Source organism: Somniosus microcephalus, chromosome 5 (genome assembly GCF_052327205.1).
Source record: "Somniosus microcephalus isolate GS21.2 chromosome 5, FLI_Smic_1.0, whole genome shotgun sequence".
NCBI lineage: Eukaryota > Metazoa > Chordata > Chondrichthyes > Squaliformes > Somniosidae > Somniosus > Somniosus microcephalus.
In genome coordinates, this window is record NC_140991.1 from 23,587,139 (window position 1) to 23,731,317 (window position 144,179).

A 144,179-nucleotide genomic window follows, 5' to 3' on the forward strand; every position below is an offset into this window, starting at 1 on the left:
GAAGCATTGCACAGTTGGCAGGGTGGGCCTGGTAGGCTTAATTGTTACAGCGACGGGCCCCTCCCATCCATCCAGCCACATGGCTCTGGGAGGGTGGGGTTTGGGGAGGGTTTGAATCGGCACGTCCTGACTTTAAACATGGTTGCTGAGAAAGAAAGAAAGACTTGCATTTATATAGCGCCTTTCACGACCACCGGACGTCTCAAAGCACTTTACAGCCAATGTACTTTTTTCTTTGAAGGGGAGTCACTGTTGTAATGTGGGAAATGCAGCAGCCAATTTGCGCACAGCAAGCTCCCACAAACAGCAATGTGTTAATGACCAGACGATCTGTTTTTGTTATGTTGGTTGAGGAATAAATATTGGCCAGGACACCCATGCTCTTCTTCAAAATAGTGCCGTGGGATCTTTTATATCCACTTGAGAGAGCAGACGGGCCCTCGGTTTAACGTCTCATCCGAAAGACGGCACCTCCGACAGTGCAGCACTCTCTCAGCACTGCGCTGTTAGTGTCAACCTAGCTTTATGTGCTCAAGTCCCGGGAGTGGGGCTTGAACCCACAACCTTTTGACTCAGAGGCAAGTGTGTTACCCACTGAGCCACAGCTGACACTGTAGCAGAGGTGCCCCAGCAACTGTACCCCAGCCAGCAAAGGAGTCACAGTTCTTGCGGAGATGAGGGGAGAAAATTACACCGAGAAACAGCAACAACAGCAGTTGGTAGAGTGTGGAATTACCATGTGCTCCACTATGGTGTCACCATCCAATATGGTGGATGTAGTGTCCGTGTGTAGATAAAGACACTGAAGACAGGAGTTGGTTCATAGGTATTTACTAAGCAAGTCTGGGGGGGGTTTCTAAAGGATATACACAATACACAGGCTTATATAGCCCAAGTGGCAATTACCGGCATTACGCACACCTGGGGCTCTTAAAGGCACATACACCATAATTCCTCCCCTTCTAGCTAACTAGTACATCATATTTTAAGTAATTATTAATTACATGTTATATGCAAAATATACATTGCTGTATTAATTAATTATAAGTTAGTCTCTCAGGAGGCTTCCTGACTCGGTCCGGATAACGCCTCAGGGGTGTAGTAGTTTCTGGTGGTGTAGTAGGTTTTTCTGGCAAGGCTGATTCGGCTTGAAGGCCAGTGTCGGGTTCATCGGGCTCCAGTATCACCGGATCGGAGGTAGATATGGGTATCTCTACTTCATCGTTAGATGTATAGAGTGGTGGTGTAGGTTGTCCCTTTTCGGATGACTTGATGATTTGGTCAGCATGGCGCCTTATTATGCTGTCTCCGATGTCCACGGTATACATCAGTGGTCCTAATCGTGTGCAGATAGTTCCAGGCTGCCATTTCTCGGTACGGTAGTCCCGGGCCAAAACTGGTTGGCCTATCTGGAAGGCCCTAGTTGGCCTTTCATTCATGCCCTGAAACTGCCGGTTCTCCACGTCCCTTCGGATGTTGGGCTTGACCAAATCCAGCCGGCATCTTAGGTTTCTATTGTAGAACATCATGGCGGGAGTTTGGTTAGTAACCATATGCGTTGCATTCCTATATGCAAATAAGAAGTTATCCACTTTGTGCTGAAGTTTTATGTCTTCATTACCCATGGCCTTGATGGCCTTCTTGAAGGTCTGGACAAACCTTTCAGCCAATCCACTGGTGGCGGGATGGTATGGGGCGGACGTGTAGTGCTTTACCCCATTGTTCTTTAAGAACTTTCTGAATTCTTCGGACACAAATTGCGGTCCATTATCAGAACATATCTGTTCCGGCAGCCCATTCCTGGCAAATATGGTCCTTAATCCTGTGATGGTTTTTTCCGTGGTGGTGGAGGACATCTTTATTACCTCCGGCCACTTGGAGTGTGCATCAACTGCGATTAAGAACATTGAGTCCATAAATGGACCAGCAAAGTCGATGTGCACCCTTTGCCAGGGAGATGAGGGCCACTCCCATGGATGTAGAGGGGCCTGTGGCGGAGCATTTTGGACCTTCTGGCATCCTAGGCAGCTCTTGGTCATGTCTTCGATGTCTCCATCGATACCTGGCCACCATACAAACGCCCTAGCTAGGTTCTTCATTTTCACTCCACCCAGATGCCCCTCGTGAAGCTCCTTTAGCACTTTATCCTGGAGTTTGGGTGGAATCACCACTCTGGATCCACACATCAAGGTTCCTCGGCACACTGACAGCTGTTCTCTTCTTTGCGAGAATGCTGGCAACAGTGGTTCGCCATGCGCTGGCCATCCCTTCACTGTTAAATCGTAGACCCGTGAGAGAGTAGGGTCATTTCTTGTCTCCCTTTCAATGGCAGAATTTGTCACCGGTAGACATTCCACTATGGTAGAGTGGAATATCTCTACTGGGTCTACTGTAGGTGCCTCTTCTATCGTTGGCAACGGTAGGCGCGATAAACCGTCAGCATTCCCATGCTGTTTTGACCCTTTGTATTCAATGTTGTATTGGTGTGCCCCTAGAAAAAGGGACCACCTCTGTAGTCTTTGTGCCGTCATAATGGGGACACTTTTTTTAGGGTTGAATATGGAGATGAGGGGTTGATGGTCAGTCAGCAAGGTAAATTTTTGTCCGTGTAGGTAATGGTTGAATTTCTTCACTCCCCATACCAGGCTGAGTGCTTCCCTGTCTATCTGGGCATAGTTACGCTCAGCTGAGTTCAATGAGCGTGACGCAAAAGCTATCGGCCGTTCCGAGCCATCAGGGAATCTATGGGACAATACCGCTCCTATGCCGTAAGGGGATGCATCGCACGCCAGTCTGATTGGTAGTGATGGGTTGTAATGAGCCAAAACTTTCTCGGATGTGATTAAGTCTTTACATTTATGGAAGGCACGTTTACAGTCTTCGTTCCATTTCCAAATCACTCCTGTCTGTAGAAGATCATTAAGAGGGTGTAGAATAGTTGATAAGTTCGGTAAAAATTTATGATAGTAATTTATTAATCCCAGGAATGACCTTAATTGTGAAACATTTTCAGGTGCTGGGGCTTTTATAACTGCTTCAATTTTTTCAGGTGACTTATGCAACCCTTCCTTATTAATTATGTGGCCACAATATGATATCTGATTTTGGAAAAATTCGCACTTGGGGCGATTTGCTCGTAGGCCCCGTTCTTTCAGCCTAGTGAGCACCTGCTCCAAATTGGCAAGGTGCTCGTTGTCGTTTTCTCCTGTTATAAGGATGTCGTCTAGGTAGCATTGAGTCCCCGGAATCCCTTGCAGGAGTTGCTCCATAGCTCTTTGCCAGATAGCTGGAGCTGATGCTATTCCAAAAACCAGTCGATTGTACTGGTACAGGCCTTTGTGTGTGTTTATTGTGAGATACTTTTTAGAGGTCTCCTCAACCTCCATCTGTAGATATGCCTGTGCCAAGTCAATTTTTGTGAAACGTTTCCCTCCGGACAGTGAGGCGAAAATATCTTCTATCCTCGGAAGAGGATACTGTACCGTGTGAAGGACCGGGTTTACAGTTACCTTAAAGTCCCCACAGATGCGAATTTTTTTCTGTTCCTCAGAGTTATTTTTCAATGTTTTTTTCATGACTGGAACGATGGGTGTTGCCCATTCGCTCCAATCTATTTTGGATAATACGCCTGCCTTTTCCAAATTCTCCAGCTCTGCCTCGACTGCCGGACGTATTGCGTATAGCACTGGTCTTGCCTTAAAAATTTTTGGAATTGCTGTATCTTCCACTTTTATTGAGGCGGTGATGCCTTTCAAGGTTCCTAGTTTCTCTTGAAACACTTCTTTGGCGTTGGTCAAGATGTCTTTTAATCGTTCAGGTATGATGTCATCATTGTTTTTTTCCTTACTGGTCACCATCAGTGCCTGAATGGAGTGCCAGTCTAAACGTATCTTCCTTATCCATTCACGTCCCAACAACGGTGGACCACCATCTCGTAGAATGTATAAACACAACTTTTGTATTTCTTTGCCATTGTATACCACAGGCACCCTTATTTTTCCTTTGGGGTAGACTTTCTGCCCCGTATATGTTTTTAAGATAATGGATGTGTCTTTTAGAGGTATATGCGAAAATAGCCTCTCGTAATCTCGTCGATTTATTACGGTTAGAGCTGATCCTGTATCTAGCTCCATTTTAACTGGGGACCCTGCTATTGTGAGGGTAACCCAAATGGTTTGGTAATCCTCTTTGGCAAGTACATTATGTAATTTGAGACAGCTTAGTCTCTTGTTTCCGGAGTCGCTATCGCTATTCTGGTCTTCGGAGTTATTGTCCGTCATCATTTGTACCTTCCTGTACTTTTCTTTATTGATTCTTTGTTTTCTGTCAGTGGATTTATTTTGTCCAGATTGGCATACCCGTGCAATGTGTCCAATCTTACCACATTGCCTGCATGCTTTGCCCTTGAACCAGCAGTCCCTCTGGTTATGGGTGGATCTGCCGCAGCGATAACATCTTCCGAACTCCTGTGTCATTTTATGGGTGCCGAAGTCCTGTGTCTCTTGTTGTATCTCTGCAGCTCCTTTTGCTGCTGCTTCGTATGATACAGCCATACTGAAAGCTTTGTCCAATGTTAAATCTTTTTCAGAAAGCAGTCTTTTTTGTGTTCCTTCACTTAAGAGACCGCAAACAAATTTGTCTCGAAGATAATCCGATAGTCCTGCTCCGAATTGGCAGTACTTTGATAGCTTTCTTAATTCGGTTAGGTAATCAGCGTTACTTTCATTCTTGTGTTGATTTCTCTTGAAGAACTTGAATCGTTCTGCTATCAGCAGCGGTGTTGGGTTTAAATGCTCCTGCAGGGTATCAATAATTTCTTTAAAAGTCTTGTCCTTTGGTTTGGCTGGAGTGATTAAATTTCGTAACAGCCCGTATGTCTTCGCGCCCATTAAGTTCAGAAGTACTGAAGCTTTTTTTTCATCTGCTATTCCATTTGCAGTGCAATAAACCTCTACTCTTTCCCCGTATGTGGTCCAATCTTCTATTTCGCCATCAAAAGCCTCAATATTACCAGATTTAGGCATTTCAGAAAAGATATGGCACTTCCCGTGCTTTTTTTTTTCTGTGTAGCAACGATATGGCGCTTCCCGCGCTTTCCCGCCGCTGCTACCGATAACAACGCTGTTTTACTGTGGTTTCCGTTTATTCACTGTTGGAGACTCGTTCCTGACGGAGGTCTAAACGCTGACCTGCTTGCCGCGCCGGCCGTCTCTCGAGTGCACCCTCCCAGTCCGTTATTGCTTGCCTCCGATTTCGCTGCCTGTCTCAGCTGTAGAGCCCGCCGCTGGAGCTCCAGCCTGACGCCCAGGAAGGATTAGCGCAGTACCTGTCACCAGCTTGGCCAGCTGGTGAAACCACAGTTTCTATTACTTCCTTGAGTCTTCTGGACGCTGGAGGAATCGATGTCCTTGAGGTGCTGCCGAATTGCAGGTAAGTCCGTTTCCACTTCGTCGCCACTGTAGTGTCCGTGTGTAGATAAAGACACTGAAGACAGGAGTTGGTTCATAGGTATTTACTAAGCAAGTCTGGGGGGGGGTTTCTAAAGGATATACACAATACACAGGCTTATATAGCCCAAGTGGCAATTACCGGCATTACGCACACCTGGGGCTCTTAAAGGCACATACACCATAATTGCTCTTAAAGGCACATACACCACAGTGGATACAAAAGATTGCCACCGAAATGTCTGAGGGGATGGAGGGATTGGATTATGAGGATAGAGCACATGAGAAATTTGAGACACGTGGTGAGTGTAACGTGCTTGGGAGGTACAGGTGACTTTGGACCTGTGGTTCCCAAAGCTCTCCACCACTGGGGGTTTTCCTCACTTCATGTCTGGGTCTGCTGTAGACTCATTGATGGAGATTGATCGCTGTGATTAGTCAACAACTCCATTATCATTGTATCGTGCGACCACCAGGCGGGTAGAAGGTGAACCAGATGGATTGTGATCTTTTGTCGTCTAACAATTTCTATGTTTCAGCGTGGAATTTTAAAACATGCTATTCACAGTAACTGGATCTGCCCATAAATTCCATAACTCATTTAATGTCAGCGATTAAAGTCAAAAGAAAGATTTCCACCGCACCTTATCAAACCTTCTCAAAACATCGTCAGAGTGCCTGACGTACCAGAGGTCATTGGATAGTGATCAGGAGTGTAAAACCCGGCTGATTTTACTCTTCCTATCTCACAACAACTTGCATTTGTAGAGCGCCTTTAACACAGTGAAATGTCCTGAGGCGCTTCACGGAAGCGATATTAAACAAAATTTGGTCACTTTCCCATCAGGACATTTTGGGGTTTCTGCAATCTCTTTGCCACTCTATGCAGTTGTTTTAGTTCCCCCAACTTAGATCCCAGAAAATATTTGTATTTAAATAGAAACAGAAAATGCTGGAAACACTCAGCAGGTCAGGCAGCATCTGCTGGAGAGAGAAACCGAGTTAACGTTTCAGGTCGATGACCCTTCGTCAGAACTGGAAAAAGTTAGAGGTGTAACAGGTTTTTAAGCAGGCGCAGAGGCAGGAAATGGGGGGAGGGGAGGAAAGCACACAAGGGAATGTAGGCAATAGGGTGGAAGGCAGGAGAGATTAAATGACAAAAGGTACAATTGTACAAAGCAAAAGGGTTGTCTGTGTCAGGCCACCGTATGGACTTCCCATTCCTTTTGCTGTGAGAACGTCCAAACTGAACAGGTGTCGATAACCCTTTCACCGGAAGTAGTTAAGCCTTGGGAATTGCTCCATAATGAGCACTTAACCAGTAAAAACATTATTAATCCAGGATTAATGTGCGATAGAACAACAGAAAACGTTGGAAAAACTCAGCAGGCCAGGCAACATCCGTGGAGAGAGAAACAGAGTCAATGTTTCGGGTCAAAACCCTTCGTCAGGACTGAGAGAAAAGGCAGGAAATGAAACAAAAGGCAGTTACGGAGCTGGGAAATGGGGGAGGGGATTAAAGAAGAGACATTAAGAGATATTCAAGGTGAGACGAGATAGTAATAGGACAGGTAAAGAAACAGACAATGGCTCGAGATGAAGTGTGAAATGCGCTGGCAGAGTGAGAGACAGCTGCCATGTGGGAGAGAGAAAAAAAGGAAAAGGCACAAACCAAAAGGGTGGATAAAAAATATAAAAATATAATAGGGGCCGAGGTTATGATCTGAAGTTGTTGAACTCGATATTGAGTCCGGAAGGCTGTAAAGTGCCTAATCGGAAGATGAGGTGCTGTTCCTCGAGTTTACGGTGAGCTTCCGTGCGATACATCTGTTCACTCCCAGATCAGGGTAACAGTTAGTAGCTGTTTCATGAACACTAACACACAAGAACTATTACACAGTAAGGCACACATACCACTGGCCCCAGTGCACAGAGAAAATTAACCCCCCCCCACCCCCCAATTTGTTAGGAAGTTCCTTCCACTTAAGGTGAGGGAAATTAAATTGTTTTCTTTGACGTTATCTTGTGCTTTCATACCTCAGGTTACCTCAATGTGTTGCGATTAGGTTGTGACATTTTATGACCCAGCAACAATGCTGTATTAAAGTCTTCAGTGGGACCAAAAAAATGGCAAATCTCTGTTTTAAATTTGTTTAAAAACTCAAGACTGAACAACTTAAATCACCTCATCACATCACTTGGCACCATTGTGACAAAAATGAGAGACAGCCTTACAAAGAGGTTCGGCAAACACTTTACTTTTATCATTAAGACATTGCCCCGGAGTGCTTGCCTTTTAGTTCAGCCTGATTATGTAAATACCAGTAATGATGCACAAGCCGAATTTTTCACTGTAGACTTGTGCAAATTGAGAACTGTCTTGAACTACATTCCTGTAACTTGCTTCATCTTAATTGAAACCCTGTTAATTAATTCCAGACCCACAGGCGGTGAGCGGAACCTTTTGTTTTTACAGCATCCATAATTTAGGATGCCTTCTTGGGGAGTCGGCCGTGGCACAGTGGGCAGCACTCTCACCTACTGAGTCAGAAAGTTGTGGATTCAAGACTCGTTCTGGAGACTTGAGCACGTAAGGACTTTGCTGTGTGCAAATTGGCTGCCGTGTTTCCTACATTACAACAGTGACTAGACTTCAAAAACCACTTCATTGATTTTTAGGACTTTCCGAGGTCATGAAGGACACTATATAAATACTTTTTTCTTTTCCTTTCCTCCCTCCCTTCCTTCCTTCCTTTCTCTTTCTCTCCTTCCCTATTTCCACACACCCTTAATATTTTTACCCTCCTCGCCTACAGATGTTGACATATGCTGGAGTTCTGGGTGCTAACTGCTTTCCAGTACCACGTCAGAATGGTCTCATGACCAAGATTAGATAGTGACTGACAGCAGGCTCTTCTTAACCCACCTTTTTATCCAATTCATTCGGCTCCCCCACCCCTCTCCATTTGCGTATACTCCCCATACCCAATGGATGAATACGTGGTCTGCTTCTGGATCTTGACTGATGCTGCCCTATAATAAGAAAGAACGATCTTAGCTGGCTTTTACATCCTCAGGACATCCCAAAGCGTCTCACAGCCAATGACTTATTTTTGAAATGCAGCAACTGTTATGTTAGGCAAAATCGTCAGGCAACTTGCAACACCGAAAGATCCCGCAAACGGAAAACAATCATCGGATCATGGAACAGTACAGCACAGAAGGAGGCCGTTCGGCTTATCGAGTCTGCGGTGTCTCTTTCGAAGAGCAATCCATTTAGTCCCACTCCCCCGCTCTTTCCCTATATCCCTGCAATTTTTTCTCCTTCAAGTATTTATCCAATTCCCTTTTGAAGGCTACTACTGAATCTGTGTCCACCACCCTAACAGGCTGCGCATTCCAAATCCTAACCACTCGCTGTGTAAAAATGTTTCCTCATGTCGCCTCTGGTTCTTTTGCCAATCACCTTAAATCTGTGTCCTCTGGTTATTGACCCTTCAGCCATTGGAAACAGTTTCTCTTTATTTACTCTATCTAAACCCTTCATGATTTTGAACAAATCTCCTCTGCCTTCTCTGCTCCAAGGAGAACAACCCCAGCTTCTCCAGTCTATCCACATAACTGAAGTCCCTCATCCCAGGAACCATTCTAGTAAATCTCTTCTGCACCCTCTCCAAAGCCTTCACGTCCTTCCTTAAGTACAGTGTCCCGAATTGCACACAATACTCCAGCTGGGGCCAAACCAGTGTTTTATAAAGGTTTAGCAGAACTTCCTGGCTTTTGTATTCTATGGCCTAGAAATTGGGTTGGGGCGCCAAAGTGGCGCAAAAGTCGGTGGAGCGCAGGATTTAGCGCGGCAATCGGAGTGATACCGATCGCCAGAAATTCAGTTTCAGTGCCCCTCGAGGGAGACGGGGCGAGGCTCGAGGCGCTCCGCGTCCCTCTTAGGGCGCTGAAACTGATTATCGCAGCGCAACGTGCTGCAGCGCCACACACTGCGGCACAGCATGCTGCGGTACTGCAGGCCTTCCTCCCACTGTTAAGGGGGAGGTGCCTGCAACAGCGCGATCCCCGATCGCGAGTGCCGGCAAATGAGCCCGGCACCAAGGAGAAGTGCCGGGCTCTCGGGAAACAGCCGGCAATGCCGCGGGGGGGGGGGGGGGTTAGGAGGCTGAGGACGGAGGTGCTGGCAGGCGGCCACCGAAAAAGCGGCCGCCCCGCACCTCCACCTTAACTTGCGCCGCTGCCGGCACAGTAAGGCCCCGTGAACCGGGCGCGGGTAGCGAGCGGCGCAACTGCGGCGTTCGCTACCAAATATCGCGAACGGGGCACGAATGGGGCGCTGCGCACACCGATGACGTCATTGGTGGCGGCGCAGCATAAATGCCTAACGCCACCATTAGCGCCCCTACTGAATATCACCACAGACACAGCCAGTGGCGCTACAGCCACTGACTGCCTCTTTAGGCGCTAACAGCTGGCGCTACTCACCCAATTTCTCCCCCATAGCCTCTATTTATAAAGCCCAGGATCACATATGCTTTATTACTGTAACTGCTTTGTTAACCTGTCCTGCCACCTTTAAAGATTTGTGCACAAACAGCCCCAGGTCTCTCTGTTCTTGCACCCCTTTTAAAATTGTCCTCATTCTTCCTACCAAAATGTATCACCTCACACTTTTCTGCGTTGAATTTCATCTGCCACGTGTCCGCCCATTCCACCAGCCTGTCTGTGTCCTCTTGAACTCTGTCACTATCTTCATCACTGTTTACTACACTTCCAAGTTTCGTGTCATCTGCAAATTTCAAAATTGTGCCCTGTACCCCCAAGTCCACATCATTAATGAATATCAAAAACAGCAGTGGTCCTAATACTGAACCTTGGGGAACTCCACTGTATACCTCCCTCCAGTCTGAAAAACAGCCATTCACCACAACTCTCTGTTTTATATCCCATGGCCAATTTTGTAACCACGCTGCTACTGCCCCTTTTATCTGGACCGGGTGACTTAACCATTTTAATTACTGCCAGCCTTTCTAGTATCTCCTCTTTCTCTATTTTTATCCCATCCAGCATCCCAGCAACCTCTTCATTTACCATAGCTTTGGCAAAGTCCTCTTCCTTGGTAAACACCGATGCAAAGTACTCATTTAGTACCTCAGCTATGCTCTCTGCCTCCACCAATAGTTCTCCATTTTGGTCCCTAATCGGCCCTACCACTTCTCTGATAACCCTTTTACTGTTAACATGCCTATAGAAGACCCTTTGTGGTAGCTGCCAATCTATTCTCGTACTGTCTCTTTGCCCCTTTTATTTCCTTTTTCACCTCCTCTGTACTTTTTATTTTCAGCCTGGTTCTCCCTTGTATCATCAAGCTGACATCGGTCATACGCCTCCTTTTCTGCTTCATCCTACTGTCCAACTCCATCGTCATCCAGGGGGCTCTGGCTTTGGTTGCCCTCCCTCTCCTCCTTGTAGGAATGTACCTAGACTGTACCCAAACCATCTTCTCTTTAAAGGCCCCTCATTGCTCCATTACATTTCTGCCTGCCAGTCTTTGACTCCAATTTACCCGGGCCAGATCCCTCCTCAATTCAGTGAAATTAGCCCTCCTCCAGTTAAGTATTTTTATTCTAGATTGCTCCTTGTCCTTCTCCATAACTAATCTATACCTTACGGTACCAATGATCACTATTCCCGAGGTGCTCCTCGACTGTGACAATCTCCACTTGACCCACTTCATTCCCCAGGACTAGATCCAGCAATGCCTCCTTCTTCGTTGGGCCGGAAACATACTGATCAAGAATATTTTCCTGAACACAATTCAGAAATTCCTCCCCTTCTCTGCCCTTAACACGATCAATCACTGCCCCAGTCAATATGGGGGTAGTTAAAGTCTCCCATTATCACTACTCTATAGTTCCTGCACCTCATTAATTTCTTTGCAAATTTACTCCTCTATGTCCTCACTATTTGGTAGCCTATAAAAATATCAAGTAGCGTAATAGCTCCTTTATAGTTTCTCAACTCCATCCAAATAGATTCTGTCTTTGATCCCTCAAGGGCATTCGCTCTTTCTCGCACTGTAATATTTTCCTTCAACAAAACTTCCTCCTTTTTTTCCTTCCCCATTTTTCCTGAATACCTTGTGCCCAGGAATATTACGCATCCAATCCTCCCCTTTTTTGAGCCAAGGTAAATGATTAGTTAATCTGGTGTTGGTTGTGGGATGCATGTCAACCAGGAGGCCACCGGGGAAAACTCTCCAGCTCTTCTTCGAAATATTGGCCGCGGGATCTTTCACGTCCACCTGAGCGGGCAGACGGGGGCCTCGGTTTAACGTCTCATCCGAAAGACGGCACCTCCGCCAGTGCAGCGCTCCCTCAGCACTGCACTGGGTGTGGCGGCCTAGTATTTGTCCTCACGACTGTGACCTGACTTCTGGGCAATTGAGAGATGCGAAAACATTATGACATCAAGCTGTCGATTCAGCGGACAGCCTTGCACGAACACACCCCGACCCGTTCTACCATCACACCTCAGGCGTGTTTGCTTTTATTCTGCAGAGTCTTCACAACACAGAGTTTGGCAGGTTTACTGACTCTCCCTCATTCGGTGCTTCTCTCGTGCAGAAGGTTCCAACCTGCCCCTCTCCTCTGGCTCAGGAGTGATGTGTTCTGTACCTTCAAGTCCGAGTCATCGACGACAACTTGTATTTATACAGCGCTTTTAACGTAGTAAAACGTCCCAAGGTGCTTCACAGGAGCGTTATCGAACAGATTTGGGCACCGAGCCACATAAGGAGAAATTAGGGCAGATGACTAAAAGCTTGGTCAAAGAGGTGGGTTTTAAGGAGCGTCTTAAAGGAGGAGAGAAAGAGGCGGAGAGAAAGAGGCGGAGAGGTTTAGGGAGGGAATTCCACAGCTCAGGGCCTCGGCAGCTGAAGGGGCGTCCGCCAATGGTGGAGCGATGAAAATCGGGGAAGCCAGAATTAGAGGAGCGCAGAAATCTTGGACGGTTGTAGGGCTGGAGGAGATTACAGAGATAGGGAGGGGGGGAGGCCGTGGAGGGATTTGAAAACAAGGAAGAGAATTTTTAAAATGGAGGCGTTGCTTAACCGTGAGCCGATGTAGGTCAGCGAGCACAGGGGTGATGCTTTCTTCACCCGCCGGACAGTAAGCGAGGACGCTATGAAAGTGGGGCTATCCCAAAATCCAGAGTGGTAATGAAAGTGCTTTTTATTAACAACTTGCATTTATATAGCACCTTCAATGTACAGGAAACTCTCGATTTACCGGCACCCAAACAACCGGAAATCTCTGTTAACCGGCAAAATTCAGGAGTAGGTTAAGTTTTTCTTCATATTAGTGGCCGTTTCTTGATTCTTGGCTGTGTAATCGGGGGTTCCTGCACTTGTTGCTAAGCAACAGGGACGCTTGTTCTGTGGCTGGGGTTCTTGCAGCTGTTGCTAAGCAACAGGGAAGCCTGGATTTGTTGCTGTGTACGGAGCTCTCGTACCTTTTAACTATAACTCTCTGTAATCCGGACTTTTTGATAAACCGGCACCAAGCCGGTCCCGTCAGTGCCGGATAAAAAAAGAGTTTCCTGTAGTGAAACCTACAACCAAGGCGCTTCACAGGAGAGCTATCCGACAAAATTTGACACTGAGCCACATAAGGAGATATTAGTAGAGAGAAACAGTGTTAACATTTCAGGTCGATGACCGTTCATCACAAAGCCTGACGGAAAGGTCACCGATGTGAAACGCTAACTCTGTTTCTCTCTCCACAGATGCAGCCTGGCCTGCTGAGTGTTTCCAGCAATTTCTGTTCAGATTGCCAGCATCCGCAGTACTCTGCTTTTGTGCGTGTAGAGATTAGGCCAGGTGGCCAAAAGCTTGGTCAAAGAGGTAGGTTTTAAGGTAGGTCGTTATAATTAAAACTATAGGGCAAAGAGAGAGCGAGAAGGTAAGAGAAATACATTAAGGCCGTTTGGCCGCCCCTGCAGTCTGTTTGAGTGACGCATTTTGCCATTTTTACCCATGTTTGTGTTTTTGGTTCGGGGCAATACTCTGATTCCAGACTGAAAAATTCACCACCGTGATGTACCCAGTGTCAACAGCTTTATCATCTGGTTAGACAAGCCAAGGTGTCTGAAGAAAATTAAGATTTCCATCGCTTTGACCGATGTCTAGTTTTGATCTATTTTTAAACGGATCGGACTCCACTGTTATTGGCCTGGATCCAGAGTTCCAATTTGTTTAATCTATGATGTCTGGGAACAATGCTTGTCCTCTGCCTGTCCCTCTGTTGTAGTAAATGTCATTTCAAAGGTTAAAAGGATGAGTAATTCTCAGTATCTGACCAAAATTAGGCAGTTATAAATGTAGGAAAGGTGTCAGCTCTTCCTATCGTGCCTTGCCTTTGTCACTCTGCTCTCTTGGACTATGACCAGCCTTTAGGACTCTTCTGAAATCCAAATGGGCCACGTTCTTATTAGCTGACAAAACGTAACTATATTGTTTCACAATCACATTCTGTACATCTTAATCTCAGGTAACACCGACCTCACTCCATATTTAGCTTTTGTGTGTGAGATTGGAACTGAGACTTAGGACTGAGAACTGAGTCTAGGCCTGAGACTGAAGCCTAAGGCCTGAAGACTGAAGCCTGCGACAGAGACTGGGACTGAATCTTGGGCCTTCGACGGAGACTTGGGACTGACTGAGACTGAGACTGAGCCTGAGCCTAGGTCTGAAGACTGATGCCTGGGCCTGCAACAGAGACTTGGGCATGAGGACTGAGATGGAGCAACTGAGCCCGTTCTCCTACCTTCAGCTCTCTTACTTGTCCTGCTTTGTCACGTGGAGCTAGATCTCATACCGCATCCTTCCTTGTACAACACCTCGAGTGGCAAGATTCATCACTGCATAAACTGATGCCCGAGAGCAGGTCCACCCTCTTGGCTGGGGACGGTGCACAGCATTTGAAGACTTGAGCAAATGAAAAAGGGGGGAAATACCTTTAAAATTGAGAGTCCTTGGTCATTCCTCAATTAACTGGTTGCAGGCTCTGCAATTGGCTGCAGGTGACAGGGTTGATGAATTGCCTGACGAGAATTAAAAATGTAAATAGCTGCCCCTGATGACACAGTTAAGGTGTCAGCTTTGGCTCAGTGGATAGCAGTCTGGACTGAGTCAGAACGTTGTGGGTTCAATTTCCATTCCAGAGACTTCAATGCATAATCTTACCTGACACTCCCCAGTGCAGTACTGAGGGAGCGCTGCACTGTCGAGGTCCCGTCTGCCCTCTCGGGTGGACATATTTTGAAGAGTAGGGAAGTTCTCCTGGGTGTCCTGGCCAATATTTATCGCTCACCCAACCCCCAAGTACAGATGATCGGGTCATTATCACATTGCTGTTTGTGGGAGCTTGCTGTGCGCAAATTGGCTGCTGCGTTTCCTACATTACAACAGTGACTACACAGTACTTCATTGGCTGTAAAGCGTTTTGGGTCGTGAAAGGTGCTATATAAATGCAAGTTCTTTCTTTTTAATGAGATTGGTGCCTGCAGGAGGGGGGGGGAGGGGGAGGGGGGGGAAGAAAAGAGGTAAATACAAATTAAACAGTTCAAGGTGAAGGGTCAAGGGTCCAGAGGTGAGAGGCCTCAGAGAACTGGAAAAATCAAAAGACAAAGAAATCTAAGGAGTGGGTCCAATATTACATTTATTTCTCTCGTGTATGTGAAGTGCTTATAAATTACAGTCTATTAACCAGTGCAGCTTAAAGGAACAGTGACATGGGTGAGAGTCATGGGCTCATAGACCATTATCTACAGTCATCCTTCACATACACACCTGAGGTACCGTGGATTTGTGTAACGAAAACTTCATGATTGAAAAGAATAAATTAAATCTTTGACAATAATTAATTACTTGTGTGTGCCGAGTGCTGCAAACACTTGAGAGAAAAAGCTCACGGTCCAAATATTTAGGGAACAATGATTCTTTGCTAACTCGGAGAGAGGGGGGGGGAAGAGAGAGAGAGGGGGGGAGAAGAGAGAGGGGGGGAAGAGGGGAGAAGAGAGAGGGGGGAAGAGAGAGGGGGGGAAGAGAGGGGAGGGGGAGAGGGAGAGGGGAGGGGGAGAAGGGGGGGGAGAGGGGGAAGGGAGGGGGGGAGAAGGGAGGTAATGGCGAGAATCCCTACACAAGGACATCCTGCTTGCTTGGCTCATTCGGGACCAGCCTGTCACTGGGAAAGATGAGGCAGACTCGTATTCAGGTGAGTGAAAGCGGGCCCCACCGGTAGGGGCAGATAAAAGGTACAATCTAATTGAATGGAGGAACAGGCTGGATGGGCTGAATGGCCTCTTTCCTGTTGCTATGTCCAAGGTCAAGGATGCTGCTAGGACCGACTTCCCCCTCCACCCCCCAACAGAAAGGAAGATTTTAAAAAGTATATGTATATATATTTTTAAAATCAGCCTCCTTACATACCTGTTGGCCACTGGGTTTTCCCAGGACCTCCCCCACCCACCCACCCAGACTCCAACCATGTCCCCTAAGACAACCAGGCCAGAGCCTGGGAGTGGGGCCTGGGTAAGCCCAGTGGCAGGCAGGTGGCAAAGAGGCAGAAAGCGACAGTGTGTGTGTGCGCGCGCGAGAGTTAGTTGGCTGCCCTCCCTGTGACTCTGCCAAACTCCAGCCGGGGGGGTGGGGATCACTGCCGCCAGAAACACAGGGCCCCAAGACTTTGAGGCCTATCCATTCTGAGCGGGAGATTCACAATCAAAAATCGAGTCTTTTTCCTCACACACACCCCGCAAGAATGGAGGGGAGGAGTGGAATTGATCTACTTGGCTATGTTAACAGTTCAGCGGGACAATTGCTCGTTCCTGTAATCAGAAACTGCCTTTTCTTTCTCTCTGCGCATCTCACGAATGGACAATTTGGTAGCTGTTTACAGGGGAAGCTCTTTTTTCTCTATCTTTTTTTTCTTTTTCTCTCTTGGCAAGGTCGACTATTCAGTCTTCTCTTTCTCGGCTTCCAGTGCCAGCCTGCGCTCGTTCTCCTTGATTAGCTGGACTCCGCAGTAGGTCACGAACAGGATGCTCAACAGGCTGAAGGGAAATCCTGAAATTATAATTTAAGGGGGGAGGGGGAGGGAAAAAAAAAACAATCACAATTTCTAAAGAGCCTCGAGAGCTGGGGTTCAAAACGAAGTGTTTTACTAAAAAGCCTCTGGCTGCGAGCGGTTCCAGTCAAGCAGGAGGAGGCCGTTCGGCCCTACGTGTCTTTACTGGAGATGGGACTGATTGCAGAGAACAAGCGGCCTTACTTTAAATAAATCAGTGTTCGTACGGTGGAGGAGGAAGAGAGGGGGGCTGGAGAGAGAGAGCGAGCGGGCGCAAGATCAGCTGAAATCTTTCTGTGTTCAAAGACAGGTATAAAGATCTGCAATTATATCCCCCCCCACCCAAGTCACCAATTCCACGGCTACTGGCATTCCCTCCCGTATATTATTCAAATGGCCATCCTTCTTGTGTCAGTCTAGACGGTGAGTGCTGGCAGGCCATTTAACTACGGAGGGCATCACAGCTACCAGGATGCCACCCTACATCCTTGCGCCCGTGCTTCCCAGCGGGGCTTACCGATGAACAAGAATGGGAAGCGGAGCACCGAGCTGTACTGTAATTATACAACTAGAGGCTGCACACCCGTATATGCCACATGTTAATTCGTTCCGTTTGAGCAACGCACCAACAGAGGCCTCGCGCCCAGACGCGGCCCCACCCGCAGCCCCGGGGTTGCTATTGGGAACACTGCTTTTTTTGATATATATTAATGTCCTGGACCTTGATATACAGGGGAAAATTTCAAAGTTTGCAGATGACACAAAACTCAGAAATATAGTAACAGACTTGAAGACATAAGCAGACTGGTGAAATGGGCAGACACGTGGCAGATGAAATTTAATGCAGAGAAGTGTGAAGTGATACATTTTGGTAGGAAGAATGAGGAGAGGCAATATGAACGAAATGGTACAAATTTGATGGAGGTGCAGGAACAGAGAGACCTGGGGGTATGTGTGCACAGTGCAAGGGTGGTGGAAGCAGATTCAAAGATAGCTTTCAAAAGGGAATTGGATAAATACTTAGAAAGAAACTTGAATACTTGAAGGGGAAAAATTTGCAGGGCTGTGGGAAAAGGGCAGCTCTTTCAAAGAGCCGGCACAGGCACAATGGGCTGAACGGCCTCCTTCTGTGCGGTATCATTCTATGAACACTTCTCCCATCACTGCTGGGCAGACGGCTGGGACAGATTAAAGACAAAAATGCAAGTTGCAGCTTCTAGAGTGTTCGGATGCATGAAAGAGAATCACATTAAGAATGATTAAACCAAATGTTTTGTAGAAGGCTTGATGCAAATTCACTCCCGAGTCAACTCAAAGTGAATCCACAACCTCTAGGGGATAATTTCCAAGTCAGATTTGCTCAGAATAATTCTCCCCCTTGAATTCTCTGATCTAAATTGGTTGTAATTTGGAATCAGGCCGAGTCAACAGCTGTGGTGTAAATAAAAGACAAGACAACAGGGAAATAGTGAGATAGATTCAACCGTAAAAGCCTTTAAGTAGGATATTTTGAGATACAGTATTTGAATAATTTGGGACATGACATATGGTAAGTGTAGAATGCTTGGGAGATTTTGGACCTATGGTTCCCAAAGCTCTCCACTATTGGGGGTTTACCTCACATCATGTCTGGCTCTGTTGTAGACTAAATTGATAGGGAATGATTGCCATGATTAGTCAACAACTCCATTATTGTTGTATCATGCAACTACCAGGATGGTAGAAGGCAAACTAGATGCACCTTGGTCTTTTTCATCCTGCTATTGCTCCAGTCCTAGGATATATTTTCCTCATCTACACTGTTAATCTGTTTGTACCATAAGGAACCTCATAGAAACTATGGTAGAATTAGAGAAGAAAGTGATTCACAGATACTATAGAGTCAGAAGGTTGCAGGTTCAAGTCCCACTCCAGAGACTTGAGCACATAGATCTAGGCCGACACTCCAGTGCAGTGCTGAGGGAGTGCTGCACTGTCGGAGGTGCCGCCTTTCAGATGAGATGTTAAACCGAGGCCCCGTCTGCCCCCTCAGGTGGGCGTAAAAGATCCCATGGTATTATTCCGAAGAAGAGCAGGGGCGTTCTCCCCAGTGTCCTGGCCAATATTTATCCCTCATCCAACATCACTAAAAAACAGATTATCTGGTCATTATTACATTGTTGGTTATGGGACCTTGCGGTGCACTGCGTTTCCTACATTACAACAGCGAGTAAACTTCAAAAGTACTTAATTGGCTGTAAAGCGCTTTGGGACTCCCGGGGATGAAAAAGGAGCTATATAAATGCAAGTTCTTTCTTTCTATTATATAAAACATCCTTCGGCACTCCCGCCAGTTTCTCTCCTCCCTGCAGTATGTATGAGGCAGCCTTCTGAAGACACTCTGGGAAAGGAAGTCAAGCACCTCCCCTCAGTGGCATCAGAACCTTCTACTGGGTCTTCTCCAGAATTATTTCAGTGCCAGCTCCTCCCTTAACATCTGCTGCATCTTGTACCTCAATCTCCGACCACAATCTTCAGTGCTCTCTGTGTAGCTGTCATCCTTCCCCTCTCAGTCCTCGCACAACAAGTAGCAGGGCCAGGATTTTACTTCGGAAGCCATCAATCCTACGATTGACTTTGGGAGGGTCAGTCATAGAATTATACAGCACAGAAAGAGGCCCTTCGGCCCATCGTGTCCGCGCCGGCCATCAAGCCCTGTCTATTCTAATCCCATTTTCCAGCACTTGGTCCATAGCCTTGTATGCTATGGCGTTTCAAGTGCTCATCTAAATGCTTCTTGAATGTTGTGAGGGTTCCTGCCTCTACCACCCTTTCAGGCAGTGAGTTCCAGATTCCAACCATCCTCTGGGTGAAAATGTTTTTCCTCAAATCCCCTCTAAACCTCTTGCCCCTTACCTTGAAACTATGCCCCCTGGTTATTGACCCCTCTACTAAGGGGAAACATTACTTTCTATCTACCCTATCTATGCCCCTCATAATTTTGTACACCTCAATCAGGTCACCCCTCAGCCTCCTCTGCTCTAAGGAAAACAACACCAGCCTGTCCAGTCTTTCTTCATAGCGGAAGCGCTCCAGCCCAGGTAACATCCTGGTGAATCTCCTCTGCACCCTCTCCAATGCAATTGCATCCTTCCTATAGTGTGGCGACCAGAACTGCACACAGTATTCCAGCTGTGGCCTAACTAGCGTTTTGTACAGCTCCATCATAACCTCCCTGCTCTTATATTCTATGCCTCGGCTAATGAAGGCAAGTATCCCATATGCCTTTTTAACTGCCTTATCTACCTGTCCTGCTGCCTTCAGGGATCTATGTACATGCACACCAAGGTCCCTCTGATCCTCTGTCCTTCCTAGGGTCCTACCATTCATTGTGTATTACCTTGCCTGGTTAGTCCTCCCAAAATGCATCACCTCACACTTTTCAGGGTTAAATTCCATTTGCCACTGTTCTGCCCGTCTGACCAACCCGTCTATATCGTCCTGTAGCCTGAGGCTTCCCTCCTCGCTATTTACCACTCCACCAATTTTCGTGTCATCTGCGAACTTACTGGTCATACCTCCTACATTCATATCTAAATCATTAATGTACACTACAAACAGCAAAGGACCCAGCACCGATCCCTATGGTACACCACTGGACACGGGCTTCCAGTCACAAAAACAACCTTCGACCATCACCCTCTGCCTTCTGCCACTAAGCCAATTTTGGATCCAATGTGCCAAATTGCCCTGGATCCCATGGGCTCTTACCTTCTTGACCAGGCTCCCATGTGGGACTTTGTCAGAAGCCTTACTGAAGTCCATGTAGACTACATCAACTGCACTACCCTCATCCACACACCTCGTCACCCCCTCAAAAAATTCAATCGAAGTGGTTAAACATGATTTCCCCCTGACAAAGCTATGCTGACTATCCTTGCCTCTCCAAGTGGAGACTAATTCTGTCCCTCAGAATTTTTTCCAATAATTTCCCTACCACTGATGTTAGGCTCACTGGCCTGTAATTCCCTGGTTTATCCCTACTACCCTTCTTGAATAATGGTACTATGTTAGCTGTTCTCCAGTCCTCTGGCACCTCCCCTGTGGCCAGAGAGGTTCTGAAAATTTGTGTCAGAGCCCCTGCAATCTCCTCCCTTGCCTCACACAGCAGCCTGGGATACATCTTGTCTGGGCCTGGGGATTTATCTACTTTTAAGCCCGCTAAAACCTCCTCCCTCTCAATACTAATTTGTTCAAGTATATCACAATCCCCCTGCCTGATTTGTATGCCTACATCGTCCTTCTCAATAGTGATCACAGATGCAAAATATTCATTTAAAACGTCACCTACATCTTCCCGTTCTACACACAGATTGCCACTTTGGTCCCTAATGGGCCCTACTCTTTCCCTGGTTATCCTCTTGCCCTTAATATACTTATAAAACATCTTGGGATTTTCCTTTATTTTGCCTGCCAGTGTTTTTTCATGCCCCCTCTTCGCTCTCCTAATTTCTTTTTTAAAGTACCCCCCTACACTTTCTATACTCCTCTAGGGCTTCCACTGTTTTTAGTCCTTTGTATCTGCCAAAAGCCTCCCTTTTTTCCCTAATCCATTCTTGTATATCCCTTGACATCCAAGGTTCCCTGGGCTTATTGGTCCCACCCTTGACCTTTATGGGAACATGTTGGCATTGTACTCTCTCTATTTCCTTTCTGAAAGACTCCCACTGCTCTGATGTGGATTTTCCTACAAGTAGCTTATCCCAATCCACTTTGGCCAGATCCTGCCTTACCATATTAAAATCGGCCTTCCCCCAATTTAGAACCTTTATTTCCAGTCCATCTTTGTCCTTTTCCATGACTACCTTAAATCTCACCGAATTATGGTCACTGTCACCAAAATGCTCGCCTACTGACACTTCTACCACTTGCCCAGCTACATTCCCTAGAATTAGGTCCAGTACCGCCCCCTCTCTTGTAGGACTTTCTACATGCTGGCTCAAAAAGCTCTCCTGGATGCACTTTAAGAATTCCGCACCCTCCAAGCCTTTCACACTCCGACTATCCCAGTTAATATTGGGGAAGTTGAAATTCCCTACTATTATTACCCTATTATTTCTACACTTCTCTGAGATTTGCCTACATATCTGTTCCTCTATCTCCCCTGACTGTTTGGGAGCCCATACAGGTTGAGCGTCCGAAATCCAGAGTTCTGGAATCCAGAATGTTCCGGAATCCAGGACGATTTGTGGCAGGGTCGTCCGGAAACCGTAAAATGTTCCGGAATCCGGAACTCTGGATTTTGGACGGTCAACCTGTACTTCAAAAATCCGTTAACTTTTGTTGTCTTTTTTTGTAAAAATCCTATGAAAAATGTGAGTGATGCAATAAAACTTTAGTGTTGTGTTTTATCCTCCTTAATCTGCACAGCTCCACTAAGTGTTTCCGCCAGGCTGCGGCCACGCCACCCTGGCGGCCTAGTGTGGGCCATTGGATGCTCTGCAGAGCTCGCAGCATCCCTCCCCTTTAACAGAAGGGGAGGGGCGGAGAAACGCGTCAGCGCTACATGGAGCGGCCCAGGCATTTCCGGACTCGGAACGTGTTTCTGATGTCCGAAGTCTGGAAACGCCCGAGCCCAGGTTGCGATACTTCCAGAATTCAGACATCAGAAACACGTTCTGAAATCTGGAAAAACACAAAAACCGGCTCGGCCTCAGTCCTGAGGTTGCCGGATTCAGGACGCTCAACCTGTCGTACGCTCCCAGCAAAGTGCTTGCCCCCTTTTTGTTTTTAAGTTCTACCCATATGGCCTCATTAGAGGAACCTGCTAAGCTATCATCCCTCCTTACAGCAGTAATTGACTCCATGATTAATATTGCGACACCCCCTCCTCTTTTACACCCCCCTCTGACTCACCTGAAGATTCTATACCCCGGAATATTGAGCTGCCAGTCTTGCCCCTCCCTCAACCATGTCTCTGTGATGGCAACAATATCATACTCCCATGTGTTCATCAACACCTTCAATTCATCTGCCTTACTCGCAAGACCCCTTGCATTAAAATAAATGCCATCCAGCCTTGCCAAACTCCCTTGTGCCGTTACATATTTGCTCTGCCTTCCAGGCTGACTTGTTTTTTCCTCTATATTTGGCTGTGCATCACCCCCTATTATAGCTCCCCTATTATAGCTCCACTCCGTATCCCATCCCCCTGCCAAGTTAGTTTAAACCCTCCCCCCCCCCCCCCCCCACAGTACTAGCAAACCTCCCCGCAAGGATGTTGGTCCCGTTCCGGTTCAGGTGCAACCCGTCCGACTTGTACAGGTCCCACCTTCCCCAGAAGCAGACCCAGTGATCCAGGAAACTAAAACCCTACCTCCTGCACCAACTCTTTAGCCACGCATTCATCTGCTCTATCCTCCTATTCCTATACTCACTAGCACGTGGCACCGGGAGTAATCCAGAGATTACAACCTTTGAGGTCCTGCTTTTTAATCTGCTATCTAGCTCCCTAAATTTTTGTTGCAGGACCTCATCCCTCTTTCTGCCCATGTCGTTGGTACCAATGTGAACCACGACCTCTGACTGTTCACCCTCCCCCTTCAGAATGCCCTGCAGCCGCTCAGTGACATCCTTGACCCTGGCACCAGGGAGGCAGCATACCATCCTGGAGTCACGTCTGCGGCCACAGAAACGTCTATCTGTTCCCCTTACGATAGAATCTCCTATCACTATTGCTCTCCCACTCTTTTTCCTCCCCTCCTGTGCAGCTGAGCCACTCATAGTGCCACGGACTTGGCTCTTGCTGCATTCCTGAGAAACCATCTCCCCCATCAGTATCCAAAACGGAAAATCTGTTGGAGAGGGAGACGGACCCAGGGGACTTCTGCACTATCTTCCTAGTTCTTTTACTCTGTCTGCCTGTGCACTCTTTACCTGCGGTGTGACCACCTCGTTAAACGTGCTATCCATGAAGATCTCAGCTTCGCGGATGCTCCACAGTGACTCCAGCCGCAGCTCCAGCTCTGAAACATGGATTTTGAGTAGCTGCAGCAGGAGACACTTCGTGCACGTGTTCGCCCTGGACATTAATTACTCTCACCTGCTCTCCAGCACAGAGCTTGCTTAGCCCTGCCCAAGCCTGGAAGAAACTTAAAACTTGAAACAGTAAATTTAATTTAAGTTAAATGCTAATTGCAATCACACAAGACTAGATTTTATTTTTAAAAAATCAACCTTTAAGATTCACTCCCTCACTCACCAAACTCGCAGCTCAACACTGTGTTCCGATCTGCACTCCGGTGAAGTCAGAAGGACAGCTGACCTCGGAGAGAGGCAAGAGGAGAATTGGGTGTGGAGGAGCCGAGGGCTGGGTTACCCCACATGAAGCAGAGAGAGAGAGAGAAAGAACTCGAATATCTCACCGGCCAGTGCTGAGTACAGTCACTGATGTTCTTCTGCATATTAGCTCTTGTCCTTTCACCTTGGAGATGCCTTCTGATGATCTGTCGCCATGGAGATATGTCAGTTGTGCCAGCTTCTTGATTATCCCCACCCACAACTGATATTGCAACCTACCAATGCCCAATCAGTGCGGCTCTTGACTTCTGTACCTGCCCATTGGTTGGTCAGTTGCCAACGGTGAATGGCAGTAATTTCAGCTGGTCAAGAGCGAGCACAGTCCAGGTGTGCGATTCTGTGCGAGTGTCCATTGGTGAGATCAAGATAAACTGATGAATCTGGATTGCCGAGAAAAAGAATCTCATGATTTGCAACATCATCATCCTGCAAAATCTCACACTCGACACGCCTCAAAGTATGCCACCCTATCACACGTTGCAATGTTGCGTTGTTCTGGGTTGTAGCTTGCAATAAATAAATTCCGCATTTTTCTCCCCAAGTTTCCAAATATGGAAAATTCCTCTACGACCCCCCCCCTTCAGGCGATCGAATAAGTCCCGGAGATCACACTGACTGTGCCGATGTTAACTGTTAAACCACTTACCTTTTATACGATGTGATCACTGCCCCCCATTAAAGAACCAGTCCATGTTAGACCATGTGCAGGTTCATGCCCCAGGACAAGTCAGTTGTTGGGGTGTGGGGGTGGGTGGGCGAAGAGGGCTTTCCCTCCTCCATAGTTAATATGGAGTCTCCAGCGTTGCATTGCTCTGCAGCAGGCAGGGCCAATCCTTTCTATTGCTACCTTGATAAGAGGGTCGAGACATGGTGCGGCTCAGGTTATGGGTAATCGCAGAAAAGGTGCTGGCATTCCGAGTTGGCTTTGTGAGGTGTACAGCACTCGGCCATGGTCCTGGGTAGCTTTGGTGGCTAGGGCTGCATCGAGCTGGGAACGTGTGGGTAGGGCAGATAGCCTGCTGAAGGTGGTCTCCACGGAGTCAGCATAGGAACAAGGAGGGAGTAATGGCGGGAAGGGGCAGCATCATATTCAGGGATATGATTGGTGCAAATACCTGGGATCTCTCTGGTCGAAGTTGTGGAATACAGTTGGGTGAAGGGACAGTGATCTCTGGTTCTGGATTTTGATTGGTTAATAGAACACAAATATATTTTTGGGGGGGGTGCATATTCACAAATCTTTGAAGGTGGCAGGGCAAGTTGATAAGGCGGTTAAGAAAGCGTATGAGATACTTGGCTTTGTAAATAGGGGCATTAAATACAAAAGCAAGGAAGTCATGCTAAACCTTTACAAATCTCTGGTTAGGCCTCAGCTGGAGTATTGTGTCCAATTCGGGGCACCACACTTTAGGAAGGATGTCGAGGCCCTAGAGAGGATACAAGGAGGTTTATCAGGATGATACGAGGAACTAGAGATTGGAGAAGCTGGGATTGTTCTCCCGAGAGCAGAGAAGGTTAAGGGGAGACCTAATAGAGGTATTCAAAATTATGAGGGGTTTTGACAGAGCAAGTAGGGAGAAACTGTTTCTTGTGGCAAGTGGGTCAGTAACCAGAAGTCGTAGATTTAAAATACATTTTTAAAAGTCAATTGGACATGTATTGAAGAGGACTAATTTTGTCCTCCACTGTTCCTTAGTTTTTCACCATTTAAAAAATAATCGGATATATCCTTTTTTGTTCCAAAACGGATGACCTCACAGTTACCTGTGTTGAAATCCATCTGCCACACAGTTTTGCTCACTCACTTAATCTATCAATGTCTCTTTGTAATATTATGCTACCTTTATTTTACCACTACTTACTATGCCACCAATCCTTTTTTGTCGTTGGCAAACCTGGATATATGACACCACCACTCACTTCCTCCCAATTTGTGTACATGCCTATTAACCCTACTCTCTGCCTAACCAATCTCCTAACCAGGTCAATAATTTGCCTTCAATTCCATGAGGATTACGGACATTGCTCTGCTGATATTGTGCGTAGAGTCAGTCCTTCGTTCAAAGAAGATGGTCAGAATATCATCTCATTTGTTGCAGTGATCACATCCTAGAAAAGGTAAGTGGATCAACAGTTAACAGATGCAAAGTGTGATGAAATATTTCCATTCATCACTGCCTGTGACTGAGATCGGTTTCAGTGTCATTTCCCTTCCCCCAGACCTCATTGTATTGTGTACTGGAATGTGCTGTATTGTATACTGGAATGTGCTGTGTGTAGGGCTCCGCCCATACCTGGCCCCGTTTGTAAGCTAGCTTCAGTCTAGCCCCAGTCTCCAGAAGGACGACATCTCCCTCGCTTACGTGTTTCGTTCTAAGTTAATAAAATTGATGTGCCTCAATAATTCCGAGACTCGAAGGTAGCAGAACAAAACAAGGCTTTTATTAACTTAGAACGAAACACGTAAGCGAGAGAGATGTCGTCCTTCTGGAGACTGGCGCGCCCAAGTGGTAGTGGTAAGGGGTAGCGAGAAGAAACGGATGGTGATCGACTATAGTCAAACGATCAACAGGTACACCCTACTAGACGCCTACCCGCTACCCCGCATATCAAAAATGGTGAACCAAATCGCCCAATACCGGGTGTTCTCCACCATCGACCTCAAGTCAGCGTACCACCAGCTCCCTATCAGACCAGAGGACCGCCCGTACACCGCCTTCGAGGCGAACGGACGCCTCTACCAATTCCTCAGAGTCCCCTTTGGGGTGACGAATGGGGTCTCGGTCTTCCAGAGGGAGATGGACCGCATGGTCGATGACCACCACTTGCAGGCAACCTTCCCCTACCTCGACAACGTCACCATCTGCGGTCACAACCAGCAGGATCACGACTCGAACCTCGAGAGGTTCCTGAAAACCGCACAAAAACTCAACCTCACCTACAATGAGGACAAGTGCGTTTACAACACCACGCGCCTCTGCATACTAGGCAGCATGGTGGAGAATGGGGAAATCGGACCAGACCCCGACCGATTGCGCCCCCTACGGGAGCTGCCCCTGCCCAACACTCCCAAAGCCCTGAAAAGGTGCCTGGGGTTATTTTCTTATTATTCCCAATGGGTCCCCAACTACTCCGACAAAGCCCACCCCCTCTTGAAAGCATCCTCTTTCCCGCTCTCTGCTGAGGCCCACGCCGCCTTCAAAAGCATTAAGCAGGATATTGAGCGGGCCACGCTACAGGCAGTGGACGAGAACACTCCATTTCAAGTGGAAAGTGATGCGTCTGACTTCGCCTTGGCGGCCACCCTCAACCAGGCGGGGCGGCCCGTAGCTTTCTTCTCGAGGACCCTCCAAGGGCCCGAGATCAGACACTCCTCCGTGGAAAAGGAGGCTCAAGCCATCGTGGAGGCAGTGCGCCACTGGCGCCACTACCTAGCCGGCAAACGCTTCACCCTACTTACCGACCAGCGGTCGGTAGCGTTTATGTTCAATAATAAACAGAGGGGGAAGATTAAAAATGATAAGATTCTTAGGTGGCGGATCGAGCTCTCCACCTTCGAGTACGACATCATTTACCGGCCAGGGGCCCTTAACGAATCCCCTGACGCCCTCTCATGAGGGATGTGTGCCAGCGCCACCGGGGATCGGCTACAGACCCTCCACAACGACCTCTGCCACCCAGGGGTCACGCGGCTGTTCCACTTCATAAAGTCCCGTAACTTACCCTACTCGATTGAGGAAGTTCGGTCCCTGACCAGGAACTGCCGCACTTGCGCTGAGTGCAAGCCTCGGTTCTACCGCCCAGATAGAGCCCACTTAATCAAAGCTACACGGCCCTTTGAGCGGCTCAGCTTAGATTTCAAGGGCCCCCTCCCGTCCGTCGACCGCAATGTTTACTTCCTGAACATTGTGGACGAATACTCCCGGTTCCCATTCGCCTTCCCCTGCCCAGACATGACCAGCGCCACGGTCATTAAATGCCTCAACAGCCTGTTCTGCCTGTTCGGTATGCCGAGCTACATCCATACGGATAGGGGGGCGTCCTTCATGAGTGAAGAGCTACGCCAGTACATGCTGTCCAGGGGGATCGCCACGAGCCGTACCACCAGCTACAACCCCCGGGGTAACGGCCAAGTGGAGCGAGAGAACGGGACAGTATGGAAAGCAGTCACTCTAGCTCTAAGGACCAAGGGCCTCCCTATCTCCCGCTGGCAGGAAGTCCTCTCGGATGTGCTCCATTCGATACGGTCGCTATTGTGTACGGCCACTAATACCACGCCTCATGAACGAATGTTTGTCTTTCCCCGGAAATCCACCTCAGGCGTATCCATGCCGTCATGGCTCTCCACCCCAGGTCCGGTATTCGTGCGAAGGCATGTGAGGGGCCACAAGACGGACCCTCTCGTGGAGCCAGTACACCTACTCCACGCCAACCCCCAATACGCATATGTCCGGCACGCCGACGGAAGGGAGGACACCGTATCCATAAAAGACGTCGCCCCAGCCGGCATCGACAACAACCACGGCAATAGCGGCAACGACGATCACAGCAACTCTTACCCACCCACTACTCTTTCATCACCCCCGGAAGAACACCGACCAACGGCATCCCCACCAACTACCCCTTCAACAACCCTGGCGGCACCCCCGGCAGAGACCCAGGAGGCTACCGGGGACACCCAGCCGACACCGCAACAGCCACATCGGTCGCAGAGGACTATCAAACCCCCGAACAGACTAAATCTATAGAAGGGGTGAATGTGATGAAATATTTCCATTCATCACTGCCTGTGACTGAGATCGGTTTCAGTGTCATTTCCCTTCCCCCAGACCTCATTGTATTGTGTACTGGAATGTGCTGTATTGTATACTGAAATGTGCTGTGTGTAGGGCTCCGCCCATACCTGGCCCCGTTTGTAAGCTAGCTTCAGTCTAGCCCCAGTCTCCAGAAGGACGACATCTCTCTCGCTTACGTGTTTCGTTCTAAGTTAATAAAAGCCTTGTTTTGTTCTGCTACCTTCGAGTCTCGGAATTATTGAGGCACATCACAAAGTCAATGGGATCTCCTGGACCTGGTTTTCGATGACTGATGAGACCCATTTTTGCTGGGAATGAACATCCGCAGATTGAACAGTGGATCCCAGGCACACCCAGGTTGAGGATCTTGATTTTTCAGACGAGACTTCCTCAGCTGCCATTTACATTCAGCGTCAGCAATGAGACGGGCCTCATAGTAGGAAGTGGCTTCATACAGTCGGCACCGTTTGTATCATGTTCCGCACTCAGATTCCAAGGATCTGCTGTCACCCACTTGGAGTTTGAACAGTGGCACAACCTTCTTCTATGGCCCCGGCAGTTACTTCCTTGAGGTCTTACTGTCCTGTTGATTCGTGTTACCCGCTGGGTTGTCGCTCAGCCCTTTGCATCTTTTCAGATCACTTGTTTGTTTTCCTGTACAGTTCTGGGAACCTTGGGCGCTTGTGAATTTTCTTGGCAATAACGATCATTCATTGAAAAATATCCAGCCAATCTCTCTATAGGCAGTCCCTCGGAACCGAGGATGACTTGCTTCCACATTAAAAATGAGTTCTCAGGTGACTGATGAGTCCAATGCGGGACCGACAAGCTCTGTCACAGGTGGGGCAGACGGTGGTTGAAGGGGCGGGTGGGTGGGGTGCTTGGGTTGACGTGCGCTCCTTGCGCTGCCTGCACTTGGCTTCCGCTTGCTCCCGGCGAAGAGACACGAGGTGTTCGCCGCCTTCCCGGATGCTTCTCCTCCACTTTGTGCGGTCTTGGGCCAGGGATTCCCAGGTGTCGACGGGGATGTTACACTTTTTCAAGGAGGTTTTGAGGGTGTCCTTGAAGCGTTTCTTCTGCCCACCTGGGGCTCTCTTGCCGTGCCGGAGCTCCGAGTAGAGCGCTTGTTTTGGGAGTCTCGTATCGGGCATGCGGACAATGTGACCAGCCAAATATCCAGCCAATGGGAAGCTGTTGGCAGCGCGGCCAATCACGTCCTGGGTTATGTTGGATAGAATTCCAAATAAAGCCATTTACCCTGTACCAGTTAACCATTTTAAACATAGGAACTGCTAGACAAAGAAAGGCCAAGGTCTATCTAGTTCGCCATCTATCATCCTGGTAGTCGCATGTTGCAACAATAATGGAGTTGTTGACTAATCATAGCAATCAATCTCTATCAATTAGTCTACAACAGACCTACTGGATATTATTGAGGACAGTAAGGAACAAGGATAGAGACCAATCAAAGCCTATGTCGGACATGATAGACTATTAGCTGCTGGGTCCATGGAAATGTGATGTGAAGGACGTAAGGTTTAGACAGGTGTTTAGGGCAATGCTCAATTTACCTTTGTGGGGGAGGGAAGTGAGTGACAGATTTAGCAGAACCCTACACCAGGAGGTTAAGTGGGTTGGGTGCAGTCATGAGAGTGCGGATTGCACACGGTCTGTAGAAAGAAGAGGCTTGATGGGCAAATGACTTTCCCCATTCTGTACCATCTCACCAACATCTGCTTTGGCGCCAAGCAACAAACATTTTTAATACTGTGTAACCAAGAATTGCAGCTTCATCCAATCGAAATGTCATTTTAATTGTCTGACCTGTGCCACTGTGGAGTTCACTTCATTAAGGCAAGTGGCTCCATTTTGCCCACCAAGTTGGGACAGTTAAATAATCTCAACTGATCTCCACATAGATAGATTGACCTACCGCTGGCATTAAGGTAAACCTGCTATACCAGAAAACGGAGCGTGACGGCTGTGGTAACTGCAAGCTCCCCTTCATTGTGCCAGCCTCACGTGAATAATGGCCACTTGGGAGAAGTGCCGCGATGGCGCCTGGTGCCAGCAGAACTGTACCGTGACAATGTGGCAATTGGAGTCAATGGCAAGTGGTAGAGCACCACCAGATGGTGAGACTCGATCTACCATCTCACGAGTTCCCAATCTCAGCCACGGTGCTCTGGAGAGGCGGAGAGTGGAGGTCTTTGGTCTGGAATGGATCTCGCCAAGGCTCCTTCAGCAGTACCTCCCAAACCTGCGACCTCTACCACCTAGAAGGACAAGGGCAGCGGGCGCATGGGAACACCACCACCTCCAAGTTCCCTCTCCAAGTCACACACCATCCTGACTTGGAAGTATATCGCCGATCCTTCATCGTCGCTGGGTCAAAATCCTGGAACTCCCTCCCTCACAGCACTGTGGGAGTACCTTCACCACACGGACTGCAGCGATTCAAGAAGGCAGCTCACCACCACCTTCTCAAGGGCAATTAGGGACGGGCAATAAATGCTGGCCTTGCCAGCGACGCCCACATCCCATGAATGAATTTTTTTTAAATTATCGGATGCGGAGTCTCCGCTGTGCCACCTTTGTTTGTCTCCTGGCATCCAGGCAGAGGCCCGAGAGCAGACCATCCATGGTAGGTTCACCTCACAGAAGGTGGCCATTCGGCCCATCATGTCTGCACCAGCTCTTTGCTGCAGCTGCCCAACAGGTCCACCCACTGCCTTACAGAACCATAGCGGGTTACAGCACAGAACCCAACCCACCTGATACAGCTCCATGAGGAAATGGTTATTTTAGATAACCTGTCTATGCTTAAATAACTTAAATGAAATGCTGTTAATTCACCCCCCCCCCACCCCACCCATGATAAAACTTACCGCCGAGGATCAACCTTCTAGCGACTATTACAGCAAAATCAACGCTGTTCAGTGAAAGGACGTTGTATAAAACAATAGCCCAGAAGTTTGCAGCACCGAACACTCCTCTGATTCGTCGTGACATTGCCTCAGACATCCGGTTAGCCTGAGGGGGGGGGAGGGAAAGAAAAACAACATCATATCGTAACAGCCCCAAAAACCAGTTCACCGATTAACCAACTGTGTTGGAGACACAGCACCCTCTAAAACCACCGGGGCCTGGGCCACAACGGCAGTGATGGTGATTGCCAGGCAGAGCCTTCACTCCCTCTCTGGAGGGAGATTCTGCCCATGAAATATCACCGTGTAGTGTCGCGATCGAGCTCATCCTAAACTCGGCTGCCCGTGTGTCCTAACTCGCACCGAGTCCTGTTCGCCCATCACCCCACTGTGCTCGCTGACCTACATTGGCTCCCAGTCAGGCAACACCTCGATTTCAAAATTCTCATCCTTGTTTTCAAATCCCTCCATGGACTCGCCCCCCTCACTATCTCTGTAACCTCCTCCAGCCCTATAGCCCTCCGAGATCTCCGCGCTCCTCCAATTCTGGCCTCTTACGCATCCCCGATTTTCATCGTTCCACCATTGGCGGCCGTGCCAATAAGCTCTGGAATTCCCTCCCTAAATCTCTCCGCCTCTCTAAACATCACTTTCCTCCTTTAAGACGCTCCTTAAAACCTACCTCTTTGACCAAACTTTTGGTCACCTGTCCTAATGTCTCCTTATGTGGCTCGGTGTCAAAATCTGTCTGATAACGCTCCTGTGAAGCACCTTGGGACGTTTTATTATGTTAAAGATGCTATATAAATGCTTGTTGTTGTTACTGGACTAATAATCCAGGGAACACTAGTTCAAATCTCACCATGGTAATTTGAGAATTTGAAGTCAGTTTAAAAAAAACCCTAGAAATTTAGAACAAGCTGGTATAAGTTAAAGTGACCATGAAGCTGTTAGATTGTTGTTGAAAAATCATCTGGTTCACTAAAGTCCATTTGGGAAGGAAATCTGCCACCTTTAGCCGGTCTGGCCTATATGTGACTCCAGACCCACACCAACGTGGTTGACTCCTAACTGCCCTCTGAAGTGGCCTAGCGAGACACTCAGTTAGTGTCAAACCGTTACATGCAGCCGTTGAAGAAGGCGGCCCACCACCAGCTTCTCGAGGGCAACTAGGAATGGGTCTCCTCGGGCGAGTGGGTCAATAACCACAGGTCATAGATTTAAAATCATTGGCAAAAGATCGAGAGGGGAGATGAGGAGAATTTTTTCGCTGAGTTGTCGGGATCTGGAACGCTCTACCTGAAAAGGTGGTGGAAGCGAATTCCATCAATCATAATATTAAAAGGGAGTTGGACGGGTAGTTGAGGATGAACAACTTACAGGGTTTAAGTGTCAGCTGTGGCTCAGTGGGTAGCACACTCGCCTCGGAGTCAGAAGGTTGTGGGTTCAGGCTGACACTCCAGTGCAGTAGTGAGGGAGTGCTGCACTGTCGGAGGTGCCGTCTTTCGGATGAGCCGTTAAACCGAGGCCTCGTCTGCTCTCTCAGGTGGACGTAAAAGATCCCAGGGCACTATTTCGAAGAGGAGCAGCGGAGTTCTCCCGGGTGTCCTGGCCAATATTTATCCCCCAACCAACATCGCTAAAAACAGATTATCTGGTCATTATCACATTGCTGTTTGTGGGAGCTTGCTGTGCACAAATTGGCTCCCGCGTTTCCCACATTACAACAGTGACTACACTTCAAAAATACTTCATTGGCTGTAAAGCGCTTTGAGACATCCGGTGGCCGTGAAAGGCGCTATGTAAATGCAAGTCTTTTTTTTTACAGACCAAAAATGGGGGTGTGGGGCTAAGCACGAATGTTCTTTCAAAGAGCCAGCACAGATACATGAGGAGGTATTAGGACAAGGTGACCAAAAGATGGTCAAAGAGGCAGGTTTTAAGGAGCATCTTAAAAGGAGCAGAGGAGGTCAATGGAACAGTAATCGGGAGCAGGGATTGTGGTGGAACTTTCATCCCGCTTCATTCCCTACTGACGACAACTGTAGGGCTCCTACTGCTGAGCCTAGCTATCTCAGAACTGGCAATCCAAACCTAGGACTGTCCAGAAAGAAAAAAAACACTTGCATTTATATAGCACCTTTCACGACCTCTGGACGCAGCAGCTAATTTGTGCAGAGCAAGCTCCCAGCAAGCAGCAATGCGATAATAACTTTTTTTTTTTTTTTAAAAGGCGATGTTGGTTGAGGGATAAGTATTGGTCAGGACACCAGGGGAGAACTCCCCTGCTCTTCTTCGAAATAGCGCCGTGGGATCTTTTACATCCACCAGAGAGAGCCGACTTTAAACCTCGGTTTAGCATCTCATCCGAAAGACGGCACTTCAGGGCAGTGCCGCGCTCCCTCGGTACTGCACTGGGAGTGGTCAGCCTGGATTTTTGTGCTCAAGTCTCTTGCCGTGGGAACTTTGAACCCACAACCTTCTGACTCCGAGGCGAGAGTGCTACCCACCGAGCCATGGCTGACACCAGGTCTGAATGGCTCAGCTCCACACTGGGTAGTACATGTACCTAACTGAGCCAGACACACTGTGGGATATCCCAGCTTCAAAAGGGGGCCGGAATATAAACACTGATCTGACCAATGAGGGAAATGTTCCAAAAACTAGGACCTTACCTCAACTGACGCGAAAGGTTCACACTGGAAGAACTTCTGCACCCAGAGCTCAAAATTGAGGCCGAAGCAGTTACATATGGACCAGATGTAGACCACGTTCCCTGGGCCCAGCCAGAGCGTAGTGACCAAGAAGGTGCAGACCGTTGCCAGCAGCTCCTTCGCAATGTTGTCGTGGTCTTCCCCCAGATAATCGTAGACGTACCTGAAAAAAAAAATAATTTAGACGTGGCAGTGCTCGGATACGAAGATTTCCCTGCTCCCCCCTGATCTACCCTGCTCTGGCTGGGGTAGGGTTCCACGGCGGCCGCCAGGCCACCTGTATCTCACCCCCCAAGTAGCCCCGGCAATGAGCATCAGCAACCTGTTTAACCATGGAGGGGCCCCAATGTAGCCCAAGCGTTATCCTGCCCTCAAGTGAGCACTTTCCAACCGGTGGGTGGTGGGGGGAGATACCACTGGATGGCGAGCGGGAGCGCTGGCCTGAATTCCACCTCCCTATCCCAGAGCCAGCTATGGCCCCAACTTGCTGCCCTAGCTGAGCACAGCTACCTCGGTACGGACCGAGCGATCGAACACGACGCCTTCCAACGCCAAGGGTGGTGCAGTTAACCATTAAACCTCCAGGGGGAGCCATACCAAAGTTATTAACTTCAAAAGAAATAAGGGCCCAGAAATTCGGGTCGGGGGCTTCCCACGGGTGCAAGCCCCCGAACTGCACTTACCTTGCGCGCCGGCCATTGAGCTGTGGGCCCCCGTGGAATTCCGATCCCAGGCCTGCTCCAGCTGCCGGCGCATAGTGCTTGCGTATCCCAGGGGCGCAGTTAGTTCGATGCGTCCCCTGGGATCACGTGGGCCATGGGGAGCCAATCGGAGCAGGGAGTGCTCCATTCATAAGTTTGACAGGAAGAGCTGTCAAAACTTATAAATACTACGGGCCCCAAAACATCACTAAATCTTCAAATAAATTTTTTTTTAAATCACATTTTTAAAATAAACTATAAATTACATGAAATAACTATTTTAAACAATAATTTAAATTTTTGAAAAAAATAATTTTATTTTCTAATGGGGCTAAAAATAAACTTACCTTTCTTTAAAGTATTTAAAAATAATAAACTTGTGGAAAAAAAATTTAAATTTTAATTAATTCACCACTTACCTTGTAAAAAGCAGGCCTTACTGTAAAGTCTGTGGGTTGTGCAGTTAATAACGACACAGACTTCAGGAGTAACAAACAAACAGGACTTTACTATTCGAAGGTCAGGGCGAATCTGCCCTATAAATCATGCCACAGCACTTATATACCGGTGTGGTCACCGTCGGTATTACCGTATACAGAAGCCAAACAAGTAGTGCCACACCTAAAATAGTTCTCTTAAAGGTGAACAGTTACATACAATAGTCTCTTAAAGGTAGACGGTTACATACACTACAATCCTCCCTTTTTAGCTTACAACATACGTATTCCCCATTAAACATAACATATATTCAACTTCATGTAAAACAATTTACAGATATAGTCTCTGTGGAAAACAGTTCACAGGTTCAGTCTCTGTGGGAACAGTTCACAGATTCAGTCTCTGGTCTTGACTCGGTCCGAACAACATCTCTGTGGTGTAGCCGGTTCACATTGCTAGCGTGACTCATCCAATAGTCTTTCCCTTGACGTAACAGCTTGAACTTCTGTCCTGCTGAACCAGCAGTGCTGACTTTTACAAACAGCTGGACTGCCTTCGTAATTTTTCCCTACTTTCCCATTAGAAGTAATAATGATTTAGATGGTTATCATCTTCGGCTTCGGCTTTTCCTTTTTTTGCTTCTTGGAGACTCTCGGGGCTCCCTTATCAGCTGCCAGCTGTAGCGCCACCATCTCCCTATGTTCTTTAGACTTTAAGTGCTTCATCCTGATTTCTGCGCTTTGGGAGTTTTCATCACAAGCTGGGCAGACCAAGTCCTCGTAATATTCCGTGTCACTCAACAGGTCATGGTAATATTCGGTGTCATCCTGAGCTAGTCTAGCGAGAGGGCCCGCTACTTCTTCCTTACCCAACTGGACGTTAGCCGACTGTTGTTCCCTCCCTAGACATCTTTCCCGAAGAGACTTCTTTATGCGTTCATATTCATCCCACTCTTCCTGGGTTTCCTGCAAATCCTTCACTAATGACTTCAATACTTCCCCTTCCATCGGAGATTGATTGATCGGGCTATTCAATCCTTCTACTGGAGCATCTGTTTCAACAGTCTGTTGTTCCCATTGACGTGATTCAGCGTACTTTTGGCATCCCAGTAAAATCCGTGTTGCACCCTCAGCTATATCCGTAACTTTTGAGAGCTCCGAACTCCTTCCCTCTGAAGATTGAAGCTCGTGTTCAGATTGTTCCCATTGCAGAGTCTTGTCCCTCAACATATGAAGGAGTTGGCTGACCGTTAACTCTTCCGCGGGAACACTGTGAATCAGAGTCTTCTCCATTTCATCCACCTTTTCCTCCAATGCTTTCACCTTTTCCTCTTGGACTTTGGCTTTCAACGCTCGGAGAAGTTGTGCCATGATGCTATCTAGCTCTTGTGCCATGATGCTCTCTAGCTCATGTCTTACAGTCTCTGTGTTTCTTACAGTTTCCTTTTCTTCCGCTGAAAGGATTCCCAGTTGAATCTGTTCTTCAAGTTGTTGAACCTCGGTCATTGCCGCCTCATATTTGTCTTGGGTTTCCTTCAATAATTTTCTGAGTTCTTGGACATCTTGCCTTTCATGTTCTGCCATGTCTTTCACCTCTAATTTCTCCTCTATGGATGGAACTTCTACCGATGAGTCTGTCTTGGCCTTGAGCTCATCAAGAATTTCCTGCAGCCTTTGGACTTCTTGCTCATGTTCAACCTTTAGTTGCTCATATGCTTCTACTGAAACTAGCTTTTCGGAGGTTGCCGAGTTAACCCCCTCCAGAATTGTAGCCTGGGCCTGTTCATACTGTTCTTTCAACTTCTCACACTCTGCTTGTAAGGAGTCGTAGAGAAGAACTGGAATAAAATCCTGGCTTCCTGAAGATTCCTCTTCATTTGCTTCTTTCGCAATTTTCTGTTGGAGTTCAGCCAAGGCTGCTATGCTATCTGCCTCTCGAAGTCTCACTGCCATCAAATCTTCTTTATTCTTGCAGTCTATCTCAGCCATTTTCCCTTTACTTTCATTTAACTGAGTGAGTAGTCCCTTATTCTGGGCTGAGAGATATTGCACCTTCTCCTGTAGACCATTGCACTCCTTCTCTGCTCGACATAGCTGGTTACTGCTGATTTGGTTCTGTGTTTCAAGTTCCAACATCCTTTGCTTAGCTTCTTTCAGTTTCGCCCCTATAAGCTCCTCTTGCAACATGGCCACATTATTCTCATCAGGTAAAGAAGCGTTTCTCTTTTCTATGTCCAAGATTTTTTTCTGCATCTCTTTAAGTGCACACTGCGATTCAGCTTCTCTTAACCTTGCCTGCACTAGCTCCGTCTCCAATTGCAGAACAAAATCCTCAGTGTAGCGTGGTTTGCCTTTATGCTGTATCTCTAGATCATGCAAATATTCTAACTCCTGAACATCATAAGGGAGATGTGATCGGTAATTGGTCACGATGGCTCTATGGTCGCTCTCTGCTTGAGCTAGCTGCTTCTGTTGTCTTTCCAGATTCTCCCATTTGGTGTCATAGAACTTTTTCATTGTTTTCATCTCTTGTACGAGACGGTAACTCAATTGTTCTAATTGTTGTCGTTGTTCGGTGGAGTTCTGTTCTGAAACTTTGTTCTTCTCTGGAGCATAAGCCTTTATGCATGCCTTCGTTTTCCCAACCTTCGTCGGCAAGTCCATTTCAGCCTTGTCTTTCATATTTGGGTTGGTCTTATCGTCATCCGTTTCAGAATCTGAGCTGCTTGTCTGCACCGAGTCCTCACTCGTTATGGCTTTTAGATAGTGCCATTCCATGTCTATTTTCTTGATCCACTCCCGTCCTAGAAGTGGTGGTCCTCCCTCGTGTAGTACGTATAAGTTCATTCTTGGGTGTTCTTTACCCCTATCTCTCACTTTTACTCTTATCTTTCCCATGGGGTATACTTTATGCCCCGTGTATGTCTGCAATACGAACTTGGTATCTCTTAAGGGTATATGTGAGAATAGCCGGTGGTAATCCCTTCGATTTATGACTGATAGAGCTGATCCAGTGTCCAACTCCATTTTCACTTGGATTCCAGCTATTTTCAGCATGACCCAGATAGTTTGTAGGTCAGCTTCCTTACTCACATTGTGAATTCTCAGACTACCCAGCTCCTGGCCGTTTGGGTCTGAGTCTGAATTCTGTTCGTCTGAACTCTTCTCAGCCACCTTGTGTACCTGGTTGTACCTTTCCTGTGATGGCTTCCTTTGGTTGTTGGTCCTTTGGTTGTTGGTCTTCTTCCCTGACCGGCATACCTTAGCTATGTGACCCAGTTTGCCACATTTCCTACATTCCTGGTTCTTAAACCAGCATTGGTTCTGGTCGTGTGTTGTCTTCCCACAACGATAGCATTTTGTTGTTGTCGAGGTAATTTGATCCACACTTAGTGCTGCTGTCTTTAGCTGCATTTCCGCAGTTCCCTTCGCTGCGGCTTCGTGCGATGCTGCAATAAGGACAGCCCTGTCAAGTGTAAGGTCGTTCTCTTCGAGTAGTCGCTTTTGCGTTCCTTCCTTTGCCAACCCGCACACGAACTTGTCTCGCAATGCCTCTGTCAGATTCCCTCCAAACTGGCAGTATTTCGCTAGTCTACGCAGTTCGACCAAGTATTCTGCGTTGCTTTCGTCTTTCCGCTGCGTTCTCGCATAGAATTTGAATCGTTCAGCCAACATCAACGGTGTAGGGTTCAAGTGGTCCTTCAGGACAGCCACAATATCATCGAAAGTCTGATCCGCCGGTTTAGCTGGTGCTAGTAGATGCTTCAAGAGCCCGTATGTCTTTGCGCCCATCGAGTTCAGCAAGGTTATAGCTTTGTCATCTTCTTCTATTTTATTGGCCTCACAATAGATCTCAATGCGTTCCACGTACGTGGCCCAGTCTTCTACCTCGGAATTAAAATCGTTGATGTTACCACGCTTAGGCATCTTCCTCTCTTTGGGAACAACACAAGTATTTCTTTAAATTATTATTTCTTTTTTTTTCCTAAGATGGCGGCTTTTCCCGCGAAAATGGCGGTTTCCCACTCTTTCCTTCTCTCCCCGCCCCTTCAATGGCAGTTTCCCGCGTCTGTCGTCTTCTCCGCCTAATGGCGGCTTCCCGCGTTTCTTCCCTGGTGGGAGGGTACGCTTTCCCCACAGCGGACAGGTTCAGCCGCTGGGCTGGCTCTCGCACAGTTCCCCTTACTCGGCTCTGTCTCTCTCTCCCGCTCGCACGGCTCTACCGGCTCTGGGTACACCCCGTTGACGGAGAACAGTTCAGCCGCTGGACTGGCTCTCGCGCAGTCTCTCTCCCCTTGCTCGGCTCTGTCTCTCCCGCCCGCTCGGCTCTACCGGCGCTGGGTACTCCCGTTGGCGGAGAACAGTTCAGCCGCTGGACTGGCTCTCGCGCAGTCTCCCTTGGTCGGCTCTGTTTCTCCCGCACGCTCGGTTCCCAGTCGCCTCCCAGCCCTCTCGCAGTCCGGTGCTTCCCTCCCCGGCTGTGGCTGAGTTTCTCTCTTCCCGCGCCTACGCTCCCGGTCTCAGCGCTTCGTGGCTTCGGTCGCTGCCCGGCTTTCCCGCCGATCGCGGTCTGGCTGTCTCACGACGCCGTTGGACCCGACTTTCCGTCCGGCTCCTTTCCCCCTCGACCGTGGTCGAGTGCACAGCCCTTATCCTCCGGATATTCTTTACACTTTCCCTTACTCACAGTCTCCGTGGCCGCCTTGCTTCCTGCTGATCGGCTCACTCCGCACCGTGGCAGAAGGGACAGTCAGTGCCTGTTGCTGATGGAAGCTTTTGTTGCTAAAGCCTTCCTCTTTTCTATTGCTGCAGCCTTGTGTTTTCTCCCAGCAGAACGACGAGGGCGGTTGCCTCTCTTCGACGCGCTTTAGTTGCTTTGGTAGTCTTGCCGCAGGGTACGATCGGACTCGTCGCCACTGTAAAGTCTGTGGGTTGTGCAGTTAATAACGACACAGACTTCAGGAGTAACAAACAAACAGGACTTTACTATTCGAAGGTCAGGGCGAATCTGCCCTATAAATCATGCCACAGCACTTATATACCGGTGTGGTCACCGTCGGTATTACCGTATACAGAAGCCAAACAAGTAGTGCCACACCTAAAATAGTTCTCTTAAAGGTAAACGGTTACATACACTACACTTACGACGGCTTTTTAAATGTGTAACTTCTGGAGACTTACCCTCCCGGGAAAACCGGCAAAAAAAAAAAGTTCGACACGCACACGCAGCCTCTCCGGCGCACGCGTTCGAACTCTGAACCCCTTCGTTCAGGGGAATGGAAGTGCCGGTTTCCCGCGCATGCGCAGTGCATGCAGGAAACCGGCACTTCCATTGGGCTTATGGGTGAGTACCCCGTGTGTACTTACCCGTGGAGACCCGAAGTTCTGGGCCAAGAAATAAGAAATTGCATTTATATAGCGCCTTTCACAACCTCAGGACGTCCCAAAGAGCTTCACAGCCAATTAATTACTTTTTAAGTGTAGTCACTGTTGTAATGTAGGAAATGCGGTAGACAATTTGCGCACAGCAAGTTAACAAGCAGCAATATGATAATGACCAGATTATCAGTTTTTTTTTTAAAGTGATGTTGGTTGAGGGATAAATATTGGCCAGGACACTGGGGTGAACTCTTCGAATAGTGCTGTGGGATCCTTTACGTTCGCCCGAGAGGGCAGACGGGGGCCCCGGTTCAACGTCTCATCTGAAAGACGGCACCTCCGACAGTGCAGCACTCCCTCAGCACTGCACTGGGAGTGGTCAGCCTAGATTTTGCGCTCAAATCTCTGGAGTGGGACTTGAACCCACAACCTTCTGACTCAATTAAACATCAGTAAAAACTTCCGGGTGGTTTATGATGAAGGATTCCCAGGTGGCATGTCAGGGGGCAGAGCGGTACTGTGCCACGTGGGTAGTAGGACTCCTGTTCGTGCCTGTGATCATTTACACCAAAAGTGTGGAGAGGGTGCGGAGGAGATTTACCAGAATGGTACCAGGGATCAGGGACTTCAGTTATGTGGAGAGACTAGAGAAGCCGGGGTTGTTCTTTTTAGAGCAGAGACGTTTAAGGGGAGATTTAATAGAGGTGTTCAAAATCATGAAGCGTTTTTGATAGAGTAAGTAAAGAGAAACTGTTTCCAGTGGCAGGAGGGTCAGTAACCAGAGGACACAGATTTAATATAATTGGCAAAAGAACCAGAGGGGAGATGAGGAGATTTTTTTTTTTAATGCAGCGTGTTATGATGACCTGGAACGCACTGCTTGAAAGGGCGGTGGAAGCAGATTCAATAGTAACTTTCAAAAGTGAATTGGATACTAACTTGAAAAGGAAAAATCTGCAGGGTTTTGGGGAAAGATCAAGGGAGATGGACTAATTAGACGGGCACAGGCACGATGGGCCGAATGTCCTCGTTCTGTGCTGTATATGATCATATATAAAAGAGCCCCAAACCCTGGTCATAGAGTCATAGAGTTTTACAGCACAGAAAGAGGCCCTTCGGCCCATCGTGTCTGCGCCGCCCATCCATCCCTGTCCAGTCTAATCCCATTTTCCAGCATTTCGTCCATAGCCTTGTATGCAATGGCATTTCAAGTGCTCATCCAAATGCTTCTTGAATGTTGTGAGGGTTCCTGCCTCCACCACCCTTTCAGGCATTGAGTTCCACATTCCAACCACCCTCTGGGTGAAAAAGTTCCTCCTCAAATCCCCTCTAAATCTCCTGCCCCTTACCCTGAATCTATGCCCCCTTGTTATTGACCCCCCCACTAAGGGGAAAAGTTCCTCTTTATCTACCCTATCTATGCCCCTCATTATTTTGTACACCTCAATCAGGTCCCCCCTCAGCCTTCTCTGCTCCAAGGAAAACAACTCCAGCCTGTCCAGCCTCTCTTCATAGCTGAGGCGCTCCATCCCAGGTAACATCCTGGTGAATCTTCTCTGCACCCTCTCCAAAGCAATCACATCCTTCCTATAGTGAGGCGACCAGAACTGCACACAGTATTCCAGCTGTGGCCTCACCAGCGTTTTGTGCAGCTCCATCATAACCTCCCTGCTCTTATATTCTATGCCTCGGCTAATGAAGGCAAGTATCCCATATGCCTTTTTAACCACCTTATCTACCTGCTCCGCTGCCTTCAGGGATCTATGTACATGTACACCAAGGTCCCTCTGACCCTCTGTACTTCCTAGGGTCCTACCACTCATTGTGTATTCCCTTGCCTTATTTGTCCGTCCAAAATGCATCACCTCGCACTTTTCAGGGTTAAATTCCATTTGCCACTTTTCCGCCCATCTGACCAACCCGTTTATATCGTCCTGTAGCCGGAGGCTTTCCTCCTCGCAATTTACCACCCCACCAATTTTCGTGTCATCTGCGAACTTACTGATCATACCTTTTACATTCTCATCCAAATCATTTATGTAGATCACAAACAATAAGGGACCCAGCACCGATCCCTGAGGTACCCCACTGGACACAGGCTTCCAGTCACAAAAGCAACCTTCGACCATCACCCTCTGCCTCCTGCCACTCAGCCAGTTTAGGATCCAACGCGCCAAGGCACCCTGGATCCCATGGGCTCTTACCTTCTTGAACAGTCTCCTATGCGGGACTTTGTCAAAAGCTTTACTGAAGTCCATGTAAACCACATCCACAGCATTTCCCTCATCCACCCCACTAGTCACCCCCTCGAAAAATTCGATCAGATTTGTTAGACATGATTTACCCTTGACAAAGCCATGCTGACTATCCCCGATTAATCCTTGCCTCTCCAAGTGGAGATTAATTTTGTCCCTCAGAATTTTTTCCAATAATTTCCCCACCACAGATGTTAGACTCACTGGCCTGTAATTCCCTGCTACCCTTCTTGAATAATGGTACTACGTTAACTGTTCTCCAGTCCTCTGGTACATCCCCTGTGGCCAGAGAGGTTCTGAAAATTAGTGTCAGAGCCCCTGCAATCTCCTCCCTTGCCTCCCACAGCAGCCTGGGATACATCTCGTCCGGGCCTGGGGATTTATCCACTTTTTGGCCCGCTAAAACCGCTAGCACCTCCTCCCTCTCGATGCTAATATGTTCAAGTATGTCACAGTCCCCTTGCCCGATTTCTATGTCTGCATCGTCTTTCTCCATAGTGAACACAGATGCAAAAAATTCATTTAAAACCCCGCCTACATCCTCTGGCTCTACACACAGATTGCCACTTTGGTCCCTAATGGGCCCTACCCTTTCCCTGGTTATCCTCCTGCCCTTAATATACTTATAAAACATCTTAGGATTTTCCTTTATTTTGCTCGCCAGTGTTATTTCATGGCCCCTCCTCGCCCTCCTAATTTCTTTTTTAAGTATGCCCCTGCACTTTTTATACTCCCCCAAGGCTTCTTCTGTCTTTAGTCTTTTGTAACTGCCAAAAGCCCCCCTCTTATTTCTAATGCATTTTTGTATATCCCTTGTCATCCAAGGTTCCCTTTGCTTGTTGGTCCCACCCTTGACCTTTACAGGAACATGTTGGCGTTGTACTCTCTCTATTTCCCTTCTGAAAGTCTCCCACTGTTTTGATGTGGATTTTCCTATAAGCAGCTGCTCCCAGTCCACTTTGGCCAGATCCTGCCTTATCATATTAAAATCGGCCTTCCCCCAATTTAGAACCCTTATTTCCGGGCCGTCTTTGTCTTTTTCCATGACCACCTTAAATCTCACCGAATTATGGTCACTGTCGCCAAAATGCTCTCCTACTGACACTTCCACCACTTGCCCGGCTACATTCCCCAGAATTAGGTCCAGTACCGCCCCCTCTCTTGTAGGACTTTCTACATGTTGGCTCAAAAAGCTCTCCTGGATGCACTTTAAGAATTCTGCACCCTCTAAGCCTTTCACACTCTGACTGTCCCAATTTATATTGGGGAAGTTGAAATCCCCCACTATTATTACCCTATTATTTTCGCACTTCTCTGAGATTTGCCTACATATCTGTTCCTCTATCTCCCCCTGACTGTTTGGGGGCCTATAGTACACTCCCAGCAAAGTGCTTGCCCCCTTTTTGTTTTTAAGTTCTACCCATATGGCCTCATTAGAGGAACCCGCTAATATATCATCCCTCCTTACAGCAGTAATTGACTCCTTAATTAATATTGCAACACCCCCTCCCCTTTTACACCCCCCTCTGTCTCGCCTGAAGATTCTATACCCCGGAATATTGAGCTGCCAGTCCTGACCCTCCCTCAACCATGTCTCCGTGATAGCAACAATATCGTACTCCCATGTGTTCAACAACAACTTCAGTTCATCCACCTTATTTGCAAGACTCCTTGCATTAAAATAAATGCCTTCCAGCCCTGCCATATTCTCTTTTGCCTTCACATATTTGCTCTGCCTTCCCAGCTGACTTGTTTTTCCCTCTGTATTTGGCCGTAAATCAACGGTGATCGGACATTATTGTCCCTGATGGGGCTCACTTTTTTGCAGCCCTTACTGTCTGCTCCTCTTGTAAACAAACCTTTTGCTATTCAAAGTTCCTGTTCAGCTTGGCTGTGAATTGCAGGGCTGCACAGCCAGTCCCTCTAGAGGGTTTGTAAGGAACGACATGTGTTCTGTCCAAACCACGCTGATTTCCTCGTCTCTCAAGAAGTCTTCCAACAAGAGCTTACTCCGACGTCACCCAACAGCCCTGCGATCCCCAGCAACGAGGAGGACCGGAGCAACAAGATCATAGGAACACCATCGCTCACCATCCTGACTTGGACATCTGTTGGCATTCCTTCATTGCTGTGCGGGGGGTGGTCACAATCCTGGAATTCCCCACCTAATGCCATCGTGGGAGCACCATCACCACAAGCACCGGTTCAAGGAGAAACTCCACCGCCACCTTCTCAGGGCAACTAGGGATGGGCACTAAATGTGGCCTTACCAGTGTCACCCACATCCCGGGAACAAATAAAAAGAATGAAAACAAACGCTTGCTACTTACTTGCACAGCCAGTCATTTATCCCTCTGTCAAAGTGCCTGAAATAAAAATCATACAATTAGCAGAAGGTATGAAATATATTTTAGATTTCTTCCTTTCCCCCCTCCCCCCCCACCTCCACATGGTCTCACGTCTACGATAGCAAAATACTGCGGATGCTGGAAATCCGAAATAACAACAGAAAACGCTGGAAAAACTCAGCAGGCCAGGCAACCTCCGCGGAGAGAGAAACAGAGTTAACGTTTCAGGTCGAAACCCTTCGTCAGAACTGAGAAAAAAGCAGGAAATGAAACAGATTAAAAGGCCAGTTTGGGGGCTGGGAAATGGGGGAGGGGATGAAAGAACAAAAGGGAAGGTCTGAGAGGTGAAGAGACATTAAGAGATGTTCAAGACGAGACGAGGTGGTAATAGGACAGGTAAAGAGACAAAGGATGGCTCGAGATGAAGTGTGAAATGCGCTGGCAGAGTGAGAGACAGCTGCTGTGTGGGAGAGAGAGAAAAAAGGAAAAGGCAGGTCTCGCGTCTCTACTTGCTTGTTCACGAGGACACAGAAGCACAGAATGAGGAAAGGTTGTTCAATCCCTTAAGCTTTCGCGGTCAATTTTTGTTTCCCGCCGAACTCCCCACCCTTGGAGCGAACACCAGCCTCGGTCGGTTTTCGTTAGAAGGACAAGCGCAGGGAAACAGAATAAAACGGAATTTAAAAAATAAAACCACTTACGTTTCAGCAAAAACGTACAGCATGGTGATGCATTTTGGCGGTTTGGGCGGGTCGAGGTAATCAAGCCTGGCAACGGTCCCGACCACTCCGAACATCACTGCCGCCTTTATCCAGTCATACACCAGGTTGAAATAGGCCAAGCAAGCTGTGCCAGTGGAATCGGGTACGGGGCAAAAGGAAAGACAAGATTTGTCAGTAAAAAAAATCTTTGGACTCCATCAGCACAGTGTTTGATTTTGTGGAGTTGGTGGGTGCTTTTATCTGTCAGTGTGTCTAGGTGAGGGTGGGAAAGGGGTTCTTATGTACGCCTAGGGTTTTCAGGATGTTAATCTCATAGCCGTTTGTGGGAGCTTGCTGTGTGCAAATTGGCTGCCGCATTTCCTGCATTACAACTGTGGCTACACTTCAAAAGTACCTCATTGGCTGTGTAGCACTTATTTTTTTAAGCGATGATTAATTTTTTAGTCTTTTTAAAAAAAGAAAAGGGTATTGGGAGGAGAATTCCAAGATTGTGGTGGTTGAAGATTTTGCTTTCAATAGTAGAGCTTGGTGGGGTAGGGGGGGTTGCAGGAAGAAATACAGAAAGTAGTCCGAACTCAGAAGAGCAGGTGGGGGGTGGGGGGCAGCTGAGCGCAAGGCTGGAAGAAGTTGCAGAGGTAGGGTGGCGCGAGGCCAATGGAAAAAGGCCGCGGAGGGATTTGTAAAGGAAGGTGAGGAATTTTCAAATCCATGAGGTGGGGGGGACAGGGAGTCGGCGAGGTCAGGGATAACGATCGAACAGGACTGGAGTGTGGGGGATTGGACATGCACAGCGGAGCTCTGATGGAGTTGGGAGTTTGTCGAGGGTGGAGCTCGATGAGGTGGACAACGGAGAGGCCGATGTTCTATCTGCTGACCCACCTAATGCCCAGTCGGAAAGGTGTGCGACCAGCTTCAGGTCTGAAGGTATGGTCAGAATGTAGAGGTAATGGAAGACGACATCCACGAGGATTATTACAGCAAGGTGCCCTAAAGCATATTTCCTGATGTTCCACATCTCATTTTCTTTCCGAGTAAACTTCGGTTGGTTTATCTGTGAGACACGAGACTCAGAATAAGAGAACATTAGGAAACAGGAAAGGTCATTAGGGGTCAACAAGCCCAACACCATTTGATAGATCTCAACCCTCACCTACCCTCCTTCGCACCATAGTCCCAAGTTTACAATGAAGTACCTCTACACTTAGAAAATAATAATAGGATTGGGCAGAGTCAACACGGATTTATGAAAAGGGAAATCATGTTTGACAAATCTGTTAGAATTTTTTTGAGGATGTAACTAGCAGAATAGATAAGGGGGAACCAGTGGATGCGGTGTATTTGGATTTTCAGAAGGCATTCGATAAGGTGCCACACAAGAGGTTATTAAACAAAATTAGGGCTCATGGGATTGGCGGTAATATACTAGCATGGATTGAGGATTGGTTAACGGACAGAAAACAGAGAGTAGGAATAAACGGGTCATTTTCGGGTTGGCAGACGGTAACTAGTGGGGTACCGCAAGGATCAGTGCTTGGGCCTCAGCTATTCACAATCTACATCAATGATTTGGATGAGGGGACCAAATGCAATATATCCGAGTTTGCTGATGATACAAAGCTGGGTGGGAATGGAAGTTGTGAGGAGGATGCAAGGAGGCTTCAAGGGGATATAGACAGGCTAAGTGAGTGGGCAAGAAACATGGCAAATGGAATATAATGTGGAGAAATGTGAAGTTATCCACTTTGGTAGGAAAAATAAAAAAGCAGAGTATTTTTTAAATGGTGAGAGATTGGGAAATGTTGGTGTTCAGAGGGACCTGGGTGTCCTTGTACACAAATCACTGAAAGTTAACATGCAGGTACAGCAAGCAATTAGGAAAGCAAATGGTGTGTTGGCCTTTATTACAAGAGGATTTGTGTATAAGAGTAAAGATGTCTTACTGCAATTATATAGGGCCCTGGTGAGACCACACCTGGAGTATTGTGTACAGTTTTGTCTCCTTACCTAAGGAAGGATATACTTGCCATAGTGGGAGTGCAACGAAGGTTCACCAGACTGGTTCCTGGGATGGGGGGATGGTCCTATGAGGAGAGATTGAGTACGCTAGCCCTATATTTTCTAGAGTTTAGAAGAATGAGAGGTGATCTCATTGAAACATACAAAACTATTACAATAGTTTTGGTCTGGCGAGCTGTGCGCGGGAGATGCAATATCAGGCGGCCCCCAGAATTATGGAAGGCAGGGTCTGTTCTTGGGGGGGTGGCGGGGGGTGAATTTCTGGTGTGGCAGTGGCCCATGTTATTTCTGTGGCACCCAGAGGAGCAATCTTGGTCCTTCTGGTCCCAGGAAAAGAAAGAAAAAAACTTACCTTCTGGGCTCCTCTGGCTGAAAAAGCATGATGCATGAAACCGGATAATCTAATGGAGGGAGATGGGACCCTGGGTTGATGTCATGCCTGACTGTCACAGATCGTCTGGTGAAGGGATGTGGCTTTGGGCTGGACCGACCCCAATCCCCACCGACCTGAACCGCGGCCCGTCCGATATTCTTTTCTCCCCCCCCCACCTGACCTGATTTGCGGGCCAGCTTAGTAGGAGTCAGCCGATATCCGACTTTCCAGAGAAGCAGGAAGGGGAATGAGACACGGAACAGTCGCAAGAGGTAGCCTGAACTTTTAAAATTTATATTAAATACAAATTTCCCAGTCTTATAATAATACCTTCTGAAATCCGAAAAATTCCGAAAACCGAAACTCAGCTGGTCCCAAGGCTTTCAGATAAGGGATAGTGTACCTGTATAAGATAGTCACCAAGAAATCCAATAGGGAATTCAGAAGAAACTTCTTTACCCAAAGAGTGGTGAGAATGTGGAACTCGCTACCACAAGGAGTGGTTGAAGGAAATAGTATAGATATATTTAAGGGGAGGCTAGACAAGCATATGAGGGCGAAGCGAATAGAGGGTTATGGTGATAGATTTAGATGAGGAAAGCCGGGAGGAGGCTCGAGTGGAGCATAAACGCCAGCATGGACTGGTTGGGCCGAATGGTCTGTTTCTGTGCCGTATATCCTATGCAATGTAATATTTATCCCTTAACCAGCATAACGTAAAAAACAGATTATCTGGTCATTATCACATTGCTGTTGGTAGGACCTCGCTGTCACGTTTCCTACATTACAACAGTGACAACATTTCAAAAGCACTTCATTGGGTGTAAGGCTCTTTGGGACGTCCTGAGGTTGTAAATAGCGCTGTATAAATACAAGTCTTACTTCAGTCCGTAAGGGTGACCCCAAGCTTCCGGACACCTGTCACTTTCATTCACCACTCCACTCCCACTCCAACCTCACTGTCCTCGGCCTTTTACACTGTTCCAATGAAGCTCAGCGTAAGCTCGAGGAACAGCACCTCATCTTTCGATTAGGCACTTTACAGCCTTCTGGACTCAACATCGAGTTCAACAATTTCAGACCATAACCTTGGCCCCCATCACTTTTTTCCATTTTTTTCCCTCTCTCCCACATGGCAGCTGTCTTTCATTCTGCCATCGCCATTTACACTTCATCTAGAGCCATCTTTTGTTTCTTAACTTGCCCCATTACCTTCTCCTTTTGCCTTGCACCATCATCCCCTTTTGTCTCTTAATCTCTCCTGCCTTCCATCCTATCACAGACCTTCCCTTTTGTTCTTTCCTCCACTCCCCCTTTTCCCGGCCCCTAAACTTGCTTAAAATCCTGTTCCATCTCCTGCTTTTTTCCAGTTCTGACAAAGGGTCATCGACCTGAAACGTTAACTCTGTTTCTCTCTCCACAGATGCTGCCTGATCTGCTGAGTGTTTCCAGCATTTTCTGTTTTTATTTCAAGTCTTGCTTTAAATCGCCCAGGCGGGGTGTTTCAAGCCTACCTGAGCGTGGAACTGATCGAACGTCATCACAGGTCCAAAGAAGAAGAAAGGGAGGTAGAAGTTGTATATGAGCAGGTCCAGGATCGAGTAGTTCCCATCTTTCTTCTCGGCATTTTCCAACGCGAAGCTCATGCATCGCATGATGGTGAAGCCGCTTCCTCCGTAAAACAGGACATCCTCGAGCTGGATGGCGCCCGTCACAAACCCGGTCTAGGACGAGATGGACCAGATGATAAGAGTTCAGATGGGACAAGTTCAGCCCCGTGTAAAACTAACATTTCAGGACCGATTCCAGTATTGGAAACAAAACAAAAAAATAGTGGCATGCCTATGTTTGATGAGCTGAACGGTGCAGGAAAGAGTCTAACTAATGGCGCACGCTGCGAGATGCTCCACTCCAGCAGGATCCGGCCCATTAACATGTGGCAACCCTACAGGACTTCTTATAGCAAGGGTTAAAATGGACTTAATTTCACTGGATCTTTGGTTTTGGGAGGATGGAGTCAGGAAGAAATATATTCCATATGGAACAGGTGAGCTTGTTGGGAGTTGTAGAGATAGGCGGTGAGTCACCCTGTCCGAACACACAAAGCAGCAACGCTTCGGTCTAAATAGCACTGCTGCACTTAAAGCCATCATTACAGAGGCAGTTGGGAAGTGGCTTGCATACGGGCAGTATGAGGAAGGCAGGATGGCCAACTCTTCCTGTCAGACAGTGCGTCAGTGGATGTTATGTTGATCAGTCAACAATGCTCCTTAGTTACACCAGGAAAGCAGTTGTATAAAAACCTTTGCTTTGGACATTTTGTGGAACAAACGCAACAGTGTACAAGAACAAAATGGCCACTCCTGCGGCAAGTACCACTGGTGGAGGCCAATTACATTCCATGCCGGCTGCACTTGCTCCCAATTGCTGTTGTATTCCCAGACCTCTCTGCTCCTCCACCACATTTCCTTTCTTGCCTTCTAAGGAATAAGCGGCCTCCTTACTCCTGAAAAAGCGGCTCCGAGACCAGGTAGGCTTACTAATCTGCAGTCTCCGAGCTCAGAGGGAGGGAGAGAAGTAAAAAGTAATCGAAGTGTGACGTCACCAGAAAGCAGGTAAGCGATTGGTTGGTGAGTATTTCTCTCTTTTTAAACTTTAACTCTATGGTTTATAGTTGCTAAGGTCTCTCTGGTGTAGCAGGGACTGTTGGTAAACCATTTAACTGTAGTGTAATTGGTGGGATTGATTTGATTTAATTTAATTTCAATTAATTAAAGGGTAAGTCATGGCAGGACAGCCCGGCCACGTGGTATGCTCCTCCTGCACTATGTGGGAACTCCTGTGTCCCTGACAACTACGTGTGCAGGAAGTGTATCCAGCTGCAGCTACTGACAGACCGCATTGCGGCACTGGAGCTGCGATTGGATGCATACTGGAGCATTCGCGATGCTGAGGACGTCGTGAATAGCACGTTTAGGAAGTTGGACACACCGCAGGTAGAGGTTGGACAGGCAGAAAGGGAAGGGGTGACCAACAGGCAGAGTACTAGGCGCAGGCAGATAGTGCAGGGGTCCCCTGTGGACATCCCCCTCTTGGGATTATGGAAACGTGGCTCAAGGATGGCCAAGGCTGGAAACTCAACATCCAGGGGTATTTGATATTCAGGAAAGATAGGCAAAAAGGAAAGGGAGGTGGGGTAGCATTACTGGTTGAAGAAGGGATTAATACAATTGTAAGGAAGGATATTAGCTCTGATGATGTGGAATCTGTATGGGTAGAATTGAGAAATACCAAGGGGCAGAAAACGTTATTGGGAGTGGTATATAGACCTCCAAACAGTAAGGCGGAAGTTGGGGATGGCATTAAAAGGGAAATTAAAGAAGCGTGCAATAAGGGCACAGCAGTCATCATGGGTGACTTTAATCTACATATAGATTGGGCTAACCAAATTAGTAACAATACTGTGGAGGAGGAATTCCTGGAGTGTTTACGGATGGTTTCCTGGACCAATATGTCGAGGAACCAACCAGAGATCAGGCCATCTTAGACTGGGTATTATGTAACGAGAAAGGATTAATTAGCAATCTTGTTGTACGAGGCCCCTTGGGTCGGAGCGATCATAATATGATCGAATTCTTCATTAAGATGGAGAATGAAGTAGTTGACTCAGAGACTAGGGTCCTAAATTTAAATAAAGGAAACTACGATGGTCTGAGGCGTGAGTTGGGTAGGATTGATTGGGGAATGTCACTCAAAGGGTTGACGGTGGATAGGCAATGGCAAACATTCAAAGATCGCATGGATGAACTACAGAATTTGTTCATCCCAGTTTGGCATAAAAATAAAACAAAAATGGTGACTCAACCGTGGCTAACAAGGGAAATTAGGGATAGCATAAGATCCAAGGAGAGGACATATAAATTGGCCAGAAAAAGCAATAATCCTGAGGATTGGGAGCAGTTTAGGATTCAACAAAGGGGGACAAAGGGATTAATTAAGAAGGGGAAAATAGAATATGAGTGTAAGCTTGCAGGCAACATAAAAACTGACTGTAAAAGCTTTTATAGATATGTGAAGAGAAAAAGATTGGTGAAGTCAAGCGTAGGTCCCTTGCAGTCAGAATCAGGGGAATTTATAATGGGGAACAAAGAAATGGCAGACCAATTAAATACATATTTTGGTTCTGTCTTCACAAAGGAGGACACAAATAACCTCCCAGAGATGCCGGGGAACATAGGGTCTGATGAAAGGGAGGAACTGAAAGAAATCAGTATTTGTAGGGAAATGGTGTTAGGGAAATTGATGGGATTGAAGGCCAATAAATCCCCAGGGCCTGATAATCTGCATCCTAGGGTACTTAAGGAAGTGGCCCTAGAAATAGTAGATGCATTGCTGGTCATCTTCCAGAACGCGATAGACTCTGGAACAGTACCCATGGATTGGAGGGTAGCTAATGTTACCCCACTATTCAAAAAAGGTGGTAGAGAGAAAACGGGGAATTACAGACGAATTACATCGGTAGTGGGAAAAATGCTAGAGTCCATTATAAAAGATGTAATAGCAGAGCACTTGGAAAACAGTGACAGGATCGGACAAAGTCAACATGGATTCACAAAAGGTAAATCGTGCTTGACTAATCTACTGGAATTTTTTGAGGATGTAACTGGTAAAATAGATAAGGGAGAACCAGTGGATGTGGTGTATCTGGACTTTCAGAAGGCCTTCGATAAGGTCCCGCATAAGAGATTAGTGTGTAAAGTTAAGGCACATGGGATTGGGGGCAAGGTATTGACTTGGATAGAGAACTGGTTGGCAGACAGAAAGCAAAGAGTTGGAATAAACGGGTCTTTTTCCGAGTGGCAGGCAGTGACTAGTGGTGTACCGCAGGGATCGGTCCTTGGACCCCAGCTATTCACAATATATATTAATGATCTAGACAAGGGAACTAGATGTAATATCTCCAAATTTGCAGACAACACAAAGCTGGGTGGGCGTGTGTGCTGTGAGCAGGATGTCGAGAAACTCCAGGATGATTTGGACATGTTGGGTGATTGGGCAGAAACATGGCAGATGCAATATAACGTGGATAAATGTGAGGTTATCCACTTTGGTGGCAAAAACAGGAAGGCAGATTATTATCTAAATGGCAATAGATTGGGAGAAGGGGAAGTGCAACGAGACCTGGGTGTCCTTGTGCACCAGTCGCTGAAGGTAAGCATGCAGGTGCAGCAGGCGGTTAAGAAGGCAAATGGTATGTCGGCCTTCATAGCGAGAGGATTCGAGTACAGGAACAAGGATGTCTTGCTGCAGTTGTACAGGGCCTTGGTGAGACCACATCTTGAGTATTGTGTGCAGTTTTGGTCGCCTTATCTGAGGAAGGATGTTCTTGCCTTGGAAGGAGTGCAGCGAAGATTCACCAGGCTGATAGCTGGGATGGCAGGAATGATGTATGAGGAGAGATTGGGTCGATTGGGCTTGTACTCGCTGGAGTTTAGAAGAATGAGAGGTGATCTCATTGAAACTTATAAAATTCTGACAGGACTGGACAGACTAGATGCAGGAAGGATGTTCCCGATGGTCAGGGAGTCCAGAACCAGGGGACACAGTCTAAGGATAAAGGGTAGGCCATTTAGGACAGAAATGAGGAGGAATTTCTTCACCCAGAGAGTGGTGAATCTGTGGAACTCTCTACCACAGAAGGTGGTGGAGGCTAGTTCATTAAATATATTCAAGAAGGAGTTGGATATATTTCTTAAGGCTAAAGGGATCAAGGGATATGGGGAGAAAGCAGGGACCGGGTACTGAATTTGGATGATCAGTCATGATCGCATTGAATGGCAGAGCAGGCTCGAGGGGCCGAATGGCCTACTCCTGCTCCTATCTTCTATGTTTCTATGTTTATGTTTCTATGAAACCAAAATGAACCACCGCACACTTTGCCGTATTGAATTTCATTTGCCATTTAGCAGCCCACTCTGCAAGCCTGTTTATGTCTTTCTGTATTTTTGGTGCAGTCCTCCACATTATTAGTTATACCTTGCCAATTTGGTACCCTCTATAAATTTCGACAGCATACTTCCAATTCCCGAGACCAAATCATTTATGTATATCGTGAATATCAGTGGTCCCAGAACAGATCCCTGGGGGGACACCACTTCCCGCCAGTCTGAGAAATTTTCCTTAACTCCCATCCTCACCAATTTATCCCTGGCATCTCATTATTGGTTAGTTTGTTAGTTTTTTTAGTGGAATATATTTCCCCTGAACTCTAATCAATCTCTCCTTTGCCAACTGTTGTTCTACCTCTTTCTCAATATTTTTCTTGCTCCAACTTCATTCCCTCATGACTTTTTTTCCCCCCATCGTTCACATACATCAGATTTCCAAATTGGGGGGGCTCGCCCGCCCTCCTCCTCCCACCCCCAACCAACCCCTCTGGAAGGACACAATGAAGTTATCCGGGGGGGGGGGGGGGGAGACGCTAGCTGTAACTCTAACACTTGGGGCTGGATTTTCATTGAGGAGGCGTGTAGGAGGCGGGGCTACAACTTTCGGGGTTGTAGTCCCGCCTCCATCGAGTTGTGGCCAACCCACGCGATTTTCACTTGATTGATCTTGTTGAGCCCGCCCAGTGGGCTCAGCAGGCCAACTAAGGGCCACCCGGCAACAGGTGACATCACAGATTGACATTTCACCTGTCAAAAGCTTTTGACAGATAAAATATCAGCGTTTGACAGCTGTTTGAAGCTGTTAAACACTGACAATCTGTACTCCAAGTTAATTCCTTCTTCTCAGGCTGATTTAGAGATCTCTCCAGAACAGAAAGCTGAATGCTGCAATTTTTGACAGCTCGCGGCCATTCTGCTTTCTGTGCCGGTGAGATGAGGGACTCCCGAGACCTGAAGGAAGGAAGACTGTAAAGGTAAGTAAATGTAAATAAAACTTCTTTAAACACTTTAAACACACTTACCTCTGCACTCATGCACCCATTACTCACCTAAACACCGGATATCTCGAACCCTCCAAGCCCTTCAGCCCGACGGCCGCCTCACTCACTTGACGTGGTTTGGAGCCGTTGGGAATCCCACACTTCAGCAATAAAAATAGGGATTAGGCTAAAAACTGCCTGTTAACTACCTGTTAACAGGCAGTTAATTGGCACTAATCCCCTTCCCGCCTCAGGGAGACGGGTCCCAGCACAGGTCGGGTACCCGCCTCCTTTGAAACGGGCATGGAGGCGGGTTGGGGGCGGGATGGGTTCGTGCCCCCCGATTTCGAGATTTTAACCCCCCACATGCCTCCAATCCCACCTCCACGGCCCAATGAAATTCCTGCCCTTGGAGTACTGTGCACACTTCTGGTCTCCATATTACAAAAGGGATGTAGACGCACTGGAGATGGTGCAAAAAACAGATTTACAAGGATGATACCAGAACTGAGAGGTTATACCCATTAGGGAAGATTGAACAGGCTGGGGCTCTTTACTCTGGAAAAGAGAAGGCTGAGGGGGTGACCTGATAGAGATCTTTAAGATTATGAAGGGATTTGATAGGGTAGATGTAGAGAAGATGTTTCCACTTGTGGGGGAGACCAGAACTAGGGGCCATCAATATAAGATAGTCAGTAATAAATTCAATAAGGAATTCAGGAGAAAGTTTTTTTTTTAAACCCAGAGAGTGGTTAGAACTTGCTACCACAGGGAGTAGTTGTGGTGAATAGCGTAGATGCATTGAAGGGGAAGCTAGATAAGTACATGAGGGGGGAAAGGAATAGAAGGGTATGCTGACAGGGTGAGATGACGTAGGGTGGGAGGAGGCTCGTGTGGAGTTTAAATGCCGGCACAGACCAGTTGGGCCGAATGGCCTGTTTCTGTGCTGTATTTTCTATGTAATTCAACCCAACGGTTAATGCCTGCAATACGTATTTTGTCCATTGGTGGTGCAGTTGTTTGCCTTCTGGTCTGTACCCCTGCGCAGCATAAATTGCTTTTTCGAAATGCTCATGAGCCCTGGGGTCCTCGCTGCCGTGAGAACAAAATAAATAAATAGCAGCAAGTCGGTGCCCCCAGCTTCCACATCTCAGCTTCTTGATCTTTGCCCCAAGTCCTGCAGCTCTGTGGAGTGTCTGGTGTTTTTTGTCCTTGTGTCGAAGTCCTCATGAACTATTGGGTCCCCCCCCCCCACCGATGCTTAGAGGGAAAACATAAATAGCCTGCCTTTAAAACTTGGCTCGGCCTCAAAGAGGACTTTATTGCACCTTTCTGAAAAGTCTATTTTGCCCCAATTGGATTTGGCGTTGCTGTTTGCTTGGCATCGAGACAGAGGTCGATAGATTTCTCTTAGGTGAGACCACACCTGGAGTACTGTGCACAGTTTTGGTCTCCGTATCTGAGAAAGGGCATACTTGCCTTAGAGGGGAGTGCAACAAAGGTTCACCAGATTGATTCCTGGGATGGGGGGATTGTCCTATGAGGAGAGATTGAGTAGATTGGACCTGTACTCTCTGGAGTTTAGAAGAATGAGAGGTGATCTCACTGAAACATATAAAATTCTTGAAGGGCTTGACAGGGTAGATGCAGGGAGGATGTTTCCCCTGGCTGGGGAGTCTAGAACCAGGGGTCACAGTCTCAGAATAAGGGGTCGGCCATTTAGGACTGAGACGAGGAGAAATTTCTTCACTCAGAGGGTGGTAAATCTTTGGAATTCTCTACCCCAGAGGGCTGTGGAGGCTCAGTCGTTGAGTATATTCAAGACAGAGATCGATAGATTTTTGGATATTAAGGGAATCAAGGGATATGGGGATAGTGCAAGAATGTGGAGATGAGGTAGAACATCAGCCATGATCGTATTGAATGGCGGAGCAGGCTCGAGGGGCCAAATGGCCGACTCCTGCTCCTATTTCTTATGCTCTTACCTGCCAAGAGCACACAGGCTCTATTTTGAACGTTGCTAAGCTGCACAGGCCGGCAGCGATACACAGCCACTTCTGTTTAGCCAAGCCAATGCCGTAGAGCAGAATGCAGTGGGTCAAGATTAACATGAGGTACGAGATGCCCATTGTAGCCAGGACTGCAAGTATCCCATAAACCATAAAATACATGGATCTGTGCTGTGAAAAAGAGAACATTGGTAATATAGTAAATATCCACATCAATTAAAAAAAATAAACGCACTTTGTTCAGTGCATCACAACTACGTCTTAAGAATGAAGCAACGAACATGAAAATATCGTGGGGCCTGGAATCCGTAAAGCCTCGGCCGGTGTCCCAGTGCACGAGGTTTGGGCACAGCGGCGGCAGCGCTCGAATCGACGCCGACTGCGGGGCCCGAGCCTCCGCGGGAAGGGTGAGGGGACCATCTACGCCTCGTGCTGGGCTGCACTGCCCAGGTTGCGTTCCTGCGCGGCATCTGGACATTTTTGTATCCGGCACAGGCACGACGGGCCAAATGGAGTGCCTCACAGCTTTATATTTAAGCTTTCTTGTTTTAATTTCCCCCCACCCCCTTTCCCTCACCCCACTCCCCTCGCTACCGCACCCCCTCGCCACCCCATTAGACAGGCCTGGTTCAGAGACTGGGCCCAAAGGACTTATCAATACAATGAGCGTTAGCTGGCTGTTTCCCTCCCCACCCCCCGAACCCAAACCCCCCCCCCACCCCCAATCACTTAGATAAGCTAAAGAATGGCTTAAGTCTCTAGGCAAAACAACTTCCATTTGTGACCAAGGTGCCCGCTAAGCTGCGCGGCGGTCTGGAGTACTGCGCAGGCCGCTCACCGGCTTTTTAATGGAAGAAACCGCAATGTGTGAAAATTTGAATGGGCCGGGCAGCCAGTTAAAGAGACCGCGCACCAAAAGAAAAAAATTAAGAGGGAACATTGCTTGTGACTAGACAAAGAAAAACCCGTGAGAATACACTGCTTCTAAAAACCCAACATTAAATATCATTTTTTTCCCCTCAAATCCATAATGTGTGGAAAAAGGTCCAAAAAAACCCTGAGACGTGCTGTTGACCTTCGCATTTGAATGCTCTGGTTGACTAGGGACAACATAACACGTACCATATTATCACAACCCATAATATGACGACTCAGTGAACCGTTTGTTTTCAGTAAAGCACTCGTGTTCAGTCAGCTGACGCTACTGCTGACTTCCTTCTCACGGACTGCCTCTCCTCACCCCAAACCACGGGGCAAAGCCACGTGGCAAAACCTAGCCGTTAGAAAATGCCCCATCTGTAATGGAAGATATGACCGCCAACTGCACACCCGAAAGCGAAGGCTTTAACTGGAAACACGGGGTGCGTGCTTTGGAAGAAGCAGGAGCATACGCAAGATGGTAACACATTTGGGGTGGGGGTGACACTTAGATACGAAAGGTTTATCACGACTGCCAAGTGAAATGAAGTTTTGTAGCTTATGTAAGAATGCAGGTGCAGATGGGTTTTTCTTTTAAAATTCGTTCACGGGATGTGGGTGTCGCCAGCAAGGCCAGCATTTATTGCCCATCCCTAATTGCCCTCGAGAAGGTGGTGGTGAGCCTCCTTCTTGAACCGCTGCAGTCCGTGTGGTGAAGCTACTCCCACAGTGCTGTTAGGGAGGGAGTTCCAGGATTTTGACCCAGCGACGATGAAGGAACGGCGATATACTTCCAAATCAGGATGGTGTGTCACTTGGAGGGGAACTTGGAGGTGGTGATGTTCCATGCGCCTGCTGCCCTTGTCCTTCTAGCTGGTAGAGGTTGTGGGTTTGGGAGGTGCTGCCAAAGAAGCCTTGGCGAGTTGCTACAGTGCATCTTGTAGATGGTGCACACCATCTTAAGATGCCTCTCTGCCCATCAAACCCACTCAATTCAATAGTTCCATGCAACAAATAGCTCTCCAAACCCATTCATGCCAATAGTTCCATGCAACAATTGGCACCACCCTGGACCATCCCCATTGTTTAATCTCCGGAGGGAGGTGAGCAATCACAGTGAAAGCTCCCTTGCAGGTTTTTTTGTGACCAACAGTAAATACCCAGGACGTCACCTAACATTACAACCTCCATTATTTAGCACTGAGCAGTGGGATTCCACACAAGGCTCGGAGCAGCTCGGGTAGCATCGTGTTCGACACAACTTACTGTCATCTCTGTTTGTACTTATCCCAAAAGTTCCATTTCTCAACCGTGTCCTCTCACATTGACGAGAACAGAATTCAACACCAACACTGGTCCCACACGATGTGGGTTGGCTCTACAATATATCTATAAATGCTGCCTCGTCACTGTCAGTAACGCCCGCATTCCAAGAACAAATAATCATTTTTTTAAAACGACCGACACCGAAGAGAAACTGTACCCACCTGAGGTATAGTCATGGAAATGGCTTTGCCAAACAGAATATGACCAGATAAGGCAAAAAGGATGTAGTTTCGGAACTTGGTGAACCACATAACCCATTCAAAGTCAGCAACATCCTGGAAAAGAAACAGAGGGGAATTAATACCGTGTCCAGCCATTCAGGGCATTAGCCGTGGCTCAGTGGGTAGCACTCTCGCCTCGGAGTCAGAAGGTTGTGGATTCAAGTCCCACTTACATAGAATTTACAGCACAGAAACAGGCCATTCGGCCCAACGGATCTCTGCCGGCGTTTATGCTCCACATGAGCTTTCTCCCAATCTTAATTGCTTCATCTCACCCTAACAACATATCCTTCTATTCCTTTCTCCCTCATCTACTTATCTAGCTTCCCCTTGAATGCATCTATACTATTCGCCTCAACCACTCCCTGTGGCAACGAGTTCCCCATTCTCACCACTCTGAGTAAAGAAGTTTCTCCTGAATTCCTTACTGGATTTATTAGTGACTATCTTATATTTATGGCTCCAAGTTTTAGACACCTCCACAAGTGGAGGCATCTCCCCCATGCCTATCCTGTCGAACTCCTTCATAATTTTAAAGACTTCTATCGGGTCACCTCAGTCTTCTCTTTTCTAGACAAAAGAGCCCATTTAGTGGTGCCCTCCCCAATTCACTGGTGCCCTCTCCCAAGATCCCACAGCGCTATTTCGAAGAAGAACAGGGGAGTTTGCCCTGGTGTCCTGGCCTATATATATTCCTCAACCAACATCACTGAAACATATTGGCCCAGAAATTCAGGTCCCAACGCGCGAGTACACACTGGGTACTCACCCGTAGGCCCAACGAAAGTGCCGGTTTCATGCATGCACTGCGCATGCACGGGAAACCGGCACTTCCATTCCCCTGAAAGAAGGGGTTGAGAGGTGGAACGCGTGCGCCGGAGAGGCAGCGCGTGCGCATCGAACTTCCGTTTTTTTTTTTTTTTTACAGGTTTCTCCGAGAGGGTAAGTCTCCAGCAGTTACACTTTTAAAAAGCAGGCACAAGGCCGGCTTTTAACAAGGTAAGTGGTGAATTAATTAAAATTAAAACATTTTTTCCACAGGTTTATTATTTTTAAATACTTTAAAGGTAAGTTTATTTTTAGCCCTGTTAGAAAATGTAATTAATTTTTTCAAAAATTTAAATTATTGTCTAAAATAGTTATTTCATGTAATTTATAGTTATTTTGTAAAAATGTGATGGTTTTTAAAAAATTTATTTGAAGTTTTAGTGATGTTTTGGGGCTTATAGTATTTATAGGTTTGACAGCTCTTTCTGTCAAACTTATGAATGGAGCATTCCCTGCTACCATTGGCTCCCCATGGCCCACGTGCTCCCAGGGGACGCATCGAACTAACTGCGCCCCTGGGATACGCAAGCACTGCGTGCCGGCAGTTGGAGCAGGCCCAGGATCAGAATCCCACGTGGGCCCACAGCTCAACGGCCGGCACGCAAGTTAAGTGTAGGTCGGGGGCTTGCACCCGCGGGAAGCCCCCGATCCGAATTTCTGGGCCATTATCTCATTGCTGTTTGTGGGAGCTTGCTATGTACAAATTGGCTGCCGCATTTCCTACTTCAAAAGTACTTCATTGGCTGTAAAGCACTTTGGGATGTTATGAAAGGCGTTGTATAAATGCAAGTCTTTGATTCTTTCTTTCTGTATGAGTCATGTAGCAGTCTACAAGTGACTAAGGCTGTGTTTGTATTTCAAGTAATCTCCTGGACTTCGCACCATACTTTCCAGGTGGGTTCCACTGTCCCAGCAGCAACAAACAATCCTATTATTATTCTGTTGGATCTTTCCCAATGGCTGAGGAAGTCACAGATCAGCCACCAGGAAACCACATCACTAGTCTGCGTGGTGGGTGGGCTGAGAATTCGCCCCAGCCCATGGCCGTAACAAAAAAGCACCCGAGGCTTTGTTTACATTGTGGCTCTGGTGCTGTTTCCTCCCGAGAGGCCGACCTCTTGCTCCTCTGGAGGTAGCAGCTTTACCACGTCTAATGTGGAAGGCAGGCGAGCAGGAATATAGGAGGAGGCCATTCAGCCCCGTAAGCCTGTTCCGCCATTCAGTTAGATCATGGCCGATCTGTATCTCAACTCCATCTACCTGCCTTGGTTCTATAACCCTGGCCTAACAAAAATCTATCAATCTCAGTTTTGAAATTTTCCTCCTTCTGTGCTGTAACCATTCTATGATTCTATACCCTTCGTGTGAAGAAGCGCCCTGGGACATTTTACTATGTTAAGGAGCTATATAAATGCAAGTAGTTGTCGTCGTTCTTGACATCACCCCTGAACAGTCTAACTCTAATTTTAAGGTTATGCCCCGGTGTTCTCATCCAGGCAAGTGGAGAGTATTCCATCACACTCTTTACTTGTGCCTTGTAGATGGTGGAAAGGCTTTGGTGAGTCAGGAGGTGAGACACTCGCCGCAGAATACCCAGCCTCTGACCTGCTCTTGTTGTCACAGTGTTTATGTGGCTGGTCCAGTTAAGTTTCTGGTCAATGGTGACCCCCAGGATGTTGATGGTGGGGGAAATGGGCGATGGTAATGCCATTGAATGTCAAGGGGAGGTGGTTAGACTCTCGCTTTTGGGGACAGTCATTGCCTGGCACTTCTGTGACGCGAATGTTACCTGCCACTTATCAGCCCAATATCCAACGAGTGATGCCATGGGATCTACAACATCCATCAGCAACCTGCCCTTATAATATAATCCTTTTTCGGGATCCAAGTATCCAAGTACCATTCTGATGAATCTGTACTGCACCTCCTCGAAGGCCAAAGTATCCTTCTTGAGGTGCGGTGCCCAGAACCGAACACAGTTCCACTGACTCCAAGTCATCAGGTCCAGTGCAGAGGGAAGAGGGAGATCCCCAGTTGACAGGAGGAGCTGACTCACAGTGTTGAGCCCCACAGACACCAGTCGCCCACTAGCATCTTGCCCAAAGGCCTATTCTTCGTGTTTAAGCCTAGATAGTGGGCGTTGGTAGGCTTTCCCGATCATGGAAAGCTTCACAGCTGAACCACATTGTGTCCTCACTCACTTAGGAATGGAACACCCTGGATGATTGTCCCTTCTCTAGCCCAGAGGTGCTGCAAGTGGCTGGCAATAGCACTGATAACGCCTCACCTGTGGTAGTCAGGTAATTCAGCACAGGCTATTGACTGAACACAAGACCTTCCTACTTGGTTTCCATAATGGGTAGGGATTAATACAAATTAATTCTCTTTTATTTACAAGATGGTTGTGGGGTTGGGGGGAAAGGCTTCAGCAACTTGTTCTGCAGAGCCACCTACTGGCCAGAGCCTGCAACTACAGCGTGAAAGTTGACGTAGCAAACTCCAATGGGAAACGCTGGTACAGCAATTTACAATGGTACAGGCCAACACAAAAACTGTGAGCTAAAAATTCACAACAACATGAACTAAGGTTTGTGTCCAGGAATGGCCCTAAAAAAGATATTTTAAAATATATGTTAGCTGTAACTGACGTTATTAAAATGAAATGAGAGAGAGAGAATGAGAAAGAATGAAAGAGATAGAGAATGAGAGAGACAGACAATGAGAGAGAGAGAGAGAGAGAGAGAGAGAGAGAAAGAGCGAGAAGGGAAGTTAAACGGGGTGAATTAGCAGCTGTATGTGACAGGATGTTAAGGAAAACAATCGCAGCTCTGTATAAGCAGAGCTCACATTTTGGGGGGAAGCCAAGTATCTTATCCTAAATACTGCAGTCTGTGTTACTTTTTGTTTTGTTCTTTTTCCCAGCACCTCACTAGGAGCAGGGTATAAACATTTAACACAGAGGCTAGCTTTAGCTGCAAGTGCAATTATCCCACAAAATCCAATCGAGAATAATACAGAAAGATTCTGAAAAAATGAGTGCAATTGCAGAGAATTTGTGATTATTTTCTATGCACGCTTTCTTTTTTTTTTAATTAGTTTTTCTTTTCTGCTTTCTCTCTTGTTCAAACCCCGCCATGGCCTCACCCCTCCCTATCTCTCTAACCTCCTCCAACCCTATAACCCTCCGAGATCTCTGCGCTCCTCCAATTCTGGCCAATTGCACAGCCCCGATTTTAATCGCTCCACCATTGGTGGCCGAGGCCCTAAGCTCTGGAATTCCCTCGCTAAACCTTTCCACCCTAAACCTCTCTCTCTTCCTTGAAGACACTCCTTAAAACCTACCTGTTTGACCGAGCTTGCCCTAATAGAACTTGGGGGGAAAAAATGGGCAACATTATTGGCAAACAACGACGTAGAACAGCAATGGGAAACATTTAAAACGGTGTTCAACAGAGTGCAGGAAAAATATATTCCGTTAAAAGGAAAGAACAAACTAAACACTAATGAGACTCCATGGATGAATAAAGCGATAAGGGAACAATTGAGGGTAAGGAAAGAGGCATACATTAAGTACACGGACAGCAGGGGAGTGCATGATAAGGGAAAGTACGAAAAGATTAGGAGAGAAATCAAAAAAACAATTAGGGAGGCAAAGAGGAACTATGAAATTAAATTATCAAGGAACATAAAACAAAATAGTAAAATATTTTATAGGCACATCAATAAAAAGAGGTTGGGATGGGAATAGGGCCATTAAGGGATAGTCAGGATAATAATACCACATGTAACGATAGAGATGGCAGAAATATTAAATAATTATTTTGTTTCAGTATTTACCAGGGAGATAGAACAGGTGGACATGATATTGGATGATGAGATAAGTGCATTTAAAATAAAAAAGGGGATATATTAAATAAACTAATCAAACTCAAAGAGGATAAAACCCCTGGTCTGAATGGATTGCATCCACGCATTTTAAAAGAATCTTGGGAAGAGATAGCAGAGACATTACTACGCATATTTAATAATTCGTTAGAAAAAGGTGTAGTGCCAGAGAACTGGTGGATAGCTAACGTAATACCGATATTTAAGAGGGATAAAACATGTAAGGGAATTATAGACCAGTCAGCTTAACATCGGTGGTAGGAAAAATAATGTAATCCCTACTAAAGGAGAAAATAGAAGAACATCTAGAAACCAAAAATATAAGGAATAGTCAGCATGGATTGCAAAAGTGAAAGTCTTGCTTGACCAAACTTATTGAATTTTTTGAAGAGGTAACAGAGTAGACAATGGTAATGCAAATGATGTAATTTATCTGGATTTTCAAAAGGCCTTCAATAAGGTACCCCATAATAGACTGATAAACAAGGTCAGAGAATGCAGAGTCAGGGGACAAGTAGCAGAATGGACTGCTGGCTGGCTTCAGGACAGAAAGCAGAGAATAGGAGTAAAGAGTAGCTATTCACAGTGGCAGAAGGTGGGTAGTGGTGTTCCACAAGGATCAGTGCTGGGACCACTGCTGTTCACAATTTACATTAAAGATTTAGACTTAGGAATCAAAAACACAATTTCTAAATTTGCGGATGACACCAAATTGGGAGAGATAGTCAATACTGAGGAGGACTGCAACAAATTACAGGAGGACATTAATAAACTTGCAGAATGGGCATATAATTGGCAAATGAAGTTCAACACAGATAAATATGAGGCTGTGGCGGAGCCACCAAGAGACACTGAACAACAATTATTCCTTTAACTACTCTGTAGTGCAGTTGAGGACTGCACCTTTAAGTTGTGTGTAGTTTCTTGTATTTCCGCGTGATGACGTCATGACGCCGATCACGTGACCCCCAGTTGGCGCGGAGAACGTGATGACGTCATGACGTCGGGTTCCAGTATTTAGTGGCAGTCTTGGAGAGGCTGTGGGACTGGACAGACCTGCTTACATCTGCTCTTGTAGTTTTATTAGTTAAAGTTGTTTGTATATTAAAGCTTGATTATTTCGTTTCACTGCGTTGGACTTCATTATTCGGATAGGAACCTCTGTTCCTAGATTGGTGACCCCGAGCTCGTTGGACAACTTTCTTCGAGATACTTACAATGAACACGAACGCCGTTGCCCTTAAATTGCCGCAGTTCTGGGAACAGCAACCAGCAGCATGGTTTTTCCAGGCAGAAGCCCAGTTTGCTATCCGGGACATTACAGCGGATTTAACCCGTTATTATTACGTGGTTTCCACTCTGGACAGCGCCACGGCTTCACGGGTCATCAGCATCCTGGGGAATCCACCAGCAGAGGGCAAGTATGAAGCTTTAAAAGATCGTTTACTACAGGTGTTTGGTTTAACTAAGTCGGAGCGTGCACGCAGGCTTATCGCTATGCCCGGTCTTGGGGACTCAAAACCATCAGAATTGATGAGCCAAATGCTCACGCTTTTGGGTTCGGAGACCCAATGTTTTTTATTTCGAGAGCTCTTCCTCTGCCAGCTACCCGAGCCAGTTCAGGCAGTCTTGGCCAGTTCTACGATTACGGACTGTGCCGAGCTGGCTGCAGAGGCAGATAAGACTTTTATGGTCACACAGCAGAGTTGCGCAGCCACGAGGCGTCTTTCCCCTATGCGAGCAAAGTCCAGCCCTCCTCCAGCAGGCTGGTGTATGTACCACGCCCATTTTGGCGCCAAGGCTCGACGCTGCCGTCCTCCCTGCAGTTTTGTTGAAAAAAAATCTCCAGCAGGCTCACAAACTTCGATGAAGAAGACAGGGGCTGACAAACACACCCAGTTCACCATGACAGTCGGTTCAGCAGGAAAACTCCTCTATATTACTGATTCCAGAACAGGGCGACGATTCTTGTGTGATACTGGTTCTCAGTGCAGTATTTTGCCAATTTCAAAGCTAGATCTACAATCCGGTGGTCACGGCCCTTCCCTCGAGGCAACTAATGGTGCGGCCATTCGCACGTTCGGTAAACGGACAGTTAATTTAACTCTTGGAGGTCAATGTTTTGTATGGGAATTTATAACGGCTAAAGTATCACAGGCCATCCTGGAGGCTGATTTTTTCTGTGCCTATGGTTTTCTGGTCGACGTCCAACATTGTCGACTCATTAATGCGTCTACTTTCCATGCGGTGCCTTGTCACCGCAGTACTGCTGTCTCCTGGTCGGTTGCCTGTGCGGTTCCATCGCAGGAAGGGTTTAGGCGCCTACTTGGCGAGTTCCCGGGGCTCACCAGGCCTACATTCTCGGCAGCAGTCTCGAAGCATGGTGTGGTGCATTATATTACCACAACGGGATCGCCTGTTTACGCTCGGGCACGAAGATTGGAACCCGGAAAGCTTATAGCCGCAAAGACAGAGTTTCAGATTATGGAGCGCCTTGGGATTGTCCGACGCTCCGATAGTCCTTGGTCTTCCCCACTACACATTGTACCTAAACCAGGTGGCGGATGGAGGCCTTGTGGGGATTACAGACGCCTTAACGAAGCCACTATGCCGGATAGGTATCCAATACCGCATATACAAGATTTTTCGGCTCATTTGGCTGGCAACTCAATATTTTCCAAAGTAGATCTCGTCCGTGGATATCACCAAGTTCCTGTGTACCCTCAAGACATCCCCAAAATGGCAGTCATCACACCGTTTGGCCTTTTTGAGTTCCTTCGCATGCCGTTTGGATTGAAAAATGCAGCTCAGGCTTTTCAGCGACTTATGGACTCTGTGTTACGGGACCTTCCTTTCATTTTCATTTACTTGGATGATATTCTCATTGCTAGTAAGGATAAGGAAGAGCACATGGCTCATTTACGTACACTCTTTGCCCGTCTTAGCCAACATGGCCTCATCATAAATCTAGCCAAATGCCAGTTTGGGTTAACCAGCATTGACTTTCTAGGGCATAGGATCACCTCGGAAGGCGCCGTCCCACTGGCCACTAAGGTAGAGGCAGTTACGGCATTCCCGCGGCCGCATATACTTAAATCTCTTCAGGAGTTCCTGGGGATGGTAAATTTTTATCATCGTTTTGTCCCCAAGGCAGCCCAATTAATGCAGCCACTGTACGAAGCGCTTAAAGGGAAGTCGGGTAAAGATGTTAACATTTGGACACCACAGATGGACCAGGCATTCCTGGACACCAAGGCGGCATTGGCAGATGCAACTATGCTTGCACACCCACTCCCGGGCGCGACCATCGCCCTTACTACCGACACCTCCGATTACGCCATCGGGGCAGTGCAGGAACAATGGGTTGCCGGGACTTGGCAGCCATTAGCCTTTTTTAGCCGCCAACTGCGTATAAATGAGCGAAAATATAGCACTTTTGATAGGGAGTTGCTGGCCTTGTTTTTGGCCATCTGGCATTTTCGTTTTCTTCTAGAAGGGCGCCCGTTTACTGTATTTGTGGACCATAAACTACTCACTTTTGCAATGGCCAAAACGGCGGAGCCGTGGTCAGCCCGGCAACAGCGCCACCTTACATTTATATCTGAATTTACGACGGATTTACGACATGTGTCTGGCAAAGATAATCTTGTGACTGATTGCCTTTCGCGTGCCCCAGTCCAGGCAATTCACCTGGGAATCGATTTCGTCGGGTTGGTGAAAGAACAGCTGGCGGATCCTGAAGTTCAGGCGTATCGGACCATGCCTTCCAGCTTGCAGGTAGCCGATGTTATGTTCCAATCAGCAGGAACCACGCTCTTGTGTGACATATCCATGGGAGTGCCCCGGCCCATTGTGCCAGTCGAATGGCGTAAGAAGATTTTTCAGGTTATACATGGCTTATCACACCCGGGGATGCGAGCTTCACAACGACTTATGTCCCGTAAATTTGTTTGGAAGGGATTGCATTTAGACGTTCGGGACTGGACAAATAATTGCGTGGACTGTCAAAAATCAAAGGTCCACCGTCACGTTAAGGCTCCAGTGGCCATTTTTCCAGTGCCTGAACGCCGGTTTGACCATGTACGTGTGGACTTAGTGGGCCCCCTCCCCATTTCGCGGGGTTTTATGCATCTCCTGACAATAGTGGACCGTACTACCAGGTGGCCAGAGGCGATTCCCTTGGTTGCTACTACTACAGCGGACGTATCCAGGGCGTTCATTTCGTCGTGGGTGGCCCGGTTTGGAGTGCCATCTGATATCTCCTCTGACCGAGGTCCACAATTTACGTCAGAGTTGTGGAATGCAGTTGCACAGGGCTTGGGGACCAAGCTGCACCGTACCACCGCTTACCATCCGCAAGCAAATGGCTTATGTGAGAGGTTTCATCAGTCTCTAAAGGCGTCCCTCCGTGCCAGCTTGCGTGGTTCCAACTGGGTGGATAGACTCCCTTGGGTGATGCTAGGCCTTCGTACAGCCCCTAAAGATGACCTCCAGGCTTCATCGGCTGAGTTAGTGTATGGTCAAGCACTTCGAGTACCAGGGGATTTCCTCCCTCCACATACAGAATCGTGGGCGCCTGCTCAGCAGCTCCTTCAGCATCAGGAGGTGGCAAAGAATTTTCTGCCTATTCCAACCTCGCATCACAACCTACAGAGGCCTCATGTTCCGGCAGAACTTATGAGTTCCGATTATGTTTTTATTCGGCAAGATGCTCATAGAGATACACTCAGACCACCTTATGCTGGACCGTTTCGTGTCATCGCTGCGGGAGAGAAATATTTTACGGTCGAAGTAGGAGGTAAGCCTGATACCATCTCCATCGACCGACTTAAACCAGCCCATCTGGATCGGAGTGAACCAGTGGTTGTTGCTCAGCCACCTCATCGTGGACGACCACCGTTGGCTGCTAGACCAATTATGCAGCAGTCTACTATTAAATTGCCTGCTTCAGCTTCATCCTTGTCTACACCTTCTGCTACGGTTTCCTCCACCCCAGATGTACCGCTTCAGACACAACCAAGTATTGGCTCTTCTTCCAACATTCCATCATCTGAAGTTCGTAGTCGTTCGGGCAGAATCATTAAACCTCCTGCTCATTTGACGCTGTCTGTTAAAGAGAATTCTGGGGGGGCGCCTGTGGCGGAGCCACCAAGAGACACTGAACAACAATTATTCCTTTAACTACTCTGTAGTGCAGTTGAGGACTGCACCTTTAAGTTGTGTGTAGTTTCTTGTATTTCCGCGTGATGACGTCATGACGCCGATCACGTCACCCCCAGTTGGCGCGGAGAACGTGACGTCAGGTTCCAGTATTTAGTGGCAGTCTTGGAGAGGCTGTGGGACTGGACAGACCTGCTTACATCTGCTCTTGTAGTTTTATTAGTTAAAGTTGTTTGTATATTAAAGCTTGATTATTTCGTTTCACTGCGTTGGACTTCATTATTCGGATAGGAACCTCTGTTCCTACAAGGCATTATATTTTGGTAGGAAGAATAGGGAGGTCACTTATCACTTGGAGGGTGTATCATAGACAAAAGACTTATAAACTTCCTTGAGGAGCACAATGTCTTGAGTAAAAGCCAAATTGGATTCCTGCCAAACTATAGAACATCCGATCATATCTTCACCCTACAGACCCTAATTGACAAACACGTTCACCATAACAAAAGCAAAATCTACGCATGCTTTGTAGATTTCCAGAAGGCTTTCGACTCCATCTGGCATGATGGTTTATTCCTGAAACTTATCGAAAGCGGGGTAGGAGGGAAAACATATGATGTAATTAAATCAATGTATACAAACAACAAATGTGCAGTTAAAATTGGAGACAAACAAACAAAATACTTCCCACAGGGGCGGGGGGTGATGCAGGGCTCGCCAATCTCACCGACACTCTTTAATATTTACATAAATGGATTGGCAAAACTACTTGAACAATCTACAGCACCCGGCCTCACCCTATATGAATCCAAGGTTAAATTCCTCCTCTATGCAGACGACCTGGTTCTGCTGTCACCTACTAAAGAGGGGCTACAGCAAAACCTGGACCTGCTGGAGTCGTACTGCCAGACTTGGGCCCTGACAATAAATCCCCAAAAAACCAAAGTCCTTGTGTTCCAGCAAAGATCCAAACATCAGGGACCCAAAATAAATTTCACAGTAGGAACAACCAAAATTGAACAAACCACTCACTACACATACTTGGGCTTAAAAATCAGTTCTACGGGAAACTTCAAACTGGCTGTGAATGAACTGAAAGAGAAAGCAAGAAGGGCTTTCTATGCCATCAAAAAATCAATCCAAATAGAAATCCCAATTAGCATTTGGCTCAAAATTTTCAAATCAGTAATTGAACCAATTGCACTCTATGGCAGTGAGGTATGGGGACCGCTAACTCAACAAGAATTTGCAAAATGGGACAAACACCCAATTGAGATCCTACATGCAGAATTCTGTAAAAGTATCCTCCGGACTCAAAGGAAAACAGTAAACAATGCATGCAGGGCGGAACTAGGCCAATATCCATTAATAATCACTATCCAAAAAAGAGCCACCAAATTTTGGAATCACCTACAAATGAGCAATCCCCAATGCTATCACTACGACGCCCTGAAGTGCCAAGAGCTGACCATAAAGAAGAATACCCTCAGTCAACTAGTCCTGGGACTCAGTGAAGTAACTACTAACAATACTAACAATAACCAGCCCCAGGACAGTGACAGGGTAACACAAAGAATTCGACCCAACACAATCGTCGCTAAGCAAAAGGAAAAATATCTGACATATTGGGCAGAAACAACAAAAACCCAAAGCAAACTCAATTGCTACTTGGCCCTAAACAGACAATACAACATAGCTGATTACCTGACCATGGTAAAGGATAACAAACTGAGAAGAACCTTGACAAGGTACAGACTTAGCGAACATAGCCTAGCGATCGAAAAAGGCAGACACAGGCAGACCAGGCTGCCAAGAGAGGACAGGATATGCTCTCACTGCAGTCAGGGACTGGTGGAGACAGAGATGCACTTCCTCACAGCTTGTGGAAAATATCAGGGCATCAGGGAGAATTTCTACCAAAAATTCTCACAAATATGCCCTGATTTCAGAAATCTGAATGACAACCAAAAACTCCCATTCCTACTGGGAGAGGAGAGAAGCTGTATAACACTGGCGGCACACTATGTTACAGCTTGCCATGAACAGAGGGACAACCAGTAAACTAAGAAAAGAATATATATAAACAATGCGAATGTATATTTATACACTCAGGGATATACCTGTTTATACACTGTATGAATAGAACTGCGTTTATGTGCTAAACCATAAATGTATTTTGATGCTTTGGCAACATAAGATGTAACTTATCATGCCAATAAAGCGATTTGAATTGTGAATTGTGTGAGTCTGGGTGGGGTAGAGGAACAAAGGGATCTTGGAGTACAAATACACAAATCACTAAAAGTTGCGACACAGGTTAGCAAGACCATAAAAAAATCAAACCAAGCACTAGGGTTTATTTCTAGAGGTACAGAATTGAAAATTAGTATCGAACCTTGGTTAGACCACACTTGGAGTACTGCGTACAGTTCTGGTCGCCATATTATAAAAAGGATATAGAGGCACTGGAGAGGGTGCAGTGAAGATTTACAAGGATGATACCAGAAATGCGAGGGTATACATATCAGGAAAGGATGAACAGGCTGGGTCTCTCTTTCCTTGGAAAAAAGAAGGCTAAGGGGTGACCTAATAGAGGTCTTTAAAATTATGAAAGGTTTTGATAGAGTGGATACAGAGAGAATGTTTCCACTTGTGGGGAAGAGCAAAACTAGAGGCCATCAATATACGATAGTCACCAAGAAATCCAATAGGGAATTCAGAAGAAACTTCTTTACTCAGAGTGGTGAGAATGTGGAACTCGCTACCACAGGGAGTGGTTGAAGCGAATAGTATAGATGCATTTAAGGGGAGGCTAGACAAGCACATGAGGGAGAAGGGAATATGCTGACAGCGTTAGATGAGGAAAGACAGGAGGAGGCTCGAGTGGAGCATAAATGCCGGCATGGACTGGTTGGGCCGAATGGCCTGTTTCTGTGCCATACATCCTATGTAATATCAGCTTATGTGGTTTGGTGTCAAATTTTATTTGATGGCGCTTCTGTGAAGTGCCTCGAGACATTTTACTACGTTAAAGGTGCGATATAAATGCAAGTTGTTGTTGTCGAAGGTACGGACTCCACAAAGAGTGAGTCACAAGAGAAACGGCAGCCCATTCAGGTTCACAACCTGAACCTTATGTTGAGGACGAGGAGTGCTGTCCTACTGTCATTTCACTTTATCCTTTGGCTTCACGATCATTCTGTTCCTTCAATGAGTAACTCTTAAAATATTAAATCTGGATTAAAAGCTCACTGAGCAATGCTCCAATTGAAAAATCTGAAACAGCCTCCTCACACTTTAAGGAAGGCTGATACGGCCAACAACTTGTCTTTACAGAGCATCTTTAACGTTAACAAACAGCCCAAGGCATTTCACAACTGTTTCCGCCGGCAGGAGGGTCAGTAACCAGTGGACACAGGCTTAAGATAACTGGCCAAAGAACCAGAGGGGAGATGAGGAGAACTTTTTTTTTTTTTTTTTTTTTTTTAACGCTATGGGGGAAAAATTCAATATCGCCCTATTTGGGGCGCCGTTATCGGCCGTGCGCAAAGTTTAGCGCCTGGCGCTAATTATTGCCTCTGACAGCAAACTTGGCTTCTATCGCCCCTGGAGGTGATTGGAGCGCTAAATCAGGCGCTTCACACCTGTCTTAAGGCGCAAAGGCCGAGGAGTGAGGCGCTAGCGAAGCAAGGAAGAGCAAATCAAAATAAACCTGCAAAGTGCTGCTCAGTACTCAAAACTCCTTCACACAGTGTTGAATCTCTCCAGAAGTCTCTCTCTCTCTCTCTCAGAATGCGTGGTGCAAAAATGTCACCGACAAAAAAAGGCAGGAAGTGGTCGCCTTTAAGTAGCGCTCCCCCAGTCCCTTTCTGGCTGCAAAACGCTCCCCTCAACCTGTCGTTGCTAGCGGCAGGCGGTAAGACAGGGGGCGCCACTCAATATCCGGTCCGGGGCGCTAACGGGGCGTTGCGCACTCGACTAACGTCACGGTGCAGGAGATCGTGGCGGCAGGGTTTAGTGCCGCTGCAAAATGTCTAGTTAATTTCGCGAGCGGCACAAACATCGCCGCACCCGGGCGCTAGTTGCTTTGCGCCCAAATTGGCGCCCTCTTAAGGCGCTAACGGGAGGCACAATCAACTGAATTTTTCCCCGTGTGTTACGATCTGGAATGCGCTGCCTGAAAGGGCGGTGGAAGCAGATTCAATAATAACATCCAAAATCAAAATTGGATAAATACTTGAAAAGGAAACATTTGTAGGGCAGTTGTAGTGTCCGTGTGTAGATAAAGACACTGAAGACAGGAGTTGGTTCATAGGTATTTACTAAGCAAGTCTGGGGGGGGTTTCTAAAGGATATACACAATACACAGGCTTATATAGCCCAAGTGGCAATTACCGGCATTACGCACACCTGGGGCTCTTAAAGGCACATACACCATAATTGCTCTTAAAGGCACATACACCACAGCAGTGAGCAACGTTCCCCGTAAGCTGTGCGGGTGCGGGGCCGAGCAGCAATCTGTGAAGGTACCGCGCAGGTCGCTCACAAGCTGTCCCCTTGAAGAAACCGCGCATTTAAATAAACAGGCCAGGCACCCACGATCATAGTTAGGGGGAACATTGGCTACGAGGAAAGGAGGAGTGGCGGGCACGAGTAAGTGGGACTAATTGGTCTGCCTGTTCATGTTATCTGTGGGAAGACAAATATAAAATTCAAGGTAGAAATCTAACGCGAGTTGGAAGGCAAATGTTTCCTGAAAGGAACGGCCTTTCCGGGAGATAGCTTTCGGCAAACGCTTCAAATAGCCGGCACAGGCACGATGGGCCGAACGGCCTCCTGCTGTGCTGTATCATAAGAACATAAGAAATAGGAGCAGGAGTAGGCCATTCGGCCCCTCGAGCCTGCTCCGCCATTCAATGAGATCATGGCTGATCTTCTGCCTCAACTCCATTCACCGGCCCTATCGCCATATCCCTTGATGCCCTTACTAGTTAGAAATCTATCGACTTCTGTTTTGAATATACCCAATGACTGAGCCTCCACAGCCCTCTGGGGTAGAGAATTCCAAAGATTCACCACCCTCTGTGAAAAAATGTCTTCTCATCTCAGTCCTGAATGGCCTACCCTTTATCCTGAGGCTGGCGCCCCTGGTTCTAGACTCCCCAGCCAAGGGAAACATTCTCCCAGCATCCACCCTATGAAGCCCTGTAATAATTTTGTATACTTCAATGAGATACAGGCCTAGTTAACTGAATCTCTTCTCATATGACAGACATTTTATTTATCCTTCTATAATCTCTGATGGAAATGTAGGGGTGTTTCAGTGAGGGCAGGAGAGGGCTCGACTGCGAGGCCTATGTGGGAGAATAGCCGGGTGACAACTGTCACGGATCACGCATTAATAATGACCGGGTACTGGCTCCCGTGCACCGCTAACCAGCCGAGCTCATCAGGAGAGGCGGAGGGGAGAAAATTTGGTGAGGAAGATATAATGGAAGAGAAGAAAAGAGCTGTCAAAGGGGTATGTGGCGTCAAACGACCGGGAATGTTTCTCGTGGCTCGGCGCAGCACAGACCCTTTGAGATCGATGGCCTGTAACGCTCTTTCAATTCGAGTTTGGTGCCTTGGGACGAGCTAGCCCTCTCGATAAACTGGCTCAGCCAGCGAGGCAACGGAAACGAGCAATTTTAATCACGTCACCCAGAGAGTGGTGAACCTGTGGAATTCTCTACCACACAAGGCAGTTGAGGCCAATTCATTAAATATATTCAAGAAGGAGTTAGATATATTTCTTAAGGCTAAAGGGATCAAGGGATATGGGGAGAAGGCAGGGACAGGGTACTGAATTTGGATGATCAGCCATGATCGCATTAAATGGCGGAACAGGCTCGAGGGCCGAATGGCCTACTCCTGCTCCTATCTTCTATGTTTCTCTGTCACGGGCGGGGATGCCAGCGGCTTACCATTTTCCGACCAATGTATGCCCAGCCACGCTTGACGCTCTGCTTAAAGGTCTGCCTGTTCATGTTATCTGTGGGAGGACAAAAATAAAATTCAAGGTAGAAATCGAACGCGAGTTGGAAAGCAAATGTTTCCTGAAAGGAACGGCCTTTCCGAGGGATAGCGTTCAGCAAACGCTTAATTTCAGTTCATGCGGAGAAAAAAACCCAGAACAGCTGTGATTCGTTCCACCGCAGTATCGTCCTACACACACCTGACTTCTTATTCATTCACAGGACGTGGGCTGTACCAGCACGGCCAGCATTTATTGCCCGTCCCTAATTCCCCTCAAGAAGGTGGTGGTGAGCCACATTCTTGAATAAGAGGCAACCACATAGCTGTGGGACTGTGAGTCTCATACAGGCCAGACCGGGCAAGGACAGCAATTCTCCTTCTAATAAAGGACATTAGTGAACCAGATGGGTTTTTACCGATACTAGCTTTTCATTCCAGATTTATTTAATTAACAGCATTTAACTTCCCCAGCTGCCGTGGTGGGATTTGAACTCACTGTCTCCGGATCATTAGTCCAGACCTCCGGATTATTAGTCCAGTAACATAACCGCTATCCTACCGCGCCCTCGTACCTGTAGGCTGCTGGTCCCAAGCTGCTCCTGGCACCTCCTGCTGACCTGCTGACTCAGTGTGTGCAGGCACCAGGCCACTGCTCAGCATCTCCCCGGAGCAGGGCAGCTGATGTTGGAACCCAATGGCTTTCTCCACCCCTCCTGGCCTTGATCCCGGATGTGTTGTACCAACATACTGTGAGTCGCCGCCTTCCAGTCACGCTTTACTAGCAGGATGTTCTAATTAGCTTGAACATTTTGGGTGCCTTACATTGAGCACATTGCAGATTTTCACCCCTTTTTCCTGGGGTGACCTCCAAAACTGAATTAGCCGTTATGTTCATCCTGTGATCAAAAATGTACTTCCACTCCTCCCCCTCCCCCCTCCTCACCCCAACCCCCTCCCCCCATCCTCCGCCCTCCCCCTATACTCCGCCCTCGCCCATCCTCCCCCTCCCGTCCTCCGTCCCCCGCCCCATCCCCTGCCCTCGCCCCATCCCCCGCCCTCGCCCCATCCCCCGCCCTCGCCCCATCCCCCTGTCCCCCTCCCCCACCCCTCCCCTGGCCCCCGCCCTCAGCCCCCCACCCTCCGCCCTCCCCCCATTCCCCCGCCCTCCCCCCATTCCCCCGCCCTCCCCCCATTCCCCCGCCCTCCCCCCATTCCTCCGCCCTCCCCCCATTCCTCCGCCCTCCCCCCATTCCTCCGCCCTCCCCCCATTCCTCCGCCCTCCCCCCATTCCTCCGCCCTCCCCCCATTCCTCCGCCCTCCCCCCATTCCTCCGCCCTCCCCCCATTCCTCCGCCCTCCCCCCATTCCTCCGCCCTCCCCCCATTCCTCCACCCTCACCGTACAGACAGAGAGAGTCATTGGCATGCTCATGTCCCCATGGATGGAGTAATGGCATAAAAGCTCCATAAATACATTTTAATGCCCCAGTCACATATAGTAGGTTTGGTATCAGTGGGATGTGATCTTTTCACACTGCACCGTCCAAAGATGTGCAGGTTAGGTTGATTGGCTATGATAAATTGACCCTTAGTGTTAGGGGGATTAAATACGTGGGGTTACAGGGATAGGGTGGGATATGCGTTGGTGTAGGGGTTACGGGGATCGGGTGGGATATGTGTCGGTGCAGGCTCGATGGGCCGAAATGGCCTCTATCTGCACTGTGGGCTTTCTGGGCTTTCTGTGAAAACGTGCAGTGTAACCGATTCCACAACACCGGTTTAGCTTGGTGTCACCGTTTGGTGGAATGCGTCAACCCCAAGATACCAGCTTCGAGAAACAGAACAAAGAGAATTTTTTTTTTTTTTTTTTTTTTTTTTTTTTTAATTCGTTCACGGGATGTGGACATCGCTGACGAGGCTGGCATTTATTGCCCATCCCTAATTGCCCTTGAGAAGGTGGTGGTGAGCTGCCTTCTTGAACCGCTGCAGCCCGTGTGGTGAAGGTACTCCCACAGTGCTGTTAGGGAGGGAGGTTATAAGACCAAGAATATTTAAGAACAGGAAATGTTATTTAGCCCAGTGGGTAATCCTGGCACCCTAGTCAAGTAAAAGACTTGCATTTCTATAGCGCCTTTCACGACCACCGGATGTCTCAAAGCGCTTTACAGCCAATGAAGTACTTTTGAAATGGAGTCACTGTTGTAATGTAGGGAAACACGGCAGCCAATTTGCGCACAGCAAGCTCCCACAAACACCAATGTGATAATGACCAGATAATCTGTTTTTGTTATGTTGATTGAGGGATAAATATTGGCCAGGACACCAGGGATAACTCCCCTGTTCTTCTTTGAAATAGTGCCACGGGATCTTTTACGCCCACCTGAGAGAGCAGATGGGGCCTCGGTTTAACGTCTCATCTGAAAGGCGGCACCTCCGACAGTGCGGCACTCCCTCAGCACTGCACTGGAGTGTCAGCCTAGCTTTATGTGCTCAAGTCCCTGGAGTGGGACTTGAACCCACAACCTTCTGACTCAGAGGCGAGTGTGCCACCCACTGAGCCACAGCTGAGAAAGGACATCCAAGCCATAGAGCATAGATTCACTTGTATAATTGCAGGGTTGCAAAACTATAGATACGAGGAGAGACGTAGGACTATTCCCACTGGAGCGAGAAGGCCAAAAAGAGATGAATTGAGTTTAAAAAAAAATTATAATGGGTTTTGATAAGGTGAATAGGGAAAACGGTTTCATCTGATTGGGGAGTCAGCGCTGAGGGGGGGTCATCAGTTTAAAACTGTCGCTAGGAGACTGAGGGAAGAATTAAGGAGAAATGTATTTGGTGCAGAGAGTTATTAGAGCATGAAGCAACAAAGTTATATAGTAAATGCAAGTCTTTCTTTTTCTTTAAAAAAAATATCAAATGGTACAAGAGTGCACAGCAAGGGAGAAGTGCACAGAGCGACGACTTTACCCCAGTGGTTGCTGGAAGTAGAGAAAGTCTTGTAGAAACTTTGAGTCCCACTCTGCTAAGCATCCAATCTGGGCAAAGTTGAGCAGATAGATGGCCAGCAGATGAGGCAGCATCTTCAAGTGGGGGAGGGATTGGGGAAGAGAAGAGAAAATTGGAGGGAACAGTCACACATGAGCAGTCCTTAGCGCCTCTCAGTGGCTGTCTACAGGGGGCACTGGCAGTGGCCTGGGAGAAGACTATCTACTGACCGTGCAGGACATTGGGAAAGGTAAATGGAAAGGGGAATACAATTACAGGAAAAATTAGAAGAATGGGTATTACAAAATTGATGGCTAACTGTTTGAATTTGGAGTTAAGATACAGATCAGCCATGATCGAATTGAATGGCGGAATAAGCTCGACGGGCTGAATGGCCTGCTCCTGCTCCTATATTTTGGATACAGAATTTCAGATGACTGTTTGCGAGAGACTTGTAAAGGGTTCATGAAGGTTTGCTGCTGCGCAACCGGCTCCCGTTGGAACTTTACATAGATTTGACAGCACAGAAACAGGCCATTCGGCCCAACTGGTCTATGCCGGTGTTTGTGCTCCACACGATTCTCCTCCCACCCCTACTTCATCTCCCCCTATCAACATATCCTCCTGTGACTTAACTATTAAGACATACAAAGAGAATGATTTTGAGGGGGGGGGGGGGGGGGGGGGGGGGAAGAGACAAATGAGTGCCGATTGATAAACCTCCTTCACATTACCCGTCGAGGCTTCAAAGATCCAGCTTGCCGCCCACAGAATGGCCAGGGACAACACCAGAGTGTAAAGGCACAGCTCCGCCTTGGGTAACGCAGTCTTAAGACCCATGTCTGCAGCTTGAGGGAAGGAAGACCAGAACTGGGGGAGGAAAGAAAGAAAAAAAGTATCATAAATTAGAACAGGATTGAATCTAAAACAAAGCACGATGACCGAAGGTTTTGTCTATCTGGCACTCTGCTTTTAAATATACTTTGCAGCTTAGAAATTACCGCCGGCAATGGAAGCGAACAAATGCTTAACGCGTTCTTTTGGGATTCCTCTGCCCGCTAAATTAATGGTAGGGTTACGCCATTTAAAATAAACAGGTTGACATCCTACGTTTAAACAGCGAGCAGAGGGCTGTCACATGAATTCATTAAATATCTGTTGATTAATATTACCAAGAGTCATTACTAGGTCTGCACCTTCAATTGAAATGTTTAGTGTTCATATAAACACACACAAACAGGAAAATTGCCTAGCACCCTAGTATCCAAAGTTACTGAGTTCACTCTCCGACCAGAGGCACGCCTCATTTAAATCCAGTGCTGCTGACTCCCCCACCGCCCCCAAAGCAGTTAACAAAACATCTGACCACCTTGAGCTTGTATCCAAGTAGCTTTTCCCAGTGGCACCTTTAAAGGAATGCCAAGCGTACAACTGGGCCAACTGGAGTGATCTCGGGCAGGAACCTGCGACCTCAGGCCAGCATTCCGTCAACTAGTCAAGACACCCAGACTTCCATCTAGGTTCAGAATCAGGCAGATCATATTTAGCGCTGCCGAGTATCACGTATCAGCCACGCAACTAACCCTTGGCACCGGTCCATAGTCTTGTCTTACTGAAAGACGCACGGCAGCAATTACCAAAAAGCAGTAATGCGTCTACAGATGGGGGAAGAACAAAAGGACGAAGAATCCTAACTCCACACACACAGTGCCGAGGTGAAAAGATGCGAGGTTGCCAGTGGGACAATCTGACAGCAGCTCCAAGCCCCATCGTCCTCAGATAGGGTCAAAAGTATTGGTCAGAGATCATCAAACATGCCATCAATACTGGGCCCAACTCCAGTATTCCTCCTCCTGAAGGATGGAGTCACTTATCATGACTGTGGATATGGAGAGTTCTTGAATAGTATATTTGCTGAAAAGTCATCTGCAACGACCAAAGGCCCCAAATCAGCCAAATCAAAGAAGGTTAAACATTTCCTTCAAAATCTTGATCCCAGGTTCTCAACATTAGAATAATTAGAATCTTTACCTGTCCTATTACCACCTCGTCTCACCTTGAATATCTCTTAATGTCTCTTCTTTCATCCCCTCCCCCATTTCCCAGCCCCCAAACTGCCTTTTAATCTATTTCATTTCCTATCTTTTTTTTCCTCAGTTCTGAAGAAGGGTTTCGACCTGAAACGTTGGCCCAGAAATTCGGGTCGGGGGCTTCCCGCGACTGCAAGCCCCCGATCTGCACTTACCTTGCGCGCCGGCCGTTGAGCTGTGGGCCCCCGTGGAATTCCGATCCGGGGCCTGGTCCAGCTGCCGGCGCGCAGTGCTTGCGTATCCCAGGGGCGCAGTTAGTTCGATGCGTCCCCTGGGATCACGTGGGCCATGGGGAGCCAATCGGAGCAGGGAATGCTCCATTCATAAGATTGACAGGAAGAGCTGTCAAGACTTATAAATACTACGGCCCAAAAACAGCACTAAATCTTCAAATAAATTTTAAAAAAACATCACATTTTTTAAATAAACTATAAATTACATGAAATAACTATTTTAAACAATAATTTAAATTTTTGAAAAAAATAATTTTATAACGGGGCTAAAAATAAACTTACCTTGCTTTAAAGTATTTAAAAATAATAAACCTGTGGAAAAAATGTTTTAATTTTAATTAATTCACCACTTACCTTGTAAAAAGCAGGCCTTACGCCTGCTTTTTACATGTCTAACTTCTGGAGACTTACCCTCCCGGGAAAACCTGTTAAAAAAAAAAACGAAGTTCGATGCGCACGCGCAGCCTCTCCCGCGCACGTGTTTGACCTCTGAACCCCTTCGTTCAGGGGAACGGAAGTGCCGGTTTCCCGCGCATGCGCAGTGCATGCAGGAAACCGGCACTTCCATTGGGCCTACGGGTGAGTACCCTGTGCGTACTCACCCGTGGAGACCCGAATTTCTGGGTCGTTGACTCTATTTCTCCCTCCACGGATGTTGCCTGGCCTGCTGAGTTTTTCCAGCGTCTTCTGTTGTTATTTCGGATTTCCAGCATCCGCAGTATTTTGCTATCATAATTAGCTATGGCCCTGGCCGGTTTACTTCAGCTGGCATTGTCGCAAACACAAGACGTATCCAGAAGACCAGACTGTCCGACCAATAACTCCAGACCAGTAGCAATGTTGCCAATTCAATTTGCGCTCATAGAAAAATCATTGTAAGTAAGCAGCTGCTGCGATATCTTCCTCTCGACCTGTTGTCCAGTCACCGATATAGCTTCAGGAGCAAAGAGGTCACCATCTCAATCTCGTGCTCCGGAAACCAAGTCATGCTCTTGACTCCTAGCACTAAACGGCAGCAGCCTCAACGCTCCTGGTGCCTTCTGTAAGAAGATATGGCGAGGTGCTGAAGGGGATATTGGGCTTCACCAGAACTCTCAAACAACTATCAAGTCATGGTAAATGGCCTTTCATTTTTCTTATATTGTCACAAGGGGGAGTGTCCTTGGCCCGACCAGCTCTACAAGAGTCTGGATTATTTGGGAGATTTTTGCATTCTATTTTTTTTAATGCTTTTAGATAGGGTAAATGTGATCGCTAGCTGCATCTTTACAAGGAGCTCCTTTGTCTTTACAGCAGGGGAATGGCCGATGCACAAAGCTGACCAGATCCATCCATGTTTTTGATGAGAGTTGGCGAACCTTCTCTAATGGTGCCACTGCCTCTACTCGGATTAATTAGGTCAAAGATTGCTTGGTGACTGGGCAGTGTTAGTGTTAATGTAGGAGAGAGTCTTCAGACAGGGTTAAGAGGCAAAGTCATTGATGGCTGACCCATCAAGGGATATTGCTTGGAAGATATTTAAACTTTCAACTTTGCCCCGTGACTTTTACGATTAAAAAAAATCACCGCAGCTCAACTTAAGCTCAGTTAAATTTGCTTATGAAGCTGAACCTGTTGAGGCACATGCAAGAATCACGTTGTTTACTATGGCATCCCATTAGGCAATCGGCATCAGCCTGTTTCATTCAACAAATCTTGCCTACTGCACACAAAATACATTCTATAAGGGCATATGTTAAAACAACAAAGATCGAATCAGTCCACTCAAGTTGTACTGCTAGTTTCTTGATATGTCTTACTGCTTCGGTGCATCTTATTACTTGTAAATAAACCTGTACGATTACTTGTAAACAGAACATAATGGTCTGAAGCATGATATTTACATATTGGAATTACAACATGGAAACAGGCCATTAGGCCCAACCAGTCTGTATTGGTGTTTATCATCATTACAAGCAATAGTCCTGTTCCCATGTTCCCTTTATCCCACTTTCCTGCAACCACCTATCTCACCTACTCTTACATGGTCTCTGCTTCAATCACTAACTTTTTTAGTGCATTCCATAGTCGCACAACACTCTAGAAAAAAACCGCTTTGTCTCTGGTCTATCCTAAATCTCTTACATTTAATCTTGTATCTAAATGCCCCACGACCACTAGAAACAGTCCGTTTCTATTGACTCTGTCCCATCCCAACATTGTTTTAAACACCTTCACCCAACCCTGGCGCTGGCGAGATCACACCTGGGGTACTGCATGCAGTTTTGGTCTCCTTATTTGAGGGATATACTTGCATTTGAGGCAGGTCAGAGAAGGTTCACGAGGTTGATTCCTGAGATGAAGGGGTTGTCTTATGAAGAAAGGTTGATCAGGTTGGGCCTATACTCATTGGAGTTTAGAAGAATGAGAGGTGATCTTATTGAAACATGTAAGATTCTGAGGGGACTCGACAGGGTAGATGCAGGGAGGATGTTTCCCCACGTGGGGGAATCTAGAACTAGGGGGCATAGTTTCAGGATAAGGGGTCGCCATTTAAAACAGAGATGAGGAGGAATTTCTTCTCTCAGAGGGTCGTGACTCTTTGGAATTCTCTACCCCAGAGAGCTGTGGAGGCGGAGTCACTGAATATATTCAAGGCGAAGATAGACAGATATTTGAGCTACAGGGGAACAAGGGGTATGGGGAGAGAGCGGGAAAGTGGAGTTGAGGCCAAGATTGGATCAGCTATGATCTTATTGAATGGCAGAGCAGGCTCGAGGGGCCAAATGGCCGACTCCTGCTTCTATTTCTTATGTTCTTATGTAACCCCATTTTTCTAACCAAAACACCTTGTGCAGACAACAGGAGAAAGTAATGGGCATCTAACTCAATCCCCAGCGCTTTGTATCACAGTGCAGAGGCAATTGTTAGTCCCAAGGCATGCTGCCCTCCTCACAGTAAAGATAAAGGAATGTGTCTCAGTTTACAGAAGACTCAAATCTCCTTACGGAAGCTGCCTCTCTGCCATGACGACAAGACAGAGAGAAGGGAGAAAACCCACAGAGTGCAACGCAGGCTTCATAAAACGCTGAAGTTGTGACTCTGACACGCACCAAACCTTTCTTGAGGAATACCACTCCGCTACCTACTTTTTCAGGCACCCCCATCAGTCATTTTTCTCCAGCGCAATCTGGATCCAACTGCCAAGTATTCACCGTGATTCCTAGATCTCTCGAGTATCAGGATACCTTAAAGGGGCACTACCTTCAGGAAAAGTGGTTAAAAAAACCTATTTCTTGCTTACTTGGAGAGGAGGAACAGCTGTGTGTTTGACCTGACGCAAGGTAATATGAAGATGTTCTGACGAGATTTACTTCATTGCATGAGCATTTGTAAGCAAAATAATTAAAGACTTGTCAAACACTTCTTTATGAAGATGATAAGCACTCTCTAAAAAATATTTCACTTTCCTTAGTTTCCTTTCACACGTTTTATTTTTCAATTTATCTTACACTAGTTCTACCTTCATGGCCTTGAAAATCAATTCTGTTAAAATATTGTTGCCATGGTTTATTAATCAAGATACCTGCATTTCTTTTATCCTCCCCTTGAGTAAGAACATATAAGAACATAAGAAATAGGAGCAGGAGTAGGCCAATTGGCCCCTCGAGCCTGCTCCGCCATTCAATAAGATCATGGCTGATCTGATCCTAACCGCCAATCCACTATGACAGGACTATCTCCTGAATCTAACAGCATTAGACACACGAAAACAGGAGCAGGATCAGGCTACACGGCCCCTGGGCCCGCTCCGCTACCCACAGGGCCATGACCTATCCGAACCTAGACTCATGTCCAAATTCCTGCCCGCTCCCCGTAACCCTTAATTCCCTTTTCTACTAGGAAACTGTCTATTTCTGTTTTAAATTTATGTAATGATGTAGCTTCGACAGCTTTTTGGGGCAGCATATTCCATGGACCTACCACCCTCTGAGTGAAGTAGTTCCTCCTCATCTCAGTTTTGAAAGAGCAGCCCCTTATTCTAAGACTATGCCCCCTAGTTCTAGTTTCACCCATCATCTGGAACATCCTCCCTGCATCCACCCGATCCAACCCCTTCATAATCTTATATGTTTCAATAAGATCGCCTCTCATTCTTCTGAACTCCAATGAGTAGAGTCCCAATCTACTCAACCTCTCCTCATATGTCCATCCCCTCATCCCCGGGATTAATCGAGTGAACCTTCTTTGTACTGACTCGAGAGCAAGTATGTCCTTTCTTAAGTATGGACACCAAAACTGTATGCAGTATTCCAGGTGCGGTCTCACCAATACCTTGTACAACTGAAGCAATACCTCCCTATTTTTATATTCTATCCCCCTAGCAATGAAAGCCAACATTCCATTGGCCTTCTTAATCACTTGCTGCACCTGCATACTAACCTTTTGAGTTTCGTGCACCAGGACCCCCAGATCCCTTTGTACTTCAGTACTTTCAAGTTTCTTGCCATTAAGATAATAACTTGCTCTACGATTTTTCCTGCCAAAGTGCATAACCTCACACTTTCCAGTATTGTATTCCATCTGCCAAATCTCTGCCCACTTACTTAGCCTGTCTATGTCCCCTTGCAGGTTTTTTATGTCCTCCTCACTCACTACTTTCCCTCCCATCTTAGTATCATCTGCAAACTTTGACGTGTTACACTCGGTCCCCTCCTCCAAATCGTTAATATAGATTGTAAAGAGTTGGGGACCCAGCACTGACCCCTGCGGAACACCACTGGTTACTGATTGCCAGTCTGAATATGAACCATTTATCCCAACTCTCTGCCTTCTGTTAGATAGCCAATCCTCTATCCATGCCAGAATATTACCCCCAATCCTGTGATTTTTTATCTTAAGCAATAATATTTTGTGTGGCACCTTGTCAAATGCCTTTTGGAAGTCTAAATACACTACGTCCACTGGTTCACCTTTATCCACCCTATATGTTACTTCCTCAAAGAACTCCAGCAAATTTGTCAAACATGACTTCCCCTTCATAAAACCATGCTGACTTTGTCTTATTAAATTATGATTATCCAAATGTCCTGTTACTGTCTCCTTAATAATGGACTCCAAAATTTTACCTACCACAGATGTTAGGCTAACCGGTCTATAGTTTCCAGCCTTCTGTCTACTGCCCTTTTTAAATAAGGGTGTTACATTAGCAGTTTTCCAGTCTGCCGGGACCTTTGCTGAGTCCAGGGAGTTTTGGAAGATTATTACCAATGCATCCACAATCCCTACCGCCACTTCCCTCAAAACCCTGGGATGTAAGCCATCAGGTCCAGGTGATTTATCCGCCTTGAGTCCCATTATTTTACCAAGTACTACTTCCTTAGTGATTTTAATCGTATTTAGCTCCTCCCCCCCTATAGCCCCCTGCTTGTCAAGTGTTGGGATATTCTTGGTGTCCTCTACTGTAAAGACTGATGTAAAATATTCATTCAGTGTTTTTGCCATCTCCATATTTCCCACCATTAATTTCCCGGTCTCATCCTCTAAGGGACCAACATTTACTTTAGCCACCCTTTTTCTTTTTATATAACTATAAAAACTCTTACTATCTGTCTTTATATTTTTTGCTAATTTACTTTCATAATGTATCTTCCCTTTCTTAATCAATCTTTTTGTTATTTTTTGCTGTCTTTTAAAGTTTTCCCAATCCTCTATCCTCCCACTAGATTTGGCTACCTTATATGCCCTTGTTTTTAGTCGAATACTATCCTTAATTTCTTTACTTAGCCACGGATGGCTGTCTTTTCTTTTACACCCTTTTTTTCTCAGTGGAATATACTTCTTTTGGAATTTGTAAATTAACTCCTTAAATGTACACCACTGATCATGTATCGTCTTATCCTTTAACCTATTTTCCCAATCCACTTTACTCAATTCCGCTCTCATACCTTCATAGTCTCCTTTATTCAAGCTTAGCACGCTTGTTTGAGATACAGCCTCCTCACCCTCTAACTGAATATGGAATTCAACCATGTTATGGTCACTCATTCCAAGGGGATCCTTTACCAGGACATTTTTAATTAATCCTGTCTCGTTACACAGGACCAGATCTAAGGTTGCTTGCCCCCTGGTTGGTTCAGTTACATACTGCTCAAGAAACCCATCCCTAATACACTCAATGAACTCATCCTCAAGGCAGCCCTGCCCAATTTGATTCGTCCAATTTATATGATAGTTAAAATCCCCCATAATTATAGATGTTCCCTTATTACAAGCCTCAACTATTTCCTTTGAATGCCTTTTCCAGCTTTATAAAACACCCAGGTTTTAGATTAATGTCCCAAGCATGGATATCACCAAATTAAACAACTAAAATATGCTTTAATTCATAATGCACTGAATATTTGATAGCTGCAGCTATGATATTCTTCAGCGTTCCTTAATTAATAACACTGGATTTCAGTATTGAAATTACAACATTATAAATAACCTCAGCCATCCTTCAAAACACTCATTTGCATATTTTTAATTTAAAATACAAAGAAAGGCCAATAAATCTGCAGCAGTAGATGCTTGCTCAGGAATGTAATTCGATAATGTCCTGTGCAATACGATGACCTTCCAGGGGCCTGAAGTTTCTAGATTTCCTGCGCTCCCTTCTTTAAAACAAAGACTGCAACAGGACGTAGAAAGGCTAGCAGAATGGGCAGACAAGTGACAGATGGAATTTAATACAGAGAAGTGTGAGGTGATGCATTTTGGCAGAAGGAACAAGGAGAGGCAATATACACTTAATGGCACAGTTTTAAAGAGTGTGCAGGGGCAGAGGGACCTGGGAGTTAATGTGCATAAGTCCCTGAAGGTGGCAGGACATATTGAGAGAGTGGTTAACATAGCATATGGGATCTTGGGCTTCATAAATAGAGGTATTGAATATAAAAGTAGAGAAGTTATGCTGAACTTTTATAAAGCGCTGGGTTAGGCCACAACTGGAGTATTGCGTCCAGTTCTGGTCACCACACTTTAGGAAGGATGTGAAGGCCCTTGAGAGGGTGCAGAGGAGATTTACCAGAATGGTTCCGGGGATGGGGGATCTTAGCTACAAGGACAGGTTGGCGAAGCTGGATTTGTTTTCATTAGAGCAAAGGAGGTTGAGGGGTGATTTGATAGAGGTGTACAAGATTATGACTGGTTTAGATAGGCTAGACGGGGAAAGGCTGATCCCACTAGTTGATGGTACGAGGACTAGGGGACACAGATTTAAGGTTTTGGGCAAGAGATACAGGGGGGGATGTAAGGAAAAACTTTTTTTTACACAGCGAGTGGCGAGGACCTGGAATTCGCTGCCGAGGGAAGTGGTGGAAGTGGAGACACTCAATGTTTTCAAGGGGAGACTGGACAGGCACTTGAGGGAAATAAACTTGCAGGGCTACGGGGATAGAGCGGGGGAATGGGACTGACTGGATTGCTCGGCAGAAAGCTGGCGCGGACTCGATGGGCCGAATGACCTCCTTCTGTGCCGTCATGACTCTGAGTTGTTGGTTCGCCACCGGGATCTGCAAGGGTGCATAGCATCAACAATTTAACAGTAGGCCTCGTCCTTCGCTGCTGAAAAGCCACTTTTGTGTTGTGAGCGCAATTGGAAAGAATGTTCAGCCTGCGTAGAATAAGGCGAGGTGAAGTCTGGTAATGCCCAGTGTCCAGCACAGAGGGAGGCCTTACATCCAGCAGACCGCCAGTCAATTATTCCTTCGACAATACCTACCTATGATTTGTTGCCGCCTACTGTGACCGTCACCGTTGCTAATATTGTCGGTTACAAAGCGTGCAAGTAGCATCTCGACAGTTTAAGGGGAGTTTCGGATCCTCTTGCCTTTGGTTGGAAGCTGCTGCTCGCAGCACTGAGACTGCCCAGGCTAACATCACAAGTGGCAGCTTCTGAGGTTCTCCTTCCTTGTCCTGCTCTGCCGCTTCGCAACATTTAGTGGTCAGCCATGCCCAAGCCATCCTTCTCCATCGCCTGGCCTAGGTTATGCAGCTCAGTGGGACCTCCGTCACGTGATTTCACTCCGACCTGCCCAAATCGCAGCCAGCGCACCTCCAGCAATGGCTTTCATCCAGCACCCACCACCCCCCACCATGACCTCCAGGGTCCAATCGTGACATCCTCCACTTCCTCATCTACATGTTGCCCCTTGGCAGTAGCGCCTGCAGCAATCAGGGTTTGCTTCCACATGTAAGCTCTTGTCACCCACCTCTAGCTCGCCACCACATTCCTTGATCCCACAACCAACTCTGTGCTGCCGGACTGCTGGTTTGACATGAAGTCATGGATGTCAAAATGTCCTCGAACTGAACGGTGGCAAGATTGAAGCCATTGTTCTTGGCCTATCCCATTATCTCTGCTCCCTTACCACTGACTCCACCTTCATCCCTAGCCACAGTGTCCTCTTCGATCCAGAGCTGAGTTTTAAACTCAGTTTCATATCCTATCCCACATCAAGACCACTTTCTTCCATCTCTGCAAAACCCTTATCCACACTTTCATCATCTCCACTCGGTTCCTGCAACGTTCTCCTTAATGTTTCTCTCCATGAAGCTCAACTTGTTCAAAACTTAGATGCCTGTATCCTGTCCAACACTTCAGACCCGCTTGCCCGCCAGTCCTGCCCTTGTTGATCTACACCAGTTCCCCGTCACCCACTGCATGGAATTTTAAATCCTCATCTTCAAATCGTTGCATGGCCTCACGCCACCCTCTCCCATCTCCAGTCTTATGACCCCACCAGCAATCTTTATTCCAACTCTGGCCTTTTGTACTTCCCATCTTTGATGGCAGATTCTTCCTCTGCCTCAGCCAAACTATCTGGAATTCCCTCCCTAAATGTTTGTGTTTCTTCCCTTCTCTCTCTCTACTTTCACAAATCTTCTCCAAACCCAAATTTTCAAGCATGTTTTTGGTCACACAGAGCAGTGTAAATGGCTCCCACTCTATTCCCCCTCCCTCTCAAAACCGCTGTCATCACCCACTTCTGAAAAAACCCAGCTTCGGTCCCTCTGTCCTTGCAAACTACTGGCCCATCTCCAACCTCCTGTCCTCTCAAAAGTAGATGGCGGGGGAGTCCAGAACCAGGGTCACAGTCTAAGGATAAGGGGTAAGCCATTTAGGACTGAAATAAGGAGGAATTTCTTCACCCAGAGAGTGGTGAACCTGTGGAATTCTCTACCACACAAGGCAGTTGAGGCCAATTCATTAAATATATTCAAGAAGGAGTTTGATATATTTCTTAAGGCTAAAGGGATCAAGGGATACGGGGAGAAGGCAGGGACAGGGTACTGAATTTGGATGATCAGCCATGATCTCATTGAATGGCGGAGCAGGCTTGAGGGGCCGAATGGCCTACTCCTGCTCCTATCGTCTATGCTTTCTATGTAACCTGTTGTCACCTCCCAGATCCATGCCCATCGTTCCCTCAATTTTCTGCTTGAATCTCTCCAGTCCGGGTTCTGCCCCTCCCCTCTGACGGCAAAACGGCACTAAACAAAATTACCAGCGACTTTCACTGTAGCTGTGGTGTACTGCCCCTCCTTGTCCTCCTCAACCTCTCTGTATCCTTTGACCCAGTTGACCACATCATCCCCTCTTCCGCTATCCAGCACATGGGACTGCCCTGGTTTGGTTCCACTCTTGTTTATCCAATCACAGCTCTTATTCCCATCCACGCACCGTCACCTCGGGTTCCTCAAAGAATCCATCCTTGGGCCCCCCTCCTCTTCCTTCATTTACATGCTACCTCTTGGTGACATTATCAACAGAGATAACAGCTTCCACACGTACGCCGACTACACCAGCTCCATTTCTCCAGCACCCCTCTCAACTCCTCCACTGTCTGTGTTGTCCAACTGCTTATCATAGGATCATAGAAAGTTACAGCACGGAAGGAGGCCATTTCGGCCCATCGTGTCCACGCCGGCCAACAAAGAGCTCTCCAGCCTAATCCCACTTCCCAGCTCTTGGTCCGTAGCCCTGCAGGTTACAGCATCCCAAGTGCACATCCAAGTACTTTTTAAATGTGGTTAGGGTTCCTGCCTCTACCACCCTTTCAGGCAGTGAGTTCCAGACCCCCACCACCCTCTGGGTGAAGACATTTCCCCCCAAATCCCCTCTAAACCTTCCACCAATTACTTTGTGCCCTCTGGTTTTTGACCCCTCTGCTAAGGGAAATAGGTTCTTTCTATCCACTTTATCTAAGCCCCTCATAATTTTATCCAACATCAAGTGTTGGATGAGCCACAACTATTTCCAGCTAAACACTAGGATGACCAAACCCATCGTCTTTGGCCCCCACCACACACTCGCTACCCTTGCCACCCATGCCAGACACTGCCTTCAAGCTAAATTAGACTATTTGCAACCTAGTGTCATATTTGACCCTGAGCTGATCTTCCAACTCCAGATCCCCTCGGTCATTAAAAGCTACCTACCTCTACCTTCGTAACAGTGCCCACCTCCACCGCACCTCAGCCTGTCACCGAAAGCCTCATCCATGCCTTTTCCACCTCAGGTTTCACTATTCCAATACTCTCCCAGTCAGTCTCCTATCCTTTACCCGCTGCGAACTTTAACTGACCCAAAACTCTGTTGCCCATATCCTATCCCGCACCAAGTCCCACTTGCATAGAACACCTGTCCTCGCTGACCGATATTAGTTCCCAGCGCCCCCCCCCCCCCCACACACAACACATCAAATCTAACATTTTCATCCTCCCCACACAACACATCAAATCTAACATTTTCATCCTGGTGTTGCCCCTCCTCATCTCGCTAACCTCCTCCAATCCCCAAACTCTGTTCCTCTCAGTCTGGCCCCTTGTGCATCCTCCTTCCGTTCATCCCACTATCGGTAGCCGTGTCTTCAGCTGCCTAGGCACTATGTTCTGGAATTCTTCCTGAAACCTCCTCCACCTCCTTTTCCTTTAAGACACTTCCTTGACCAAACTATTGATCACTCCTCCTAACATCATCATCTTTGTCTCAGCATCCATTTTTTCCCCCCGACAACTCTGTGAAGCGCTTTGGGCCGTTTATGATATTAAAAAGACGCTAAACAAATGCTAGCTGTTGTTGAAATTATTCTAGGAGCTGAATATCATAGATTAATTACTAACTGAAGAATCTTTTATAGTGAAAGGATTCGCAAATTTCATGTCTCCCCCAAAGATTTACTTTTGGTTTATTAAAGAAACCCTGGTTGGACTGAGTTTAAAATCTAGGGCGCAACAAGATGGCTGCGGTCAGCCCCATGGCCAAAGCCTGTAAGTTTCAGTTTGGACTGACAGCTTGTATTCTGATGACTGTGAGGAGGAACTTTCCAGAACTTGAATGCAGACAGACCTTCTGCATTTATGCATTAGAAGCAAACCCAGTGGCATTCGGGCCTCTGATTAAAAGCCATCAAGGTTGTTTGCACAAACAATCAACAGCAGTCAGGGCCTATTGAATATGTAGTGGGACAAGCTCAGCCGCATTCAGGCCTTCGCTTAGAGAACATCAACACTGTTTACCTAAGTACTTCAAAACGATCAACGGGGCATTCAGACTGGAATGGCCCCCATCACGAAACCAGTTGGACAAAGGGGAACACTGATGAGATCAGTAAAACCGATTACCGGCCATCCAGGTCGATGGGCCCAGATCGGTACCTTTTGTATGAGTTTCAATATGTCTAGATTAGACAAAAGAAATGAACTGATCTGGCGGGAGATAAGGGCTACCGGGAAGGGTATAACTAGTCCCTCGGGAGGCCATCTCTCTCTCTCTCTCCCGCCTCGGCTCCGGTGCCCTGCCTTACCATCAACCCAGCAAGAGGACCATCGACGAAGAGCCCGTCCAGGGAAGTAGAATACCCGCAGTTACGTTTAAATTACTGGGATATCTTTGCTTTGGGCGGTGAAAACCTAAGACATCGGCAGGCAACAGGGCACGGAGCAGGCGTTTCAACATCCTAGACTGGTGAGCATCAATTTTCTGGCCCATCACAAGATAATCTAGATAGGTGTAAAGGGAGTTAAGGGGAATTGCTAAAGTGTCATTTTAGTCATTTTCCCTCGATGTGTCCGTTTCTCCTCCCCCGTTAAGTGTAATTGTGCTGTATCCATAGTGATTTTTCTCTGTATAGTAATTGTTCTCTATTTTAATAAACATTGGTTTTCTTTGCACCGAACCACTGGTCTTGTTTGTCTATATCACTACTTGTAAATAAGTCCGGTGGTCAGAACCAAAGGGGAAGCAATTCGAGCCGCACGGGGCTGGAGCAGCTCAGACACACGACTGACTGACCAGACACAAACCCCAAACCAAAACCCCCTACAATAGATATGGTAATGTAGTAGTTGTGGCACTGGACTCGCAATAGTACCGGACGAGCAACCCAGAGGTCGCGATTTCAAATCCCACCGTGGCCTTATGCGAAATTAAATTCAATACATTTGGTAACTTGTGGACTGACACCAGAAAATGATCATGAAACCTGCCAGACTGTCATTCAGGAAAGGGAAGCTGCCTCCCTTACCCCATCTGGCCTTCACGTGATTCTAGTCCACTCTGTGGGTGACTCTCTAAAGTAGCCTTGCAAGCCACTCAGTCTCTTAAAGGGGCAGGCCCACCACCACCACCTTCTCAGGACGACTGGGGATGGGCAATTAAGTGCCGCCACCACAAACAAATTTGTTTTTTTTTTAAACTTTCAGTGGGCCCCATGAACCCACGATAAGTGTACAATATTTACCCCAGTGTTCATGTCGACAAAACTTTATCATGGTAAGATAGAGAGAGATAGAGAGAGAAATACGCACGTTTTATACTCTTAAACAATTGCTAACTTCAATCTACAAAACAATACCTCTTTACTGACACAATAGTTCAGACACAATGGGGGTGACATTGAATTTGGGTGGGGGCGATTTTCCACTGGGCAGGTGAATAATGGGCCGTTTTGCACCCCCGAAGTTGAACTTTACCCCCCAATGTTTTCCGTCCCGTCCCAAAAGAATTTTGTGTGACAGGTTCACAGATCCATGTTTCAGGGATCCAACATTTGAATTCAATTTTAATTCTGAATAAATTCGCTCTGGTTCAGGATGATGGTTTGGGGGTAACTTTTTGGGGGGTTGTGGAGAGTGTTTGAGTGGGGAAGCTGTATACAGGGATGGAGTCACAGGGGGGTGGAAAGGATTCTGTACCAGGGTGGAGCCACTGGAGTGGGGGGAGGGATAGATTTGTTCCATGACACCAGCAGTGGGGTAACTTCATCTGAATGGCCATTCCTCATGTGAGCTCGGGGGTAGATTTTGCCGAACCTGTCGGGAAGGCGGGACTTCCCCTTTCGGGTTTTTGACCCGCCTACTTCGACGTCCGGCCAATCCGCGCGATTTTCCCTTGATTGACCTTGTTGAGCCCGCTGGGGCAATTAAGGGCCACCCGGCAACAGGTGACGTCACAGACTGCAATTTCATCTGTCAAGAGTTTTTGACAGATGAAATATCAGCGTTTCACAGCTGTTTGAAGCTGTGAAAGACTGACACTCTGAGTTCTACCATGAGTCATTCTGCACAGACTCAGTTAGAACTCTTACCGGCACTCAAAGCTGAAGGCTGTCACTTTTGACAGATCGCAGCCATTCAGCTTTAAGTTCCGGCTGAGTGATGGGCTCCCGACGGCTACAGGAAGAAAGGCTGTGAAGGTAAGTACAGGTAAGTAAAAGTTCTTTACACGCTTTAGACACACCAAACACACTTACCTTTACACTCATGCACCCATCACTCACCTGAACACCGACATCGCGACCCCTCCAACTCCTTCAACCCGACGGCCCGCCTGCTCTAACCTGGCGTGGTTTGGAGCCGTCGGGAAACCCACACGAAACCCCATAAAATAGGGATTAGGCTAAAAACTGCCCGTTAACTACCTGTTAACAGGCAGTTAATTGGCACTAATCCCTTCCCGCCTGGTTTCGGCAGGTCCCAGTGCGGGGCGGGTACCCGCTGCCCCTGAAACTTACGCGGGGCGGGATTTTGGGCGGGATGGTGTCGGGGCCCCCAAATTTAGGATTCCCCCCCCCCCACACACACGCCTGAAAACCCGCCCGACGGCTGGGGGAAAATCGGGGCCAGAGTGTCAGTATGTCTGCGCATTCTCAGCAGGGAGGGTAACTGGAGAGTTATCATAAAGTGGGAACACTGGCGGCTACCTCCCCTGCCTAGCCCTGGAATATTAAAGGCAACTGCACTAACTTGAGGGAGATCAGTTCACAGAGTGCAAACTGAAGATCGAACCTGGGGCTTTCCTGATCTCTGCGGTTCAGTTCCACAGGTCGAACCCATTGGTAACAGCAGCCATTAGGAATCTGAGCCTTCAGAGAAAAGGTGGGGCACTACAATACAGTGTCGGTAACACACTTGCATGCCCGCCCCCCCCCCCATCATCCTGGAGTCAGAAGATTGGGAGTTCAAGTCCCACTCCAGAGACCCGAGCACAAAAGTCCAGACTGAGGGAGTGCTGCACTGTTGGAGGTGCCGACTTTCGGATGAGACGTTAAACCGAGGTCCCGTCTGCTCTCTCAGGTGGATGTAAAAGACCCCATGGCACTATTTCAAAGAAAAGCAGGGGAGTTCTCCCCGGTGTCCTGGCCAATGTTTATCCTTCAACCAACACTTAAAACATATTATGTGGTCATAGAAACATAGAAGATAGGAGCAGGAGTAGGCCATTCGGCCCCTCGAGCCTGTTCCACCATTTAATGAGATCATGGCTGATCATCCAAATTCAGTACCCTGTCCCTGCTTTCTCCCCATATCCCTTGATCCCTTTAGCCTTAAGAAATATATCTAACTCCTTCTTGAATATATTTAATGAATTGGCCTCTACTGCCTTGTGTGGTAGAGAATTCCACAGGTTCACCACTCTCTGGGTGAAGAAATTCCTCCTCATCTCTGTCCTAAATGGCTTACCCCTTATCCTTAGACTGTGACCCCTGGTTCTGGACTCCCCGACCATCGGGAACATCCTTCCTGCATCTAGTACGATAGCAAAATACTGCAGATGTTGGAAATCCGAAATAGCAACAGAAAATGCTGGAAAAACTCAGCAAGTCAGGCAACATCCGTGGAGAGAAATTGGAGTTGACGTTTCGGGTTTGACCCTTCTTCAAAACTGGAGAGAAAAGGAACTAGATCGAAGGCAGGGCTGCGATCGGACAAAAGAATAAAAGAACCAAAAGAAGTAAAAGAGATTAGAAGCTAGACGAGATGGTAATAGGCTGTGATTAGGTGTAAAGTGTACTGGCAGGGCAAAAGATAGCTGCCAGGTGTGAGAGAGAAACAAAAGGAAAGGGGGGGGGGAAAGGAAAGGAGTGGAAAAATATAAGTGAAAATGAAATGGGGGCCGGGGTTATGATCTGAAATTGTTGAACTCGATATTGAGACCGGAAGGCTGCAGAGTGCCTAATCAGAAGATGAAGTGCTGTTCCTCGAGTTTACGTTGAGCTTCCGTGGAACAGTACAAGAGGCCAAGGACGGTGAGGTCCGAGTGGGAATGGAGCGGTGAATTGAAATGACAGGCGACCGGAAGCTCGGGGTCACCCTTACGGACTGAACGGAGGTGTTCCGCAAAGCGGTCACCCAATCTGCGTTTGGTCTCCCCAATGTAGAGGAGACCGCATCGTGAGCAGCGAATACAGTATACTAGATTGCGAGAAGTACAAGTAAATCGCTGTTTCACCTGGAAGGGGTGTTTGGGGCCCTGGACAGTGGGGAGGGGGGAGGTATAGGGGCAGGTGTTACATCTCCTCCGCTTGCACGGGAAGGTGCCAGGCGAAGGGGAAGGGCTGTTTGGGGTGATAGAGGAGTGGACTAGGGTGTCTCGGAGAGAGCGGTCCCTGCGGAATGCTGAAAGGGGAGGGGAGGGGAAGATACATTTGGTGGTGGGATCACTTTGGAGGTAGCGGAAATGCCGGAGGACCCTCCTCCGCCTGGCTGAACTTGTTCTCACATTGAACAACTTCTCCTTTAACTCCACTCATTTCCTCCAAATCAAAGGTGTTGCCATGGGTACCCGCATGGGTCCTAGCTATGCCTGCCTTTTCGTGGGCTATGTGGAACAATCTTTATTCCAGTCCTACTCGGGTCCCCTCCCTCACCTCTTTTTCCGATACATTGATGACTGTATCGGTGCCGTTTCCTGCTCTCGCCCCGAACTTGACAATTTCATTCACTTTGCCTCCAATTTCCACCCTTCCCTCACCTTCACATGGTCCATCTCGGACTCTTCCCTTCCCTTCCTCGACTTCTCCGTCTCCATCTCTGGGGATAGGTTATCGACCAATATTTACTACAAGCCCACTGACTCCCACAGCTACCTGGACTACACTTCCTCCCACCCCGCTTCCTGTAAGGACTCTATTCCATTCTCCCAGTTTCTCCGCCTCCGCCGTATCTGCTCCGACGATGCCACCTTCCACACCAGTGCTTCAGACATGTCTTCCTTTTTCCGCAACCGAGGATTCCCCTCTACCGTGGTTGACACTGCCCTCGACCGTGTCAGTTCTATCTCCCGCACCTCTGCCCTCACCCCTGCCCCTCCCTCCCGGAACCACGATCGGGTTCCCCTTGTCCTCACCTTTCACCCCACCAGCCTCCACATTCAACGGATCATCCTCCGGCATTTCCGCTACCTCCAAAGTGATCCCACCACCAAATGTATCTTCCCCTCCCCTCCCCTTTCAGCATTCCGCAGGGACCGCTCTCTCCGAGACACCCTAGTCCACTCCTCTATCACCCCAAACAGCCCTTCCCCTTCGCCTGGCACCTTCCCGTGCAAGCGGAGGAGATGTAACACCTGCCCCTATACCTCCCCCCTCCCCACTGTCCAGGGCCCCAAACACCCCTTCCAGGTGAAACAGCGATTTACTTGTACTTCTCGCAATCTAGTATACTGTATTCGCTGCTCACGATGCGGTCTCCTCTACATTGGGGAGACCAAACGCAGATTGGGTGACCGCTTTGCGGAACACCTCCGTTCAGTCCGTAAGGGTGACCCCGAGCTTCCGGTCGCCTGTCATTTCAATTCACCGCTCCATTCCCACTCGGACCTCACCGTCCTTGGCCTCTTGTACTGTTCCACGGAAGCTCAACGTAAACTCGAGGAACAGCACCTCATCTTCCGATTAGGCACTCTGCAGCCTTCCGGTCTCAATATCGAGTTCAACAATTTCAGATCATAACCCCGGCCCCCATTTCATTTTCACTTATATTTTTCCACTCCTTTCCTTTCCCCCCCCCCCTTTCCTTTTGTTTCTCTCTCACACCTGGCAGCTATCTTTTGCCCTGCCAGTACACTTTACACCTAATCACAGCCTATTACCATCTCGTCTAGCTTCTAATCTCTTTTACTTCTTTTGGTTCTTTTATTCTTTTGTCCGATCGCAGCCCTGCCTTCGATCTAGTTCCTTTTCTCTCCAGTTTTGAAGAAGGGTCAAACCCGAAACGTCAACTCAAATTTCTCTCCACGGATGTTGCCTGACTTGCTGAGTTTTTCCAGCATTTTCTGTTGTTATTCCTGCATCTAGTCTGTCCAGTCCTGACAGAATTTTATAAGTTTCAATGAGATCCCCTCTCAATCTTCTAAACTCCAGTGAGTATAAGCCCAATCGACCCAATCTCTCCTCATACGTCATTCCTGCCATCCCAGGTATCAGCCTGGTGAATCTTCGCTGCACTCCTTCCATGGCAAGAACATCCTTCCTCAGATAAGATATCATCACATTACATAGGATATATGGCACAGAAACAGGCCATTCGGCCCAACCAGTCTATGCCGGGACATTGCTGTTTGTGGGTCCTTGCTGTGTGCAAATTGGCTGTCTCGTTACATTACAACAGCGATTACACTTTAAAAGTACTTCATTGGCTGTAAGGCGCTATATAAAGTCTTTCTGAAATCAAATAGTTGGAGAGTTTGATCCAATTCAATTAAAAAAGATTGAATCCCTTCTTCTAGCAATTATCAATTAAATGCACTTTTGCTATCTCTTTCTGACCCAACTCATTTATTTCAAAAATAAATAAATAATTAGAGATTGTCCCTATATAGAAGCATCTACAAATCGACATTATGTGCACACTGGCGCTTTAAGGAAAACCAAAAATATAAGCTGTGGCTTAATTTAAAAAAAAATTATATAGCATCTATTCCACGACAGGTGGATGGAAATATCGCTGCAGTGGACATTTGAGAGATATTGATTATTGGAGGGAATGGTGGAAAGTAATGGGGCCAATTAGTCGAATGGGAATAGCAGAGTCAGCCGCACCGTGTTGCCTTTGCCTATTTTAGGGGACTGCAGTGTCCCTCACCAGCTGCAGTGACACTCGATAGCCCTCGGGCGGACGGTTCGAAGCTCAGCGCGGAAACTGCGGACGATTTTCTTTTTGACATTTATACGCAGCGAATTAAGAGTCTTTAATGCACCATTTGCAAATATATGCAGCATTACGGTTGAGACTGGACACATTGCTTAGGCTGGTTTCTGTAAACATGCAAATCGAAGCACAAATAGAGAGAGAGAGAAATGCAGGCAGTCGAAGTGCTTTGAAAAACTATGTAGTGGCGGGGCAGGGTTAGTTTGTTATTGGCATTAATTATACAATGCAGCAGTTTGCAATCTTGTTTTTAGTTCATACATGCACTGACCTTGAATCCAGTACGTTAACAGACACACACCTTGGAGGTGGGAACACTCAAGTTTTTCTTGATTTTCCAAAAAAAAAAAATATCTAAGGGAAAATTTGCCTAAGGTCTAATTCATATCTTCGTCCCAGTGATTTTATTTATTTATTGCTGATGTGACCAGCCCCGGCTTGTGCAGGCAGAAGTGAGGAGCAGCGGATTATTTTTAAATTCAGCCAAGCAGAGGCATTTGGCTCGTCCCCCCTATTGCAGCTGTCCATCAAAGCCGCCTGGGCTCAGCGCTTTCAGCTTCTGCCAACCAATAACAACTCACCCGCTGATGGCCGGATTATTAGTCCCCCGCCTCCGCTCCCCCGGGACACGTGAAAACAACAGAGACTTGGTGGATTGCAAATAGGTTCTAAACATGTTTATCAACTGACAAATGACCTGTTCTGTTTATTATTATCTGCTGCTGAAACCCTCATCCATGCTTTTGTTACCTCCAGACTTGACTATTCCAACGCACTCCTGGCTGGCCTCCCACGTTCTACTCTACGTAAACTTGAGGTCATCCAAAACTCGGCTGCCCATGTCCTAACTCGCACCAAGTCCCGTTCGCCCATCACCCCCGTGCTCGCTGACCTACATTGGCTCCCGGTTAAGCAACGCCTCGATTTCAAAATTCTCAACCTGGTATTCAAATCCCTCCATGGCCTCACCCCTCCCTATCTCTGTAATCTCCTCCAACCCCACCCCCCCGCCGAGATATCTGCGCTCCTCTAATTCTGCCCTCTCGAGCATCCCTGATTATAATCGCTCAACCTTTGGTGGCCGTGCTTTCAGCTGCCCAGGCCCTAAGCTCTGGAATTCCCTGCCTAAACCTCTCCGCCTCGCTACCTCTCTCTCCTCCTTTAAGACGCTCCTTAAAACCTACCTCTTTGGCCAAGCTTTTGGTCATCTGCCCTAATTTCTCCTTATGTGGATCGGTGTCAAATTTTTTGTCAAAATACTCCTGTGAAGCTCCTTGGGACGTTTTACTACGTTAAAGGCGCTATATGAATACAAGTTGTTGTTGTTGTAATTCCATGTTGTCTGCCTATCTATCCTTACAGTCATATTTTAAACTAGAGCATAGAATCACAGCACAGAAGGAGGCCATTCAGCCCATCGTGCCTGTGCCGGCTCTTTGAAAGTGCGATCCAATTAGTCCCACTCCCCTGCTCTTTCCCCACAGCCCTGCAAATTTTTCCCCTTCAAGTATTTATCCAATTCCCTTTTGAAAGTTATTATTGAATCTGCTTCCGCCGCCCTTTCAGGCAGCGCGTTCCAGATCACAACAACCGGGCGGGAAAGTGAAGTTGAGGTCGATGATCAGCCATGATCTTATTGAATGGCGGAACAGGTTCGAGGGGCCGTATAACCTACTCCTGCTCCTAATTCTTATAATCTTCTGTTCTTACAACTTCTATTTATCATTCTGGACCGGAATTGCCAAGGCAATCTCTGGTTTGATCACTTCCCTGTTAAGGGGGCAACCTCTTCAATAAGTGTTTGGCAAGCCTTTTATTGGTGAATGCGCGCAACACGATGATGTAAATCACGTTAGCTTTGTGTGTGTTAGTTTGGTGATAAGAAAAATTTCTCCACAAAATAAATGTGTTTTTAACAGAACAGTGTCCTTTTTTTAAATTCATTTATGGGATAAGGGCATCGCTGGCAATGACAGCATTTATTGCCCATCCCTAGTTGCCCTTGAGAAGGTGGTGGTGAGCCGCCTTCTTGAACCGCTGCAGTCCGTGTGGTGATGGTACTCCCACAGTGCTGTTAGGGAGGGAGTTCCAGGATTTTGACCCAGTGACGATGAAGGATCGGCGATATACTTCTAAGTCAGGATGGTATGTGACTTGCAGGGGAACTTGGAGGTGGTGGTGTTCCCATGCGCCTGCTGCCCTTGTCCTTCTAGGTGGAAGAGGTCGCGGGTTTGGGAGGTGCTGCCGAAGAAGCCTTGGCGAGTTGCTGCAGTGCATCTTGTAGATGGTACACACTGCAGCCACGGTACGCCGGTGGTGGAGGGAGTGAATATTTAAGGTGGTGGATGGGGTGCCAATCAAGTGGGCTGCTTTGTCCTGGATGGTGTCGAGCTTCTTGTGTGTTGTTGGAGCTGCACTCATCCAGGCAAGTGGAGAGTATTCCATCACACTCCTTACTTGTGCCTTGTAGATGGTGGAAAGGCTTTGGGGAGTCAGGAGGTGAGACACTCGCCGCAGAATACCTATCCTCTGACCTGCTCTTTTTGCCACAGTATTTGTGTGGCTGGTCCAGTTAAGCTTCTGGTTACTGGTGACTCCCAGGATGTTGATAGTGGGGGATTCGGTGATGGTAATTTAAGATTGATTTTTAAAAAATAAATCCAGTGCCATATAAGGAAAGGTGATGTGTTTTCTTGAGATTGGTCTCAGTAAATATTTTTGTTAGGTAAGGGTATTAAAGGTTACAGAACCAAGGCGGGTAGATGGAGTTAAAATACAGATCAGTCATGATCTAACTGAATGGCGGAACAGGCTCGAGGGGCTGAATGGCCTCCTCCTGTTCCTATGCGCCTATCCTTCCATTGGCAGGATAGGCGCACCAATGTCAGTGTTCTCGCTCAGGCCAACATCCCCAGCATCGAAGCTTTGACCACCCTCGATCAGCTCCGATGGACGGGTCACACTGTCCGCATGCCCGATACGAGACTCCCAAAACAAGCGTTCTACTCGGAGCTCCGACACGGCAAGAAAGTCCCAGGTGGGCAGAGGAAACGCTTCAAGGACATCCTCAAAGCCTCCTTGAAAAAGTGTAACATCCCCACCGACACCTGGGAATCCCTGGCCCAAGACCGCACAAAGTGGAGGAGAAGCATCCGGGAAGGCGCCGAACCCCTCGAGTCTCTTCGCCGGGAGCAAGTGGAAGCCAAGCGCAAACAGCACAAGGAGCGCACGTCAACCCAAGCACCCCACCCACCCACCCCTTCAACCACCGTCTGCCCCACCTGTGACAGAGACTGTAGGTCCCGCATTGGACGCATCAGTCACCTGCGAACTCATTTTTAATGTGGAAGCAAGTCATCCTCGGTTCCCGAGGGACTGCCGAAGAAGAAGAGGATCTTCCTAACAAAAAAAATGTCAGGCTCAGAAAAAGACCCAGGTGCCAATTGATTGATCCCAAATCCTCCCACCTACCTTCTTACCCTATCCCTCGAGCCCATCTCTCTTGTACCGAAACCTTGCAGTTTTAAGATTCGAACCTGAGATTTTTTCGAGACAACAACGCACGAGCTCCGCTTAAAAAGTTACTTTACTATAAGCAGATTTAAAACTACAGTTTGAGCAATACACCAACAATGTCACAAGAGAGTATACATACAACCACCCGCGAACGATCAGTTCGTCGTTGATTGTAGGTCCTCGTAGGCGGGCTGACTGGCCAGGCTTTCTCTTCCGACTGCAGTGCTGATATTTCACAGTCACCGTCTTTTATACAGCTCGAGTTCTTTTCAGTAAATCTCCATCACTCTGGCTGCTGCAAAGGGGGCATTCCCTCCTTTCCCTGATGTGGTAGGAGTCGGTCGAGTTGGCATTCTTCCATTGTGTACGTATCCTGAGTCCACCAGCTATTGTCAGCTATTAATGCCTTTATCCCCTTATCAGACCTTGAGGTCACTTAAACAATGTCTGAGAGGGTTGCAAAGTTTGCAGAAGTGATCAGCAAACCATTAGGTCACTTTACACATTGTGCAAAGGTTTGGTAATTAACGGTTTGTTTCCTCATTTCCAGACACAGGCGTCTTGATTGTAGCTCTGTGGACCCCACTCAACCTAATATCATTATCTGGTCTTATTAGTACCTGTAGTTGAAAAATAACATGGTTATTCTCAGAATGTTTCAGATCAGCAAGTCGAAAGAGGTTTACCCATGGACACTGCTCTCAGCTTCTCAAGGCATGCTGGTAATTTTGGTCGAGTATTAACTCATTACAGACTGCGACCCTGTCTGACACTCTCCAGACTTGCCTCTACTGTCCGCTTCAATGGCCTTCCCTAAGAAAGAAAGACTTGCATTTATACGGCGTCCTTCACGACCTCATGACATCCCAAAGTGCTTTACTGCTAATGAAATACTTTTGAAGTGCAGTCACCGTTGTAATGTAGGAAATGCCACAGCCAATTGGTGCACAGCAAGCTCCCACACACAGCAGCGTGATAATGACCAGATAATCTGGTTCTAGTCATTATTCCACAAGGTTGAAAACATAAGAAAGCGTGGACTGGGAAAAAAAGCCATGAAGCCAGCAAACCCCCATTCCCTTTACTGCACGGTATACAAGTTGCATTGTCACGCCTTCTTACCTTATTTAAGTTGCCTGAGGGAGACGGTTAATCAGTTCAAGGAGCTAAAATTGTGAATGCCCTCCAGATAATTTCTCCTAAATAATGTGCCATTTAGCGCTCCATAAAACAACTTGCTCATCTCTGCCTAAATTTACCCTGTTACTTTCAATCCCATTTCTAAAAATAGAACTTGCATTTATATAAGCGCCTTTCACGACCCCAGGACGTCCCAAAGCGCTTTACAGCCAATGAAGTACTTTATGAAGTGTAGTCACTGTTGTAGTGTAGGAAACGCGGCAGCCAAATTTCCCACAGCAAGCTCCTACAAATAGCAATCTGTTAATGACTAGATAATCTGTTTTTAGTGATGTTGGTTGAGGGATAAATGTTGGCCAGGACACCAGGGTGAACTCTCTTGCTCTTCTTCAATTTTTTACGTCCACCTGAGAGGCCAGCCGGGGCCTCGGTTTAACGTCTCATCTGAAAGACGGCACCTCCGACAGTGCCGCACTCCCTCAGCACTGCACTGGAGTGTCAGCCTAGATTTTGTACTCAGGTCTCTGGAGTGCGACTTGAACCCACAAAGTTCTGCCTTCTACCCAGATAACCATCCCACAAAGAGTTTATCAGTTTTGACATTGACTGTCTCTGATGAAGGCGTATTCTGCACAGCAAGTAGTTTGGAGGAAAAATTTCTACAAATCACTAGCCCCACATGAAGCTCAACTATTTTGTATTTGCACAATAACAAAATACTGCGGATGCTGGAAATCTGAAATAACCACAGAAAATGCTGGAAACACTCAGCAGGTCAGGCAGCATCTGCGGAGTGAGAAACAGAAGCACCCTTCCTGTAACGGCTGCAGTGGCACTTCCCTCTGCTCGCCACCCGAGGGCAGTTTTTGAGGCCTCGGTGCACTGCTGCCGTGCCTTCTGGGCCCCTCTTCTCACCTGTTTCTCGAGTAATTGTTCTCATCAGAGTAATTAGGCTAGTTAATAAAAGTTGTTCAGTTTTGTCCCTCTTTTAAAGGACCAAGTAAATTAACCAAATAAACTGTAAATAAACCTCTAAAACTTTAAATAATCCTTAGCAAATCAAATTAAAATTTGGTTGTCCAATCCAATTATGCACTCCAGTCCCCACGGCGCCCACCGGTCACGGAAGTGCTCGAGTGCGCCGGTGGACACCACGTGCTCCATCTCCAGGGCCACCCGGGCGCGAACATGGCCGCGGAAGAGAGAGAGGCAATCTGGCTGGACGACCCCCTCGACCGCCCGCTGCTTGGACCAATTGATGGCTTTTTTAGCCAGGCCCAGGAGCAGACCCACGAGGAGGTCCTCCAACCTGCCCGCTCCCCTCCGCACCGGGTGACCGTAGATCAAGAGCGTGGGACTGAAGTGCAACCAAAAATCGAGGAGCAGCCCCTTCAAATAATGGAAGAGGGGCTGCAACCTCTCACATTCAACATATATGTGAAAAACGGACTCCTCCAGACCGCAGAACAAACAGGCGGTCTGGGAGTCCGTGAACCTACTTAACAATATATTGCACGGGACAGCTCCGTGCAACACCCTCCAGGCCAAGTCCCCAATAGAGCAAGGGAGGACTCCCGCATAGAGAGCCCTCCATTGGGGACCTCCGCCTCCGCCGGAAGGCAAGACGGCACGCCACGGCGTGTCCGGGCGGTAGGCGAAGATGACAAAGTGGAAAGTGTGCAGGAGCAGCCCGTACAGGAAACCCCTCCATGCGGAATGAAAAGGCACGGAGGGTATTTCCTCGAGACGGCTCAAGTTGTGAGGCGCCGGTTCCCGAGGGGGGTTTCGGGGCTGGGAAACCCCGTCCGAACGGGGTAAAGCTCGGACGGGATCGCCCCACGTGCTTGAGCCGCCTCGATACACCTCGTGGCGCCGGGGCACAGCGTCGCTTTCATCGACTCGATGGCATTGACCGCGAGCCGGACGTTGGCCCAAGACATGCGCCGCGCCAACTCCTCCGGCGCCATCCAGCCCGCTCCTCCGCCATCGAGCAGATCCCCGACTCTAGTCACCTTGCCAGGCACAGCCCTGCGTTCCGCCAGCCACCCGAACCCGCGGACGTGGAGGTGCGGATTCCTGAACAGCGGCTCCCGAAGGACAGCCGCCATTCCTGACGGGGGAGAGCTCCGCCTGGAAGCGATGTAGTTCCAAACCCATAGCAGTTCCTGGTAGAAGACAGGCAGCTCCCGCAGGCTGGCACGCGTGCCGCCCACTTTCACAAACAGGAGCTGCATGTCGTAATTGAGGCCGTGCAGCTGGCGGAAAAAATACGTCGCCAGCGCACACCATCTCGGAGGATTCTCGACGTACAGGTATCTCTGCAGCGTCTGAAGACGGAAAGTCGCAGCCTGGGTGCGAAAGCACACCAGCGCCTGACCGCCCTCCCTAAGCGGGAGACTCAGAACCGCGGCAGAGACCCAGTGCATCCTTTTGTCCCAGAAGAAGTCGATGAGCTTCTTCTGTATCTTGGCGACAAAAGCAGGGGGAGGGATCAGAGTGACCAACCGGTACCACAACATGGCGGCCACCAGTTGGTTTATGACCAGCGCTCGACCCCTGTAGGACAACACTCGGAGCAGTCCTGTCCAGCGTCCTAAGCGAGTGGCGACTTTGGCCTTCAACTTGTGCCAGTTCGCCGGCCAGGCGTCCTCGGCAGGGCAGAGGTAGACTCCCAAGTAGAGGAGGTGCGTAGTGCTCCAGGCGAAGGGCCTGAACTCCTCCGGCAGGGAGTCCACCCGCCACTGACCCACCAGGAGTCCGGAACATTTCTCCCAGTTGATCTTGGCGGAGGATGCGTCCGAGTAAATCTGCTGGCATTCCCGCATCCTCCGCAAGTCAGTGGGATCCGTGACCGTGAGGAGCACGTCATCGGCGTAAGCCGAGAGGACCACCTCCACGCCCGGCCCTTGCAGAGCCAGTCCCGTCAACCTCTTCCGCAAGAGGCGCAGGAAAGGCTCTACGCAAATGGCGTATAACTGACCGGACATGGGGCATCCCTGACGCACCCCCCTCCCAAAGTGAAGGGGCACCGTCAAGGACCCGTTAACTTTAATCAGACACTCTGCAGCAGCGTACAGAAGTCGGATCCGGGCGACAAAATGCGTCCCGAACCTGAATGCGCGCAGAGTCCCGAAGAGATACTCATGATCCACCCTGTCGAACGCCTTCTCCTGGTCCAGGGAAAGGAAGGTGACCGACAGACCAGCCCTCTGGGAATGGTGGACCAGGTCCCGGATCAGATGGATGTTATCGTGGATAGACCGGCCCGGGACCGCGTAGGACTGGTCGGGGTGGATCATGTGGGTCAGCACGGCGCCAAGGCGAGCAGACATGACCCTGGCAAAAATTTTATAGTCCGTGCTGAGGGAGACCGGGCGCCAGTTCTTGAGGCGGAGATCGCCCTTCTTAGGCAGCAGGACAATAACCGCCCTGCACCAAGAGAGGGACATCTCCCCGGTCGCCCAACTTTCCCCCAGGACACGCGCATAGTCGCCCCCCAAGACGTCCCAGAATGCCCTGTGGAACTCCACGGTCAGCCCGTCCAGCCCCGGGGACTTTCCCCTGGAGAGCTGGCGGAGGGCGCCGGTCAGCTCCTCCAGACTCAGGAGCGTCCAATTTTTCGGCGCCCTCCAGGCTGACCTTCGGCAGGTCCTCCCACAAAACTCTGCGCGCATCCTCGCTGGACGGATCCGGAGAGAACAGAGCCCCGTAATAGGCGCGGGCCTCCGCGCGGATTCCCTCCAGATCTGAGACCAGAGATCCGTCGTCGGCCAGCAGCTCCAAGAGCTGCTTACGGACCCCCCGTCTTTTTTCCAGCGAGTAGAAGAAGAGGGAGCCGCGGTCCAGGTCCCGCAGGAACTGGATCTGCGACCTCACGTACGCGCCTCGGGACCAGACGAGCTGCAGGTCCTTCAGCGCGCCCTTCTTCCCTTCGTACACCTTCCGGAGGGCTGGGTCCTTGACGACTTGACCGAGACGAGACTACAGGTCGAGCATCTCCTTCTCCAACCGCCCGACCCGGGCCTCCCGCCTCTTGGTCGACCCCTTCGCGTACTCCTGACAGAAGAGACGGACGTGAGCCTTGCCCACGTCCCACCATAGCCTCAAGGAGGGGAAGCCCCCCCGCTTCCTTCTCCAGTCGGCCCAGAACCGACGAAACGAATCCTGGAACCGCGCGTCCTCCAGCAGCAGGTTGTTAAAATGCCAGTATGTGGACCCCCACTGCGCGCGCAGCGGAACGAGCTCCGCCCACACCAGGTGGTGGTACGTGCATGGCACCGGCCACATGGAAGCCGCCGGAACACAGGAGACGTACGCCCGGGAAATATAAAGGTGGTCGATTCTGGACCATCCTCCTCCAGACCTCACGCTAGTGAAGGCGCTGGAGATGTCGCCAGACATCCACCAAGTCGAAGGACTCGACCAGGTCCCTCAACTTCTCCATCGCCGCCGGGCATCGCTGGGGGGCCGAACGGTCCCTCGCCTCGAGGGTGCAGTTAAAATCCCCCCCGAGGATGACGCACTCGCCCGCGTCGATGGAGCCCAGAAGAGCGGACACTTCTTCAAAGAAGCGCACTTGCTGTGCACCGGCCTGAGGGGCGTACACGTTCACTAGATGGAGCGGCACGCCCCCCAGGCGAACAGTGACCTGGAGCAAGCGGCCCGGCACGTGCTCCTTGACCCCCAAGATCTCCGGCTGAAAATGCGGGGCCAGCAAGATAGCCACCTCGCTGGAAACGTGACTCATGCTGACCCCTCCTTGCCACTCCAGGAGCCACGTGGCCTTGTCTCCCGGAACGGTGTGGGTTTCTTGCAGGAAGCACACCGCATACTTCCCGTCCCGAAGGACCGAAAGGTTATTAAATCTGCGGCGAGCCTCCCTGCTGCCGTTGATGTTGAGGCTGGCTATGGTTATCTTCATCTCAGAAGCATAGTGCAACCTCTACCTACAACTAACAGGGGGAGGGAGCGCAGCCGCTAGTCGACCGCCACTCCCTCAGCAGCCCTGTGAGGAACGACCTGAGCCGACGCAGCTCGAGCGGGCTCACGTCCGCGTCCGCGCCCATGGTCTTGACGGCGGTGCGGACCGACCCGATGAGCAGCGCCAGCTCCGACCACCTGGCGAGGGCCAGCCGGGTCTTGTTTTGACGACCCTGGCGCACGGCCACAAAATCCCGGAGTTCCCTGACGGGAATGAGGGGAGACTCGGCGAGGGGCACGAGGTCATCCATCGCCTCGTCGGCGATGGAATCCAACTCGTCCTCCGCGCCCATCACCGAGTCCCCATCCTCCTCCGGGGGGTCGTCACCGGTGGCCGACCCATCCGTCGCGCAGTGCGCAGCGAACGGCTCGGCCGCAACGGCCGGCCCCGCCTCTGCCCGGATCCCACCCCCAGGATCGGTGGCAGAGGATTCCTCCCCGGGCTCCTCTGGGGGCGCCGGGCCAGAAGACGGCGGCGGTTCGGAGCCCCCCTCCGCCTCAGACGCCGGAACAGCCGGAGAAATCGGAGAAAAAACGAATCCAAAATCCTCCAGGACGTCCGGCGCTGGAGACACAGTCAGAGGGCCTTCATCTTCCCCGCCACCGGCCTCCGACCCAGCAGATGGGGTGTCTTCAGCTAAAACCTCGACCAGGTCGAGCAGCCCCTGGGAAATGTCCGGGTCGCTTTGCGCGAGCTCACTTTCCTCGAACTCGCCCGACCCAGACCCCAGGTCGCCCGACCCGTCGAGGGGTAGTGGCACCGAAAGAAGATCTATTTCTGCCGCGGGTTGTTCCGCGACCCCCCCCACGGGCAGGGTCTCGTCCCCATCCCCGGGAGGCATGTGCTGGACAGACACATCTGCCTCAGCCTCCCGAGGGACAGGCGACCCCTGCCGATCGCCGGTGATGGTGACAGCGGTGGGGGGGGGGGGGGCGCAGTACCCGCGGCGGGCGACGACTCCCCCTGTTCGGAGGGACCTTCCTCCTCCCGGTCCTCCTCCTCTTCCAGGGGGTCGCGCCTTCTTTTTAGCACGGAGGGAGCAAGGGAGACCTCCATGCCTGCAGGGGCCTCCTCCTCTGCTCCCTCCGGCGGAGCAGGTTTGTCGGGTCCCTCAGGCCCGAGCCCGGCCGCAGGTATTAACGTTTCCGCCTCGGCGGTTGCGACCACAGGCTCGGGTATGAGGTCCCTCCCACCCTCGTCTGCCCCGACCAACTCCGCGATGAGCGCGGGTGTCAGGGGCTCCAGATTCAAGGGCTCGCCCTCCGTGGGGGGACCCACCCTAAGGTGTTTGGCTTTCCCCCGCGCCTTCCTTCCGCCCGGACGCACTCCCACCCCCCCGCCGGAGGCCTTGATGGCATCGGCCTCCGACGACGACCACGCATCGGTTGTTTGGGGGGCGCGGCCAGACCCGGGGAGAGGAGCGGCGGCGGCGCCAGCCTCGGCCACGCCAGATGATCTGGCGGCCTTGGAGGCGGGGCAGTTCTTTCTGATGTGCCCCACCTCCTTGCAGGCGTGGCACCGCACACCGTCCGACGTCCAGAAGACGCGGTAAGCGGTCCCCTCATGGAGGACGACAAAAGCCCTGTCGGTGTCCTCCTCCCGCGCCAGCTAAATAAAGGCCTGGCGCCGGAAGGAGAAGACGTGTCGAAGGCTGGCTTCCCGGAAGCCGAGCGGGACGGGTGTAATCCCCAACCTCACCTCCCCAAGTTGGTGCAAGTGGGGGAGGAGGAGCTCACCAGGAATATAGGGCGGGACGTTGGAAATCACGATCCTCCGCGCGGTGGCCTCAAGAGGATCCACCGGCAGGAAGGTCCCGCCCACGGTGAGCCCCTTGGCGATGGCCAGGGACACCGCCCGCTCCGACCCCAGGAAGAACACAGCCTTCCCGTACATTTTTGAGGCGGTGAGGATGGCTGAAGGGCCGACAACCCCAGCCATGGCCTTTACGCACGCCTCAATTGTCATGGTGGGATGGGTGTAGCTCTTCACCCCAAGCTTTTCTGTAATTAGTTTGAAAGGTGACGGGGCAGCAGAAGAAGCGGGAGCAGCTGTGGCTGTGACTCCCACATAAGTCCTGGCTGGCCCCGTCACTGGCGAAGATGCAGACGCCATTATGGGGTGGTTTTTTTAAAGAAGAGCTACACCCACCCCAAGTCACAGGCCTGAAGAATGTTAAAATGGCCTCAGGTTGTTTTTTTAAAGTCCTCCCTTGAGCAGAGGGAGCTGTTAAATTAAAGGCCCACCTCTCCCCTTGTTGATTGGAATTGGGAGAGGGGCCTTCTCCCCTCTGCTCAAGCGACAATTAATAAAAGTTAAAAAAGAGGTGCCTCTTGAGAGAGACAAAGAGAGAGACAAAGAGAGAGAGGGGGGTGGGAAGGAGGGAGGCCGCAAAGGCAGGGGCGCCACTCAGGATGGTAGGTGGGTGGGTGTCGGCAGGGGTGCACTCCCCGATGGAAAAAATAAAGGCCTAGAAATTGGGTTTTGGCTTAGCCAGGGCTTTAGCGCCAGAAGTTAGTGCCGGCGCTAAGTCCCCTGCGCGCGCCAAAAATTCAGTGGCGCCGCGCCCAAACGGCTGCCGGCGCTACTGAAGGGTCTTTGCGGCGGTACATCGGCGCTAACTGCCGTTTCGCGCCGCAATTCCGGCGCTGCGGCACCCGATGTGGTGCGGCAGGCTGGGGACGTGCAGGCCTCCTCCTCCCGTTAAGGAGGAGCTGCCTGCACCCGGCCGCGGCCCGCGCAAATCAGCTTAAAAATGAGCCCGGCACCTCGGACAAGTGCCGGGCTTGCATCTGTTCCGGGGGGGGGGGGGGGGGCGGGGAGAAGTCCGGGGAGGGAGCTGCGGGCAGGCGGCCGGCGGGAAAGTGGCCGGCCGCCGCGGGGCCTTTAATGCGCCGGCGCAAACTGGAGTAAGGCACCTCTGCCAGAACGTTGCTTGCGGCTGCCACGGGCGAGGCGGCCGCAACTCAATTTCGGAGTTCGGGCGGGTTACCACGGCAACCGGGACGCTGCGCACACCGATGACGTCATCGGTGCTGGCGCAGCGCTACCGGTGCAACGCCGATTTAGGGCCCCAGGGAATTTTTAAACTGGCCATAACTCTGGCGCTAGTCCCTCTAGCGCCTCAAAAGCGGCGCTAAGGCTAGTGAATTTCTAGGCCAAAGTCTCTGTTGGTGGTCTTCAGGCAGGGGGAGAAGATGTCTTCGCCTGGGAAAGCTGGAGAATGCCCAGGCTCAGCCCTACACCAGGTCTTCACGATGTAATAAAAGGCTTCACCTAGGCAGCTCCAGCTGACCCAGGCCAGGCAATGGAAGGGGTGCTTATTAGTGGTGTGTGTGGCCTAGTATACTACAAGAGCCACACACTCACACACACAGACACCCCTTGGTCTTCCGGCCGGTCTTTTTTCCTCCCCCCACCTACAATACAAAGTCTTTTGGGGAATACACCAAATGACACCCACCTGCAGATGGTCAGTAAAAAGAAGTTGTTCTACCCTCCTTCCAAGCAGTTGGTGCCGATGCTGTTTCTCTCCCCTCTCCTGGAATGGAGGCCAATTTGGGGAGGCAGTGGTGGAAAGGCCTCTCCTCTTGCAGATGTTGGCCTTTTTTCTTTTTTCTTTTTTCCTCTCTCCTCTCTTCTCCTCTCTCCTCTCTCCTCTCTCCTCTCTCCTCCTCTCTCCTCTTCAGGCACCTCAGTTGTGGATGTTGCTGCTGGTTGATGGTAGTGGTGGCCTGGGGTCTCTCCTTCCCCTCCACTCCCTGGTCAAGGCGACCACCACTTTCCACTCTCCTTCTGCACAACCAGCACCACAGAGAGCAAGGCAGAGAATGAATAAAGTTGTTCAGTTTTGTCCTTGTCTTGTTTCTCTGCCTTCTGGCCTCACCTGTGTGTTGTTAATGTATTTGTCTCCTGTCTCATTTGATTAATTATGTCACGTGACCACTCTGGCTTTATTTAAGCTTCCTGTTGCCTGTCCTCTTTGCTCAGTCCTGGGTTCGCCTGCCTGCAAATAACAGCTCTTGCTGTGTCTCTGGTGTTCTCAAGTCTCTGTGTTTTCGAGTCTCAACTGAATCTCCTTTCGAGTGTTACCCTGTTTCTATGTTCTCGAGTCTCAAGGAAGCATCTTTCAAGTTCTACCTGGTCTCGAGTCCTTGGATAGGTTTCCTGCACTTGGGTCCACTACCGAAAACCCTAGCATAACGGCCCCGTGAATGCACGGCCCCGTGACACTTCTCTCACCTTCACATGGTCCATCTCTGACTCTTCCCTTCCCTTCCTCGACTTCTCTGTCTCCATTTCTGGGGATAGGCTATCGACGAACATCCACTATAAACCCACCGACTCCCACAGCTACCTGGACTACACTTCCTCCCACCCCGCTTCCTGTAAGGACTCTATTCCATTCTCCCAGTTTCTCTGTCTCCGCTGCATCTGCTCTGATGATGCCACCTTCCACACCAGTGCTTCTGACATGTCTTCCTTTTTCCTCAACCAAGGATTCCCCTCTACCGTGGTTGACACGGCCCTCGACCGTGTTCGTTCCATTTCCTGCACTTCTGCTCTCACCCCTTCCCCTCCCTCCCAGAACCACGATAGGGTTCCCCTTGTCCTCAACTTTCACCCCACCAGCCTCCACATTCAACGGATCATCCTCCGCCATTTCCACCACCTCCAACGTGATCCCACCATCAAACACATCTTCCCCTCTTCCCCTTCAGCATTGCGAAGGGATCTCTCTCTCATCGATACACTGGTCCACTCCTCAATTACCCCCAACACCACTTCCCCTTCGCCCGGCACCTTCCCGTGCAAGCGCAGGAGACACCTGCCTTTTTACCTCCTCCCTTCCCAATGACCGGGGCCCCAAACACCCCTTCCAGGTGAAACAGTGATTTACTTGTACTTCTTACAGTTTAGTATACTGTATTCGCTGCTCACGATGCAGTCTCCTCTACACTGGGGAGACCAAACGCAGCTTTGCAGAACACCACCGTTCAGTCCGTAAGCCTGACCCTGAGCTTCCGGTTGCCTGTCACTTTAATTCTCCGCACCACTCCCACTCTGATCTCTCTGTCCTCGGCCTCTTACACTGTTCCAACGAAGCTCAACATAAGCTCGCTGAACACCACCTCATCTTTCGATTAGGCACTTTACAGCCTTCTGGACTGAACATCGAGTTCAACAATTTCAGACTAAAACCTCGGCCCTTATATTTTTTTCCATTTTTTTCTCATAAGGTAGCTGTTGATGATTCTGCCATTGCCATTTACACCTCATCTAGACTCATCTTTTGTTTCTTAACTTGTCCTATTACCTTCTCCTTTTGCCTTGTACCATCATCCCTTTTGTCAGTCAATCTCTCCTGCCTTCCATCCTATCACAGACATTCCCTTTCTTTCCTCCCTCCCCTCCTCCCCTTTCCCTGGCCCCTGCACTTGCTTAAAAATCTGTTATTTCTCTAACCTTTTCCAGTTCTGACGAACGGTCATCAACCTGAAATGTTAACTCTATTTCTCTCTCCTCGATGCTGCCTGACCTATTTTGTACTTGTGTCTTCTTATGTGATCACAACTGATGTCTAGGTGAAAAAAAAGCTACTTACATCAAGTTATCCATTCCTTTCACCATTGTAAAGATCTGGGTTACATTGCCTCTCAATCTCTTTCCTCCAATGAATACAATTTTAGTTCTATCAGCCCATGATTTTAATTTGGAGTTTTAAGTCCCAGGATCATATTGCAATTCTTCTCGGAACCCTCTCCGATGCACCCATTTCCTTTCGAAGGCAAGGTGCCAGCAGCATTCCAAATGTGGCCACACCATTCAGTTATAAACAACTTGAATGACCTGTTTTGATTTGTGATTAACATTACGAATTGTAATTTGTAATTACGATTAAGATAAGATTGAGATTATCTGATGACCTGATTTACCTTGTATGTAACAGCCTCACACTGACGAAATACGTCAGTATATGAACAACGTCTCAGCAATGACATCAAATTTCCCCTTTTCCATATTCCTCAATGGAAAAGCATCCATTATATACACACGCCCCTTATTTCCTGAAGAAATATGCATTAACTTACAACTTCTCAACATTAAACTCTATTTCCCATTCCTTACCCCTTCTGCTTAATTTGTCCAGATTTATTTCCAAACTTTCGGCCTCTCCTACACAGGACACTTGACTACATAGCTTGGCATCGTCAGCTAATTTTATAACATTGCACTCGCAGTACCTACTTCCATATAGGTTATGACCAATATAAAAAAAACAGGCTCTTGTGAAACTCTTGCCCTCAGGTCCACTTCTCTTCATTTATCATCTTCTTCTGCCTTCTATTGCTTACCCGATTTTCTATCCATATCAGCCCGGAATTTGCGGTCCCGATGACGGTGAACTGGCAGCATTCGCCGTCATTCCGTCTTTGAAACTGACCGCAACTTCGGGATTTAGTGCATGCGCAGCCTAACGTGGAAATCCCGAAGTCACGGTCTGTCATTCACTGCTCCGACACAGGCTGCGCTGTGCTCTCCACCTCCCCACTACCCCCCCCCCCCACCCCCCACCCAACCACAGAGCCAGCAATCAGTGAAATCTCTCAAATCAGGGAAACTGACGAAAACTTTGACTCTTCCGCAGTAATACCACTGTTAAATTCCCCACTAAAAGTTAGACCCAAAGGGATTAGGTGTAACCGGGGTTTTAACACCGTATTGACTGCTAAACAAAGGTTATGGACCTGAAAAACGAATTTTAATTTTGTACATTGTCAAATTTATCCATTTTAATAAAAATTAAAAATTTTAAGAAACTTTTAAAATAATATATATATTTTTTTAAAGTTTGTTTATCTTTATTTCAGGTTTGCCTTTTCCCCCATGTGAGAGCCCCAATCTTTGTTTTGCTCTCTCTAACATTTTTAAAAAGTTAGAATTTCAGGAGCTTCTTCACTTCCTGGTTTGCTGTCGGTGAGAATTCTGCGTTTTGATTGGCTGCTTAGACAGCTTGTTGACGTCACAGCAGCTCGCACTAGGGGATTCCCACTGTACTACGTTGATTTCAACTACGCCTCGGAAGCCCGAAATTCTCGATGCGGAGATCGCGAGACCTTTGTGCGAAGCTTACTTCGGGGCCAGCGGCGACCGCCTTTGCTTCGCCGCTGACCGCAAATTCCGCGCCATCGTTATTTTGCCAGCAATGTCACACACATTTACCTTCTTTAAAAGCCTCAGATGGGGAACTTTATCAAATACCTTCTGGAAATCTAATATAGTACGTCCACTGTATATCCCTTATTGATTAATTTCATAGCTTTCTGAAAGAATTTTAGTAATTAGTGAGGTGACCTGTTGTTTCTAAAACCGCGTTGACCTCCCCTTGTAGCTATTATACACTTTAGATGAACATCTTATACATTACTGTCCAGCATTTCCCCAACTATAGATGTCAGACTAACTGGCCTATAATTAGCTGCCTCATGTCACACTCCTTACTTGAATATTGGGACTATGTGGGTAATCTTCCAGTCCTCAGGATCAACCCTGTATTTATGGAACTCTTGAAAATATCAACAATAGCCCTGTCTATTTCCTCTCTCATTTCTTAAAATGGTATACAAACAACAAAAGTACAGTAACTTATATTTATATGGTATCTTTCAGATAAGAAACATCCCATGGTGCTTCATAGGAGAAGCTATGATCGCTGAGCAGCAATTAAGGGAGAGATTAGGGACGGTAACTAAAAACATGGTTGAGGATAAAGAAGAGATTTAGGGAGAGAGTTCCCGAAAGCAGGATTGTGATGGCTGAAGATTCTCCCACAGATGGTGGATCACAGTTCAGTGCAGTACAGAGGGAGCGCTGCACTGTTGCAGATGCTGTCTTTGGATGAGACATTAAACCGAGGCCCTAAAAGATTCCACGGCCACCATTTTTTAGAAGATCAGGGGAGTCCTCCCCGGTGTCCTGCCCAATATTAATCCCGCAACCAGTATCACTAAAACAGATGATCTGGTAATTATCACATTGCTATTTGTGGGACCTTGCTATGCGCAAATTGACTGCCACGTTTCCTACATTACAACAGTGACTACACTTCAAAAGTACTTCATTGGCTGTTGAGCGCTTTGGGACATCCTAAGGTCCTGAGAGTCTCTATGTAAATGGAAGCCTTTCTTTTCTTTCTTTAATGGCGGGGTGGTAACATACCATAGGCAAGTGTTGGTAGAGAAAAAGTTGCATATCGGGACATAGGGCTGGAGAAGATTGCAAAGCTGGGGTGGAGTAAGGCCATGTGAGGATTTGAAGACAAGGACATAGATTCCGATATCCATATGGTGGAGGTGGTGGAGATATTGAATTTAGCAAGGACAGAGTGATGGGTGTGCGAGACATTGTGCAGAATATGAAGCACATCAGCGAGTTCTGGATGAGCTGGAATTTATGTAGAGTGGATCTGGAGATGCCACCAAGAAATTGGAGAAATTGAGCTAGAGGGTAATAAAGGAATGGGGAAGGTTTCCACGGAGATACGGATGAGGTTGGGGGATAGGATGACAATATTCCGGAGGTGGAAGAAGCAGTTTTGGTGATAGACCAGATATGGAGTTTGGAGCGAAGCAGGACTCATGACACGGTGATTGCAGAGTGCTGGGTTCAGTCCGAGTGAGCAGCCAGGGAAGGGGACAGAATCAGTGCTTGAGCCGTGAAATTTTAAGCAAAACACAACGGGCTGGATTTTGAGGTAAGAATAACGGTGAGGCTGGCCGGGCCATTGACTTTGATCCTACCAATGGTGGGCTTAGGGAAGATCTGGCATATCCAAGACAGGTGCCTATTTTGGGTTCCACCAGGACCACTCAGCTCCAAACCTCATTACAACTATGGTGCAAGTATGGACCAAAGAGCTGAATTCCAGTGGTGAGGTGAGAGTGCCTTCCCTTGACATCAAGGCAGCATTTGACCGAGTGAGGCATCAAGGAGCCCTAGTAAAGCTAAAGTCAATGGGAATCAGGGTGAAAACTCTCCACTGGCTGGAGTCATACCTAGCACAAAGGAAGATGGTTGTGGTTTTTGGAGGCCAATCATCACAGCCACAGGACATCATTGCAGGAGTTCCTCAGGGCAGTGTCCTAGGCCCAACCATCTTCAGCTGCTTTATCAATGATCTTCCCTCCAACATAAGGTCAGAAGTGGGGATGTTCGCTTATGATTGTACAGTGTTCAGCTCCATTCACAACTCCTCAGATAATGAAGCTGTCCATGCCCACATGCAGGAAGACCTGAACAACATCCAGGCTTGGGTGGATCAGTGGCAAGTAACATTCGTGGCACACAAGTACCAGGCAATGACTATCTCCAACAAGGGAGAGTCTAACCACCACCCCTTGACATTCAATGACATTACCATCACCAAATCCCCTACCATCAACATCCTGGGGGGTCACCATTGATCAGAAACTTAACTGGTCCAGCCACATAAATACTGTGGCTACAAGAGCAGGTCAGAGGCTGGGTATTCTGCGGTGAGTGTCTCACCTCCTGACTCCCCAAAGTCTTTCCACCATTTACAAGGCACAAGTCAGGAGAGTGATGGAATACTCTCCACTTGCCTGGATGAATGTCGCTCCAACAACACTCAAGAAGCTCAACACTATCCAGGACAAAGCAGCCCACTTGATTGGCACCCCATCCACCACCTTAAACATTCACTCCCTCCATCACCGGCGTACTGTGGCTGCAGTGTGTACCATCTACAAGATGCACTGCAGCAACTCGCCAAGGCTTATTCGGCAGCATCTCCCAAACCCGCGATGTCTACCACCTAGAAGGACAAGGGCAGCAGGCACATGGGAACACCATCACCTCCAAGTTCCCCTCCAAGTCACACACCATCCTGACTTGGAAATATATCGCCGTTCCTTCATCATCGCTGGGTCAAAATCCTGGAACTCCCTCCCTAACAGCACTGTGGGAGTACCTTCACCACACGGACTGCAGCGGTTCAAGAAGGCGGCTCACCACTGTTGTGTATGTACCTTTAAGAGAATAACTGGTCTCAAACTGCAGTACCGGCAGTGACCACCCCTGTATAAAAGGCGCTAGTAAGCCTCTGTAGTTTCAGTTTCCCGATTGACTTGTTTTGTTCAACTCCTGCTGTCCGTGTCTCAATCATACACGGACATAATACTGGCGACGAGCAGATACGAACTTACCTACAGTCTGCACCACCTCCTGGGATCCATTCCTGAAGCGAAGTGAGCAGAGGTTGAGGCCAGAAGGAAGAAAGAAGCAGTAGAAACGGGCGTCGACCGTGGGCATCCACCCCTGAATCAGCGGAGTTGAAGATTGCTGGAGAGGCTGTCGAGAGCGGGGCCTGGTTCCTGTCGACGGTGCTTCAGCGAATCGGGCTGGTGGCAGGTAGTACACTGATCCCTCCTGGGCTGCGGCGGTCTAGAACTCGAGCGGGTGGCTTGCAACGGGGCCGAGCAGCGTTGTCGGGAAGAGGAAAGAGAGAGAGGGTGGAGCACACAGGGCGCGGCCGGTGCTACGAAGCCGGGCAGCGTACGGACCCGAGAAGAGGGAGGCAAGAGTCCCACAGGGTTGTTCCACGACGGGAAAATAATTTAAAAAAAAAGAAATATTAAACGCGCAGGAAACCACGAGGAGCTGCAGGTTGCAACGGAAACTGCGGAAAGCAGCGCTAGCAACAGCGGGGAAGAAGGCAAAGCGCGGGAGGGGCCATCTTAATCAGCGGGGAAGAAGGCAAAGCGCGGGAGGCGCCATTTTAGATTTTCAAGATGCCGAAGACTGGCTGTATCACTGCCTTTGATAATACAATAGAGGACTGGACCACGTATGTGGAAAGAGTCGAGGTATATTGCGAGGCAAACGAAATAGCCGATGAGAAAAAGGCATCGGTATTGCTAAACTTAATGGGCGCTAGAACGTATGGCCTATTGCGGGACCTGATTACTCCAGCCAAACCGAAGGCGAAGAGTTTTAACGAAATTGTTGCTGTCCTACAGGAACACCTAAACCCTGCACCGCTGTTGATAGCAGAAAGATTTAAATTCCACAGGAGAACTCAGCATAAAGATGAGAGCAATGCTGAGTACCTTACGGAACTACGCAAGCTATCAAAGCACTGCCAGTTCAGAGCAGGACTGGCAGATACCCTACGGGACAAATTTGTCTGTGGACTCCTGAGTGAAGGATCACAGAAGAAGTTACTCTCAGAGAAAGAACTGACGCTAGATAAGGCTTTCAGCCTGGCAGTAGCATACGAAGCAGCAGCCAGGGGAGCTGCGGAAATACAACAAAAGCCACAGGAATACGGCACCCACGCAATGACACAGGGATTTGCAAAATGTTATCGCTGCGGCAGAACTAACCATGACCAGAAGGACTGCTGGTCCAAGGACAAAATATGCAGGCAATGCGGAAAGATGGGACACATTGCACGAGTTTGCAGGTCTGGGAAGAAGACCAGCGACAACAAAAAGGCTACTAAGGAACCGTACAAGAAAGTACAAAAGATGACGGACAGTAGTTCCGAAGACCAGATGAGCGATAGTGAATCTGGGAACAAGAGACTAAGCTGTCTCAAACTTCACAATGTAATCGCAAAAGAGGATCACCGAACCATTTGGGTCACCCTCACGATAGCAGGGTCCCAAGTTAAAATGGAATTGGATACAGGATCAGCGCTAACCATCATGAATCGACGAGACTACGAGCGGCTATTCTCACACATACCCTTGACAGAGACATCCATCGTCTTGACGACGTATACGGGGCAAAAAGTATACCCCAGAGGAAAAATAAGGGTGCCTGTCGAATACAACGGCAAGAAAATACGGAAATTGTATCTCTACATACTGCCAAATGGTGGACCACCGTTATTGGGACGTGAATGGATCAGGAAGATAAGCTTAGATTGGCACTCCATTCATGCAATGACGGTGGATGGCAAAAAAGATGAAGACGTCACTCCGGGACGATTGTCAACAATCTTAGCTAACGCCAAAGAGGTATTTCAACAAGAACTGGGCACTCTTAAAGGTGTAACCGCCTCGATAAAAATAGAAGAGAGTGCAATTCCCAAGTTTTTCAAAGCAAGACCGGTACCATATGCAATTCGCCCAGCCGTCGAGGCAGAGCTGGAGAATCTGGAGAAGGCAGGAAGTGTTGTCTAAGGTCGACTGGAGCGAATGGGCGACACCCATCGTTCCTGTCATGAAGAAAACGTTAAGCAATAAGTCTGAGGAGCCAAGGAAGGTTCACATCTGTGGGGACTTCAAGGTGACAGTGAACCCAGCCCTTCACACAGTACAATATCCTCTTCCAAGGATAGAAGACATCTTCGCCTCACTATCTGGAGGGAAGCGTTTTACGAAAATTGACCTAGCACAAGCATATTTGCAGATGGAGGTTGAAGAATCCTCTAGGAAGTATCTCATGATAAACACTCACAAAGGTCTTTACCAGTATCATCGATTGGTATTCGGAGTAGCATCGGCTCCGGCGATATGGCAAAGAGCGATGGAACAAGCCCTGCAAGGGATTCTGAGGACTCAGTGTTACTTGGACGACATCCTTGTGACAGGTGAAGATGACAGTGAACACCTCAACAACTTAGAACAGGTGCTCACTAGACTACGGGAACATGGGCTATGAGCCAACCGCCCCAAGTGCGAGTTTTTTAAGAAACAGATATCGTATTGTGGCCACGTGATTGGTGAAGAGGGGTTACATAAGTCCCCTGACAAAATTGAAGCGGTTGTTAAGGCCCCAGCGCCTGAAAATGTGTCGCAACTGAGGTAATTCCTCGGATTGGTGAATTACTACCATAAGTTTTTACCGAATTTGTCCACAATTCTGCACCCACTGAACGCCCTACTACGAACGGGAGTAGCATGGAAATGGAGCGATGACGGTAAGCGGGCCTTTCAGAAGAGTAAGGACTTAATCACTTCAAGAGAAGTATTGGCTCACTACAACCCAGCACTGCCGATCAGACTGGCGTGTGATGCGTCTCCCTACGGCATAGGGGCGGTACTGTCACATAAATTCCTTGATGGTTTAGAGAGGCCGATAGCTTTTGCGTCACGCTCGTTAACTTCTGCCGAGCGTAACTACGCCCAGATTGACAGAGAGGCCCTCAGCCTAGTGTGGGGGGTGAAGAAGTTCAATCACTACCTGCACGGTCAAAAATTTACTCTACTAACTGATCATCAGCCTCTTGTCTCCATTTTCAACCCTCAGAAGGGCGTACCGATAATGACAGCGCAACGGCTGCAGAGGTGGTCCCTTTTCCTAGGGGCGCACCAATATGACATCGAGTACAAAGGAACTAAACAGCATGGGAATGCTGATGGATTGTCGTGCCTACCGTTGCCGACGGTGGAAGAAGAAGACCTTGCAGTGGATCCTGTGGAGATATTCCACTCGACCATAGTCGAATGTCTCCCGGTGACGAATGCAAACATAGAAAAGGAAACACGAAATGACCCGACACTATCCCGGGTCTATGATTTAACGGTGAAGGGATGGCCAGCACATGGCGAACCACTGCTGCCAGCATTCTCGCCGAGAAGAGAACAGCTGTCAGTGTGCAGAGGAACCTTGATGTGTGGATCCAGAGTAGTAATTCCACCTAAGTTGACGGATAGAGTGCTCAATGAGCTTCATGAGGGTCATCTGGGTGGGGTAAAAATGAAAAACTTAGCCAGAGCGTTTGTGTGGTGGCCGGGAATCGATAGAGAAATCAAAGAGATGACCAAGAGCTGTGCAGGATGCCAGAAGGTCCAAAACGCCCCACCACAAGCTCCTCTACATCCATGGGAGTGGCCCTCATCTCCATGGCAAAGGGCGCACATTGATTTTGCTGGTCCCTTCATGGACTCGATGTTTTTAATTGCGGTGGATGCACAGTCAAAGTGGCCAGAGGTAATAAAAATGTCCTCAACCACCACAGAAAAAACTATCACAGTTTTACGAACCATATTCGCCAGGAATGGGCTGCCTGAACAGATTTGCTCTGACAATGGACCACAGTTTGTGTCTGAAGAGTTCCGGAGGTTCTTAAAGAACAATGGTGTTAAGCATTACACATCTGCCCCATATCATCCAGCCACTAATGGATTGGCCGAGAGGTTTGTTCAAACATTCAAGAAGGCTATCAAGGCAATGTGTAATGAAGATATACCCCTACAACACAAGGTGGACAACTTCTTGTTTGCCTACCGGAATGCGACACATGCGGTTACCAACCAAACTCCAGCCATGATGTTCTTCAATCGAAGACTACGATGCCGCTTGGATTTGGTTAAGCCAAACGTCAGAAGAGATGTGGAGAACAGGCAGTTTCAGAATATGAATGAAAGGCCGACCAGGAGTTTTAAGATAGGTCAACCAGTTTTGGCCCGGGACTACCGCACTGAGAAATGGCAGCCAGGAACGATTTGTACACGGCAAGGACCTCTCATGTATACCGTGGACGTTGGAGAGAGCATTGTAAGACGCCATGCTGACCAGATTCTAGAGTCACTGGAAAATGTCAACTCCACACCACGATCTGATACACCTGGCAATGAAATCGACGTACCAATTGCAGCTACCGCAGAATCGGTGATATTGGAAGCAAATGAACCAAACAACGACATTGATCCCGACTCAACCTTGCCCAAAGAGGCGTTATCCAGACAGAATCAGGAAGCCTCCTCAAAGACTGAACTTATAATTGCTTAAACTCAACCAATGTATCTAGCAACCGTAATTGTGATTGTAATTAGTTATCATTTAGTTGTTAAATGAATGTTATGTACTGTTTATCTAAAAGGGGAGGAATTGTTGTGTATGTACCTTTAAGAGAATAACTGGTCTCAGACTGCAGTACCGGCAGTGACCACCCTTGTATAAAAGGCACTAGTAAGCCTCTGTAGTTTCAGTTTCCCGATTGACTTCAATCAGTAAAGACTTGTTTTGTTCAACTCCTGCTGTCCGTGTCTCAATCATACACGGACATAATAACCACCACCTTCTCAATGGCAATTAGGGATGGGCAATAAAGGCTGGCTTCGTCAGTGACACCCAAATCCCAGGAACGAATTAAAAAAAAGTAATTGTACACAATACCCTATCCCAGTGCTTTAAACACATCCATGTAAACAATAACACGTACAGTGCAGGAACTGTGTGCAATGCCAGAAGAGATCGACTAATTTGCATTACATATAATATATTATATAAGTGGTTTGTATATGATACCCAGCTCTACCTCACCACCACTTCTCTTGACCCCTCCATGGCTTCTAAATTGTCAGACTGCTTGTCCGACATCCAGTTCTGGATGAGCAAAAGTTTTCTTCAATTAAATATTGGAAAGACTGAAGCCATTGCTTTCGGTCCCTGCCACAACCTCCATTCCCGAGCCACTGACTCCATCCCTCTCCCTAACACCTGTCTGAGGCTAAACCACACTGTTCGCAACCTTGAGCTTCCGACCACATATCCGCAGCATAACTAAGACCGCCTATTTCCACCTCCGTAATATCGCCTGTAACATTTGCATATTGATTTATCATTGGCCCGCAGGCATCTGTAAGGAATACTATTATATTCACATGTGATCACATGCTGAGTTGTCATTGGCCTGCAGGCATCTGTAAGGACTGCTATTTTTTGGAAGACCCAGGGGGGTCCTGACTCCATCTTGTCCACACGGTGCTGTATGTATGTTCGAGTTCACAGACCTGATGCTTCATAAAAGAGTTTAAATTGTAATACTCCTCTTATGTTCATTAATAAATAGACATTCTTATTATGAACACAGCTAGCTTTTGCTAGACACTTTTATTGAGCACATGTGGACTAGGTACAGTATCTGTAGAGGCATCCATCTTGACTGCTGCCTTGTGGGTAGCCTAGTGCCTCATGGGTAATGTAGTCTTAATACACATACAGCTGGGTAGTGTAGTCTTATAAACATTCAGCTATATACAGCTCTACACAGCTCTACGGCTCCACCTAGTGTCCACTATAGAATGACATGTTATTGATCATTACAACTCCGTTGTCCTGCAATTGATTATTTTTGTACAAAGTGTGCAAAACAAGACATGGTGTCAGAACAGGGATTTGAAATGGACATCGTTGGAGCTCCCTTCCCTCGAATGAATTGGGGATCTTTGAACGTACATAGAGAATGGTGCAAGTTCAAGCAACACGTGGAATTGATGTTCTCGGGTCCACTGAAAAGCAAAGGGGAGGAAGAAAGATGCAGCTACCTACTCTTGTGGATCGGAGAAAAAGGGAGAGACATTTTTAACACATGGTCTCTCACCGCAGATGAAGCAAAGGTACTGAAAAGTTATTTTGACTGTTTTGAAGCATATGTGATGCCCAAGACAAATACGATATTCGCTAGGTACAAGTTTCAGGAGAAAGTACAAGGAGCTAGTGAGTCGTTTGAACAGTTCGTGACTGAGTTAAAACTGCTGGTAAAAGACTGTGTATATGCAGATAAAGATGAGATGGTCAGAGACTGCATCGTGTTTGGAATACATTCAGCTAAAGTGAGAGAGAAACTTTTGAATGTTGGGTCCGGGCTAACGCTGGACAAAGCTATAGACATAGCTAGATCGCACGAGATAGCCCAAGCACAGTTGAAAACCATAACCGGCGCCACGAGCAGCTCGAGTGAACAGACAGTGCACGCAGTTAATAGATACAAACCAAAGAACACTGCCCAGAGAGCGTGTTTCAGAACAGAAAGAACAGCGAGAGTTCTAAAAATGGGCGACACAGACATAAAACGCTTCAAAAACTGTGGATATTGTGGAAACAACTGGCATGGAGAAAAGGAGTACTGCCCTGCCAAAGGAAGGCAATGTACTAAATGTGGTAAACGGAACCACTTTGCTAAAGTTTGCAAGACTGTTTTCGGAAAAGCAGTACACACAATGAGTCGTTTGCCAAGGCATGGGATTTCACATGTCACATCAAGCCCACATTACCCTCAAAGTAATGGCCTTGCTGAAAAAACTGTCCAGATTGCAAAAACACTCGTGGACAAAGCCAAAGCGGACAAAAGAGACCCCTACATCAGTCTCCTTGAGTACCGCAACACTCCGGTTGACAACTTCAAGTCACCAGCACAGCTGTTGATGAGCCGCAGACTTCGCTCAATCCTTCCAAGCACCAACCAGCAGTTGCAGCCAGAGGTTGTCAGCTGCAAGCAAGTGCATGCAAAACGTGTACAGAGACAGCAACACCAAAAGAGATACTATGACATGTCAGCTAGACTACTGCCGCCACTGCACAATGGAGAATCCGTCAGAATCCAGGAGCATAACTAATGGAAGCCAGCAGTCGTCATCCAGCCAGCTGACACTGAGCGATCGTATCACGTCCGCACTCCAGAAGGACAGGTGTACCGCTGCAATCGCAGGCACCTCCTGAACACCAAAGAACAACACCGTCATTCGGGATGAGAGGTCAAGCCTAGAGTTATCCTTGACTTGTGAACTGTCAAAGGGTGTAGGCGGATCGCTGCCCTAAAAAAATAACTGTACATCGTTATTGAAACGTTGAGATGTTTTCAGTGCTAGTTAAATGTTGAGTTTACTTATATGTTGATGCTACTGAGAACATTATGTAGAAGAAAGGTTCAAAAGTAATGCACAACATTTCTCTTTTAAAAGAAAGGGGATGTAACATTTGCATATTGAATTATCATTGGCCCACAGGCATCTGTAAGGAAAACCTATTATATTCACATGTGATCACATGCTGAGTTGTCATTGGCCTGCAGGCATCTGTAAGGACTGCTATTTTTTGGAAGACCCAGGGGGTCCTGACTCCATCTTGTCCACATGGTGCTGTATGTATGTTTGAGTTCACAGACCTGATGCTTCATAAAAGAGTTTAAATTGTAATACTCCGTTGTCCTGCAATTTATTATTTTTGTACAAAGTGTGCAAAACAAGACATCACCCATCTCCACCCTTGCCTCAGCTCATCCGCTGCTGAAACCCTCATCCATGCCTTTGTTACCTCTAGACTTGTCTATTCCAACACACTCCTGGCTGGCCTCCCACATTCTACCTGACGTAAACTTGAGGCCATCCAAAACTCGGCTGCCCATGTCCTAACTCGCACCAAGTCCCGTTCGCCCATCACCCTTGTGCTCACTGACTTACATTGGCTCCCGGTTAAGCAACGCCTCGATTTCAAAATTCTCAACCTTGTTTTCAAATCCCTCCATGGCCTCGCCCCTCCCTATCTCTGTAAACTCCTCCAGCCCTACAACCCCCCGAGATATCTGCACTCCTCTAATTCTGCCCCCTTGAGCATCCCTGATTATAATCGCTCAACCTTTGGTGGTTGTGCCTTCTGTTGCCTGGGCCCTAAGCTCTGGAATTCCCTGCCTAAACCTGTCCGCCTCTACCTCTCTTTAAGACGCTTCTTAAAACCTACCTCTTTGACCAAGCTTTTGGTCATCTGCCCTAATTTCTCCTTATATGGCTTGGTGGCAATTTTTTTTGTCTTATAGCACTCCTGTGAAGCGCCTTGGGACGTTTTACTACGTTAAAGGCGCTATATAAATGCAAGTTGTTGTTGTTGCCTGTTTAAATGGCATCAGTTTACTCCCAAATACGCATGAGCCTATGAGTAATCACAAGGTATGTTATAATTTAATGTAAATCATATGATTAAGAGCCAAAATGCCCTTCGGCATAATGACTTTGAGCATCTACAGATTTATCAGACACTTCTTTGAATGACCGTTAAGGCCCTTTTCCCTGTTAAGGTATTAAATGCGGGGCTGGGAGTAAGCAACAAGCTTCAGTTGTGCTCCTTCTCTTCCTGCCCATGAATAGAATACTAAACGCTTTAAACAGAACTTTCTAAACAAAGCTTTTTGAGATGCCAGTCAGGCATTGAGAAGGGCGCCTTACATTCAGTGCCTGTGAGAAGCATGTCCTTCTAAATAAATCATTACCTTCACAGAGATGGTCCGGCAGTGCCAAGGGCCCATCGTGGCAGTGCAGCATCCCACGAATTGCAACCAGGAATGACATGGTTCTCAGTCCTTCAGAGCAACACCCACACACCCATCTCCGCACAAAAAACATACAATAGCATGCGGGGCTCAGCCCTGCGCTGTGGCTCTGTGACTACCTGGTGCACTTTGTGCTTTCTTGTACATCTTCTCACAGCCCCTAGGTGCAAAGCTGAACACACCAGGACTGCACGGGAACTCCCATAACTCAAAGCTTCTTCGATAGCAAAATACTGCGGATGCTGGAAATCCGAAATAACAACAGAAAACGCTGGAAAAACTCAGCAGGCCAGGCAATATCTGTGGAGAGAGAAACAGAGTTAACGTTTCAGGTCGAAGACCTTTCGTCAGAACTCAAAGCTTCTTGTTAGTTGCTGGTTATGAGGGGGAGTGAGTTGGCCGGGTGCAGCTCTTCCTGGGAAAAAAATTCCCCGAATCTCTACATTAATGGGCGTGCCGTGATTTGCTGAGCTCGTGCCACAATTTTTGCATTTTAAACGTCTCAAAGGCTTGTTTCTGAGCCCATCGAAGCAATAAGAAATCACCTGCCCTACTGAGAACCTAATCTGTCCTACTTCCCCAGTTTCGCCTCCTTCTACATCTGATTTTTTCCATTTCTGAGTTGGTTTAGTTCGTATTTAATCTCATTCATATCAGGAAAAACATCCTGAGTTACAAGCTTGGAGTTAACAATGATTGGAATTATAAAATCGCCCCTTCTTCTGTCGTCCTTTATCTCATCGTTACAAAAGATATGGTTAAAATGTATCTTAGTGAGGTCGGATTGTACAACCAGCATCTTTTGATAGCGGAAGAATAAGTTTCCATCTTGGAAGTGAAATTATTACGAAGAGAAATTCTTGAAATTATTTGGGGGAGGATGTGGCGCAAAGGCAGGTAAATGGAGTTGAGGTGCAGATCAGCCACGATCTAATTGAATGGCGGAGCAGGCCTGAGGGGCTGAACGGCCACGTCCTGTTCCTAATGTTCCTATGAATTTAAAGGTAAGGCCAGGACTGCTTGGGTATTAGGCTGGTTTTGAATAGAACAAATTGTCACGGCCAAGAATTGAAGATAGTCTTGCTATTAACCTTGGTAGAACAAGGACCTGGCCCATTTTCTGACTCTAGTCCTTCTGATATTGGAGTCTCTCGGCTAATATCGGAACACTCACTGTACGACATGCATTGTATCAACGCACAAGGTCAAGCCTGTATAACATGCACAAATGTTCTTAGTTCACAATCAGCTGCTTCCTTCGATCTCTGCGAGTTTTCTCCTCTCCGTCTGAAGGCGACAACTGGGGTGCAGCAGGGGGTCACTGGATAGAAGCCAAGAGTGGGACTCCAGACCAATTTCCCCCTCTGTAACCCTGAGGTCAAATGTAGAGACCCCATCACGAACCTGGATAAGATCATAGAAACATAGAAAAATAGGAACAGGAGTAGGCCATTCGGCCCTTCGAGCCTGCTCTGCCATTCAATATGATCATGGCTGATCCTCTATCTCAATACAGGAAACTCTTTTTTATCCGGCACCGACGGGACCGCCGTGTTGCCGGTTTATCAAAATTTCTGGATGACGGAGAAGGTTATCTACCAAGGCTATTTTTAACAAAGCAAAATAAAAAAATCAAGAAATGTGCAGTATACAGTAATTGGGTACTCTCCTACAGAATGTTGTGTTAAATGGATGGTGGAAAATGCTTGATTAAGTACAGTACTGCCAGTTGAGGGTAACGCAATGCAATGACTACCAGCAGCGTGGGAGACACACAGTACCCCTGTAAAATGGTGGATCAGAAGAGACTACCGGCAGCGCGGGAGAGTCAGACTCCTGTTATTGAGGTGTTCCGACTTCCGACAGCGCCAAGAAGCTGAGTAGTGGCAGCTTGGGGAATTACCCCCACTGACTAACTCGGCCACTGCGGGAGACTCGGACTCGGCAACGTTGCCGGTTATTGAGATGTTGTTTTCGGAGCGAGAATTTTGCCGGTTAATAGAGAATTCCGGATATTTAGGTGCTGTTTAAACGAGAGTTTCCTGTACCATATTCCCGCTCTCTCCCCATACCCCTCAATGCCTTTTGAGTCTAGAAATCTATCTATCTCCTTCTTAAATATATTCAGTGACTTGGCCTCCTCAGCCTTCTGTGGTAGAGAATTCCACAGGTTCACCACCCTCTGAGTGAAGAAATTTCTCCTCATCTCAGTCCTAAATTCCTACCCTGTATCCTGAGACTGTGACCCCTCGTTGTAGACCCCCCAGCCAGGGGAAACATCCTCCCTGCATCCAGTCTGTCCAGCCCTGTCAGAATTTTATATGTTTCAATGTGATCCCCTCTCATTCTTCTAAACTCTAGCGAAATCAGGCCTAGTCGACCCAATCTCTCCTCCTGTTAACAAGGACTGAACCTGCGACCTTCTTGGTCCTTGTAACCCCTGAACCATCCGAGCCATCAGGGGAGCGACTTCAATAAGTTACTTTACAAAACAAATTGTTTAGAACAGCTTTGATGGGGGCGATTTTGTGACTGGGGGCGCGTTGGAGGTGGGACTGCTGCTTGGCGGGTCGAGGTCCCGCCTCCATCGATTTGTGGCCAACCCACGCTATTTTCCCTTGATTGACCTTATTAAGCCCACCCAGCAGGCTCAGCAGGCCAATTAAGGGAAAGCCGGTTGCAGAGAACGTCAACGTATGACGTTTCATCTGTCAAAAAGTTTTGACAGATGAATTGTCAGCAGTTCATGAGGAAAGGTCGCTTATAAATACTACAAGCCCCAAAACATCACTAAATCTTCAAATAATTTTTTTTTAAATCACATTTTTTAAATAAACTATAAATTACTTGAAATAACTATTTTAAACAATAATTTAAATTTTTGAAAAAAGTAATTTTATTTTCTAACGGAGCTAAAAATAAACTTCCCTTTCTTTAAAGTATTAAAAAATAATAAACCTGTGGAAAAAATGTTTTAATTTTAATTAATTCACCACTTACCTTGTAAAAAGCAGGCCTTGCAACTGCTTTTTAAATGTGTAACTTCTGGAGACTTACCCTCCCGGGATAACCTGTAAAAAAAACGTAAGTTCGATGCGCACGCGCTGCCTCTCCCGTGCACGCGTTCGACCTCTGAACCCCTTCTTTCAGGGGAACGGAAGTGCCGGTTTCCCGCGCATGCGCAGTGCATGCAGGAAACTGGCACTTCCATTGGGCCTACGGGTGAGTACCCCGTGCGTACTCACCCATGGGGACCCGAATTTCTGGGCCAACGTTTCAGGACGATGACCTTTCGTCAGAACTGGTGAAAGGTCACTGATGTGAAGCATTAACTCTGTTTCTCTCTCCACAGATTTTTTTTTTGCATCTCACCTTACCACAACCCATCTGTTTTGGGGTTAAAATTCACCCCATTAACTCTGTTTCTCTCTCCACAGATGCTCCCTGACCTGCTGAGCATGTCCAGCATTTTCTGCTTTTACTTTTGAGAGTTCCAGCGGTCGCAGAATTTTGCTTTTGTTTTTATGTCTAGCACATTTGTGCCTGAACTTAGCATTGACAAGGGCCTCAGGCTGTGAGGGTTCAGGAACCCTGATGCACATATATCCCTGCTTTTATTAATTAGCTAAAAGATGTCGCTTTTAATTCAGTGATACCTCTTAGGTCCCCGGCTAAGTAGATTCTCGCCATTCATGTGAATAGACAGCCCTTGCTTTAAATGCGACCCCGCTTGCTGAGAAAACAGCTGTTTCTCAATCTACACAAGGGAAATATGACTCAGACAAGGGACCGGCTCAGTCCAGTTCTTTATCAGCAGGAGTACATGAGAGAAAACTGCCCATAATCCAGCACTAATTGGCACTGCATTGCCAGTCTCACTCAGAGAGACCACATGATGTGGGAAATGGGAAAATGTCACTGGTACAGTTAGGCGGGGGGGGGGGGGGGGCGGTGGGGGATGCTCTTTTGAGGGTCAGGTTAAGGAACATTGTCGGAGCATTCCGAACATTACTCAAATCGAACTCATGTAGCACTCGACCTGCACATCCCTGACACCAGCACAGAGTAAAAGAAAGTGCGAGACATTCCATTTCCTAGCATCACAATCCTTCACGTTGATAAGAACTTAAAAAAAAAACACTTTTGATCAGGGCAGGAAGCTGTCTGGATTGCAAAATCCAGTAAATGGAATTACATGGGACAAAAAAATGGAGTACATAACAGAGTATTCCACATAAAAAGGCACCAGTTCGAACAACTTCTGAAGTGTGTATGAGTGTGGTGCTCGGAATATCGAGCTCCATGTGACAGATCGCTTCCCATTGTCCAATTATACACTCAAATGTCTGCTCCTGTGCTCGCTGATCTACTTTGGCTCCCGGTCTGGCAACGCCTCGATTTTAAAATTCTCATCCTTGTTTTCAAATCCCTCCATGGCCTCGCTCCTCCCTATCCCTACCTCCGGCCCTACAACTTTCCGAGGTCTCCACGCTCCTCCAATTCTGGCCTCTTGCGCATCCCCGATTTTCATCGCTCAACCATTGGCGGCCGTGCCTTCAGCTGCCTAGGCCCTAAGCTCTGGAATTCCCTCCCTAAACCTCTCTGCCTCTCTACCTCTCTCTCTTCCTTTAAGTTGCTCCTTAAAACCTAGCTCTTTGATCAAGCTTTTGGTTACCTGTCCTAATATTTCCTTATGTGGCTCAGTAACAAATTTTGTTTGATAACTCTCCTGTGGAGCGCCTTGGGACGTTTTACTACATTAATGGCGCTATATAAATGCAAGTTGTTGTTGTTCCCCACAAGGGTGCTGATGCATGTCTCGTATCCAAGCGTCTTTCCATTACACCAGGGCCTTTCTCCTCCCCCACCACTATCGCAATGACTTGCTACTGTTCTGACCCTGTGTCTGAAGGTGTGGGCAATTCATGTGTCGAGACAGAAGATTTTTCTTCAATAATGATTGACTGTGTAAAATCTGAGCAACTGTATCAGAAAAAAAAAAATCAGACATCTGACACATCGGGGGCGATTTTGCCAGCCCTGGGTGTGGTGTATATAACCTGTTCCACCTTAAGAGAACTACCTTAAGAGATGTACTACTTTCTCTTGGCTGCTGTATACTGTAATACTGTAATACCAGTGGTGACCACACCGGTATATAAGTGTTGTGCAAGGATTTGCTGGGCAGTTCAGCCCTGACCTTCGAATAGTAAAGACCTGTTAAAAGTTATTCTTGTTGTCTGTGTCCAGTGATTGATCCTAAACCTAACTGGGACATACAGACTCAACAGTGGCGACGAGTCCGATCTTACCCTGTGGCAAATTTACATCCAAGGCAGCTTCGTCCTCAAAACGGGCGTCGAGAAGAGGCATCCGCCCTCATCATCCTGCTGAGCACCATCGCACGGGAGGCATCGAGAACCCGGGTTAAACAGAAAAAGAATTCTGACCACGAAGCCCTCCATCAGCGACAGGCAGTGTTCATCCCTTCTACCACGGTGGTGGGTAAGCCGATCAGCGACACGAGCAGAAAGTCGGCCGCGTTGACTGTGGAGTAGGGGAGGGAAAACGGAGGAATAAGGGCGGAGAGCTCGACCACGGCCGGTAGAAAGGGCCGGGCTGCAATCGAGGCCGAGAGGCGCAGCGACTGGGGCAGCTTAAGGCTCGAGAGCCGCGGAGAACTCAAACGCAGCCGGTGTACAGGACCGGGCTACGAGCGGAGCTGCGAGGCAAAACAGCGTCGGGGGGTTGAGAAGCTTAAGGCACGAGAGCCGCAGAGAATTCAAACGCAGCCGGTGTAAAGGACCGGGCTGCAAGCGGGGCTGCAAGGCAAAGCAGCGTCGGGGAGTGAGAACCGCTGGGGAGGCGAGAACGGCAGCAGCAAGGCAATCGCCATTGCAGCCAGCGGGGGGGAAGAAGGCAAACGCGGGAATCCGCCATTGTAGTCGGCGGGGGAAGAAGACGAGCACGGGAAAGACCGCCAAGCACGGGAAGCCGCCATTTTAGTAGGCGGGGGAAGAAGACAAGCGCGGGAAGCCGCCATTTAAAAAAAAAAAAAAAATTTTTAAAACTTGCAAGGATGCCTAAACATGGGAGCATTAATACCTTTGATAGTGATGTCGAAGATTGGACCACGTATGTAGAACGCATGGAAGTTTATTGTAAAGCAAATAAGGTACCAGATGATGAGAAAGCATTAACCTTATTAAGCTCAATGGGGGCGAAGACATACAGGCTATTGAAGCACCTTCTATCACCAATTAAACTGGCGGATCAGACCTTCGCGAATATTGTTACTGTCCTGAAAAATCATTTAAACCCCACGCCGCTGATGATAGCGGAACGATTTAAATTTTACAGAAGAACGCAGTTGAAAGACGAAAGCAACGCTGAATTTTTAATTGAACTACGTAAGCTATCGAAGTACTGTCAGTTTGGGACAGGGCTAGCAGATGCGCTGAGAGATAAATTTGTGTGTGGATTGTTAAAAGAAGGAACACAAAAGCGACTGCTTGAAGAGAATGATCTTACGCTTGATAAAGCTGTCACTATTGCAGCATCGCAAAAAGCCGCAGCGAGAGGTACTGCGGAAATGCAGCTACGGTCACCGGAACTCTGTACCAATCAAATGGTCTTGAGTACAGTAAAATGTTATCATTGTGGAAAGACAACACACGATCAGAACCAGTGCTGGTTCAAAAATCAGGAATGCAGAAAATGTGGCAGGCTTGGTCACATAGCTAAAGTATGCCGGTCAGGAAAGAAGACCAGCAACAAAAAGTCACCACAGGAAAAGTACAAAAAGGTACACAAGGTGACAGAGAACAGTTCGAACGAACAGAAGTCAGATTCAGACGCCAGCAGTAATGAACTGGGTAGTCTAAGAGTACACAATGTTGGTAAGGAAGCAGACCTCCAAACAATTTGGGTCACACTTCAGATAGCAGGAGTCCAAGTGAAGATGGAATTGGACACTGGATCGGCATTGACGGTCATGAATAAGAAAGATTACAAAAGGTTATTCCCACATATTCCCCTACGGGATACGGAGATTGTATTGAAAACATACACGGGGCAAAAAGTATACCCCATCGGGAAGATAGAGGTAAAGGTGGTCCACAAGGGCAAAGAAAGCCGAGAAATGGACTGATATGTGCTACCTGAGGGAGGTCCACCACTACTGGGACGGGAGTGGATTAGGAAAATAAATATGGACTGGCATTCCTTAAAAGCACTAACGGTAGATTCCAGTACAAAAGATGTCAAACCTAAACGATTGTCCAGAATATTGGACGATGCTAAAGAGGTGTTCCAACAAGGACTGGGAACACTGAGAGGAATTACGGCAAACATCAAGATTGAAGAACATGCAAACCCGAAATTTTTCAAAGCCAGACCGGTACCTTATGCAATACGACCTGCTGTGGAAGCTGAGCTGGAAGGGCTAGAACATTCAGGAGCACTGTCTAAGGTAGACTGGAGTGAGTGGGCCACGCCCATTGTCCCAGTCATGAAGCGTTCATCGAGCAACAAGCCGGGGGAACCGGGGAAGGTTCGCATCTGTGGTGATTTCAAGATCACTGTTAATCCGGTGCTTCACACGGTGCAGTATCCGCTTCCACGGATTGAGGATATCTTCGCTTCATTGTCTGGCGGAAAACACTTCACCAAGATAGACCTGGCGCAGGCGTACTTACAGATGGAAGTTGAGGAAGAGTCACGCCAGTATCTCACGATCAACACGCATAGAGGCTTGTACCGGTATAATAGACTGGTTTTTGGAGTGGCATCGGCTCCAGCAATTTGGCAGAGGGCCATGGAGCAGGTATTACAGGGAATTCCAGGTACACAATGTTACCTGGACGATATTCTGATTACAGGAGATGATGACGAGGAACACCTTGCAAACTTGGAACTGGTGCTCACCAGATTGAAAGAATATGGTCTTCGAGTTAATCGCCAGAAATGTGAATTCTTTCAGAAGCGGATCTCGTACTGTGGTCATGTCATTGACCAGGAGGGGCTTCATAAGTCTCCTGACAAGATTGAAGCTGTTGTGAAGGCTCCCGCTCCGGATAATGTATCCCAATTGAGGTCGTTTCTAGGGTTGATTAACTATTACCATAAGTTTCTGCCAAATTTATCCACGGTGCTGCACCCGCTGAACGCTCTTTTGCAGAAGGGAGTACCATGGAAGTGGAGCGAGGACTGTAAGAGGGCCTTTCGCGAAAGCAAGGCATTGATCACCTCAGAGGAAGTGTTGGCTCACTTCAATTCGTTTGGCTTGTGATGCTTCTCCATATGGTATTGGGGCAGTACTCTCACACAAGTTGCCAAATGGCCAGGAGAGGCCAGTTGCGTTCGCATCCAGATCATTGACCTCCGCTGAGCGCAATTATGCTCAGATAGATAGGGAGGCTCTCAGCCTTGTGTGGGGAGTAAAGAAGTTTAATCATTACCTGCAGGGCCAAAAGTTTATGCTTCTGACAGACCACCAGCCGTTGGTATCCATTTTTAACCCTAAGAAGGGTGTTTCGGTGATGACAGCACAGAGACTCCAGAGATGGTCCCTTTTCCTAGGGGCACATCAATATCAGATAGAATTCAAAGGTACAAAGCAGCATGGTAATGCTGATGGGCTGTCGCGCCTGGCACTACCTACAGAGGAGGAGGCACCGACGGTTGACCCCGTTGAGTTATTTCACTCGACCATCATCGAATGTTTACCAGTCACCAATGCAAGTATTGAAAGAGAAACCAGGAACGACCTGACACTGTCCAGGGCCTACGAAGTGACAGCACATGGTGATCCACTGTTACCGGCATTCTCAGCAAGACGAGAACAGCTGTCCGTCTGTCAAGGAACATTGATGTATGGAACAAGGGTGATTATTCCTCCTAAGTTAAGAGAGAGAGTTCTAAAGGAACTGCATGAAGGTCATCTGGGGGGAGTCAAGATGAAAAGCCTTGCTAGGGCTTATGTGTGGTGGCCGGGTATCGACCAACAGATAGAGGAGCTGACGAAAAGCTGCTCAGGGTGCCAAAAAGTGCAAAATGCACCTCCGATTGCACCGCTGCATCCATGGGAATGGCCTTCAACCCCATGGCAACATGTACATATTGACTTTGCTGGTCCTTTCATGGACTCCATGTTTTTAATTGCGGTGGACGCACATTCTAAATGGCCAGAAGTGATTAAGATGACTACCACTACCTCGGAAAAGACGATCGCGGTGTTAAGAACGATATTTGCGAGAAATGGATTGCCAGAACAAATATGTTCAGACAACGGACCGCAGTTCGTGTCAGAAGAATTCCAGGGATTCATGAGGAAGAATGGGGTGAAACATTATACCTCTGCCCCATATCATCCGGCTACAAACGGATTGGCCGAGAGATTTGTACAAACGTTTAAAAAAGCAATAAAGGCCATGAGTGAAGATCAGATTCCACTACAACACAAGGTGGACAAATTCCTACTGGCATATCGAAACGCCACTCATGCAGTGACAAACCAAAGTCCTGCCATGATGTTCTACAACAGGAGGTTGCGGTCCAGGTTGGACTTGTTAAAACCAAATGTGCGGAGGGAAGTTGAAAACAAACAGTTCCAGCATATAAATAACAAGACCACTCGGAGTTTCGAAATAGGACAACCAGTGTTAGCCCGGGACTATAAAAATGAGAAATGGCAATCTGGAACAATTCGGGCCAGACAAGGACCCCTGATGTACACGGTAGATATTGGTGAAAATGTAATACGGCGTCATACTGACCAACTGGTAGAATCGAGAACAAGGGTCGAACCCATGGTTATGGCAGAGACAACCGTGAAAGAAGTTAGTGAACCTGAAGCATCTACCTCAGAAGTGAATGTACCTGATGATGATGTCCAATCCATAAGAGACCAACTAGATGAGTCACCCCAGCAACGAGAATCAGAGACCCCTGAAAGGCGTTATCCAACTCGAATCAGGAGGCCTCCTCAGAGACTGAATCTTTGAACTGTTTTGCATGGAGTTGTATATATATATGTTATTATGTTATGTTAAATGGGGATATAACTGTTAAGCTAAAAAGGGAGGATTGTGGTGTATGTAACCTGTTCCACCTTAAGAGAACTACCTTAAGAGGTGTACTACTTTCTCTTGGCTGCTGTATACTGTAATACTGTAATACCGGTGGTGACCACACCGGTATATAAGTGTTGTGCAAGGATTTGCTGGGCAGTTCAGCCCTGACCTTCGAATAGTAAAGACCTGTTAAAAGTTATTCTTGTTGTCTGTGTCCAGTGATTGATCCTAAACCTAACTGGGACATACAGACTCAACACTGGGGAGGCGGGTATGGAGGCGGGGCTGCTGGGAAAATGGCCCCCATGCCATCTTAGCAGAAAATAGGATTATCCCCTTTTTGCCCTCACAAGTGCGGGCTTCCCGAAGGCTCCAAACTCGCCAGGTCAGCGAGACGAGTACTGGGTCTGCGGGGGTCGGAGGGAGGGCAAAAGTTTGCTGTGAAGGTAAGTGATGGGTGCAAGAGTGTAGAGGTGAGTATCTGAGGTAAGTGCAAAGTGTTTTTAAAAGTGTACTTACCTTTGTTTCTTCCTGCAGGCTTCAGTCGGTTTTGTATGTGAAGAGTCTCGGACCCTCCGTGTTGCAGATGAGAGATGGCCGCTGCATTCTCAGATGCAACAACCATCTCATTTCTGTAAAAGAAAGAAGGTGAGGTCTTGCATACAAGACCTCATCAAACTGCAGAGAATGTCACTGTTTGACAGCTTCACAGAGCGTACAGCCCTTCCTGTCAAACTTATGAATGAAGCATTCCCTGCTCCGATTGGCTCCCCATGGCCCACGTGATCCCAGGGGATGCATCGAACTAACTGCGCCCCTGGGATACGCAAGCACTGCGCGCCGGCAGTTGGAGCAGGCCCAGGATCGGAATTCCACGGGGGCTTACAGCTCAACGGCCGGCGCGCAAGTTAAGTGCAGGTCGGGGGCTTGCACCCGCGGGAAGCCCTCGACCCGAATTTCTGGGCCCATCAACTCTGTTTCTCTCTCCACAGATACTGCCTGGCCTGCTGGGTGTTTGCAGCGATTTCTGTTTTTTTAATGTGCTAGGCATAGTTGAGTACATCAAAAGGAGTTTACTTAGACACAGCAACAGGTTAGTAAGCATGACAGTGGGCTCGACTAAATACAGCAACATAACAAAGAATCAAATAAAACAACTGAAATCAGGCCATGACTGACACACACCCTTGTACAACAACCGTTTGTAATAATAATACAATTACTAGAATCAGGGATGAGCGACTTCAATTATGTGGAGAGACTGGAGAAGCTGGGCTTGTTCTCCTTAGAGCAGGGAAGGTTAAGGGAAGATTTAATAGAGGTGTTCAAAATCATGAACGGTGTTGATAGAATAAATAAGGAGAAACTATTTCCAGTGGCTGGAGGGTCGATAACCAAAGGACACAGATTTAAGATAATTGGCAAAAGAACCAGAGGGGAGACGAGGAGAATGTTTTTGCGCTGTCAGTTGTTGTGATCGATGGTCGATGCATCACGAATCTGGAAACACGGTATGGGATGTGACGTAAGAAAACTACTAGGCACTTGGTCTAAGCGTTAAACAAAGCTTTAATCAACTGTTTTACAACATGGAGTTTTAGTTGTGTCCTTCACTAGTTCCTGTTAAAGTATGTCCTGAGCAAGCTGGCCCCATGCCCGAGTATTTATACTCTCCCTGGACAGCGCCACCAGCAGGCCGGCCAGTATTATTTCATAAGTCATTTCCCATGAATGACAAGATTCATGTCAGTGACCATTTTTGATAAATGAATCTTATTTAAACTAAATTCAAATGTAAACCACAAATAAGAATTTAAGTGAGCGCACTTGCTGTGATCCGACTCCCCTTTGCACTTGATTACAGTGCATTATACTTTTGACCATTCGAACCACAGCTAAGGCACTCATTTAAGCTCTTACATTATCTGTCTAGCTATCTATTTAATCAATCTAATCCATTTATCAATCTGCCTATCTATGCAGTGGATAATTGAACGCCAGCTAAGGCAGTAGTTGTAATTGAATTAACTCATTTAAGGATGAAAGGTAATCAACCCAGGTTCAAGCACCACTCTAGAGACTTGAGTAGCATAATCTGTCACTTCCGTGCAGTCCTGAGGGAGCACGGCACTGTTGGAGGTACCGTCTTTTAGATGAGCCATTAAACTGAGACTCCGTCTGCCCTCTCAGATAGACATAAAAAAAATCCCGTGTCACTATTCGAAGACGGGCAGGAGAGTTCTCCCAGTTTCCTGGCCCATATTTATCCCTTAACCAGCAGCATTTAAACAGATTATCTGGTCATTATCTCATTGCTGTTTGTGGGATCTTGCTGTGCGCAAATTGGCTGCTGTGTTTCCTACATTACAACTGCGACTCTTCTTCTTCTTAGGCAGTCCCCTTGCTTCCACACTAAAAATGAGTTCGCAGGTGACTGATGAGTCCAATGCGGGACCTACAGTCTCTGTCACAGGTGGGGCAGACGGTGGTTGAAGGGGCGGGTGGGTTGGGTGCTTGGGTTGACGTGCACTCCTTGCGCTTGGCTTCCGCTTGCTCCCGGTGGAGAGACTCGAGGTGTTCGGCGCCTTCCCGGATGCTTCTCCTCCACTTTGTGCGGTCTTGGGCCAGGGATCCCCAGGTGTCGGTGGGGATGTTACACTTTTTCAAGGAAGCTTTGAGGGTGTCCTTGAAGCATTTCCTCTGCCCACCTGGGGCTCCCTTGCCGTGTCGGAGCTCCAAGTAGAGCGCTTGTTTTTGGGCTGCGACTACCCTTCAAAAAGTACTTCATTGGCTGTGACACGCTCTGGGACGTGAAAGGCGCTATATAAATGCAAGTTCTTTCTTTAAATGAAGAGAACATTTAATAGGATCAGGAAAAGTAATTGGACCCAACCAGGCGATCAACCCTATCTGCCCACCTCCTCAGCATATTCCTCAATCATTTCTCTCTCCAGGGACACATCCAATTACCTCTCAAACCATTAATAATGTCTGCCTCAGTGTCCTTTCTTGCCAACCTGTTCAACAACACTATTACACTCTGGGTGAAAGAAAATGCTGCCTGACTCCCCTTCTTCCTCATAACCGCCTGATTTCTAACCGTTGTTTAATTCCTTCAACTTATTGATCAATTTACCTGGATTAATTTCCCCGATTCCCTTAGTAACCTTGGGCTGTCAAGGGCAATGTCATTTTTAAAAGGCGGTTCCTACACGGCACTTGAGCCAGAGATCCCACCCCCCCCTAGATTTGAATCAATGTGTAAAATGTGCCACAAAGGTGTGGTGCTGAGCCTTGTCGCCGGGGAAGGTGCCAAAGATCCAGCCCTGGTCAGCCTGTGCTGAGTTGGTTAATCTCTGCCAGGTAATTTGTGATAGGGCTTTTAATTGCCCTCAGTACCCTGGGCTTCAGAGAAGGGTTCCCAGTCTTCACCTCTGCCCAGTGACCCCTGCCTGTCAGGTGAGGACAGGACTGGGCCTAGTTGTGATGGCTTCCATGGTCCAACAGCACGTTCACTCCCTAGGCTCACACATCAAGAAGAATGGACACTTGGACTGGAGCGACCACCGCTCCCATTGGAACATCGCCCAGAACGAATCCTCAGACAGAACAAACAGAAGCCCGGGATGGCCTGGGTGTTCAGAATTGGACTGGTATCAGTGTAATCCTTCTGTCAAGCCCGGAGGCCTCGCTCTCCTGAGGGACAGTGTTGTATATCGAGTTCGTCCATCTGAAATTTGAATGAATACAGGCCAACAAAATTCCAGTGAGAAATATAGAACAGGGTCGAAGCAGCACTGAGACACAACGTCTGAAGCTGTTGTGTGGCAGAGCTGTGAAGTACTAATCTTTACTTTTTCAATCCCTTTTTTTTTGCCTCTTATTGAATCATAACTAAAACGAAAGATTGCATTTATACAGCGCCTTTCACAACCTCGTCCCAAAGCGCTTTACTGCCAATGAAGTACTTTCGAAGTGCAGTCACTGTTATAATTTAGGAAACGTGGCAGCTAATTTGCGCACAGCAAGCTCCCACCAGCAGCAATGTGATAGTGACCAGATAATCTGTTTTGTGGGTGTTGTGGGTTGAGGGATAAATATTGACCAGGACACCCCTGCTCTTCATTGTAACAGTGCCATGGGATCTTTACATCCACCTGAGAGGGCAGACGGGGGCCTGGGTTTAACGTCTCATCTGAAAGACGGCATCTCCGACATTGCAGCACTCCCTCAGTCCCGCACTGGATTGTCAGCCTAGGTTTTTGTACTCAAGTCTCTGGAGCAGAACTATGAACCCACAACCTTCTGATCCAGAGGCGAGAGTGCTAGCCACTGAGCCACAGCTGACACCAGGATAGAGTTCCGGACACTGGAAAGTGATATTGTTAAAAGAAAAACCTGACTAAATGTTTAAATCTTTTTGATGTTTCTCATGTTTGAGCACAAACGCCGGAGGTTCCAGTGGCCCAGGCAGCTGAGAAAGCTCGCCCACGGCAACGGTAGGGTTAAAGCGGCAAGGCTTGATCCCCGGAGAATTTTCTTCCAAGCTTTAAACCGTGTGAGAAAAAAAAAACCAAAGGCAATCACGAAGAGCCCCTTTAATAAAATGTCACAGCTGTCCAACGTCCGCTGAACAAGATCCAACGCAACTCAATATATTTTAAATTGTTTTCTTTTTTCAGAACAAAATGAATTGCGTAGCATAGTGTTTAAACCTGCGACTGCAAGTCCTCGATCCCCAGGGGCAAGTGTTGCACGGTAAGGTTTTATTGAGCCCAGGGGGAGGGGTGTGCAGTGATAGGGTGGAACAGTAATCAACTTTACAATAGCAAAATACTGCGGATGCTGGAAATCCGAAATAGCAACAGAAAACGCTGGAAAAACTCAGCAGGCCAGGCAACCTCCGTGGAGCGAGAAACAGAGTCAACGTTTCAGGTCGAAGACCCTTCGTCAGAACTGAGAAAAAACGCAGGAAATGAAACAGATTAAAAGGCCAGTTTGGGGGCTGGGAAATGGGGGAGGGGATGAAAGAACAAAAGGGAAAGTCTGAGAGGTGAAGAGACATTAAGAGATAGTCAAGACGAGACGAGGTGGTAATAGGACAGGTAAAGAGACAAAAGACAGCTCTAGATGAAGTGTGAAATGCGCTGGCAGAGTGAGAGGAGAGAGAAATCATGTGGGAGAGAAAAAAAGGAAAAGGGAAAAAGCAACTTTACAGCATGGACTTGATTTTTCCTCCTTGTTAATCTAAACGTTATTGTTTTCTCTTTCAAGGGGATTCTCCTCTGACAGGCCAAGCCCAGTCAGCAGCAGACAGAAGCTGCTGCACCCCTTGCATTCACCTCAAGCTTACAGCACTAAAGGGGGCGATTTTAACCCTGTCCGCCCGGTGGAAACCGGAGAGGCGGGTGGCTAAAATCACCCGGGAGGATGTTTCCCCTGGCTGGCTGGGGGTGGGGGCGGGGGGTCTAGATTGAGGGGTCACAGTCTCAGGATATGGGGTAGGACATTTAGGACTGAGAAGAGGAGAAATTTCTTCACTGAGGGTGGTGAACCTGTGGAATTCTCTACCACAGAAGGCTGTGGAGGCCAAGTCACTGAATATATTTAAGAAGGAGATAGATAGATTTCTAGACGCAAAAGGCATCAAGGAGTATGGGGAGAGCGTGGGAATATGGTATTGAGATAGAGGATCAGCCATGATCATATTGAATGGCGGAGCAGGCTCGAAGGGCCGAATGGCCTACTCCTGCT

General features: G+C 47.9%; 1 protein-coding gene and 1 long non-coding RNA gene across 3 annotated transcripts; both read right to left on the reverse strand.

Annotated features, from left to right (window-relative positions):
• Nucleotides 1-15,154: 15,154 nt before the first annotated feature.
• hhatlb (hedgehog acyltransferase like, b) lies at nucleotides 15,155-100,140 on the reverse strand. 2 transcript variants are annotated; one of them, XM_085987439.1, is made up of 12 exons: nucleotides 99,942-100,140; nucleotides 79,596-79,731; nucleotides 75,824-75,891; nucleotides 59,928-60,041; nucleotides 57,499-57,693; nucleotides 50,100-50,309; nucleotides 47,076-47,247; nucleotides 46,176-46,320; nucleotides 45,457-45,492; nucleotides 34,316-34,517; nucleotides 31,602-31,746; nucleotides 15,155-16,578 (listed from the first exon to the last, which is right to left on the reverse strand). In XM_085987439.1, exons 2-12 carry the CDS (start codon nucleotides 79,699-79,701, stop codon nucleotides 16,466-16,468), a joined length of 1,506 nt encoding a protein of 501 aa, XP_085843565.1. In that variant the 5' UTR covers nucleotides 79,702-79,731; nucleotides 99,942-100,140; the 3' UTR covers nucleotides 15,155-16,465. The 2 variants fall into 2 exon arrangements, with proteins under 2 accessions (XP_085843565.1, XP_085843564.1); XM_085987438.1 differs by having other exon boundaries at nucleotides 99,912-100,139.
• Nucleotides 100,141-103,208: 3,068 nt separating this feature from the next.
• Nucleotides 103,209-113,211, reverse strand: LOC147116949 (uncharacterized). The gene is made up of 2 exons (XR_015078267.1): nucleotides 112,738-113,211; nucleotides 103,209-103,776 (listed from the first exon to the last, which is right to left on the reverse strand). It is a non-coding gene; the product is annotated as an uncharacterized LOC147116949 (long non-coding RNA).
• Nucleotides 113,212-144,179: the final 30,968 nt, after the last annotated feature.

Bases quoted from the DNA above. Each gene is read 5' to 3' on its own strand.
- hhatlb (XM_085987439.1), bottom strand. From the start codon at position 79,701: ATGGGTCTTAAGACTGCGTTACCCAAGGCGGAGCTGTGCCTTTACACT. The intron at 46,321-47,075 runs GTGGGTCAGCAG...CCACTGGCACAG, and splicing joins CCTTTCCGACTGGGCATTAG to CTTGCTTGGCCTATTTCAAC. The intron at 31,747-34,315 runs GTAAGGTCCTAG...CCCCCCCCTCAG, and splicing joins AACCTTTCGCGTCAGTTGAG to GCTAACCGGATGTCTGAGGC.